We start from the raw sequence: 122,487 nt of genomic DNA on the forward strand, positions 1-122,487 counted from the left end.
AGCGCTGCCATGCCTGAGTGTTGCCTCATTACAGCGCTGCTAGCATGGCTTTAATCTCTTAGCCGGAGACATGACGTCATGAAGCTCTCTGTTGCAAACATTGCTAAACATCAGCATGTTAGCATTGTCACTGTTAGCATGCTGACAGTAGCATTCAGCTCAGAGCACTGAAAACCTGAAAACGTGACTGTAAATCTTCCAGTATTGCCACAGATAGGTTTAATCTTTTATTCTGTTATGCGTGTTAGCCAACTAACTTCTTCCATTAAAAATCATATTTGCATCAGTTAATGGTGCAGCGATCGTGCAATTAATTCATCAATCATCATTTCCACCCATGAATAAAAGTCCCTGATTACAGCTAATTGTCACCAAACAGGAGGCTGAGTCAGGGTAGATTTTTCCCGGCAAATTGTGAGTTTTTGAGGCTGGAGCAGTGACTGACTCTGTTACGTCTCACTAACTCTCCAACCCCAGGCCGACAGGTGGAGGATTAGATGCTGCAGCATCACAAGCTTTTCCTATCAGGCCTCTTAGCTCCAGCCCTTTCATCTCGTGTGTACTCTCCCCGTTTTGTGCTCCACCCTCAGTGTGTCCCCCTCTCTTCCCATCCGTCCTCCGCCATCCTCCTGATTTCTCCATCTCTGTTTTGTGGCTGTCAGCGAGATGAGAGAAAAAGCAGAGCAGGAAGCAAGAGTTCTCTGCAGGGATTCGGCCTCTCGGAGTGATAAAAAAGCTGTGATCTTTTTTCTGCAGAATCAACACTCTGCTTGTGTTTCCCCCTATCTACACACACACCCTTGGCATTTTTACTTTTATTGATGCTGTATTGCTTTTTCATTTTGGATTTCATGGGGTGTGAAATGCCAAACGAAAGAATGGGACCCTGTGCACTCCTTTGGCTCTCCTGTTATTTTATCTCCCTTTCAGGAAATGATTAGGTGCGTTTCAAATGCAAAACAAGGTACCCGGTCATGTTTTCTCTGTGGCAGCAAAGGCATCTTCAAGCGGCACAATAATGGGTTTGCGAGTGAAAGGACGTCAGATAAACTAAGGGAGGAAATTGAAAAATTACAAGCGAGAGTGCAAGCAAACAGGAAGATTACCACTGTGCTCTCCAACCCATTCACACATTCCTCCTCATCCCTGCAGCGATCTGGGCTGGTAATGGTGTTTCTTGCTGCCATAGCGTGGAAGCAGTGACATTAACAGGAGGCAGCGGCCGGTAATGGGTCGTTAAAAGAGAAATTTGGAGCTTTACTGATCCGTTTCCATACCAACTGTCTTCGCTGTGGGGATTGGATCCTCTTGATGTTTTCGGGGGGGGACAAGGAGGAGCTGGGGACGGGTGTAATGGGATTTGAAGAAGTGCTTCTGGGTGGAACTCCAACACACACACAATACATATGACAAAACCTCCAAGTGTGTGTGTGTGTGTGTGTGTGTGTGTGTGAGTGCTTGTCTTAAGCTAATCTTCAAAGCTCGTACATTTTACAGAAATCCATCATGACAGACAGAGAGCGGCGAGCCTGCAGCGACTTCAATTTCTTGTGATTTGTCTCCTTTTTTTTTTTTTTCTCTTTTGACCTATTCTCGTCTTCCTCTGTTGTTTTTCGCCGCCTTTTGTTCTGGACATGTACCCAAACAGTCAAGGATGGGAGACGCGCTCGCACTGAGAGGAGCCGCTGCCATGTTGCCATGACAACCAGGCGTTTGCTAAAATCAGCGTGATGCCAGCTCTCATCCAGGATTTCACATGGGCATGTGTGTGGGGGGAAATAAGAGAGGCAAAGACGCTGGCAGAAGCAAACAAGCACGCATGCTGTGTGCTCTGCGTGCACGCATGTGCGTGGAGCAGATATTGCTTTTATATTGCGCCAGGCCGTCCATGATGTTTACACGCAGCAATGCAATAAACAGAAAATTAGGAATGACAGAAAGGGGAAAAGGCAGACGCAGAGACAACCAGAGAAAGACAGATGACGACGATAAGAGAAATTGGATGTGAGTTAAAGATAGCAAACTGCAATCACCGAACGCTAACATCAAAGGCGTCGTTGGCAGGGGAAACTATGAAACTTTAAAAAAAAAAAAAAAAAAAGAGTTTAATTTCACAAGTAATCTCCCACCCTGGGGCCTGTGGGTAAAACAAAACTCTGTGAAGTGGATGAATTTAGCTAATCTCTCTCGCACAGCTTCAGGGGATCACAGCGGCGCGGGGATAGAAAGTGCAAACTAGTTCCTGCTCACATTTCGTGAAACACAGACATCTCAGTCCTCTGATATACTGAGGGAACGTCCCCAAAAACAAGATGAAAACACCTTTTTGTCCAGAACCCAAGAGGAAAATTAGTGAGAGAGGATGAAAGGCCTCTGCACTTGGCAGGTTAGACAGAATGACTGGCAGCTGCTTCCTGCTCTGATGCTTCCTGTTGTGTGTGGATGAGAGGAGACGTGGCTGATGTTGCATCAAACCGCTGTGCTGATACAGCAGACAGGAGGGATGATGGATGGTGTGTGTGAGCAAGCGAGAGAGAGGCGTGTGTGTGGACTACAGTTTCACAAGTGCGATCCAGATCAGTGCTGAAACGATCAGTCGATGAATCAACAGAAAATTCATCTGTGACATATTTTGATAATCAATCAATCAATCAATCAATCGATTAAGTCTGTTTATAGACATCTCTCTTTGTTCATGCTTCCCAGAGGATGAATCCTCGTGACTTTGGTGACTCTCCGACTTTTTATCTAGCGCCATCTGCAGGACAAAGTTTTGATTTACTTAGTGAACTGGCTTGGCATCTATTTGACAGGCTGGCACAGACATCCATGGCTCCCAGGTGATATATCCCAACAACGTCTGTGATCGTCTGCTTTTTTCATCTTGTTCTATCATCGGGTCAAAATTTCTGTTTGGTTTATGACCAAATACCTACAAAACCAAAGGCATTCCCATCAGCCTCAGCTGTAATTTGTCCATTCATCCATCGTTTTATGCTGCATACTCCCGTCCAGGTCGTGGTGGCAGCAGATTAAGTAAGGTAGTCTGGACGTCCCCCTACAAAGCAGTGTTTCCCAGCAGGATCCCCAGGCAATGCAGGTGGGATATGTAACCTCTCTTGCATATTCTGGGTCTATTTTGGGGTCTCCTATCAGTTTGGAAAAACCTCCAGAGGAAGCTGCCCGTGGAGCATCCTCAAGTGTGAGGATTTGTTGGTTTCATTTTGCTTTATGTCATAGTTCACAGAATATGTTGGGTTTATACTGATGGTCCTACAAAGCAAGCATTTTAAAGGCTTTAGGAAATTTTCATGGCTTTTCATTACATTTTATAGATCAAACTTTGGAGAAAATAATCAGTAAAGTAATCAGTAGATGAAAATACTTTGCTGTAATTCAGGTCGTTTCTCTTTTGGTGTGATGTGATAAGAACACACATAGAGGATGGAAAGAGCTGAGCTGACCACTTCTCTCCAGCACTACAGTCCAACTGCTGAGTGAAGACAAAGCGTCCTGGCAGCCGGCTCCGATTTTATCTGCACCGATCTGAAATGCTTCTTCTTGGATCAGCTTCAAACCGAACATTTTGAGGCAAAGCATTCGGGCAACTTTGTCAACAGCTATAATCAAAATGTGTGTTTTCTTGGACGGGTTTTTGTCACCGTCAGCCAAAATCTTTGCTGATTTTATTTCACAGCCACTGTGTTTTGGACGTTTCCTCACAAAGCTGATTATGTTTTAACGCTTTTCCAAACAGGAGCTGCAACTATAAGAAGAAAAATGGGCAAGTGGGGAACATTAAAGCATTTTTCCACAGTAGCTTTTATTAACTTTTTACACGATAAACAGAGGTCTGGCCTCTTGCAGCTTTCAGTAAAAACAACCCCATTTGGTGTTTTGATGATGGTGCTGTCTAACACGTTGCTCCAGAGTCTCCCGTAGGTGTCGAGTAGGGTTCAGATGATGGTGCTCAGTATGTTTCAGATTCTAAAACAGTCATTTTGAGCCAGTTTGGGTAGCTGCAGCCAGTCTGAGTACTCTGCTAGCTCTGCCAGTGTTGCACTATAGTACAGCACTGCATCATCAGCTGGTTGTGGTCACAGTTAGAGCAGACCACACCTGACCACACCTGACCACACCCAGCCGTCACGCTGGATGAAATTTTAGAGATTTCTACCTTTCAATCCGCAGTTATTCTTTAATGCCATTTCATGACAGAAATAATGATTTCAACTCTCAATTATGACATTTTTTCTGTGATTTGTGGGTGTGATTTGCATGTTGCTGTCTGTTTTTTGTTTACCAATGCCTTATCTTTACATCGGAACGTGATAAGCTGTGGTATCACCTGTCGGTCTGCTGCCATATGCTTTCTCAGCATGCAGAAGTATAGTGCTTGCAGAGGCGTCAGACTGGGGGAAAAAAGGGACAGGGTCTTCATGTGAGGAGGGCCCTGTGTTGAACTGTTATTTGAGCTTTTTAAAGAATATTTCTATCACAGTGATCAATGCTCTGGTTGCTTGTGGGCTCTTGCACTGCTGCGTTCTGTTAAGTCAGGTGTTTCTGTCTAAGAGAAAATCTGTTTATTCAGTTTGAAAAAGATGCAGCCTCTGAAATTTATGAGAAACTGTTTCCCTTTCAAGGAACCATGTGGGTAACCAGGGGAGCAACAAACAATTTGTCCAAAACCCACTGAACACACTGGATTATTCAATGCAGATTATTCAGAGAGACAAATAGAATATTTTTCTATCTGTTATTGCATCTGGGAAATCAGGCATGAACATTCAAGAGAAGTGCCAGCATGGGAGTCATTCCCATACGTCAGTGTGTGTTTGACCATGTGAGAAGGTGAAATTAGTGACGTTCATTCATCAGTTGAAGAGGTCATTTGCAGAATTGTCCGCAATATCAAATCTAAAAATAGACCCACAACATGACCCGAAGAGACAAACGCTTAGAAAACTAAGTAAAGATTCAACAATTCATCAATGATGAATCAGGCGGCTGATTACAGAGCCGGAGAGAAAGTGTGTGTGTGTGTGTGTGTGTGTGTGTGTGTGTGTGTGTGTGTGTGTGTGTGTGTGTGTGTGTGTGTGTGATAGAGAGAGAGAGAGAGAGAGAGAGAGAGAGAGAGGTGCTCTTGTGGCATCAGGTTTTTTGCAGAGCTCAACACTATTTCCTCCAGGATTGGATCGGTGTGTGTGCGTGCGCGCGCGCGTCGGTGTGTTTTCCATCCCGTGAAGCGTTTATAGTGCCGCACCCAGTCTTCCGTGCGTAAAACCTCCCACGTACATCATCACACACCACGCTCCTTCCAGCAGCGGGACGAGCGGGCGGAGGATAACGGCGCACCTCGCGGACAGGTTGGACACAGAGATGGGAGTGGAGCGGCGGCTTTTCTGGCTATGACACGGACACACCGGGCGGGAAGGATGGCTCTAACCAGCCGCGAAATGCTGTGCGTGATCGGAACCGCCTGCCTCTGGCTGCCGTTGTTCGCGGAGGTACGTACTCCTGTCTGATGATGAGGAGGATGATGATGGGGTCGATTTTTGCAATGTGGCCTGATTTTTTCTTTTTTTCCTTCAGCCATGTCCCGTGACAGACACGCTTTGATCACCTGAGCTGCATTTAAAAAAGCCTTAATTGGGTCGATAATTAAATTGATAATAAGATATATTGATAAGCCTATAATGCAGGGAAATGCACCCGAGCTCAGAGGAGTGACTCATGTAATGTTTCCATGCTTCACGATAAACCCACTGATTTATTCCGCATGCATTTCCAACAAAGCAGGTGCGGGTCGAGGCGTGAGACGAGCATCAAACACCCTCTAATCTGCCTTTTAGCCAATTAATGGCGCCATCAAAGCGCATTGTCCAATTAAGCGGACACTATGCTGTCTCACGCGCGCGCACGCACACATGCAATCACAACCCCTCCACCCTCCTCCAGCCCCCTCGGCGGGGTATCATGAGAGGAGGCCGTCGGTGGCGGCTGTGCCCCCGCGGTGCTGTGGGAGTGAACCCTGCACGGGCTGCTGGAGCTTGTCACAGCGACTCAGTCAGCACAGACATGCTGAGGCCGAGAAGTAGTGAAGCAGGTGCTGTTGTCAGCGGAGGGTCAGAGGATCAGCTGGAAGTCAGTCATTTTCTGAGCTCAAATTGGTCAAAAGTTTTTATTTCTTCTGCTGGATCAGCATGTTGCAAAGCAATCAATTAATGCTAAATCATTCCATTAATCATTAGATTCATTCATTTTCCTTTCTCTCGCAAATGTGCAGCATATGAGCTGTGTAGTGTGTGTGTGTGTGTGTGTGTGTGTGTGTGGAAGTCATTAGTGGAGTACAGGGATGTGCAGGATTTAATTAGACCCGCCAACACTGGAAGCAGCCGTGCATGTAGCACAATTAGCTCACTGCAGATGAGTTTCAGCTCTTTTTCTCTTTTCATTTCAACTTCATTAGACAAATCTTTTCGCAGGGTGAACCCTGAATGTTTTGTCAGCAACATCAGAGCAAAGATGTCGAAGGTAAACAGAAAGGCACCGCTGAAGTCAGTCCACAGCCTTCTGTAACCTGCAGGCTGAATCACATCCAGGATTTCTTTACTCTCTGAGACCAAAAGACGAGTGAAATGACTACTTCGTCAAGGTTTGGCGACCTCAGTCATCATGGTTATGATATCAAACACAGGGTTAAGGTGGTGGAAAGACTTTGGTCGAGCTGTGTTGAAGTCTGATGTTTGGCCAACCCGTCCATCCACCTCCACCTGGAGCACAGCGTCACCTGACTTCTTCTTCTGCTCCCGTTATACTACAGCTGCTGGAGGCTTTGTCACTTTGGGGAACTTGTTGAAATGATTGATACGTCTGCTCAGTTGCCAGAATAAAATGTTGCCATTGTACGTTCCTGCTAACTGCAAATACATTCAATTTGACTACAGTTTGAACCATTGTGGCTACAACAGATCGTAACCACAGCGTTGTCACAACATAAGATTGAAAATTGAAACGTAAAGAAAGGTAAGATCGCAGTATTGGTCAGACGTGACTTGAAGCTTGAGACAAGATGTGTTATTGCTTTTTTGAAATTCAAGTGAAACCACAACCTTAATGAAAGGACGTCTGGTGTCAAAGTCCCAAACTAGAAGACAAGTTAGTTCCATCTCTGCACACCAGCGTGTATGACAGCGACATTTTGGACCAGAAATCACCTAATTTTCATAGAATCGTCACAATCAGTAGATTTTCTTGTGGATTTTCAACGTTGGTGATCTCCGACCTGCAGCTGCAAACCACCTTGACAGTACTTACCTTTGACGGCGTGGAGAGGTCCATAGAGCTCAAAATGGAGGAAGCTGTCTTATAAATCTGCACTGATTCATTACAGGCTTCATGATGGACATTTACATTTCTTTTTGGTATTTTATAGACTGATTGATTAACTGAGTGAATCATCATCAGATTGGATCATCTGCTGCATGAACCAACCTGATGCAAACCTGACGCTGCACCACAGACCAGATGCTTTGCAGACACGAGGCAGGAGTGGATGATAAAACTACATGTGCTTTAGTGTTTAAACTACCGTGATTGTCTGAGTGCAGGTGGAGAATTTCCCCAAACTTTATCAGCAACAACCACTTTAAGATTAACACACATATTTATCATTTAGGACTCAGCTTCGACTGAAATCATCACTTTAGAGATTTCTGTATTGCTTCTGTTATCTGCACGTTTCCTGCTCTATACAGCGTGTGTGTGCGTGGATGTACATCACTCATGTTGTTGGAACATAAATCTGATTGCGCTGTCACATTGTGGTGACAAAACACAAGTTCCCATAATGTAAATTATTAAATTTTAGAGTGAAGATGCAAGTAGTAGTCACGGTACTGGTTGGGGTAAGTCTGCAAGAAATGAATGCAAGTCTATGTAATGTCCCCAGAAGTGATGGAAACACACTGTGTATGTGTGTTTGTTTGTGTGTGTGTGAGTGTGTTTGCATGGCCATGCAGTGGACGCAGCTGTGAGAGCGTCATAACTGATTAGGCCGTAATCGAGCCGTGTGATTGATGTGAATGGAGATATCAGCACCCATGTTCACGACCACAGGTCACCTGTTCCTGCTCTAATATCATTAGGCTGAGCAGAGTCTTGTGGGAGGTGTGTGTGTGTGTGTGTGTGTGTGTGTGTGTGTGTGTGTGTGTGTGTGTGTGTGTGTGTGTGTGTGTGTGTGTGTGTGTGTGTGTGTGTGTGTGTGTGTGTGTGTGTGTGTGTGTGTGTGTGTGTGTTGTGGGTCACTGGAGAGAGACAGCTAGAGATCAGAACTCAAGGTGAAATGTGTTGTATTTCACTGCCCTCACTACAGTTATTCCACTGTGGCAACACCGTGTGTGAGAGTGTTTGAGTGTGTGTGCTACATACATGTGTGTCCTCTCCAATTCTGCAAGGTGCACCGCTGTGTAGACGTGTGACCTGATTTCTGAAAATGAAACCGACACTCTTCTGTTAGATATCATCTGATGCTGTCTAGTACTATTTCTGTGTGTGTGTGTGTGTGTTTTTACACTGTACACTACACTCTCATACCTGGGTGGCTTATTTCTTTCCTTCCGAGCCGTTAATAAATAAACTCAAGCACAAAAAACGTGGAGATCGTGAGAATACTCCTTCGTCTTTGCTGTTTCGCCTCTCGACCTCACAGACTTTCCTTTGTTCTCTGGTTTCTGGCTTTGACCTGAGAATATTTTCCTCAAGTAGAACCTCTCAGACAGCGAACGCCTTTGTCAAGGTTGAAGCACAGTCATGTAACAGAAAACGTCCTGAAATTTTTCCTACATTGTTTGCTTAGAGTCAGATTAGTCCTTTACGCCCATGTGGGCTTTTTTGGAAGGACAAAGAATTCACGATCGTTTATGTCAAACATACGTACCATGCCTAGAACAAGAATCTGGCACCCAGTAACCCAAAAAAACAACATGTGCGGCAATTTGTGAATAAATGTTGGCGATTAATGAGTTCATCTGTTTATATGAGGAATACATAATGTGCTCAGTCGAGTTGGGTGGTGTTTGTCACCATGTGGATTGGAGCATTTGCGATTTATTCACCAGTCATCATACACATTTATGTATGAATCATGAAAAGCCAGTAAAATTGAGCCTTTTTTCCCTTCATATTTAAATGACTTCACGGTGTTGCTTCCATCATTTCTCCCTGGGCCCGAAGTCTAATGTTCCACCAGATTTGCTCGCAGATGTCTGAGATATTCTGCAAACTACCAGACAAAAGGAGCAGGAAGCGTAACCTCGGCGCTCTGTCTTGTTGTTATAATAATAATTCTGCTTTTTGCCTTGAATGACGGGCACGTTATCAACTGAACTTCCTCTCTCTTCCTGTCTGCAGGTGGTGGCTGAGGACAGTTACTTAAACGAGGTGCAGAACTCAGGTAAGTGGGAGGTGATAGTCCTGTCTGTGCACAGCTATAAATCAAGCTTCTCTCCATCCTGCCTCCTCCTCCTCCTCCTCCTGCATCTCTTCCCTTCTGCTCTTTCTGTGCCTCTCCGTCCAGTTTAACCCACATTCTGACTCAGACGCTCGTGAAGCCCCTCTGCTGACGCCTCGTCTTTCTTTTATCGCCTCAGTCCCGCTCCCACACTCAGGCTTACCTCTCCTCTTCCCTCCGGCCTGCATCCTTCTGCATTAATTTCCCTCCTTTCTCTTCTTTCTCTCCATCCCTGAGAGGAGTGGAGGCCATGATGGGGGGGTGGGGCGAGGAACTCCTCCTTCCCTGGCTCGCTTCCACCGCTGAAACACCTTTGCATTCGCAGCCGTGCGCACACTGACATTCAAATGAAGTACATGCAATTAAAAGCACTCTTCTCATCTATCTGCAGAGACAGCCGCACCATCTAGCTCATGTGTGAACCCCTGAAGCCTCTTTAAATATGACCTGAATAACAAGATGGTTTTCATAAGGGGAATTCAGCAAATGTTGCACAAGATGCTTGTCTGCTGCGACACTTTCCTGCAGCGTCTTTTGTTGCTCCAAACTGTTTGAAAATCAGGTTAAACAGTGTAAAACGGAGGAGCAGCTTTCCCGTATTCCATATTTATTGTGCAGATGATGTTGCGCACCCACCCCCCATACAGCAAGCCTCCAAATGTGAACCGTGTCAAATACTCATTGTGGCTGGGAAATGGATTATGGGAGCAGGGAGACTGAGTGTTCCCATGGCGATGGGCTGAGTACCGTTGTCGTGGCAATGAGGAGGGTGTTAGAGACGAGCGTTGTGTGTGTGTGTCTGAACGCTGCGGGTGTCGAGATGAATGAAAGGACTTGAATGAGACAAACAGGACGAGAGAGGAAGGAGTTAAAAACGGGAATTTAAAGACGAAAAAGAGGAACATTCCTTTAAAGACGCTCTCGCTGAAGACGTAAACGACAGATACACAGTGAAAATATTTCCTGGTTCAGTTACGTAATGCATTTTGACTTAATTAAAATTTCATCAGGCTGGCCATAAAACTTTTATTGCCATTACAGAGCGCACACAGCTTTAAAACACATTTTTATTCAGTCATTTAGTTAATCATCATCAACACACGTTTCACCGCAGTGACAAGGCATCCACATGCTATGATAAAAACAAAATCAGCATGAGCGTTAAATGTTTCTGTGTTATATGTTACTACGACTGCGGTGGTATGCATGTGGTTTGATTCCCAGAGATCAGACGTACAGCAAACCTCAGTAATGTGCAAGAAGGCAGTATCAACACAAGAGGGCAAACTTATTTCTCAGCTCAACTCGTCCCTGAAGACCTCATCACCTTTTAAATTGTGTCACACAGTACGAGCTTTCCAGTAGATTTCTTTATTGCTTTATTTCTTTATTATTGTTTGAGTGTTTTAAACTTTTAGCCTCTGAAACACATTTTTCAGACACTCTGCTGGAGCTCAGGATTCATCATGACAGCAGCTTTGCTCCAAATAATTTCACTGTGTGACCTTTTGGATGTGCAGAACACAAATCGTCATTAGATCCCGACTGATCCTGTCGTGGCGTGTCTGGAGATCAATGAAATCAATGAATCAATGAGGTTTCGCCGCTGTGCCTCCTGCTTAATGTGCACAGCGTCTTTTTTAATGGGAGTCAAACGTATATGTTCACATTCTACAAAATATAATGAATGTTTTCCTCACTAAGGACATATTGTTTCACACACCCAAAACCCATCCACTATAAATCAGCGTGTTCGTTTATATAACTCAGATGCTACCACAGACTACGGATCTGCTGAGTGCACTTTTCTGCTTCACTTTATCATTTACACCTGTGCTTTTCCTGCTGAGACATGTCAAAATGCCACTTCCATGCCCGGGAGGCCCCACTCCTTCCTGGACAGAGGAAGTGTGAGGCTGATATTTCACTCAATTTATTAGTGAGTGAATTAATGAGCGTTGGTTGTTGCATCAAAGCAACATGTTTGGAAGCCATGTTGTCGCATTAGCGCTGATTAGCACCGAGTGTGTAGAGCAGAAACAATTAGTTGATTAATCGATTGACAGAAAAGTAATCAGAAACTGTTGCACACATATTACTGCACATTGTTCCAGCTACTCAAATATGAGGATTTGGGACCAAACAAGCACTGTGAATATGCTACTTTTGAGCTATTTTCTGACATTTTATAGAGAAAAGGATATTAGACAAAGCCCCACTACACCGTTATCATCATTTTAACCTTGAAACGCTTTGCATTGTGGGTTATTCCTTTGAGCAAAGTCACTGGAAGCGTGCATGAAGGGCTGATAAAGGAAACCACGGAGCTCTTGCTAACGTCACAGTGCTCTGAGCCCTCGGGTCATAGACTTAACAGTGGACACTGGACTCTTCCCCTTGTGGTTCAAACACTAAATGATGCCTCTTTTGTCAAAACAACCCCTAGATGCCAAATATGTTTTTGTACATGCTGGGTTCACCTTTACACAGGTGTGTAGAATTAGACTACTTATTAGTGAAGAGAGCAGGTACATGCGGGACGATAATTTATAATATTTTGAAGACTTCTGATGCTTAGTCATCCATTGAAGTGACCTGGAAATTGCTTTTAAAATAAACAAGTAATCAGCAAATTACAGAAGCAGCAGAGGACGATGGTTCATCCCCTCAGATGTTGCGGATATTTTGTCATCATTTACCAAAAATCTTCATCCATCCATCCTTTTTCTCTACCCGACTATCCCTTTCGGGGTTGCGGGGGGGGCTGGAGCCTATCCCAGCTGTCAACGGGCGAGAGGCGGGGTACACTCTGAACCGGTTGCAGGGCAACATACAAAGACAGACAACCATTCATACTCACACTCACACCTAAGGACAATTTAGAGTCACCAGTTAACGTAATGAGCATGTTTTTGGTCTGTGGGAGGAAGCCGGAGTGCCCGGAGAGAACCCACGCATGCACGGGAAGAACATGCAAACTTCACACAGAAAGGCCCCGCCCGACCCGGGGATCGAACTGGCGACCTTCTTGCTGTGAGGCACGCGTACTACCTGCTGCCCCACCATGCTGCCAAAAATCTTCATTGAATTTTTTTTGCATTGTAGTACATGACCTACAAACCAGTGACTCTCCGAAGCCTCCGTTCACTCCGCACCACAGGACGTGCTGATGGGAACAATTATCATCGGGTCCAGGTTTGAACCATATTCATTATCACAAGGGTTAAAGTACGGACACAGTTCTTCAGTAAAGAAACAGTCAGTAAACGAGTAAATAAGCGTTGCAGTCTGCACATCGTAGAAAGAAACTTGCCCTCTGCCATAATCCACGAACACGCCGACCCTCTCCACCTTTCCTAAGTGGACCGGTACGTTTGGAGTGCAGAAGGATTCAAACCTGTCTACTAGGAACCAGAGGGCCCAGAGTCCACTGTGGGAATTCCGAAGAGGCGCCGCTCTCCTGTCGATGGACGCCGTGGCCACGCCCAGGCACCATTCAGTCTTCCTACCCACAAACACCTCAAAGTAAAACTTGGACAACGAGAAGCCTCTGTCTCCCAGAACTGCCAGATGTTGGGCAAACATCTTCGGGCTCAGGATCTTGTTCACCCACGTACTGAACTCCATGCTGTACCTCACCTGTTTCCTATCACCGGATATAAGGAGCGCAGGGTGAGCTGTGGCAGGATCGAGCACAACGTCCTGCCCGTACTGCTGCACATATCTCAGCGTCGCATCGCTCGACACGTCTGTGCCGTCGGAGAACTGTTTTATTTCCGTGTTCATTTTACTCAGAAGCATTCGCAGCTGAGACACTGATTTTCTCAAAGATTTCTGTAGGCGATGAATCTCCCTGTGTCTGTCAAAGCTGACTGTGGACAAGTCCATTGTGTGTGGCAGGAGGGACGGGTTTGGGAAGCTCTGGAGAAAATAGAACTGGTCTTCTGTCCGTTTTAGCTCCTCTAACTTCTTCCTTGTCGTCTGCAGCTTGGTGATCTCCTGCTCCACACTGCGAATAAACCCATCTGCTTCCTCCTCTGCTGCTTTTTGCTTCTCCTCCATCGCCTTTACAAGCTCCGCCTGGCTCTTCTGAATCTCAGAGACCAGCTCTGTCAAGTCCTGCACGCTGTTTGCTATCGCGTCTCTGCTTTCTTTCTTGCTTTGCGTTACTGAGTCCTTCAGGACTCGGACCTTCTGCAGCCTTTCCTGGATCATCTGCTGCACTTTGCCCTCTGCTCCCCCCAGCAGAGCCTTCATCTCGGTGTATGCACGCTGCACAGGAACGACGTCATGGTTCACGTGGCGTGATCTGGCACAGACGTCACACAGCAAAACCTCGTCGTTTCTGCAGAACAGTATCAGGAGTCTGGTATGCTCTTTGCAGATCCGGTCCTCCAGGCTCGTCAAGGGGTCCACCAGTGTGTGTCTCTTCAGTCCGGCAACTCTGTGATGAGGCTCCAGATGAACGTCGCAGTAAGACGACAGACACTCCAGACAGGATTTGACAGCCTCTTGCTTGGTGTCAGTACAAATATCACACAGCACCGCAGCGCCACAGCTAGCCTGCTGCTGGTCAGGGCTCCGGATGCAAGCGTCTGTCACTTTAAGCGACACGAACTGCAAGGCCAGCTCTGAAATGAAAGTGTTGACCTTGAGATCCGGCCTCCTTTGAAACGTTTCCTTGCAGACGGGACACTGGCAGACCGGTGAGTCGTTCCAGTAGGCCGTCACACAGGACATGCAGAAGTTGTGCCCACACGGGGTGGAAACCGGCCGAACGAAAACATCCAGGCAGATGGGACAAAGAAGCTGATCTTCAGATAAGAGGTTGATGCTGGAGGCCATTTCTGAAAACAAGCCGGAAACTTCAGTGAGGGAAAACATTCACACAAACGCTGCATAAAGCTGAGATCCAAAATCCACTCTTGACATTAGGAGCAGCTGCGAAACATAATCTTACCACAAGGTCTATTTAGAGGCTGCTGTGGGGCTCTGGATCATCACACATGATCGACTTCAGCAGATGGACTTTCCCAAGTTTTCATGTGATTAAAGGTGTTCAAACAGATGTTTTTGTTGAGAAACTTTAAAGTGGAGGTTTTCAGTGAATTTAAAGCTAAAACAGTTAGCCGATTAATCTATTAGTCAGTGAAGAGAAATTAATCTGCAACTATTTTGATAACATCTTAATCATTTAAGACATTTTTGAATTAATTAATATCTTTTGGTTTTGGACTGAAGGTCAAACAAAAAAGGCATTTTGAAGCTTCTGAAGTTCGCTTAGGATTTGGGGAAGTATGATGGGAATGAACCATCCATCCATCCATTTTCTATACCGCGTATCCCTTTCGGGGTTGCGGGGGTTGCTGGGGCAGGCGATAGGCGGGGTGCACCTGGACCGGTCGCCAGTCGATCACAGGGCAACATATACAGACAGACAACCATTCACACTCCCACCTAGGGGCAATTTTACAGTCATCAATTAACCTAATGAGCATGTTTTTGGTCTGTGGGAGGAAGCCGGAGTACCCGGAGAGAACCCACGCATGCACGGGAAGAACATGCAAACTTCACACAGTAAGGCCCAACCTGGGAATTGAACCGGCAACCTTGTTGCTGTGAGGCACGCGCACTACCTGCTGCGCCCTACCTGCTGCGCCACCGTGCAGCCCTAAGCCATGAACCGAGTGAGTAATTATTAACAGAACAAAACTGGTAGATTCATCGCTTATGAACACAGGTTGCAGCCATAAATCCACTTGTGGGCACGTTGCGACTTGCTACTGCAACAGAAAAAGAAAAGTGAAAGTTTTTGAACTAAAAATACTTACTTTAGACCTATATTTGGCATATAATGCACAAAGAGGACACAGATTTAGAAGTCAAAAGCTTTTTCTTGACCTCAGTTGACAAAAATCCCAATAACTGAAAAGCTAATACAGCAAATATTTTTTTTTTGTCACTTTTTGTTCCAAAAGTCAAGAATCGGCTTCGAATCTCAACTTTCAAGCTGACGTGGATGAGCAGAGCGCACGTAGGGATCTACATGTCCATGAGAAGTATGCTGATGAGGATCATGTGATGTGAAAGCTTCACAAACAAAAAGGCTCAAAGGGCAGACGGTGGGACACTGCGACCTACACACTCCACTCACACTCGATTCGCTTCTTATTAGTCATAATAAAAGTGTGTCTCGGTCACGGCTACTTACTGTGCTGGTGCTGGTCTGTGAAGGAGTTCTAATGGGAGCAGAGAGCAGGGTTGTTTCCCAGGAAAGAAGTGCACTTTCACTTTCTTCCTGCGTCTCTGTCTTAAAGGGACAGACACCTCTTTGTGTGTGAAGTCAGGGGATTTTTTCGTCCTGCTGTGTTTCACTGCGTTCTGTATTATTTATTGTTTGAGGATAGATGTCTGCTTTAGTTCAGTACATTTTTGCCTGATTGATTTCCTGTCTCCGCTTCTGCTCCTCCTCTTATCTGCCTCCAAATTTGACCCAGTGTGTGTGTGTGTGTGTGTGTGTGTGTGTGTGTGTGTGTGTGTGTGTGTGTGTGTGTGTGTGTGTGTGTGTGTGTGTGTGTTTCTGTGTCTTACCGCACTGAGATGTGTGTTTCTGTCACCATGCAGCAAATGCAACCATGCAAGTGTGTTAGTGTGCAAGGTGGGCATGAGGGTTGCGCTGCGTAGATAATGTTCCAGGACGGCCAAGCTGTGTGCGTCAAAGAGATAAGACTCGCTGGTTACTGAAGCACCTCCACCATTAATCATAGTTTAAAGACGATTGGCCTCAAAAAGCCTTAAAGCTGTGCAGAAAGAGTAGCGACATCACAGGGGAGAAATACTCAAGTTACAGGGATAAATTAACATTCTCTATTGTTTTTCTTTTTCTGGTTTTGGGGGATTTTCAGTCTTTCAGATTCAGTTAGAGGAGGAAAGGAAGACTAGAAGGAGGCAAGGAAATAAAGAAGCAAATATAAAAATAGTAAAGAATGAACTAATTAAGTAGTGTGTGCTCAATGTGTGTGAACATTGCGACATGAAAACAGACTTTTCAAAACTCCAATAGAGCCTTCACTCATTATAATGATCATAATTTTCATTATTTGTTTGATGAATTCATTTATCTAATGTCTTATTTATTCATCGAATACTGAAGACTTTGAGGCGCGAGGACACAGAGGCGTCTTATCTGTCATCCTCCTTCAATAATCTAATCTCATCAAAACTGCCTCTGACTGCATTCATATGCCTTTTTGTGCAGCGCTCTGCTTGTTATGTCCTGCAAAATAATTCCTTTTCATCAACGCCTGATGTGAGTTTTTAATAGGCTCCGGCATGTAACCTGCTCTATATTTTGTGGCCTAATTTTGCTCCACTTTGATGTCAGCAGTTTCTCTCTCAGTCTGTCTGAGCTTCACTCGCACAGTCCTCCGTCTCAGAGGAGATTACTGCGAGTGTCCAAGCACCACCTTGTTAAGTAATGGAGGTTTAAGGTTATGGAAATTTCAGCAGTCCAACATGGATCAGCGGGGGTAAATGCATTAGGCAGGATCCTGCTGTGGTGGTGGACAGTGTATGAGAATCATCCATGTAAGCCTTTATGTTCAGATAAAATGCAGACATGGGGATAATGTAACATGAATAAGAGGAATTCCACTCCTCTTTCCTCTCACTTCCCCCAAACTTTCCCCATTTCAATCCCTTTTATTCGCATTGTCCGCCCTGACCCAAATCCTCCTCCTTTCATCCAAAACATCTTATTCTCCCATCTTCCTCAACATTTACTCACTCTCTCCTCTCCCCCCCTCCCTCTCTTTGTGCAGTGCCTCTGTCCTGCTCTGAGGGATTCACAGAGTTGGGATACTACAACGGCACCGTGTCTCAGACGGACTCTGGCGCCCCCTGTCTGAAATGGACCGAGTTTCCAGACTACGTCATGCAGTACCCGGGCCGAGGGCTGGGGGACCACAGCTACTGCAGGAACCCAGACCGAGAGTCCAACCCCTGGTGCTTCTTCAGGCAGAACTCTGGAGCCATCGGATGGGCATACTGCGACTGCCACCAGGGTACGGCCATGGATCACCAGGAAGGGACCGATTTCTAATAACAATGAACTTTTTTCAAAGTACTTCTTTAAAACAAAGTTACAAAGTGATTTAGGTTTTAGATTAAAACATGGAATAATAACAAAATGCATAATAAAGAACATTAAAATATAGAAAAGGAAAGAGAGAGATCCGGTTTTGGTTCAACATGTTCAGGAAATTCAGGGAATTCTAAAAATGCTCATCACAGTTTCTCAGAGTTTATGATCAGATTTGCAAATCGATTCCAACAATCCAAAACCCAATCAATTTTATTTCACAATGATATCAAAAAGTGAAAGTTTAGCTTTTGTGCTCTCGATGAATATGACTCTAAATGTTATATTAACAGTATATCAGATGAGTATCTGCAGTGTGAGAGGGGTTGTTCATAGAGACGGACCCCCCAGAAAATCATCACCGCCATCAGCTGCAGTTCCCTCAGCTCCGCAGTGTTTTAGTGGTTTTGAATTGTTTTTGGTTTTATTGCCTGAAAACTCTGCAGCTTGTTTGTGGCAAAACAACAACAGACTAAAAGCCGCTTACCTGCTCTGCACCGAGCAGCAGACGGACACAGTTAGCGACCAGCTAGTGAACATAAAGGAGCATTTAGCAGCTAAAGAGTCAGATGCTTCCCTCAGGAGTTGGCGGAGACCAAAACAGAGATAAAAGCAGACGAAACGCAGCTTTAAATGCACGCTAATGCCATAACAGTATTTAATGTATACAATGTTGAAGCATCATTTGTAATATATGTTGTGAATGTTGGAAGGTGAATATTGACTGTAGGCTCATTGTGTTTTGTGAACATTAAAGCGTCTCGTCTCTTTCTGGGGGTTTGTAGGTGCAGCTCGTCTGGTTGGCAGCTCGTCCTCGGGCAGCGGGCGTGTCGAGGTCTACCTGAACGGCCAGTGGGGGGCGGTGTGTGACTCTCACTGGTCAGACAGAGACGCCAGTGTGATCTGCAGGCAGCTGGGCCTGGGGTACGAGATCGCACCGCGCAGGTTCTCCTTCGATATCGGTGTTTCACAGCTTGTTCTCACTGCGATCCTTCTGTTTCAACAGCGACATTGGCACAGCGCTGCAGCACTCGCAGTTCGGCTCCGGCTCCGGCCTCTTCCATTACGAGCGCCTTGGTTGCCGTGGTGATGAGGACAGTCTGAGCAAGTGCCGGAGCAGGACGTTCGTCACTGGTGACTGTAGCCATGGAAACGAGGCAGCAGCGGTGTGTGCGCCGCCGGAAGGTCAGTGTGACTTCCACAGAAACCAGACCTGAATGTTTCCCCCACACACCTGAGTTATCTCTGTCTGATTGAAAACGATTTGCTTTTCTCTCATTGGACTCTGTGTAGTCATCATTTATTTTAGATCCTGCTTTTTAAAAACTGCAGTAGGCAAAATTATTTAATCATAGGTTTGGTTGAAATTTTATAACCATTGCGTGTCACTAACAATATTTAATTGGGGGTATCCTGGAAGAGAGATGGAAGGTTCTGCATTGTGTCTGCAGCTTTAATGTATTTAATTCCAACTATTGTAACTGTTTGACCTCATGTTCCTACATCCTCTTTCAGGCAGTGGCCCTCCCCTGCGATTGGTCGGAGGCGAGGAAGACTTCGAAGGTCGTGTGGAGGTGTTTCACACGGGAAGGTGGGGCTCCGTCTGCGACGACCAGTGGGACGACAGAGATGCCGAGGTGGTGTGCAGACAGCTGGGCTTCGGGTATGTGCGTCAGGGGTTTTTCCACAGCTTTACATCAAGTTAACACGTGTGGTGACATTTAGACCCTTTCCCAAACGGATTCCTCGCTAACAGCCCTTAACTACAGAGTTCACATTAGATCACACGTGAAGCTGCACAGCTAACTGAGCTAACGGCAGCTAGTAGCACAGTTAGCAGTTACTCTGGTGTGCTGCTCTGTATTTGTTTGGAGTGCCCTTCGACTGGTGGCTCACTCAGTGTAGCTTTAAACCAGAGTGAGATGTGAAAATATTCTGGTTGATAACCAGCAGTGAGCTGGAAGAGTTCAGTGTCAAGACGCTGAAGCAGAGCACATGGGCGACACTTGGATCAAGGCAGAAATCCCTGGGAAAGCCCTCTGTTCAGGTAGCTTACAGTATGTTTGAACCTGTGCAGGTGTTCCCACCTCATATCAGAGGTGTAACATCCCCGACAACTTTGAGCGTAAAGTTGTGCTGTGGAGAGAAAGAGCCTCCATGTTGAACAGTAGGTTCATTTCATCTCCTCCAACACTGTGGGACACCTCACCATCTGTGTTTGTGCTTCTCAATAATGGATGCTCTCACACAGCTGCACACAGCCGCTGTTGTGTTTTGACACTTAAAGACAAAATGAAGTGAAAATGATTTTTTCCCACCTGGGTAGTTTTTTTTTTTTCGGTATGTGTGTCAAACATTTACACACCTGTCATGTTCTTGTGTTGACATCCAAACCTCGTCCTCGTACGAGGTTGTTCTACGAGCTTCTACAGGAGCTGACAGTCACATTTGATTGGATGAATAAAATAATAATAAAAATATTTTAATGCCTTACAAGAAGAGAAAAGAGAAGCACTTTCATCAGGCTCTCCATAGTTTTTCTATGTTTTCTGCTCTTCGGCTACATGGAGCAGAAATGCGTGGAGCCACACAAACACACAGAAGTGCTTTTTGTTGCATTTCAGCATCAATAAATAAACACCACACGAATGCAGCAACATCCTCATAGATGCTATTCATTATTTATTTGGATGATTGAATCTATTTTAGATATTTGCTTTGTTTTGCGTGTTTTGAGTGTTTTCTTACCTCAGGTTTCTGTCTAGTAGTCAGCAGGTATAGAGTCAGGATGCATCTGGAGATGCTGATCATCTGTCCAACACTGTTTTCCATCTATGAAACATATTGCTGTGAAATTTTCTACAGACATTCATGATTCTCAGATGATGCACCCTGAAAAGAAATTTGTTCAGTACTTTGGTTTATGACCCAACACCTGCAAAACGAACATTATGCTAATCAAAGTCCAGAGGTTGGCTAATTAGCAAATGTTAGCATGCTAACATGCTAAGCTAAGATGGTAAATGTTATACCAACTAAAAATAAGCATGTTAGCATTAACATTATGAGCATGTTAGCATGCTGACATCTCATCAGGATAAAACTGAAATGGATCAGGATCAGAAGTTAAAATTTATAGTTTGGTTACTAAATTAACCAAGAATTAACCGGTGATGTGACAACGATATGATGAGTTATGGAGTCAAGTCCCTCTTTAAATGCACCAGAAGTCACACATTTGCCCCAAGGTCTCCGTGTATAAAAAGGTAGAAATATACTCAGCAGTTAGGTAAATTGTGTGTGTGTGTGTGTGTGTGTGTGTGTGTGTGTGTGTGTGTGTGTGTGTGTGTGTGTGTGTGTGTGTGTGTGTGTGTGTGTGTGTGTGTGTTGTAGGGGTGTGGCGAAGGCCTGGTCCTGGGCTCACTTCGGTCAGGGTTCAGGCCCGATCCTGCTGGATGCTGTGAAGTGCACAGGAAACGAGCTCTTCCTGGATCAGTGTCCCCATGGGGAATGGGAGCAGCACAACTGTGACCACATGGAGGATGCTGGGGTCTCCTGCAGCCCTTATACAGGTACATGTACACACACACACGCTGCTATTTATATCCCCTGAACATCAATAAATCATTGCTGCACGAAGCAGCAAACATCCTCGTGACGAGCAGAAACAGGATTTATGGGACCTGGGAAGAAACATATCTGCTGGCATGAAATATCAGACTAATCTAAGATTAATAATTCATCTGAATTATTCATTAATATTAATGTTAATGGCAAACGTAGCTTCTATGAAATGTCATGTCTCATGCTTGCATTAAGGGTTTTCTCTGGAGTCTTTAATCACAGTAACGCCCCGCAGGACTTTGTAATGGTCACACTGTGAATCCGTTTCAGATGGCGTGGTGCGTCTGGTTGGAGGAGACAGTCCCTGGGAGGGGAGGGTCGAGGTTTTCCATAACGGTGACTGGGGGACGGTGTGTGACGACCACTGGTCCCAGCAGCATGCAGAGGTGGTCTGCAGACAGCTGGGCTACAGGTAAAGAAAAACCAAGTCATCAGATGTTTTGTGAACACAATTTTTATTAGTCGTTCACAAAAAGCAGAAATCAGGTGACTGATCTGATGAAAGTTTGCATGATTTGACCAAATAAAGTGATTATAAGTGACATTTCTCACTTGAAATTACTCGAGGTTTGCTAAACAACCAGTTTTTGTTGTTATTTTGTGGATTTGCATGAATAAATCTTCATATTCTGGATATGGGGAAACTGGTTTCTGCACTACAAACATCCTCTCCATCTGCAGGGGTCACGCTGAGGTCGTATCAGACGGGACATTCGGCGAGGGCGTCGGTCTGATCCTCCTGGACGACGTCCACTGCGAGGGGTCTGAGACCTCCCTGCTGGACTGTCGACACGGGATCTGGGGGCGGACTGACTGCTCCCACAGCGAGGACGTCGGTGTTCGCTGCAGAGCCCGATCCAGCCAAGACACCAACGAAGTGCCGGTTATCGCACCGTCCACAGGTAAGAGATGAGGCGGAACAGCGGGGCACTGACAGGGCTTCTCTTCATTTACTGTCGTCCTGAATCCTCCTGCATTATTTATTTTAACATTATTCAGTGAATAATTCACATTCACAGAATACAGACTGCAGAAGAGTTGAAAGGTTGATTCATTTACAGGTTTTGATTAAAAAAAAGATTCTCCTCGACATTTTGGTGGATTTTTAACCTTTAAAACAGCCTCTTCTGTAAATGAATGCGCCTTGCCTCACGGTGGCCCAGCTTTCGTTACTGTTGTCTGACAACAGCAGCCCGCTCTGCTACGTTTTGGGAGTTTTTGTTAATTGGGAGGCAAATGCAGTAAGAACAAGGGAAAGAAACAAGACATCAGCAAGGAAAAAAAAAACAGGGTATCGTTGCACTGCAGTGCAGAAGTTTGGTGACTCTGCAACTGCAATTAATTTTGTAGAGAAAGGGCAAGCTGTCCCTGCAGAGCGCTGGGCTAATGCCAGGCTGTGAGCTATTTACTTAAGTAAGCTCCTGCAGAAATGGCATCAGACTGTCTGCCCTGTCTATCTATGAAAGAATAAAACCAGCTCTGCCTCCTTTTGTGGCTCTGTATCTTTACCTCAGTGTAAACAGCGATGTCTGTCCAAAGAGTTTAAATGCCACGTGTTGACAGCAGAGAGAATAAAGCGATGTTTACTGTCTCAGCACTCCAGAGGTCCTGCACCTCCTGTAGACACACAGTCCATTAGAATGAGAATAGAGGCTGAATAAAGAAGGCGGCAGATGACATTTAACACCGTCAGTGGACACATAAGCCGCTCTCAGTGAGCGTAGACTGGAGGATGTAGATGCACCCGCATGAATATGAATGAGAGTTGTGTGGTTTTCCTTCTGTCAGGTCCCCTGGTGCGTCTTGTGGGTGGCAGCAGCAGAAAGGAGGGACGAGTCGAGGTGTATATCCATGGTGACTGGGGAAGTATTTGCGACTCAGGCTGGAACGACCTGAATGCAGCCGTGGTGTGCAGACAGCTTGGACACAGGTTCATAATTTTCTGAGTGCATGAAAGAGACAGAGAGTTAAAGTCTTTCTTTGAAAATAACCCCATTTTCACATTTTTCTTTGTCCCCAGTGGTGGAGCGGTAGCAGCTGGAGGGTTCGGACAGGGGAAAGGGCCCATCCACCTGGACCAGGTGAGGTGCACGGGGAAAGAGGAGTTCCTGGGAGAGTGTCCCTCTCTGGGTCAGAGCATCCAGGGCTGCAGACGCAGGGAGGATGCAGGGGTGAGGTGTGACGTCACGCCGCAGGAGGCAGCGGTACGGGCCAAGCCTCAAGAGCTGAGCTGTGGGCTGAGGAAGCTGGTGGAGGAGGAGGGCAAGAGGAGGAAGCAAGGGGAGGAAAACATGCTCAGGTAGGATTCAGGACCAAGTTTTTTAAATGAAATGCTCCCTTTTTAGGAATGTTTCCAACCCAAACACTAATATACACATAAACAACATCATGCTTCACAGTGTTTCTCATCAAAATGCACTGTGTGTACGCTTTAGGTCTAACTGAGATTAAAACATTTGTAAAGCTACTTTAAAAACATCTTTATACATAATATTTTGCATTATTTCATCAATTTTTTGGTGCATTTCTGTTTTTCTTGGTGTGTTACCTCCACCGGCTGTCGGTCAGTGGAATACTGTGAGAACATCTGCAGGAGTGTGTCTCTCTTCGCCTCCTTCTATGCACAGAACTGAAAGTACTTCCTGCAGCAGTTTCCTTCAAAATAAAGGCCAAAATACATCAGCAAGAGCAGCTGCAAAGTTAATGTGAATGAGCAAATGAGAAAGGGCTTTCAGGAAGTGAAAAAGAGAAGAAAGGGAGAGTTTTGATGGAGATCTCTTCCCTGTCTCTGTCAGGACCACGTGGCCATGGCAGGTGTCAGTGTGGCTTCAGTCTCAAGGAGAGGATGGCGGCCCCCTCTGCAGCGGCACTCTGATCAGCCCCTGCTGGGCCCTGACGTCCGCGTACTGTGTCAGCAGGTAGGTGCGGCACTGGAGGCGTCTTCAGCAGGACCTCTGAGCATCACAAGCATAAATCCCCCCCCCCCCCCCCCCCCCCCCCTCTCCTCCAGGTTCGGCAGCGACCCGTCCAGGTACGTGGTGCGTGTCGGAGCTTCGGAGCAGACCCTCACCCCGGAGCAGGTGGTGGTTCACAGGAAGTTCAAGGGTCAGAGTGGAGGTCATGATCTGGCTTTGCTGAAGCTACCCAGCACCAAGGGTCAGTGTCTGACCTTTGACCCCAACACCAACGCAGCGTGCCTTCCTTCTGCAGACACAGCATCTGCGGGAAATACTCCATCTTCCTGTGTTGTCATGGTTACCGCTGGCTGGACTGGACCAGGTATGTGTTTTCCTGTCTGCTGTGTACCACTCAAACAATATTCAGAACGTACATGATGGATTTCCATGAAACTTGGTTCATTCATGAGTTCATCCTAATGAGTTTGATCTCCTGATGTTAGCATGCTAGCAAGCTAAACTGAGGTGAACATAGTAAACATTACACCTGATAAACACTGGCTTGTTAGCATTGTTATTCTAAGCATGTTGATGCTAGCATTTAGCCGGTAGGTGACGCTACTTGGTTCAGCCCTACAGAGCTGCTGACATGACTGGAGGCTCTTCGTCTTGTTGCTTGACAAATGATATTAACGATGTTGTTGATTCTTATCAATCAGTTAAGTGTTCTAGCTCCTTTACTGATCTCATCCATCCTCTCTCCTAGACTCCGTCCTTGCATCCTGGGTCCCTCTGATGTCATCATGGCAATGTAAAAAGCGCTATGGCGACAGCTTCTCCAGCCACGGCGCCCTGTGTGCCGGCAGCCCTCCGGACACCAGCCTCCTCCACGGCGACGGTTGTCAGGGCAACTCTGGAGGCGGTCTGGTGTGTCAGGGGGAGGCGGGTCGATGGGTACTCACCGGGGTCGTCGCCGGGGGTTACGGCTGCGGAGACCCCTCCTCACCGTCGCTGTACACTCGAGTCAGCCGCTTCAGGAGCTGGATCGAAGAGGTCACCGACACGCGAGCAGAGGAACCGCACGCACACGCAAAGACACAAGAAGATCTGACACACACGCACGAGGAGCACACACACGGCGAGGGCAAGGATAAACACCTCCACGTGCACGCCAAGCTGAAGCACACACAGGATCAGCAAGAAACCAATGAAATCAGCGATGTCAAACAAACACATACTCATCACGCACACACCGATCAGCATATTAACACACACGCTAAAAGCACACGTAACCACCACGTAGGGGCTGCTGACAGAAACACACAGATCCTGGTCTGATTGAGGCCGTGCCATTGGCTTACCATCTGTGCCATGTGACCGCCTGAGGAAGGAGAGTTAAAGGAAGGATGAGAGTAAAGAACGATGCTCCTAACTTAAGTCAGACGGCCGTCTCTGCACTCTTTTCTAATCTGAACTCGGTGTCGTGCGTGCGGTTGCTTATCGTCGGATGAGTCCAGCAGTGTGGGCAGAGCCTGCCGAGCTGCCAGGATGACAGAGTGTGTGGGTGATTCGTGGTGCTTTACATGTTGAGTTAGAGCCTGGAGCGAGGCGGAGCGATGACTGGGGGGTCAGCAGCGTTTAGGGCGAGCCTGGCGTGCTGATTGGGGCCTTTCACTGACACCGAAGATCAAAAACTCAGCATGGCATGCATTTTAAGGACAGTAGTGTTAGCATAAATATATTCGGGTGGTATTTCTGAGTCGGTCACACAGAATCTATGCTAAAATTCACCTATTAATGTGTGTCTTCTGTGCAAGCTGTTTAGTAATAAAAATCAACAAACTAACCACCAGAGCATCTAGAATAAGGCTGATTGTGCATCGTCATCGTCCCTCCATGATTATCAATATAGATCAACTCCTGCAGTTAAGTTTTGATAAAAATTCAAATGTGGGTGATGTTGCTTTTCCAAACAGGGCTGTTGTCTTACACCTTTACTGGTGAAAGTGCTGTTTAGACCCAAGACTAAGCTATACTTAGGACCATACCAGTGATTTTTCATGTCTGTCTACTGCTGATTATTGTTGATCCTAAAGTTTACGATGACATCTAAGAGGGCCCTGAGGTCCAAACACATATCATAAAAACGTATCAGAAGTACAAACAGCAGGAAAGCCATCTTAAAGTGCAGTAACACATCTGTGTCTTAATCAGTAGTATTAATATTATATATATGGTCCATCTGGTAATTCATGGATCAAGTGTTTAATAAGAGCAACTTTCGGGTTTATAATTAAGATTTATGATGACAAATGATTTACTAACCTTTGCTGTTGGCCTATTAGAGACTAAACTTAAGTATAAACCTCATCATTAGTAACTTATGGCAAGTTTTATATTACAAAATGAGACACGTCTTTATTAAAGGCTTGGCTTCATTAGAGATTTTTCACAACCTGGCAACCCGAAAGTTGACGGCTTGCAGCTGAACTATAAAGCAAAAATGTACACTTACATGTCAAAGAGTAGAACAGGATGCAGAGAGCCTGACATGTCAAGTAACGCCCCTCTCTGGGCGCCTTGCACTTCAGCATCGCGCCGTTAAGTGCGCTGATCTTCTCAAAAGCGTGCCCTGCTTTCCAGGAAGCTGCTGGTTTCCACTGATTCCCCAAATCTGAAAAGCAAACAGCAGAACCCATCATAACAAATGTGAAGTCTGCGTTTAGTTTGGCCGTTCTTTCCACGTCAATTAAACTGCATTACCTCACGACAATAATAGAGAAAACCTGCAGACGTGCTGCTCATTGATTTCTATTCCAAAGGGAAAACTATGGAAACAGCAGCTGCCTGGAAAGAAGGAAAAACATCCACAAAAAGCTCCCCTGAAACACCACAACATGGTTTAGTCCGCAGTTATATCACATGTACATAGTTTGTTGTATTTGTAGTTAAGGAGCTGAAACGCCGGTATGGTCCTTTAAACTGTACAGAACAGATATCTCCTCTCAAAGCCATCACAAGCTGACTGTCGGCTCGTAAAAATACCTTTTTGTACCAAGTCCAGCTCCACGTAGATAGATGGGTAGATAGCTACTGCTCCTGACCTTAGATAGTACATGTGCCGCGTTCATTCTTGACTGAATTAGATAGACAAACTCTTCAAGTTAAATGTTGTCTGTTCCTTGTACCCTGAGCAGATGCGTGATCTAACCAGAAGATGGCGACATTGCTCTATTTTCACAGGGCCGCCGCTCGCTGGATAGGCCCTGATGGTTCTTTTTATACTGTGTATGGACTTTGACTTGTGCTTTGATGTACTGTGAGCCATTGTGTCGTGAAGCATCTTGTGACCTGAAACTGCTGTTTCTCCAGCACGGGCCTGTCCAATGCCCGTTCTTATAATCCTGTACATAAACTCGATCCTATCACTGCTCCTTTCTTCCTTCCTTCTTGAGAATTGGTGTTTTATCATGCAGATGCTGTAGGTTCATGTAAATATTGTGTGTCTAAGGCTGGATGCTGAGGGAGCAGTGTAAAGTGTCTCAGGCCTACTTTACCTGCGTTAAACCCGCCAGCTGTTCCTCAGTGTAATGTGCTGAATCATGGTTGAGTATTAAAACATATACCTGGTGAGAACCAGCCTTCAGTGTCGGTGTGGCCTCTCTTCTCTGCCTTACTCAGCTTTAATTAAGTCTGTTTTACTCTAAGCCACTAGACAATGCTGATTAAACGATATGCATAATAAGCACGCTGCAATTATTTTCAGTTGTGTACACACACGGCAACATTTGGACTCATGAAGACAACATTTCCCACACTGGATTTTAAGAGTTAGAAAAAAAATAATAATAAAAAGATTGCTTACAAAAGATTTATTGCCTCAAAGTAGATGAAAAGTAAATCTGCTTAGCTGCCGCTCTCGGTCACATGAGCTGTTAATCTTTCCTTTTGTTTGGATGGGTTCCCCTCTGAAAAAGAGGGATCAGTGGATACCCTCGCCGCAGTGGATTGGCCAGTTTTCATTGAAAACTGCAGGAAAAGTGATTTGTAATGAGCATAAATGAGTCAGCTTTTGGGACGTGGCTGAATAACGGGACCCAGAAGAGCCTCCTTCATTTATTTATGAAATGATGAAACTGCATACAGTTTTTCCTTTTTTTCATGGTCCTGTATTTCCCCTCTCAAGCCCTGCTTCTTTCTGGAAGAAGTACTACTAAAGGTAAAGGTAGTAATACCACAGTGCAGAAATACTACATAATTATTATTGATGCTTTAACATGTGAGCAGCACTTTAATGTTATCTCTATACTATACTATACTATACTATACTATACTATACTATACTATACTATACTATACTATACTATACTTCAGTAAAGTACAAGTACGTCAAAATTGTACTTATGTACTGTTCTTCAGTCAAGATATTTATGGTAATTACATTCCACTACTGCCCTAATTTATAAAAGTTCATAAACTTGCTGTATTAAAGGTCCAGTGTGCAGGATTTAGTGGCATCTAGTGGTGAGGTTGCAGATTACAACCAACTGAATCCCCCTCACCTCCTTTCCAAGCATGTACACAAAAAACCCAAAAGCTGCTCTCATGAGCCTGTGTTTTAAAGTTGTCTGTGGACCTGCTCTCTCTGTAGATATAACGAGCTCAACAGTGATTCTTATTTTCAGGTGATAACGGAATTAATTAAAACATACTTATGAATATTATATTCCATTTTTGCAGAGAGATCCCCCTAAATCCTTCGCACTGGTCCTTTAGTGATAGCTTGTGTCTACGCTTGTGTGGACAATAACCATAAATGACAAAACAGAGTGAAAGAAAGCAGTTTTGGTTGAGTACTTACGTCATACTTGTTGCGAGCTGGTCTTTCAAAGGGTTAAGCAGCATCTGTCTAAAACTGGATCCACAGCATAGCAGCGTAAGGGGTGGTAGGAGTGTCACAAAAGAGCAAGATGTTCAGAGATGACCTGAAGAGACAATAACGATCTGAGCGGGGCCAACTGCTGCGTCATATTGTCATTTCAAGCTGCAGAGAACGTGTGTAGGCCCCCTCAGGTCAGTAGATCAAGCTCCTCTCCTGTGGAACCATCTTCCAGTCTTTGTCCGGGAGGCAGACACTGTCTCTACATTTAAGAGTAGGCTTAAAACTTTCCTTTTTGATAAAGCTTATAGTTAGGGCTGGCTCAGGCTTGTCCTGGAGCAGCCCCTAGTTATGCTGCTATAGGATTAGACTGTCGGGGGACATCCAAAGATACACCGAGCTCCTCTGTCCTTCTGTCCCTCTCCATCCGCACGCTCTCATGTCCTACCACGGCGTGTTACTAACTTAGCTCCTTCCCCGGAGTCTCTGTGCTTTGCCGTCTTGCAGGTTCCCATGGACAGTGGCTGAATCTGGATTGTGGATTTCAGCTGCATCTCCTGCCTTGGCCCTGCCTGACATCCACTGCAACTGCTACTGCTATTATTACATCCACTGTCACTGTTACTGTGACTGCATGTCTGTCTCTCTGTCTCTGTCTCTCTCTCTGTCTCTGTCTCTGTCTCTGTCTCTCTCTCTCTCTCTCTCTCTCTGACTGCTTTTCTGTCTGTCTGTCTGTCTGTCTGTCTGTCTGTCTGTCTGTCTGTCTGTCTGTCTGTCTGTCTGTCTGTCTGTCTGTCTCACTCTCCCTCTCTTGCTCTTCCTCTCTCACCCAACCGGTCGAGGCAGATGGCCGCCCACCCAGAGTCTGGTTCTGCTCGAGGTTTCTGCCTGTTAAAAGGAAGTTTTTCCTTGCCACTGTCGCCAAGTGCTTGCTCATGGGGGAATTGTTGGTTTCTTTGTAGATAAAGAGTTTGGTCTGTACCAGCTCTATATGGAAAGTGTCCTGAGACAACTTCTGTTGTGATTTGGCGCTATACAAATAAAATTGAATTGAATTGAATTGAATTGAATAGATGGAAAGTAATTTTGCATGTGGTCCTTCAGTATGACAATAGATAATAAGTTTGTCTACACTCCAATGTCCAATGACAAGAGTTTCTCTAAATTAATCTGCCTTATTCAATGTGTTAGAGGACAGAAAACCCAAGCCCACGTGTTGGTCTGAGAGATGAAAAACAGAAGCAGATATATTTTCCAGGAAGTAACATTGTGGTTTACCTAATGTTGCAGGCATGGCTTCCTGCAGCGGTCCGTTGTGTGAGGAACAGTTTCAGTCTGCCTGGAGGTCTTCATCGTCTCCATCGCCTGTGGCCACAGCCTCAGCGAGGCCCGTATCAGGATACTGGGACAACAGCAACCGCTGCCAGTGAGACGCTTGTGAGAAGACGCTGCACATCGTTCCCTCATTCTCTCTGACGATGGGCAGGAGGTGAGAGAAGGCACGTGGCCGAAGATTTAAAGGGTTATTGGGTTCATCGGTTGTGGAAAAGGAAGGATACTCCTCAGGAGGGTTTTCTTTGAGGTGCAGGTCCAGGTCTGTCAGTGGTTAAACTTGAGAAACTGGACTAAAAATGGGGTTCAGTTTTATCACTGGACAAACGTCATAAATCACTGACAGTTTATGGAATTAAAACAATCCACTGCGACACCTTTCGCGCACCATTGAGGAGATCTCTGGGTCCTTTACTGACAGCGAAGCTGAGATCCAGCAGGATTATTTTGCACCCGGTTTGGTGAAGCCTATGCTTACGAAACTAAGACATCACTAATCCGCTGAGTGGACTAAATGTTGTAAATCAATGCTGCGAGGGCCGGAAATATAAACCCAGCTTTAGCTTTAGACAAGATTGATACCCCTCTCATGTCTGTAAGGTAGATATGAAGCTACAGACTGTTAGCTTAGCTTAGCACAAAGACGTTAAAGAACATGTGGTGTCCTGCTGGTCGGTAAACCAATGAGATAGAGTGTGTTAATTGGTGAGATTTAGAGGTGCTGGTTAGCTGTTCCACTCTTTGTGCTAAGCTAAGCTAAGCTAAGCTAAGATAAACTGTCTCATTTTTCTTTAAAAATGCTGTTTCCTGTTACTTTTAATCTTTGAACGTTAGCTTCTGCTGGGAATGAGAACAGAATGAAAAAATAGTTTAGGTTTTCAAAAACCAGGATAAACCTCCTTTTCCACAACAGGAAGCTCACATGCTGCTCGGATAGGCCTTTATGTTCTATTATTAAAGAGGGATGCAGACAATTCCCTTTGCTAAGTCTGCAACAGAAAGGTTGACGATACAGTTTGCTAGGATTTTTTTTTTTTTTTTTGGCAGAAACATAAAAAAAAAAACCTGTCTGAATTGAGTGGGGGGCGTTTTCCCTCAAACAGGTTTTTATGTTTTTTTGGGACCACCTCAGAAAACAAAGGCTATTGTTCAGGTGGCGCATCCTTATTAATGATCACAAAAGTTTGCACAAGCCGAGATGAAAATTAGGAACGTCGCCCTTTAAGGCCTCCACAAAGTCAAAAGTAATTTAGATTCAGGAGGCTGGTTCTGGGTCAGCTTTTCTCCTAATGTTGTTGACATTAAGAGTCGGAGGTCAGAGACAGCTAACAAGACACATTCCCTCAAGAGCTTCTCCCTCTTTGTGTCTTTGAGAAAGTGAGAGCGAGTGTCGAACTCAACCAACTGCTGAGCTCTCCTCATTAATCACACAGAAAGCAGAGGAACCAGTGGGAGCTGTCCTACATCCCAGGGACACACACACACACACACACACACACACACACACACACACACACACACACACACACACACACACACACACACACACACTCAATCCTTAAAATAACTGCGACCATCATAAATAACACCACAAAACCTTCTTAAATAAGGCTGCAGCATTACTCAACACTTCACAGCGCTCGATGCGGCTAAAATAAGAGCAGCACAAAGGCTGGAGCAGTGAGACGGGACGATGCACGAGCCGCTGAGCGGACGGCACTGATTGTTTTATCCTACGTGCATGCTAATGGCCTGGAGGCTATGCGGGGCTTAATCTGTCTTCATGTGATGACAGACAAGTATGGAGGGCAAATATTGTGTCAGCTGTGATGACGGGTGGTGTTCAGAGCATCCAGCCAACCACAGACACGTGGTCCAGGCTCACTGTACTCAAATCAAACCCTTTGTTAATGCCAAATGTCACCTGAAACAATCTAGTCCCCCGTCCTAAAATTGGACACGAGCAGATATTCAGCATGACTAATCAATGTAGCAGTTACATAATCAGAAGTGTGTGCTGGATATTTCTACTGGCTCCAAATTTGGTGATTTCAGGCTGAGGCTCTGCTGATGAAACGCTCTCTAAATCCAGGCTGAAAATGTCAAAGACGCACAGCGAACAGCCAAAAGAAAAGGGTACGCCGAAGGTTCGTGGTACCACGAAAAGCAGCCGGTGTGAACACGAAGCTGTTCTGGCCGGTTGTTTGGTCTCCGGATGGACGGAGCACATTTCCAGGGAATGTCTGCCATTGGAGGAGAGACAGAATAAGTACGGGACGCGACGAGGTGGCGACAAACCTGAAGAGAATGAACGACTCCAGGGAGACAAACCAGTGCTGAAATAGTATTTTTATTAAATACTTTCAAGATCCAAGTTCGAAGAATAACAAAGCTATGATGAAGACCAACTAACACTCAGACAAACACTTGATAGTCGTCAATTCATGGTTGTATTTCATTGTACATCATGATCATGCAAAAAAACTCCAGCATCCATGTGAAGGCTGGGGGGAGAAAGCGCAGCCCAATAGTATATCATTACAACGCAGGGAAAACGCTAACATCGAGGGCCTCATACCAAGCTACGGCTCCTGAATCCATTTTTTTTTTAAATTTTGCTTTTTTTTTTTCTGTATTTTTCATGTCACCTATTCAACATTCTGGATGGAGGAGATTCTTATTTCAAAAGATGCAAATATCATATATTAACACTAGCTCCATCCTTATTCAGGTAGGTACATGGTAGAAATGCGTAACTGAAACATGCATATAACTAGGTCTCCCGCTCTGGTTCGACAGTGGAGGTCACAGAAACCTGCACACCCACACCAACTCTCTCTCTCTGGCTTTCAAAACTCCTCTCAACTGAGCAGGCACGATTTAAAACCACCAAGGGTGTAGAGTACATTAATAAATAATTTAGTCCCGATCAGTGCATGATCGCTCGATCTGTAAATTTGTGTTGTCTTCCTCCCTCTTTTCCCTTTTTTAAAATTTTTTTTATTTTTTTTTTATTCTTCCCATGTGCGAGGGAGAGTGCAGAACTCCAGCTTGGCAGATCGGCAAATTACCAAACGACAAGTTAACAGCAACGGCGACGACAACGAAAAAACTCAAACCAGTAACACGGGAAACAACAGAGAGAGGTACAAATAAACATCTCAAGAGGAGGGACTCGTTGGTACACGGGGGGGGGGCGGTGGGGGCGGAAGGGGGCGGGTCACTGGGAGGAGGGAGGGGGTTTAAGATACGACTGTCGTGGATGGATGGAGACAATTAAGCAGCACAGCAAGGGTGGCACCGTGGTCACACAGCGGTGGTGCAGATATGTTACAAAGCCTAAACACACCACCAGGCGTGCGTGTGTGTGTGTGTGTGTGTGCGTGTGTGTGTGCATACGATATGAAGAGACGGCTCACAGCATTGTGGGGTCAGGAGTTAAGGACACTACGATGAAGGTCTTTGTGTTTAAAAAGTCTTGTTGGGCGGAGGGTCAAGCTATTTTAACCTTATTTCTTTTATTCCCCGTCTCTGAAAACAGTCTTACGGCCACGGGACTAAAGCTGGCAGCCCACATCCGTGTGTGTGTGTGTGTGTGTGTGTGTGTGTGAGTGTGTGTGTGTGTGTGTGTGTGTGTGTGTGGTGAATCGTCAAGAGCTACCGATATTTTAAGGAAGTACTTTGAGGAGTAGAATGAAAGCAAATTGACATCGGTGAGAAAAATGTTGCTCCTACACTAGATCGGGGTCAGAGGTCATGCCCAGATGCACAGGATGAGTGTCTCTTAGATACATGTACATATATTACACTTTTCTACATATATCTATACATACACTGTATTTACACAGTGATTATAAACAAACCAGGCCCTTGCAGGAAGCAGAGAAAGAGGAGCGGGAGAGAGGGTTAAAAGAGGGAATGGTTTAAGAGAGGAGGACGAGGAGGAGAGAGGTTGGGGAAGGGTGGGTGAGGGAGAGGCGGCGGGCAAACATGCAAAACGCAGACGCCTTTCCCGGCTCAGTCTCTCCCTCCACTGCATACAGACGCAACAGGACGTGTGAACACACGCAGGTTAGCTTCAAACTTGCACAATAAAATCCTTCTTTTTAAAAACTCAGCTGCTTTAAAAAGGAGCCTCGAATACAGGATTAGTCAGACAAAAAAAACAAACAAACAAAAAAAAGAAAAATAACAAAATAAAATTTAAAAAAAAACCCATCAGAGGCTCCGGTTCTTCACAGGAACGCAAAGGGAACAGGATGCTAAAAACACAACAAAACACGTAACCTCAAATCAGACACCCCCCCCCCCCCCCCCAAATCCCACAACAACACGATTTTCCGTCCGGTCGGAAAAAACAAGCACACGAACGAAAACACATAAACACATAAAAAGCCTAAAGTTCTACACTTTGGTGCTTCATGTTTTGATATCAAGTTTCTCTCGTCGTCGAGTTCTCTGACTGAGCCGACTTGATTCTTTTCTTTTTTTTTTTCCCTCTAGAATTCAGTTGGGGAAAATCTCCCTACGTCTTTACACCGTCACCCGGGTAAGGAGCACAACGTTTTCTACCCGGTCGTCCCCACAATGCCAAAAAATGTGTCCAAAATCTCAGCCGCTAACCTCGCACTCCCTTCTGTTCCTCCCTTATTTGATAGTGAATATAAATGCTTGGTTGGGTTTTGGTGGTTTCTGGTACATCTAGTCATAATTTACACAGCATATTCATAACTCATACTCATAAACTGTCACAAGTTCAACTGTAAATCCTCTCCTCACGCAGGACGTCTCATCTCGCGCGGGCAGAAAAAAGATGGCTGCCAGGGGAGGGATAGAGGGCAAAGACGCGCCCTCCAATCAGGCGCCAGATGCATGCATCATCCCATGGGGGCGGTGTCTTGTGTTCAGCCGGCCCCCAGCAGGTCAAAGGGGGGACAGGATTGGTTGGTATCGTGGAGAGGGATGCGATCTCGCCCGGCCGGGCTCCTGGCACTAGCCAATCCACGCAGAGGACGTGCCTCTTAAACACGCTCGCTGAAAAAAACTGCCCCCCAAAACACACACTCCAGTAGACTGGAGGCTCAGGACCACTGGAGGGGGAGAAAAGCAGGAAGTTAGTTGATGTCTTGACAAGACGCTTCAGTAGTGGCTGAAAACTGAACCCAGAACAGGTTAAAGACTGATTCCAGCTCTTTACTGGATCTCGCTTTTGTGGTTTTGGCCATTGTTTCTATCAGTGATTGTAACTCTGCACTCATGCAGCAGGTTGTAAAAGAGGTGAGTCGGGCCAAGAGCCACGAGCAGTCAGACAGGATTGTAAGAAGTGTTTCTGGGGGCATTTGTTTGCCTTTTTAAGAAGCGTAAAGCTGACAGGAAGCGAGGAGCGAGCGCAGGGCGGGCTGCTGAGGTCCACAGATGGACTTCACTCGGGGTCGCTGCAGCTACATGGCAGCTTCTTAACCTCCAGGACGTCCTCAGACAGGTTTTAAACACAGTTATCCAAACTTATGTAGAGGAGAAAATGAGGACGAACAGCAAAGTTATTACCCAGACTGTCTGGTGTAGACAAAGTTTACAGTGTTGAGCACTTCCTGCAGCGACGTCGGCGTGTTGTTATCATTACCGACAGAACGGGTGGCCAAAGCTTTGAGAGTTATCAATAAAGCAGGCACAATATATGAGTCCAAATGTAAACAGCGTGAATCATCTTCAGCACCGAACATGAAAACACGTGGTTACACCCCGCCGGACTGACTGACCGGTTATCAATGTTTCCTCATTCTCTCTGAGGTTATCATTCTGATCACAGGACACTTAATTAGTAGAAAAATCTCAGTACCTGATCACTGTAGTGGTGCAGCAGGCGCTCCTGAGCAGTGGAAGTGAACATTGAGCCACTTGCCATCGCGACGATGCCACACCCTGGTCTCCTCCGATTGGCTGGAGCGAGGGCGGCCCGTGGTGTCGACAAACTGCGTGAGGCGAATGTAGGCGATGCACGCGGCGTCCTCGCCAATCAGGTGCACGTGTGGGTTGAGCAGGGTGGTATGCACGGGCTTGCTGTTCTTGCTCAGCACTGGACAAAATAAACAGACAGATGGTGAAATTTAACCTTAAATGCCTGATTGATCAACGGATGTGAGGCGGTTTTAACAGGAGGTGGGGATGGTATTCAAGGTATTTGTTCAATTACTGGAACATTTCTGATGCTGTCGGGGAAAAAGTGACAAATGTACTCGATATTTCCCCAAAACTGACAACACTTTCTGTTGATTTTCATCCTGAGACAATGAAGCTTTTCACACCACTAAATGACTGGGATAACCTTTCAGGCACTGCTTGTAACTTTCACCATTCACTCATGCAGTTACATTCAGGAACCTTCCTTCTTGCACCTTTCCTCACATGCCACGGCAGCGCTGGAAGAGGTGGGGGCAAGGGGCACTCCAGCATGATGGCGCAACACGTCAGGGACGGGCTGCACGTGTGAAAGGGGCTAAAGCTTCACCTGGCTGGTGCTCTCGGCAGATTAAAATAGATGGATGCGTTGTGGGTGTGCGAGAGGAGACTCACAGTTTTCAAAGTAGAACTTGTGAAAGTCCATGCCCTCCACCAGGTTCCCCAGGGCCTCGGGTTCAAAAGAGGTGAGTCCAGGATCGCAAATCCTCCTGAGGAAGAAGAGGAGACGGGTGAGAACGTGAGAGTGGGTGAAAAGACGGAGACATCAGAGCAGCACCGAGGCAGCGAATCCCTGATTTGTACTCTGATTTTTATTGTGCTCATGCAGCTGTACTCACGTGTAGGCATCGAAATCTCCGTTGTTGATCGCCTCAATCAGCTGCTCCGTTATCTTGATGATCTCCTGTTTACGAGCTACAGAGAGCAGGACAGAGAAAGAGACAGACAGATGGTGAATGGTGAGAAGTCAGCCGGGAGCTGAGACAAGGACTAACTGCCGTATGATGACGTTTTCACTCTCTGCTCTCTTTTCTCCGCCGCTTTAACCTCGTCGCTCGGTCCGGAGTGGCTTCCTCGACCCTCCGCTCTGTCTGTCGCTCTGCTTCTCACCTTCTGTGCGCCACAGAAACTGACAAAACACTACGCTCTGCTGTGTGAGCACACACCGCCGCCACAATAAACACAGAAATCTGCTCGTGAACACCATCAGCTTCGTTTGGCAAATCTTGCCTCCAGGCCCACTTACGACGGCGCCAACTGAGGAAGAACACCAGATGCGACTGAAAGCTCCACAAAAAGACCATCGGTGGCCTTTAAAGCTTCATTTTGTGACTGTTCACAAGGAAATGAGCATCATCTAACAAACATGAAGCTCCATTAAAGATTAAATGGCGTATTTATTTTGTGTTATTTATTTGTGTTATTTTGCTGCCTCTGATCAGGTTTCTGGTAAATAACTAAAACAGGATTTGAATCATGTCTCAGGCCAAAGGAAACCACAGTGGTGGAAAATTACCCTTAAATTGACCATTTATCAGCATTAACGAGCAGCATTTTAACTCCATGACCCTCCAACAAAAAGCCACGTTAAAGGATGGCTGCTGAAGTCCGGTGATATGTTGTTGTTCTTGTCCACAAATCCCCCGAAAAGACCAAAACTAACAATGAACTGAACTGAGTAACACGTACGGTCTGTGCAGCTGAAGCCTGAGATGCTGCATTTTAATCCTCCACGTCATTTAGCTCCACAACAACTATAGAATACCATCTATGAGAAGCAGAGGTGACACGTTCCTTCACTGCAGACCTCCCACATACAGCGTCCTGCCTCCTGAGAGCTACGGTCAATAAATCAAAAGACAAAATGAGGCTGTGGCTGCTGCAGGTCTGTGATAAGGCCTGCACACCTGCACACCTGCTCACCTGCAGGACCTCTGCTCGTCCTCTCACTGTGCCTGACCGAAGTCCTCCACAAGGCAAGGCGGAGTTACTGCTAAAGCTACAGCAAGCTAGTCGCACAACACCGGCAGTGCGGTGCAGCCAAAATTTCCCAATGCTAACATGCTAGCTTGACAGCTGTGACTGCTAACAATAGATGTGTTTGTTATTTACATTCTTCAGGATAACATCAGGTGTTTTCGAGACATGAGCTAGCTGTGGGCCGGTCATCTCGACAACAACTCGACATTTCGGCTATAAACAGGGATCTGTTTATGAATAACAAACAAACATTCAACGGTCCTCAGGAGACAGCCGACGGGTTCCCAGATTACATTTGAACCAATACGTTTCACTTTGTTTAGCCGTTCCATAGGGACTGTTCACCTGCATGCGACCAAAGCCCGCTCAAACGTGATTGGTCAATGCCCAAACACCTGATCCCTTGCATTCTCATGCAGAATCTGCATAAAAAGTTTACAGTGAGGTTTGTTAAAACTACAGCGCCCTGCTGAATGTCAAACAAAAGAAAGTGACACATCTTCACGAACTGGGCTTGTGGATGAGAGCCACAGAGAGACTAAAACATTGTTGGTTTTGGTCATTTGATGGGATCTTTTATGCCAATTTTTCTTCACTTGCAGCCAAAGCAAATGAACCGTTTCAACACCTCAACATAGTCAAACAGCTGCTATCGGTCTCGTAGCGTGTGCAGTCATTTGTCTCATTTCAAGTGTTAAAAGAGGAGAAAATGAAGCAAAACTGTCTCACCTAATTGAGATTCAACACCTGACTAAGTGACGGAGAATGCAACAGCTGCAGTGAGTGGACGGCAAGGAAAAGCTGAGGTCAGTTAGTCAAGACTGTGTTCTTACTCTGCTTAGTGTTGTTTATAGCAGCGACAGTGTTGCTCCCTAGTGGAGCAGCAGGCATGGAGGACTGTGAGAGCTCAGAGTCAGGGCAGGAGCTGTTGCCTGTGCTGTTCCATGCCATGCGCTTTGCATCATGCGGTGGAACTGAAACACACAACGGGTGGTCAACAGACACGTGGGCGGATGACAGAAACGTACATGTGATCATTAGGACACCACAACACACAACATGCAGTTAAAAACTGAACGAGAGGCAAAATCAGTGAAATTAGTAAGAAATCAACAACAGTCAGTGTGTTTGGAGTGTGACAGGCATGCGGATGGGTAACGTGAGGACAGGATGGCAGCTGGAAGCGAGATGAGAACAGCTCTGATAGCGATGCCGTGTGATGTGGAAGTCATTTAACTGCCTGCTCCGCTCACGTCGACTCCTAATGCTCATATACATTAATAAAGCCTCGTCTGATGAACTGCGGCGCCCAGCGAGGAGAGGATCAAAGCCGCTGTTCGCTATTAGCTCGTGTTAGGCCTGCGGGGGGAACTTAGCGTGTTCAGGAAGGAGGGAAGGCAGGAGCGGGTGACGGAGAGGAGTCAAGAGGAGGAGAGCGAGAGAGATCAGACCGTCCTGTAAGTGCAGGTGTGTCTGACGAGAGGGCGGGAGGTCGAGAGACGAGAGGAGAGATTAGAGGGGGCAAGATTTGTGAGAGGAGAGAGAGGCGAGATAACGATGTAGCGAAGAATGGCGTATTAGAGAGAAATGGAGAATAAATTAGAGAGGGGATTAAAGAACAGAGCAGAGAATAAAGCATTAGAGGAGAATGGAGGAGACAATGTGAGGACAAAGAGAATCCTGATGTGGTGCGTGCGTGAACTCCGGTGAAGCCAGACAGGCGGCGGGGCCCGTCGGACCGAGGGGCCGGCTCAGGACGCCCAGCTGCAAGGTAAGCAAGGCTTCCTCCAGCTGGAGCTGTCACGTTTAGAGGAGGACAAGGGAATAGATGCAGTGATCACCAAGAACCACACACACACAAACACACACACGCAGACGCGCGCAGACGCACGCACACATTGCAGGGTTCCCACAGTGGCCCTGATGAAAAATCCAAAAACTTTTTAAATGCTTTTCCATAATCTGGCCGCAGCGACCCGTGAACTAAAAAAAAAAACGCTGTTTCTTAAAGTGTTCTCGGTGGAGTTAATTCCAGGAAGTGAAGCAGTTAAAGGTGGAGTCTCGCTCTTAAGAACAGAGTATGCAGAGTGTAATGGACGCGCAGCAGGAAATGACCTCCTGCAATCAGTGTGTAAAACACAAGTCAGGTAATGCATCCCGGTTAAAGGAAGACTCCACTTTATTACAACTTGGGCCTCATTAACAGTCAGACAATCGCGTCAGTGTGAACGAGGGATTTATTGATCCAGATACTGAGCAGATCGAGTATCAAAGAACATGACTGGTCGGTTCAATAGATACTGATTCATCGTCCTTGGCGTCCAGTATCATGTCCGTTCATGAAGGCAGATTTTAGCGCCGCAGCTGGCCTCATTTTACGAGTGGTGCAGCATCCTCAATGTTAACAAGCAAACATTATCATGCCACTTTATGTGGAGGTAAAACTGAGTGCACTCAAAAAAAAAAAAAAAAATCTGCGAGCACACAGCTACAGTAAGTACGGTCAATAAAACCTGAACAGCAAACAAGTCCGGCTGATCTGGGCTCTGCTCTTGGCTAATCCAGGCTGCTTACTTTGGTTAAATGTGATGTTTTACACTTCCATCAGTCTTTTAAGAAGTCAGACCAGCTATAACTGAATCATTTTTATCCAAAGATCACTTCATATACGAGTTTCTCTCACTCTGCTAGCTCAGGCAACAGCTGCAGAACAAGCTTGAGCTGTTTTTTGACGATCTTAAAATCTAGACCATCAACAAGACAAATCAAGCTAATGCAGTTATTGGTGAATGAGGAACACACGCTTGTTTGAAACCCGTCCGACTGCTTGCGTTTCTTGCCCTGTCGGACTTGTTTTCAGTGATTCCCCCGATTACGTGAATGCAAACCACAAAATAAGATCCAAGTTGTAATAATTAAACAAATCAAATCAACGCCAACATCAAGCAATCTAAGATTCGATGACGCTCCCTGACTTTTCCTTAAAAGTTTTGAGTTTCTAAAGTGTAAGAACAGACGTAAAAACCACGAATGTGCCACTAATTCCGAAACCAGTGGGAACCCTCAAAAAAAGCTTGGTGGATCAGAGTGAGGGAGCTCAGAGATGTAAGACGTCATTGCCAGTGACTACAAAAAGCCAGGGTGGGAGTGGGGGGTGGGTGGGTGGGTGGGTGGGGGTGTTAGGTCCTTGCCAGTGGCGACCGTACAGCTTCTGGTTGCCATGGATAAACTTACTGGCAGGTGAGCTTTGAGGTGAGGGCAGAAGTGGGGGCATCTCCTCTGTGGCGCTGCTCTGACTCAGCGCCGAACTGTCCGCTAGAACACACACACACACACACACACACACACACACACACACGCGCACACACATAGACACAGCCAGACACACGGTAAATACGTACGTACACACACATACACACACACACAGCACGGACACACAGTCAAGAGTGTGACAGACACGTGTTGCATCGCGGCACACCTGCCAGTCACTACAGTCAAATACACACACTTCACTGGATGGGAGACAGAGAGAGAGAGCGGATAAGAACAGGAAAAAAGGGAAGGAAACACTTGAGTACCTTTCCTACCTTTCATTTCCTCCTCGTCGTTGGTGGCGTTGCTCTCCGTTGATCCCTGTTGAGAGCAGACACACGGACAGAGAGACGCTTAAATTAACACAACCAGCCTCTGGTGCGACAGGCCTGAGGGCCTGACGAAGCAGCCGGGTGGCGCTCGGCTGTCGGACAGACGCAACACACATCTCACCTTGACTCCATCAGGAGGGTTGTGCACCACTGTGCTCTGAGATTCCTGCGACGCAGAACAGAGCGGTCAGTCCAGCACATCGTAACCCTGAACCAGTGCCTCTCAACTGGTTTTAAACTGGACCCCATACGTCACCTCAGCCATGGGGTCGTAACCTAACCTAACGCGTCATTTCCTTCCTAGCAGTTCATCTGTCTTCACAACCGTCAAGAACATCATTGGCTAGAACTGGAAGACGATTGAGTTTCATCATTTAGGGCTGCAGCTAATGATTATTTACATTATGGATTATTTTACTGATTGATCATTTGGTCTGTGAAATGCCGGGAAACATGCCAGGAAGCTGACACATTCAGATTGCATGTTTAATCCAATCCAAAGACAAAGAGCACCAGCAAATATTCACATTAGAGAAGCCATTATCATTAATTGATTATCTATATTGTTGCTGATTTCTTTCTGTTGATTGACTTGTCGACCTTCACTGGTGTGGTATGGTGTGATATTATTATGCTGTGTGCTCGTTTTACAAAATCCTTTAAGATGAGTAATGAAGTTAAGAGAAAGATGTGATTAAAAGCGAAGGAAATATCAGAAAAACAGCGCACAATCCCAGTTTCCCACAGTCCCGCGTGACGTCTTCAAATGTCTTTTTTATCTGAAAAATTATATTTCTGAAAGTCCTAAACCCGAAGAGCAGCAGCAACCACAGAACAGATGGCATTTTTCTCTGCTAAATTTCTGGACTTAAATGGTTAAATAATAATCAAAACGGTTGGTGATTAATTCCTCTTGTTGCTCGACTAATCAACTGTCTCAAATCTATTTTAATCTGAGGCCGCTTCTTTGCACTGAACATCAATAATTTACACATGAGTTAGCATAAATTTGCTATAACATACAAAATCTACAGCTGAAATGTTCCAATTAACACTCTGATGTGCTTTCAGCCACATCGCCCAGGCATACAAACGGCCTACTTTGGGGTCCTGCACCACCAGCTGAGAAGCACCACCTTACCAGAGCAGACAGTGGAGTATGTAAGCACACCAGTGCGAGATGTCAGATGTAATGCATGCTAGGAAAGCGTCTTAAAATCACAACATGCTAACACTGGACAAGAGCACAACAATAAAACTTGGCAGTATGGTAAGGATGTCAATGGGGATGTTAATAGTGGCGAGGATAACGGGTTAGAGTGAGAAAGACGGTTGGACGGGCTAAGAATCAGATGACCGAGTAAGATGTTAGGACAGATGATTGCAAGGCGGCGTTGACTTTAGTGAGAAAGTCCTAAGGACAGCTGGTTAAGCATGGGGGAAAAGCGAGTAACACAGAGGCCATTACATGATAAATTCTACTTCGATCAGCAACTAAACCAGAGCTCTGCAGCTCCCTGTGCCGCCCCTTCAGAGGCACACACTCCTACAGTTCATGCTCCTTAGAAATCTAAAAAGGTGCACATGTGCAGCCTGAGATTTAAAACAATGACGACTTTTTTTAATCATTTCCAAAAACCGTCTTTTCCGGCTTTGATTCAGGAGAACATGTGCAGCTTTGGGGGGGATAAAATGGCTGGGGGGGAGGGGGGGTACTGCCGGGACAGGAAATGTTATGGTGCAACACCTCCTGGGTGGTAGATGAAGGATGACAAGCAGCGACTATGACGATGGAGGATGAGGCACAACGGGCTACTATGCAACTACTGGGGGTGGGGTAGTGGAGGGGACACTGCGGCGGCCTACTGTACCATCTGGGCGTTGGTTGCCATGTTGGTGTCTTTCAGGGCATTGATGGCGCTCACTATACTGTTCTTACTGTTGTTGGTAGAAGGCTGGGACGAGAACGCAGACACTCAAAGTGAACACATACGATACACACACAGATGCATTAGAATTATGCGCCTTTCAGGGAATGGGGCTAATGTTGGTCGAGACTTCGAGGCTGTTGAGAGCTAACAGGGTAAATGAGAGGGTGAGTGCCACAGAATGGCCTCTAGATCATCCTTTTTACTGCCTCACTAACTCTCTATGCCTCCACCACTTAACTGCACAGAGAGACCCCTGGGGCAGGGGAGAAAGAGAGGGAGGCAGGGGGAGGAGAGGGGAGAGAGATGCTCAATAGCAGCAGAGGATGACGGAGACTGCTCGGAAAAAAGAGAGCAACACATCTCTGACTGAGACCAACTAAAGGTGAGAGAATAAAGCCAACGTAGAAGAAGAATTGGCTGATAATTATACACATGAATGTTGCTTGAACTGGGGAAAAAAGGTTCTAAACTGGAGGATTATGGGATCTAAAAACAGGCCACAGAAGGCTGAGAAACCCTGAGGTGTAACATACGCCTCTATTGAAATGAATGGGAAATCTGAGGCTTTTACTGTGTGAGAAATATAGTTCTCAATATAATACCAGGACGGGACTGTGAGCCTGAGGGAGACAGAGAGGTTCAGAAAAAGAACAGAAAGAGAATAAAAAGGGGGGGTTGAGCTAAAAGAGGAGAGGCAGGACACAGTGTGGCAGAACAAAAGAGGGCAGAGAGGCGACGAGACAACCTTACCTTCGCAGAATCGGACTTCTTGTTGAGTAAACTTTTGCACGCTGTAAAAAATAAAAAATAAAAAAAGGATGGAGGAGGATAGAAAGGGAGAGAGACAGGTAGAGCTTTACTGTTGACGACACCATCCACGCCAATCCACACAGCTCTTTTACAGCTTTTCCAAAAAACCCGCAACTTGAGCAAAAAAACCCTGGATGTGCAGTTTACCATTATCTACTAAACCCCAATACCTGAGCCATTATGACAAAGCAAGTCTAGACTGATGCCGGAGAATAACATGCATTTAATGGATTTCTTGGGCTTTTTTTTTTTTCCCTTGGCTATACAAGTTGTTACACTCTGCAAAACCCATTCAACATCATAATCCATTCATTGCCATCTGGGGATAAAAGAGAAACCTGAGAGCAAAGTAAACTTCCTCAATCCATTTCCTGTCTGGAAGACCCCAGCAGATCTAAAAAGAGAGTGATGGTCAGGCCCAAACTGCCGCCAGGACTGACGGCGATGAGCAAGGTTAATGTAAATCATTGATTTCTTTTAAGGGCCCAAGTCACTTTTCCTCTCTGTCTAAAGCTCTCAACTGTCCATTGGGTTTCTACTGACACACACAGGTTCCAAAAATCTTATCTTTTGTTTCTTACCTTCCAATAAGAAATGGGAGAGGGGAAAGAGGGGGAGAGAGGGGAGGGTTGAAAGAGAGGGCTTAGTATTTCAATACAAAATAATGAAGATAAGGGGCACAGCATTTTGCAGCAGCAAACAATATCAAGTGACAACTCATGCTCCTTAATCTTGGCTGTTGTGTCGATATGCAGCTTCAATCTTGGCCTGGCCATGCAGCATCCAAAGGAAAAAATGATAATATAAAAGAATATTTTCATTCCGCAACCAGGGAAAGGAGAGCTGATCGTTGAGAGCGCAAACGTCTGCTCTTATTTCGGCTACACCTTCTGCTAAACAGCCATCAGGGTGCTAACGGTGACAGCACGGGAGCGCCACGTTCATGCGCTCTCTGAACGCATCCTTCCCTCCTGCTCCTCCGCAGAATGAAGGCAGGAGTCGAGGTGGCCCGCAGTGCGAGCGCCGCACCGATCGAGCTGGATGGCGAGTGGGGAAGGACGCGTTAGAAAGCATCTGAAGTTGTGTCTCCCGAGACTGTTTTACAGGATATGACCACACAGGATGCCCACATGCGAGAGGCAGCAAGGCAAACACCCTTCGAGAAACATACAGAGATGCTTCAAATGCACACTTCTGTCACATTTTTGCTAAAATGTCAGAAAAAAAAGGAAACATCATGAGCAAACTGCCAAGCCTTGCTTTAGCCATACTCTACAGAGATGTGCAAGGAAGCAGTTACAGTAGAAAAAGTGCCAGGGTTGTGGACGGTGATGAGTGACATCATCAGAGGGCTGAAAGCCAAAAGCTTAAGAAATAAAATAAATGAACAAAAACACTAGATGATTTGAAAGGAGGAGAGCAGAGGAGTCTCATCCGGAGTGATGATGTCACGCATGACATTCACAGAAACTTACAAACAGGCAACTCGGTCCAGTCTCTGTGAGGAAGCCCGCGTTCGGAGGGCTCTAGCTGACAGTCAAAGCACCACAAACACCCCAAATCTCAGCGCACCAATCACACATTCCAGCGCTAACACCCGCCTCCCCTCAGCTGATGACACCTCCCCTTTCACATTTTTACCTTTACCCTGCCTACACACAGATCCTAGTTACCTACGGAGAGATTTAAGCCCATTGCAGAGCAAAGAGGATTCTCTCGTCTGAAAAGGCGACAGAAAATCCAGGCTGCTCTACACTGGCTGCTTCTAATGTACTCAATCCATGGAGCCACCATCGGAATCGCCGACCTTCACCACCCGTCCCCACCCAGCAGGACGAGAGCTGAGCCTGATTTTAGTGCTTTCAAAACAAAAGGGATCCATCCCTCCGTTCATGGTGGGTTTGCCGCCATGTTGGCTTGTGGCATTTCTTTGAGAAGGCACAGAGACTTTTTTTTGGAAAGCACTAAAACAGACCTCAGGAAGGGGAGATGAGACACGGGATGCCTTTAACCTCTGGGGATTCATCAGGAAGGCTGCACAACGATGATGGTTTCAACAGTCGGCTCGGTCAGCAGCCCCAAAGGCAGCACTCCCATCCGTCTCTGTCTGAACTCCCCCAGCTCTTCAACATCCGCCTTTCCCCTCCCCTCCCCTCCCACCAGACCCAGGTCAGACGATGGCAGCACGCCAACCCAGCTCTTGCCGGCCCCCTGCAGTGTCAGTTCCCGCCCCCAGGATACATGCCCCTCCTCATCCCCTGCCCCAGTCCGCCCTGTGCCCGACCTCACAGCCCCGGGCTGTTGGCGGGGGCGCACAGGAGCGTATGGAGTCAGCTGGAAGTTCAGGATGGAGCTTGCTAGAAGTGACATGGCTAATTTGTGAGATGAAATGGGGGTTACTTTGTCGAGGCTGAATGGTGGTGACGTGTAAATGTAGGAAGCACTTTAGAGTCCAGACTGAATCGATTACCCTTAAAGGTGCAATATGTAAGAACTGAAGACCTGTCGATTCGATTCAAACAGAGGGCAGCGAGATCTCGACCAGAGTAACCGCTAACTGCTGCTAACTGTAGCTATTGGCTGTAAATCAGCACAGCTGAGCACCGCGGCGGGAGAGTGTTGGCTTTTACACCAATAGCATAGAAGCTTTGGACCGCTGGGACGGGAGGTTTTCAGGCCAGGGCGGAATGCTGGCGGGAAGCGGCACCAGAACCAGAGCCGGGTGAGGGGGCAACGGAACTGGTCCACAGCCTTCAAGAAAGACAGAGGCCAGTTTGACACCAGAGAGCACAGTGCGAAGGTGATTTACAGCAGTGACCGACCAGGACTCTGACTCCGGGCACTACGGAGACATGGCGAGTTCAGGAGAAACGTGAAGCGGGGTGGGAGCGTGAGGGAAGTTGGGTACGAGTACAGCAGAGTCACCCCTGGGCTGCCAGGATCTAAACCCAGCAAGAAAACCACCTTGGTGTTGTTTGACTCAGGGCAGACTGGACGCCACAGTGACTCACTATCACCACTTGAGGTACAAAGTGGTATTACAAGACAGGAAGAGCCGGGGCTAGCTGGTTAGCATGCTAACTTCAGTAGATTATCCCTGCACCTTGTTTACACAACGTCAGAATTAATGAATTCTTTGAATGTTTTAACCTCAACTTCTTGCATATTGCTCCTTTAAGTGATGCTCATGTACATGACTGTGTGCATAAAATGTGCTATCTTTGCATTCAAGCAAGGACAACACACACCCATTAGACCCTAAATGAACAGAATCTGTGTGAGTATGCATGCATGTGTGTGTGTGTGTGTGTGTGAATGTTGATGAGGATGCTGGCAGAGGCTGCATGCAGGAGTTTGTGGGTGGTAATGGGGTCCCACCCCTGTACTATGAAGCAAAGAAGTAACTGTGTGTGGAGAGGATGGGCGTGTCTCTGGGACGTACCTTCCTGAGCCAGTGAGGCCGTGGAGGAGGCGGCAGCAGCAGAGTTGGTATGCTGCCGGCCCACTATTGGACAGAAATGCTACAGTTGGGAGGGGCTGTGCAAATTAGGCAGATCTATCTCACGCTGTTCAAGCATGGACCTAGAAAGCTACAGGGTGTGCTGGCTGCAGCCCAGATACATCACAAGGTTTGATAGAAATGGGCTACAGCAAAGACGTGCACCCCTGTGGTTTCCTAGGCCCAGGGTTGAAATCATTAGCCATCGACTGACCAATTACTTAGAGGCTGAGAACAAGGCTTCAACGAAAACAAGTCACTCTCAGCAGACGGAGATAAAAACACAGATTCTTTGCAGTCACCTGTTTTTATAACACCACACTTGCCCCCAACATAAAAATCTCATAAAAGTCTAGGCTTCCCTCTCTCATAACATGCAATCGCTCGCTCCATTGGCAGCAGAAAAAAGGGACACACACACACACACACACACACACACACACACACACACACACGTACACATGAACACACACATACACCCACGCACAAACACACAGGGAGAGATACATTAGCATGGACACGGACGTAACTGGCACCCACATATAATCTGGTACATGACAGAATATCACATTTTAGCCTGCTCATATATCAGGATGCAATGCACTCATAAGAATCCGTCGTTATCGATACATCACTTCTACCGTGACTCGAAGGAAGTTCACGTTTCAATTCAGTTTGAATGTTGTAAGCAAGCAAACTCCTGTGCACACACAAACACATAGTTATTTTGAGGATGAGTGGGTGAGAGTGTGTGTGGTGAGGGGATTAAAAGAGGTGGAGAGGACTCTATCCATTCTCCTTCCTCCTCTCCCTCTGCATGCGCTGCGTGGGAGGCTGAGGGCGAAGTGCACACCCACCTGAGAAGTTTCTGGACACCAGCATGGTGGTGAGAATGGCTCCCTGGAGGAGGAGGCGGAGAGAGAAGTGAGGGAGGTATAATGAGTGCAAGGAGTTTTGTTTTATTTGACAGGATTTCAGTGCTTTTCTTGCGGACTCGCTGCTCCGTATTCATTTCTAAATGGGACAATAACATATTGTTTTTTTTAATCTTTCTGCTACTTAATCACAGTGCAGCTCCTTTCAACGGCTAAATCCAGTCAAGGCTGAGGGTTTGTTTGTTCTCCGTCAAACAGAATCTAATTATTAAAACGGGGGGGAGACGCACCATTAACAGTCCTCACATCTCCAAGTCCAATAACATGTTCTTCTATGCAAATGAATTTAAATGCGACAAAAAAGAACAACTGCTACTTGATCCATTACTTTGCATGTATGGCTCTGAATGCAAACTACGGCAAGCTGAGCTGCGTCTCGTCTGAAACGTTTCAGCGCCGCTGCTGACATGATGTTTCTGTGTCTATATCGAAGCTATACATATTTTGGATTGATATCTAAATATATTTCTTGCGACACCCTTTCTTTCATTTCACAAAAGGGGCCTAGGCCATTTAGGAATGTTACTTGAATAGAACTGTCTAAAATTGTGACATTGTGTTTAAATGAGGAGCAGATCAAAGAATTAAGCAGAACTTGAACGTCTGCTTTTAGCACTTCAGTTTTTGATACTTTAAGATAAAGTGCCTAAAAAGTATTGAAAGTTTGACACCCAGCTCTGACAACAACATATATTATAAAGCTTTATTTTTCAATGAACACAGCTCAGCACTTACATGATTGTACTAAACCTACTGCTAATTAGGTCTATAGCAATGTATGCACCAATCATAAAAGAGCTCTACAGTGGGCAGGGGATGAGCAAGGAGACTAATTTCTACACGACAAAAGGATGAGGGAACAAACTCAAGATTTAGCACATAATCAAGAGGTGGGGGGGTCTAAAAACCGACATAGGGGAAATGAAGATTTAGGGAGGAGTACCTTGAGTTTTCGGCGAGCATTGAACTTGCGGAGACACTCGACAGTTTCCTGTCTGTGCATCATGGAAGCCACTGTAGAACGGTGCTGCAGGAGGACGAAACAAGAATTAAAGAGTTATTTGAAGGCTGCAATATAGTAAGTCTCTCTGTCCAAATCTCCTTATGCACACCTATGTCCATCCTGTGTAATTCCAGGTGGGCGAGTGGATACTTACGCAGACCCAAGGGTGTTTGAGGGCCTGTTCGGCAGTGATTCTCTTGGCTGGGTTAATGGTCAACATCTGGTTGATCAGGTTCTTTGCCTCTGGAGTCACTGTGTCCCACTCTGGGGATGGGAACTGACAAAAAAAATGGAGAAACAAGTAGGTGTAACAGTTGGAAAGGAGGGCAGTAAATACGTAAAACGAATTGGAAACAATACAAGTTTCCTGGTTGGAAGTCTGCATCTGCGTGTTTCCAGCTAATCCACACCATCTGGGCACAGAGTTATGAGTTAATTTGTCAAAATTAGACCGATATGAGAACAAAACTGCTAATTTTCTTTTTGGATTAACAGAACACGTGTGTCTGTTCCAGGTCTTTAAACCATTTTTTATTAAGAGTGAATTCCCTGCAAACAGGCTGCCTGAGACTTCCCCTGTCTCACTGGAAACTGCAATGTGACTTGATTATCCAGAGACCGAGAAAGGAGGATACCCCTTCCCTGATTCTCTGTGTGTGTCTTTCTCACACACACACACACACACACACACACACACACACACACACACACACACACACACACCCCTCTGCAATGCGTCAGGGAGGCCCTGATAGGATCAATAGCTTTGGACCAGCTTTCAATTGGACACTATTAAACATTCAAAAACTGCTTAGCAAACCCCTGCACTGCACCCTTCCCAAATCTACACTTAACACACACACACGCACGCACGCACACACACACTTACATCGTATGCTCCAGCTTTGATCTGCTGATAGAGTTTGTGTTGATCTTCATCCCAGAATGGAGGATATCCCACTAACAAGATATAGAGAATAACACCTGAAAGAAAACAAAGATCATGTTACAACACTTATTATTTTTATTATCTTTCAGTCAAATCAGGCTTCGCCACTTCAGTGATACAGCACATCAAAATAAAACCAATATATCATATTCACACGCCAGCAACTTTCCTCTGACGTCACGTTCAGGGTGAGAAGCTCAAATGCTGTTTTCAAAACAGCCAACATTAGCATTCAACTACAACCTAGCTTACATTAGCATACCGTCTGATATACATTACCCGAAATATCAACGCACACCTTGCACCTCACATCTCTAAGCCTGGAAGTAAAACACACAGGATACAATCCAGCGTGCAGGGTCGTGTGTCAAAACACTCCGCTAAAGTACAGGAAACACACCCAGTGAGCGTAAGTGGTTGGATGCTAACATTAGCTGTTGTCTAACAGTTACTAATGGATAATCTAATATGCAGCTTCACACTGAAACATGGCCTGACGTCCCTCCAGATTTTACCTATCCATCGTCTTTTCAGTTGCCGATCAATCAGGGAGCAGTGAAATTATAGCGACTTGTCAGATTCCCTATGTTTTTACATCTTGCAACCCATAACACAGCATTATGACCTTATCCTTCTGATACCAGTGTGTGAGGTTCCCGTCCTCAGCGTGAGAAAGAGGAAGAGTGTCAACGTGCTTCACTTTAAAAACCAAAAAGCAACATGTGCAGTAAGAATCTAACATGTTTTTAATACTATCTGAGAGAGACACATGACCTCAGGCTGAATTCTTTTACATTTAAAAAGAAGTCTACTTCACGTGGTATTTTTTCAGATTGGTTAGTTTGACTAGAAAGAAAAGGCAGGAGTCTGATGTTTGTAACAAGCTGACTGCAACAAGTTTATTGCCCAGAGGTAAAGCTGAACACTCACCACAAGCCCATATGTCCACAGGCTTGCCGTAGGGGTCCTTCCTCAGGACTTCAGGGGAGAGGTAACCGGGGGTGCCTGCAAACCCTGCCCGACAGACGAACCAGAGGACATGGTGAACTAACACCTTTTATTAAAATTCTGATGGAGGCTATTTCTGTGCTGTTATGTGGATGCTTCAGATGATAAGTGACCTGTTGGACTCCGACGCAAGACCAGATTATGGCAGTGCAGAGTCGCAAGCAAATACCCGTTAATCATCTCGTCCCTGCTGGAGAGTCAGCCAAATGCTAGCAGCTCGGCTGCTGGCCAACACAATGGCCGAAGCATGAACTGGACAGTGTCTGTGAGCCTCTTAAGCAACACTCGCACAAACATCCTTTGGCTTTCAAACGGGCAGGTGGACGTGCATTCGTACAGACCTACAGTATGAATGAGGGCCTATTCAGCAGCGATTTGTATGCTTGAGCACAGAAACTACAGACGGAGCTACAGATCAGCTACTGGTCCGGCACGTCTGGTACGCATGTGTGTGTCACTGTTTGTGTTTTCTTACCAAACCAAGCCTGCTGGTCTCCCTGCACTTCAATAGCAAGGCCGAAGTCTGCCAGCTTCACCGCAGCTCCTTTCATCTTACTGGCCAACAACAGGTTCTCAGGCTGACACACACACACAGACACACACACACATGGTGAAGCAGAATGTAGGACAAGAGATCAAGACAGTGAGAGACAGATAGTGACAGGCACTCTTCAGCAAAGCTCGTTCTTAGAAATATCCATATTTGATGTGTTCGACACAGCTACCGTGGGGGTGGGGTAAAGGTGTGAGAAAGCGGCAGAAAGACGGAGGATGCAGAGAGAGGATGGGCGGTTGAGAATCTCCACAACGCCTTATATGGGCATGGGTTCGTAGCCATAGAAACCACTTGGGGAGTCGTTTAAGCGGCGCTGCAGACTGCATGCTAAATGGAAAGTGTACTTAGCGAGAGGCAGCATGTGTGGCGGCGTTCTAAATGGCCGTTGTTTGGGCAGTACGACATAAACGGCCGCAGTAAAAGCCCACTCAGGATAAAAGGCCAACAAATCAGACAGGCAGCGCTCGAGGTAATAGTGTTATTCTCCGACATAGTGCGCGCACACTCATAAAAAAGCCGCCCACACGCGTCTCAGACACCCCTTGAGATTGTTTTTCCACACCTGCTTGAAAAGGTGCAGCTCAATACCTATTATTATTATTGTCTGTCCCACCCGGATTATTACCACCTTAAACTGGGTTAAGTAGAAAACTGGAGGCTGCGGAGACGTGCTCTTCTTCTACCCTTTGCATCTGGGCCTATCAGCAACTTGGGACGAATCAGGCCCCTCCCCCGCTGCTCCATGGGTGGTGTGATGTCACCTGGGTTGTCCTGGCAACTCCTGAGGTGTATCTATGCCTCCCCCTCCTCTCTCATAATAGACCCCCCCTTCACCAAAGCACAAAGTGTGTGTGTTCACGTATGAGCGTGCTGTTTGAGTCCTTGTCTTTTCCTTGCCATAGGTGAGAGACCAACCCCCGCCACGTGACCATGACTCACCATCCCTGTGCTCCACATGAGCGCACACGCATGTCACAATAACACACGCAGAGTCCTGGTGACGGACAGAGAAGCCGACTGATCTGAGAACAGATAGACTGACCGAGGGCGAAAACGGTGGACGGGAGAACGACGCAGGGGGAAAACTAAAGGGGATAAAAGCAGAAATGCGGCGAGAGAGAGAGATGGAGGAACCGAGAGCCATCTGTGTGTTGCCATGGCCACGAGCAGAGGTGTGTGTGCGTGTGTGAGTGTGTGGTTGTCACGGCAACGGGCCGACACTCACCTTGAGGTCTCTGTGCACAATATCATGCTGGTGGATATGATTGACACTCTCCAAGATCTGACTAATGCAATGACTACAGAGAGAGGAGAGGGGACAAGCAGAGAGAAAGACGTGTCAGTCACTGCCCTTCATCACGAAATAAATAAAGAAATAAAACCCATTACATGCACGCCACATGATCTGCCAGCGTGTTCGCTTGGATTATGGTGTGGCTGTAACACTGAGGCATTCAACAGGAGCAAAAATCGGACACTCTCACGTATTAAAGTGCTGCTGAAAGGTTGAATTGACCAAATCCTGTCTGTATATTGTTGAGAGACTGAAATATGAACATCAGACAAAGGGGTTTTTTTTTTTTTTTTGGATATCAGCAAATATGCTGGCAAGCAACGTCGACCTTTTCCAGAAGGTGGCTGGAGCGGTGAACGGGCGCAGCTGTAAGACGTAAGGCTGCATATTCATGTTCATTAGCGATGCGAACAGCGTCGTAGGAATAGTGTCGTTTTCGGAATAAAGCCAAAAACGGGGACGTTTTGTGGGCTCGTCGATGTGGGCTTCAGGATACTGTGATGGGCCTTTTTCACAATTCTCCAAACGATTCACCACAAAAATAATAAGCAGATTAATGGATAATAAATATCCTTTGTTCATGCCTAAAATCACCTCTGTTGCACTCTAAGCCAGGAAAGCTCAACTTCAGGCTAAGTTGCGTAACAAGTATTTACTAAACACTATAATTTTTCAAAGACATAATCAAGGTACTGTAGCTTGAACAATCAATACTAAGAAACTCGAGTGGGAGGTCTTACACCACACAGTCAATAAATCTCTATCCCGGTAGCAATTTTAATAATGAGGGCGTTGATTCAGCTGCTTCTAATGCCATTATTTCTCAATTCTGGCTGGTGAGCATGTTTTCACACTAGCCCGGTGAGTGTGCTGGCTCATGGCGGGTCTTGTAAAATTCTCCTACAAGCCTGAACCCGACCACCTTATTACTGTCCTCCGCGCTGTGGTGTGAGGCTCCGCGGTCCCATTGTTCGAGGCTCATGTTCATGTCACATCTCTGGAAAGGTTAATGGGTCAAAGGTCGGGCCCCAGCCAGAGAGAGCGAGGCTGAGGCTCTCTCTGTGTGGCTTGGGTTGTGTGCGTGCTTGCATTTGTGTGTTTCCAAAGCCCTCCCTGTGTGTGCGTGAACAGACAAAGACCCCCTAATCCAATTGTACAACAGACTTCATAAGCTGCACAGCACACAGCCACAGGGAAAAGGGAGGAAGAAGTAGCGAGGATGCTTAAATGTCACAAAACGCGACAAAATAGTGAACAATTCTCAATAAAACTGATCTTTAAATTGCTCCTAATAAGAGCCAAAACCCCAAAGATACTCAATTTACGATCACATGACCCAAAAAAAAGCAGCAAATCTTCACATTTAAGAAGCATTTTTTGGTTAAAATTGGAGGCTATTTAATTTGCTATTGTTCATTTCAGTGATATGTAGTGGGAGGATGGAGATTGACGCTAGTGGCGAAAAGAAAGGCAAGTATATTATGCACTTGTTGACAGAATACGAGTTACATCCACTGCCGTGCGCCCGTGTGCTCGCACTGACAAAATGAGAGTTCATATGTTTAATGGGATTACGCTGTATGTCTGCGGCAGCGCTCGTATGTTCAGAGCAGCTCCGTGTGAGGCGCTTACCTGGCATCAGCCTCACTGTAGTACTCCCTGGCTACGATGTCTTCAAACAGCTCTCCTCCTGTCACCCTGGGAGGTGGGGGGGGGGCAGGGAGGAATGAAAGAAAGAGGAGGAGGGGGAAAGGAAGACAGAGACAGAGAGAGACACAGAGGGGGAGAGAGAGGAGCTGTTAGCATACGCAAACAAACCGCAGTCACACGCATGGATAAAATGTCACTGTGTGTGTGTGAGTGTGTGTGTGTGTGTACGGAATACACTCACAGGTCAAAGACTAGGTAATGAAAGCCTTCCTCTGAAATGCTGTCATGGAGTCTCACTGCAAGAGAAAAGGTGGGCAGTGAGACAGAGCTGGAGAGGCAGGCGTCAGGTGAAAGAAATAAAGCGCCGCTGCTGTTTGAATGTTAAACCGCCACGTAAACTGAGGAAAAGAGAGAGAAACGGCTGCGATGTGATGGGATGTGCATCCACTGGTTCGCCAATTAACCACCATTTCATGAAACCCCCTCGAATGATTACTGAAGCCGAGTGTCAGGAATGCATTTTTGTTTGGGGTCAAATTTCCGGTAGCTGGTAGTCTAGCTAACCATTGAGCAGCTGAGATTGTATTGAGGTTTATTACTTTGACTACGTTTAGTTCAGCCGCCCAGTTACTAGCAAAGAGCGGACTCCAAACTATCGTTATAACATCGGCTTCACACGGGTCGGATCAAACCGGGGTTTTGTGGTTATATGGTCTGTGCCTCACCTTAACCAGTACGTACTTACTGGACAGCGATATTAATGTAACAGTTGCTAAGCCGCTAATTTAATGTTTGAGAAGCTGATCAAAGAGAAAAGCAGATTAATGAATTATCATTTCTCACATCCACTTGCAGAGCCACGTTTTTGAGGCTGCAGGCTCTGACGCGGGACAGTTGCCGTCCCCGTTCTTAATTCTACGTGCAAAGTTCTGATTGGCTACCGTGCAAACAGCTGTCGAAGAGCACAAGATGTAAGCTACAGCATGTGAATAAGTGAAAACAAAAAAAAAAAACACATTGCAGATGTGGGCAGAGATTCAGGGATCTGGGACCAGGCAAGGAAATGTTATGTTTACCCAAAAAGAGCTGCTTCCTGATTACTGATGGAGATAAGTGAGAGTTTGGTCGAGAGCAGACAACATAAAGCGGTGATTACAGTAATGAGCCCGATCACCACAATACTGTGGTTATGCGGTAACCACCCCAGCCCTACTGTCAACAACACAGCAGCAGAATGACAAAGCAGGATCCAGGCAGCAGGAGCCGGGCATTAGAGGACGGGCCTGAGATACAGCTTAGGTTTAGTGTCAGGGAGCCACAGTTATCGTTATGTAAAATGAATATCGGTTGTATAATAAGATGAAGTAGGATGGCCCTGCAGCAAGAAACAAGAGCGACTGCTCTTTCCTCCTCCTCCCATCTTCGCGCTCTCCCTCCATCTGTCTCCTACTCCTCCTGCTTTCGTCTCTCCATCTGTCTCTTTTTTGTGCCCTCTTTTGTCCAAAGTTTGAACGCGGACGATGCCAAAAATACGTCAAAAAGAGGAGGAAAGGACAAGAGAGAGGGAAAAATCTATAAAAAAGGAGGGAAGAGAAGAGGAAAAGTAGGCGAGGGGCTAAGGAGTGCCTGAGGGGCCGACAGAAATCTAGGACATGAGGAGAAGAGAAATAAGGAGGGGTGCAGTGGGAAAGGTGTCATTGATTTTGTCATATTCCCCCTTTCTGCCGTTTAACACACATTTGTCCTCCAGACATCTCCATCAGAGCGGCACTGAGCATTTCATTCTTAAACGCTCCACATTTCCACAATAACACAATTAAAAGTCACGAGTAGCGAAAGCGGAGACGCCGAGGACACTTTTCACAAACACGTCTGACACAGAAGACGTCCGTCTCACGCCATCAGGCCGAGCACAGATCCGCTGTCACGCTGTCAGAAAGAGGAAGATGACCTTCTGTCGCCGCTCGCTCTGACTGATTTCGTCTATTAAGGCAACAATGGTGATGTCATCTGCACATCCATCTGTTCGTCACGACAGCTGCACAACTGATCTGAACCAAATTCACACCACGGCTCGCAGTGCTGAGCCGTTAGCATCTTGATACTAACACAACAAAGCGGTCTTGTTGAAATGCTGGCGAACACACAACGATGGCAGCCGTCACTTCTGCCGTACGACAGACTCGGCGTCATTTCTTCGGGTCTCTGAACTACAAAGATGTTTTACTGTCTTTATCTTCCTGCTAATATGCTGATTAATTAGGCATGCGCCGATTGGTGATCACATCAACTGTTGGTGACTGAAGGTATTTGTACAATCTGACAAACCCTCCGTCTCCAGTCTCCATATGCCTCCACCGAAGCTTTGCTCTGTGCACCGATGTCCACAACTGACAGCAGCAGTGCTGTGAGATCGGCTATAATCACGCTGAAAATGAGTGAAAGTTACAGTAGAGCATCATTTAAGACTCAACGACATGATAAATGGGAATAAGAAGTAAACCCACTGTTGCCTTTTAAATACACATGCCGGTAATTAGCTCAGTAAATCACAAAGGCAACGTGTTGGTTGTGTTGGGAGACATATGCGAGCCATAAGTTCTTTTATTTTGCTTTTTCTGCACGATGCGACGTGCGACTGGTTTGTAATTAAGCACTCTTTCATGCTCATAAATGGAGAGGAATACCGAGAAAAACCCACAAAGTGGCAGTTGCTAACCACCTTTGTGATAACAGAGAGTCAGACTTGGCTGAACTTGTCTACAGGCCTCTTATTACTCATATCCCAGTTTACATGACTGTTTGACTGTATCCTCTGGATTAGGATTTATACTCCTAAGCATAAAATCATCACACATTTTAATTTTCTGTTGTAAGAAAAGTGTTACTCTTGTTACAGAGTAGTTATCTAGTAAGACAACATGAAAAGCCGTGATTTCTTTAGGAACAAATTGACGAGCTTATGTGGGTTTCTGTATCAGAAGGTGTCAGTGCAACAATCTTAAATCAAGGTTCGCTTAATTAGCCTTTTCCCTTTTTGAGTTCAGATCAGTCTGCGGTTTCCAAGGTCAAAGATGAACTTTTACACTCAGTATTTTAATTGTGATGAACAATATTTGCGAAATTCTCACTTACAGGCACCAAATATCAGCAAAGCATGAGCCTGAATGCGACTCACCAATGTTGGGATGCTTCAGGAGACGGCAGATACGAGCCTCCCTCTCGAGCTTCTGATGGTCTGAGGAGAGAAAAGTTGCTGTTTAGACAAGTTTGGTCACAGAGCAGCGAAGCCATTGCCCGGTTAAACACCTGTGCTCGATAGCTAATTCAGCTGAAGTTAGCGTTCATGCTTTTGACGAATAAATGCTGCACGTTCAGCAGTCTGTCGGTGCTGTAGGGGGAGGACAAAATAACGGAAACACGTAATAATTCCATATTCCTGCATAAACAATGAAAATATCTTGTAGTATGCGTCAATTTTTATTCTGTTTTTAATATTTGTGCCACTTCGTGACTTTAGAGAGGCAGACAGGAAGAGTGGCAGAGAATCCAGATGGGTGCTGTGGTTATAATGGTGTGGGTCTTAACCACAAGGCCACCCGATGATACATATGCTCCAATTTTGAAAAGGTTATTGAAGTGATAAGACAGTCAGAGAAGTCATAACTTTTTACAAAGTCTTATATATGGCAAACATAGGTGTTTGTCTACGCACAGTAACACTGATCCAACTGCTTCGTCATGAAAACATACTTCCTGCGAATACTTGCTACCTGGAATGAAACTGAATTTGTCTCACTACGGCGGTTTGCTTTGTTCTAACGTTTTACTGGAGCGTCAGTCACAAACGAAAACAAACCCATGCAGTTAAATGAAGTATGTAAATGAAAATATTTGAAAAGGACGAGGTAATTTGTGTCACAAAAAGATAAGTGTTTGGTGTGTGTGTGTGTGCGCGCGAAGGCAAATATTTCAAGCCAGGGAACAAACCTATTAGCAACACAGCCGTTCGAGCTGAGTGGCCTCATTTGCCTCTGAAAGGTAACAGTCACAAGGTGCATTTCAGCTCCGGTGACCGCATGTATGGTTTTATTTAAGGTTATTGTGGAAATTAATGAGGCTGTGTGTAGCAATGGGTGCATGAGTTTGCACCTGCAAGCGTGTACGTGTGTGTGGTTCGTGTGTAAAGGGGTTAGTGTGAAGCCCAGTTACAGAACATGGTGTGTTTGCGCTTCTGGCTGGGAGGGGATGCTAGCAAGAACACACGCACGCACGCACGCACGCACTCGCCTCATGTCCAACAACCATCCTTGTTTAAGGATTTTTTCTAAAAGATGATTTTTTTGGGGCATTTTTGCTGTATTTGTGAACGAGACAGCTGGAGACAGGAAGGGCAGGGGAGGGACGGGGGGGTGACTTGCAGCAAAAGGCTGAGCTGGAATCTAACCTGCTGCAGTAAGGACTCAGCCTTGATATATGGTACACGCTGTACCAGGTGAGCTCCCGGGGCAGATTTTACTGAATCACGCAGCAGTATGTGTGCACATGTGTGTCTTCACAAGACGTAGGTGTGTCCGTCACATGACGCGGTTAAACAGCCCCCTCCCATGACTTCCGAAGCCACGCGGCTCAGGTCAGAGGTCACTTGGGGCGACTGCGCCGAAGACCCAGAATGACTCAGCGTGTGGATGTGTGTGTGTGCGTTATCGCTGTCGAAGCCAAGTCAACCCCACATCCCCGCAGTGATTACACCACACAGAGGCAGGCTCACTAAGATTTGCATTCATTTCCCCAGTGCAGCAACAGCCTGAGATAAAACTCACATGCTGTTGCTGAGCAATCGACTAACCCAACTGTTCCTCAAGCAATGCAACACAGTTCACACAGGCATAATGTAAGCGCAGCACCCCTCTCTGCATCCGCCGACACGTCTCTGTGCCCTTCCTCTGTCTGATTTCCTCTAACTTGTTGCTAACTTGGACTAGCTTTAAGCTGCAGTCGAGCTTTTTTGAAGCTCTGTCTTCTCCTCTCTAACACGATGCTACACTTTGCGCATCTACCTTCCCCTAACCTCCCCGTCGTCTCCCCCACAGGTATAGATTTCCCTCATCTGAGAGACAGACAGTGAATAAGGGAGAGACCTGAACCTCCTTCTAATTACACCGGTGACGCAGGACGGAGAGACAGGCCGAGAGAAGGAGGGAGGATTACATGGAACGTCCATTTGCTAGAAGAGGATCACAGCTCCCCGGTGTGTGTGTCTGTGTGTGTGTTTGTGTATAACTGTCTGGCCTGGTGCAGTGTCACTGCAGCACTCACTAATTCATTCAATCTCCTTATTTGTTGGTGTGAGAGTGTGTGGTAGAAGAAGACAGGAAAGAGAGAGCTGGAGGGTAATTACTGGCACTTCCTGCTGCTCTCTAATTGGCCATCTGCTTTGCCACGGGGCGGGCCTACAGCCATCTTACATCAGCTGAGGAGGATGGAGACGACCTGACACACACACACACACACACACACACACACACACACACACACACACACACACACACACACACACACACACACACACACACACACACACAAACACCCCCACCCCTCTCTCTGCCACACATGCACAAAGCTAACAACCTGACTGAAGGCTTGAGGGTCCAGTTCAGTCTGTTTTATGCAAGTTTACATCTAAATGGTTTGAACTGGGAAATAACACTTTACTCTGGACATGGTACTTTAATATTTATAACGTGACTGTATTTTGGGGGCGAGTACAGATGTTTTCAGAGGATACTAACAAAGGTGGCTCTATACCACATTTTGATTCCCCACTGATCGCAGTGTAATTGTAATCAGTAAGCACAGCCAAGTATCACTAAGTACAGTGTGAGAAATGAATAATAGATGCAACTGTAAGGACAGGATGAGCGATTATAATGAAATACTCAAAAAACAAACTGTGCACATACCAAAAACCCAGTAAAGATCCGGGTACTTTTCAAAGTCTTTGTAAGAGTCACAGTTCTCACTTTAGCTCTGGTGTGGGACCGGCACAAAGAAAGGTATGTATGTTATCTGTCTCCGGAGGTGTATGTGTTTACAGTTTAATCCTACCACTCTTGACGTAGGTGTGGAATATGTGAGTGTTCTTTGGTTCGCAGCCTTCTTACTGCAGCCAGCAGGCTCTTGGCTTGCCTTCTAGCACTGGAGAAGGATCTCTATGCACTCTCTGAAACTGTCTCTGAGATCTCCTCTGAAGGCTCTGAGATCTCCTCTGATGGCTCTGAGATCTCCTCTGATGGCTCTGAGATCTCCTCTGAAGGCTCTGAGATCTCCTCTGAAGGCTCTGAGATCTCCTCTGATGGCTCTGAGATCTCCTCTGATGGCTCTGAGATCTCCTCTGATGGCTCTGAGATCTCCTCTGAAGGCTCTGAGATCTCCTCTGATGGCTCTGAGATCTCCTCTGAAGGCTCTGAGATCTCCTCTGAAGGCTCTGAGATCTCCTCTGATGGCTCTGAGATCTCCTCTGAAGGCTCTGAGATCTCCTCTGATGGCTCTGTCCATCTTAGGGACTCCAGCTCGCAAAACCTGACCACTTCACTTGCTCTAATCAAGGATTCAGCTAAGACTGTCCCTTCGCCTTCACAGGCGTGTCCAGTCAGTGGACACATAAACTCAAACTTATTGGCTATTTGCCAGGCAAATTTTTTTCCTTTCTATCAGTTAAATCATCTCAAACCTTCACAGTACATGCGTGAATTCCAGCAAGAGTTTTTTTTTAAGCTTAAGTCAGGCCCAGTTTTCAAGCGGTATTGTATAATATGTATGTATTAACACATTGGGTATCCTACCGAGCTGCTCTTATCAATGACGGGAAGCGCGCTGCCTGACAATCAGACAGAACTGTTTCATCATTCAGCGTCGGTTTTAATATTTAATGGAGTTTTGTGCCAGTGTAATGTATTGCAAGACAAAATAATGATATATTCCTTAATTGCTATATCTGATGTGTGCGAGGCTCAAACGGGGGTACATTCAGGCAGTGTTCAGCGGGTAAAGCTTGTGTGGCAGCTGATGTACGAATACATGATCTCATTAAAAAAGGCGTATGAACAACACAAATAACAAATAAACCACAGCGAAGTTCCTCAATAATAGTCAGTATCATCCATGCACATTAATGTTCTTGTGTCCATGTTTCTGCCACCACTTTTGATGAATGTAGCTACACAAAGATGACACCCCCATTTTTAATCCCTCCTACAAGCTCTGATTGGCCAACTGCTTCTCCAGCTGGGGAAAACGGCCATGAGCGAGCTCCAACACCAGACCTGTCCAAATCAGTGGAGATGTGGGCGGTAATTCAGAAGTCTGGAACCAGGCGACACTGGGGGGGGGGGCTGCTGAATCCCAATGGTTTTCCATTAATAATAATGAGACTTTGGCTACAGGAGGTGAGCAAGAAACCAACTGGACTGAAGTGGAAAGTTGGGACGTTGTTGAGCAATAAATAATAATAGTGAAGGAACATGTCTGGAATAATTGTCACTGGGCAATCAAACAGCCCCAGGACGCTAACTGTAGGACACTAAAACAACGCTGAGGGGGGAAAGGTATTAGAGTAGCGTATTAATGCCGACAGTCTGTCTCACGCTGACACTCTCTCTCCCTCTCTCTCTCACAGTGTTGCAGCAGACAATGCAGCAGCCATCCACTTTTCACCGTCACTCCACTCATAAACAACAAAATAAGACAGAGCGCTCACTCTGCAGTGAAACTTCTGTCACACCAGTGCAACACTTTGCACACCCTGACTATTATGTTTCATGCTTTAAATGTGGGGGGAATTTTAAAGGCTATATTGTGTTCTTCTGAAACCATTTAAAACCCTTGAATCTCTGGGGCGAGAATCAGGTGTATGTGTTTTGTGTGTGTGTGCCCTGTACCCTGCTGCCCACTCGCGTCCACCCCCAACTGCTCGTAGGCTGGACTATCCCACAGCCAACTACCTACATCCATCCCTGACATCCCGCCCTCCCACACTTCCTTCCTTTTTTTGTTTCCTTCCTTACTTCCTCTCCCTCCCTGCCTCCCTTTTCTCTCCCCTCTCTCCCCCCCACTCCTCAGATTACTGCAGTGTTTACCAGAGCTTTGAGAGACTTACCCACCAGGCCACGCGTGAGGTCACACTCGCCCCATCAGGCTAAAAAAAACCCACCCAAATCCTACCAGGCAAGCTGCCTGCTCACGCACTGGCTGCCCGTGTGTGTGTGTGTGTGGATGTTGTGTTTCAGTGTGCGTGTAGGTGCATGTTGCGTCAGCCGGGCGGCCTACCGCAACTCTTCTCTTAGCACAAAATCCTCTCGTTCCCTCCTTCGCTCACTCTGTCGTGTCTTGTTCTGTCTCATTTCACCTTGCTTCCTTGGTGTGGAGTGTCACTGATCTCCTTGCAAGACTATATTGTTAAAAACCTCCTCCCCCTCCTCCTCCTCCTCTCCTGGCCAGCTTTCTTCTCCCCCTGGCAAACACACACACACATGCACAGGCCTACATTGTACTGCCTGCCTCTGCGAAGAGCCAACAGCTTTCTGCTGAGCCCTGACTTTTCCTTGGTGGGACGTTAATACCAGGAGCTGCCCTGTGTGGACACTTGACGGCGGGGATAGAACAATAACGGTATTACAACACACTCGCAGATGCCTCACAATGCAGACATGCTCTATTAGTGTTGCTCCCTGCTCTCTCTGTCTCACACACGCACACACACACAAATGCCATCAGACACAGACAACAACAGGGCAAACAGGGAGGCGCCTATGGAATCCGTGGGGTCTTAGTGGTTGATGAGATACATTTAGCATAAGTGGATTAGCCTCAATACAAACCAATCCCCCTTCGTAGAAAGACAGGAGAAAGGCAATGAGGGAGAGAGGCGAGTGCAGAAAGAGAGGCAGAGGTAACGAGAGAGCGCGCAGGAAAGGAGAACAAAGGAAGCCAGGTGTGTGTGAATGTCAGGAAGGAGTGCAGGCCTAATTTGTCAGATACAAAAAGGAGAAAGCAATTAAGCATCTCAGTCTGAAGCCAGGGGAGGCTCTGACACACTGACATGAGCTCACGTCATCGTTACATCACGGCACGCCACACAAGGCATGTGCACGCGGGTGCGGATCTGCGCAGAGACGTAAAAAACACAATGCGGGAGCGGGCTGCGGAGGTCGGTGAACGCACCAAAGCCACAATTAACGACACAACAGACAAGAAACATCTTTCATGTCCCGCCAGGTCTAATTGTTTTATTTCCGCCCCAACCGTGTGCCCTTTCCGTGACGAGCGTCTTAGAAATCTGGATCAATTCATTGTACAGCGGTCGTCTAATGACACCACAGAGGAGAGATTGAGAGTTATTCAATACAGTGTTTATAAAGAGGGTCATTAAACCACCAATAGGTTGCTGATAAGAACTCCCCACAGACACGGTGATTAAATAAAAGATTTCCTCTGCTGTTGGAAAATTTGGGGCTCCTGTTTATGTGCATACTTTCCAATAAGACTGGGGGACATGAGGACATGAATGTTCAGTTCCTACACAGTACCAGGGTGGCTGTCCCTTCAGTGTCTCTGGTAAGCCACAGCAGGCAAAGCTGCCAATCAATGACTTCACGGCCGTATTGGATTTATGGGCTTTTTGCATCGATAGGATGAACTACTATGATTTGTCAAGTGTTTAGTTCACTGGATTACCTACAAACAGACATTCCCACTTTTATCAATGAAGTGTTTCTCAATAGGATTTCCAGAAACTTTACTGTCGAGCGTTAATGATACACATCACAGGATACAAATGATATGTACCCTGTGGCTCTGCTTTCCATTGAACAGCACAGAGCAAACATGCACACATCAGTGTCTGCGTGAGTGTGCGTGGTGTTGCCATACCTCTTGCAGACAGCTTCTTAGTGTTGATGATTTTTGCAGCATATTCCTGTCCTGATGACTTCTTTACACACCTACGCACCACTGAAAAAGCTCCCCTAAGAAAAAAGAACACAAACAACCAAAAATGAGTTCCATTTCAAATGCTCCCTCTCACGCATGCACACAGTGTGACATTTGAAAGTGCATCCACTTCTGTGGCAGTGGTTTGTTTTCATGTGTGCTAACAACCTTGGTCTCTCTCTCACACACGCATACACACACAGTTTACAGTCATTACTATCACAGCCTCGGTGTGTACAACCTGAAAAGGTGGGCCCGACATAACAGGTTTCTCAAGCACGAGTGCTGATATCAGCTCAGGTCTTGGATTATAAATGAACGGCCACGTTCTGGTGCTAATCTTTGATAGGCACACAATGCAACGCAACCTATAGCGCCAGAGGAAATTCAATTTGCAACAGCCAGCACAAAGAATGGGCTGCACCTCGCACAACAATGCAATGTTTAATAAATTCACAAGGTACCAACACTGGGTTATAAACCTGCTTAAGCAGAAAAGGAAGTGCACAACGCACTATCAAACAACTCCTACTCTGAGGAGTTTCATATTGACCTAGATGAATGCTCTGTATTTCTCACCTGCTTGCTGCTATGGTGATCGTTCAATTTTGAGCATCACAGAACAAGCAATTATGCATGGTTTTCATGGAGCCTCTGCCACAGCCTGTGCAACCTGCAGTATCTGGCCCTACGCAGCTTTCTTGAAAGAGGAAGGCTGTTTTTTTTAACTACTCTTGATGATATATGGAGGGCTGCCACTTTCTGCTGCACTCTGCTCCTTCCACTCTGCTCTTAGTTTCAATTATTTACTAGTAAATGAGAGGTGACAGGTGACAGAAGTACAAGCCCGTTCCTTGACGTTAATAACCTATGACGGAGCAAAATGCATTAACAAACCGGTGCAGAACCGTAAGCCGAGGTAAGTGGTCAGTCTACGCAAGATTCAGGAGCGCCAGAGCCTGGATCCCCTATGGAGGATGTATAGGTGTGTATATGCGTCCCAGTGCGCTGGCTGTGCAATCAGTGCCATCGATTACAGGCAATTATTCGTCAGTGGAACTGGCAGTTGGAAATTAAGGCCGGTGTGTCTTCATATGGCCAGTGCTGCCCTGCTGCCGCTGTTTTGGATACAACAGGGGGGAAAAAGAGAGAGCCTTCACCGGCCAAGAACAACAGATGCTGCTGCTGCTGCTGCTGCTGATGATGATGATGATGTTGATGATGAAACAGAGGAGGCAGTGGCCCGGTTCTCTTGCCGTCATCAAAATACCGAGAAAACACGTCACTGCCTCTTATACAGTAAACGCCAAATTGCTGCTGTATCTGCCAGCGCTCGACTATAACCTCCATATAAAACCCACCGCGACAATGCGTTTATTGATAACGTGATGATCGAGCCAGCCGGTGTGCGGCGCGTATGGGCATTACAGAGCAAACATACGGCAGCGCAGCCTGGACCGAATAACTTCCTCATTAAGAGATCCAGGGGTACGTAACGTTACTCAACACGGTTACACAAATCATCTGCAGCTGCTCGGCAAAGAGAAAAAAAAAGTGGTCGGCCTAGTTAGCTAGCGACCACAGCCTCTGGTCTATCGAGCCAGCACGGAGCTGCCAGAGCCGTGGGCCGGTGAAATGTCACAGGGCTACGTCTCCGGCGTCTCTCGGGGCCCCGCTGACGGGTCCGGCAGACCAGAAAATACCGGCTAGCAAACGCGGAAGGGCTAACAGCTGTCAATGCACCAACCTCTGCGCGGTGTGCTCATCACCGCTAGCGACTGAAAGACGCAACGCTAGTGGGCTAACTCGGCTAGTTTATCAATATCAGCATGGCAGCTCGCTGGCTAGTAACGAAACGTGAGTGCGCTGTTCTCCGTTACTGCGGGAGCAGCTAGTTAGCCGCTAGCAACGGTTGCTTAGCCTGACTGCACCACGACAATAACAGACTCTTAGCTGACAGACACTGGCACATTATCAAAGCACTTAACATGATTAGTCCGTAAGCTATTTTGGCTAGCCATCGCCTGCTAGCTGGCTAACCAGAAATAATGTGAGGCGAGGTTGCGGGGGTGGGGGACAAAACGTCAAGACAAACGCGATGCACACTGTAACGGCTGCTGCTTACTTCCCGAGCTCCTCGTACAGCTGGTACTCGTCGGTAAACCTGGTGGAAGTAGCGGTGGTTGCCATGGTTGGAGCCGTGAGCGGGGAGCCCGAGCCTTGGGGTACGACGGTGGCTGGCTCTCGTACGGGGTCCGGGAGGAGGGTAGCCTAGCCTCCAATACTGGAGTACCTTTCTGACAGGCAGGCAGGGCTGAAGAGGATAGAGGCGAGCAGAGACGGAAAGGGAGGGGCTGGGGAGAGGAGGAGGAGGAGGAGGAGTGATGATGATGGTGGTGTGTGTGTTTGTGTGTGTGTGTGTAGTAAAGGGGAGGAATCCTCGCGAGAATAGGCTTGTGCAGCATGAGACCAAGGCCTCTAGTTCAATGAAGTCACTGAAAATATGGGGAGATAGTGCTGCATTCTTTACCTTGGGTTTAGACTAAAATCGTCTTTTTTTGGGGGGTAGTAGATCCTAATTTGGTGTCATGCTGTTGAAAGGGACGCGAACCTGCAATGGTGCACATGACCAGCGGGAACAGCTTTGACAGATCCAGTTCCTGTCTCTTCTCATATTCATCAAAATGTTGCAGGGAACATCACAGCAGCGTTTCACTGCATCCAACTACACCCAACCCTGGGTCACACCTCACTGCAGCAGAGAGGCGAACTGTGACACACACACACACACACACACACACACACACACACACACACACACACACACACACATACACATTGCATAAGTGCATGCACATGCACATGCACATACAGACACACACTCCAGGAATCAATATTGATTAATGCAGGTCTTGCTCTCAGCACCGTAGGCCTTTCTGAGCCACTGATTTTGCCTTTGGTTTGGAGAGTGCACGCATGTATGTGCATGACAGAGATAGGGATGGGGAGAGCGAATAGTGTGACTGCTGTATCAGGTTTCCACCGGCGAGCATGCACCTATGTTTTTCCACAGTGTGAGGGCTGTTAGCTTGGCGGTGCTAAAAGATGGTGTCACACAGATCCAGAGTGCCTCACTAAATGTTTAATGTGGCATGAGTGGGAGGCCATCAGAGGACAGGCGGGTGGGGCTGGAGGGAGCCATAGAGCTTGAGAGTTAGAGGCCCTGTGTATGTGTGTGTATGTGTGTGTGTGGCTGCTCAGCACTTTGGCTCACACACTCACTGTTGGAGAAAAAGAGGCTAAAACGCTGATTTTAGTTGAAAATCTTTACGTGTGGTTGTCAGCGTGGGAACACAAAGCTGAAACACTGAAAAAGTTCAGATATTACGAGGCCATATCTGCAAGTGCAGGCTGCTGAATCCGTGATGGAGAGCAGGAAAAGGAGGCCAGCATGTGTGAATGTGTGTGTGCGTGCATGCATGTGTGTTATGTGGAAGACAAATGAGCACTGCAACGTAGGCTACTAGCCCTCTCCTGCCCTCCTTTTCCTACGTGCTAACCCTGCTGCCTCTCCTCCTCTTCCTCCACCTCCTCAGCCTCCACAGAAGTTATATAATGGTGAACTCCTCAGCCTTTGTTATCTCACACCAACCACACACTACGCCTTGCCGGCTTGATGAGAGACAGAGGAGCAGAGGAGGGAAGAGGAGTGAGAGCACGGGAGGCCGAGAGAAGGGAAAGTAGGATGATTTCAGCTGAAATCGGCACTCAGCGAGTGAAAGAAAGAAAATCTGTGCGCCATTTCCCATATTGTAGTATTATTATTGCAGTATTATTACAGTCAGACCTATTGCCATCTTCCTCTTGAGCAACCTTATGGCCGTTCTGCACTATGCACTCAACGCACGTGTAATGTTTTCGACTCCAGCCACCACCAGCTGACTCTGATTTTACTGTGACATGAGAAAGAAGCCCAGCCCTTTACGTCAACTTCCCTCCCACATTTGCAGTGGAAAAGACGGCAGCTATCTATGTTGACATCACTTAGTCTTCTTGTGCCACACTGCTGTGAAAACCACACTCAGCACTTTTGAAAGTGGCGAGAGGATGCTGATGTCCTCGCATCTTGCAACGTGATTCCACACATGCTCGGAGAAAACGTTAATTGGGAAAGCTGGTGACTAGATTATTATGGTTAAACATTCATGCCATTTTGGGAGATTGAGCCCATCCAGAAAATCTATCCAGCTTCATGCCTCTTGTCTCTTTGTACAGGTCCCATTGAAGCTTGCAGCCATACACCCATGCAGGCTTAGTTCTTGGAGCTAAAACAGTCCTGTGGTACGATCTGCAGAGCCAAAATATCACATTTCTGTTTGCAGCAGACTCCCGTGGCTAACTGAAGCTCTGTTTGTATCCAGAATAGACTAATTGTGCAAACAGAGCTTCAGTAGCTGTGATACATTTAGGCATGACTTTCCCTTTGTTGTGACTAATGAGGGTGAATATGCCATCTGTTACATCATCACAACTGAGAGAGTGGATGGGGCCCAACAGCTGAGTCATGACACTCCTGTTCTCCGCTGCTTTGGAGAAATAATCTGACTGGGGGAAGTGAATGAATAACGCTCTTTTCTCCTTCAGCGGATACCGTCGTGACGCCTCGCAGCAGTAAATCAAGTCGTGGACGGTGACGGTCATGTTGGGCAGCACCCGGGCGTCAGCGTGTGTAGCTGCTAGGGTGAAAAGCGTGGTGTTGCTGATGAAATGCCAGTGTGCTCAGTCAGCTCGGCCAAGATAAATAAAGAATGGTCTGTTTTTGAATATCACAGCAAAAATCAGAGGTGACATGTCCCCAGCTCCTGTTCCTGATGATTTCAGAGTTTAGTCATTCAAAGTTTGGAGTTTCCTCTTCATGCTTTTATTTTTTACCCAGGGAAACCTAGTCATGTGTTCAGTCAGTCGCTTCACTGCTGTTAGAAATTCAGAATGTATGAACATAATAAATGATTACAGCAAGATAAAAACTGCACATATGGGCATGTTAGTATTATTTCCACTGATCCAAGATGAGACACAGCAGCGTGTCTGCAGAAGCAGCGAAGAAGAAGACCGCTAACAAGTAAATATGGATGTAAACAATACAGGTATCAAAGATGGGAAAAAAAATGCTCTGCAGGTGTTTCATGAGGAAGGAAATCCATTCAACACTTAGGCTTCAAGGACACACACACAGAGCCTTTCAGGTAAGAGATGCTGAACGTAAAGAGAAACTTTGTTTGCTCACAAGAAAATTATAAATACTACGTGGCCCCAGCGTAGGAATAATCACAACATCAGCACAATAGCAGCTAAAATAAGGTTTTTAAAGTTCAAGACTAAAGCAGCTGGATCATGTTGACACCACTTTCAGTGGTGTCTTCACATTTAAGCAAATTCCCAAAGGCCTCTCCGGGGCAGCAGTGGGCTACAGCGTATGGACCCTTCATCTTCACTTCAGTATTGTGAAATGCAGTGCACAGCTCTCTCCACTGGAGGCAGTGGATGCAGAGTGATGAAATAAAGCAACAGAGCCGGAAACAAGAAAGAACTTGCAGTCATTGTTGCATTATCAGCCGCTGCAGTTGCACTGGGAAAGAAGAACAGCGTCTAAATAGCAAAGAATTAAGGTGAGCGGCACATTATTTGACTTTTAGATAGAGTTAACCGGCAGAAGTGAACAAAGTGGAAGTTTCAGTAAAGTTTCGTTGTTTCAGGTTACAGAAACTCTGTGGGACCACTTCCCTGTGGTAAGAGACCGGTTATTTTGGCTGGAGACAACATATTCATACATATATACAAATACATAAAAACACATAGATATGGAAAGATTTTGTGCAGCTAAGATCAATTTTTGGTGCTTTGGATCACAGGAAGCAAGACTCGTTAGTTCAACTACAGCATCGTGAAAAGTGAAACCATGTGGTGTGGAGTGAGGAGAAAAAAAAAAAGAAAAAAAATCACAAAACAGTGTGTTCTCGGCCCTTTCATAACAATCTGCCTAAAAACAGATGTAACTGCGAGGACACGCACATTTTATTGACTTTTTCACAACACGTGGAAGGACATGCTGGAGGGACGCCATGCCGCAGTGCACTGGCCCCTGCGTGCTACACGCACGTTTTAAGATGAGTTAAAGGGGATAGCACCCCCCCCCAAAACCAGGTGTTACAAAAAAAACATCAGAGAGAGAGAGAGAGAAAGAAAGGGAGATTAGTCTGTCAATTATTTTCTTTAGATTAGTTATATAAAATGTCTATAAAATGTCAGAAAATGGTGAAAAATGTCCATCAAAACTATGAACTGCTCCTTTAATGTCACAAACAGCATTTGCTCTAATTCAGCAGATAATTCTTCCAGTCAAGAGGCATTTTCAGTTTGGTTAAGTTTCTAGTTCTTTATAGTTTCCTAAAGAAACTTGTTCCAAACAAACGTGACGTGCCTGTAAATGTCTCATCGGTGGAGCCGGTGCTGTTTGGAGGTGGAGAGCACAGCTTAGACTCTGCCTCCACCGTCTGTTCAACAGGCAAAGCTGCAGCATGGAAACCCACACAGGAAGCAGGTCTGCACTGCTTCAAATGACTGATCTCACACCAAGACAGCACTGTCATAAGACACTGAATAAAACCTACATGTGAATGAAACTGACAAGGAATTAAACATAATTTATCTTCTTGTTTTTGTTTTTTGTTTTGTCTTTCACAGTCAGATTACAGCTCTAGAGAAGTCCTTCAACTGATAGTTGGACATCCTGCGAACTTTCTAGAACTTAAAAATGACGTCACCTGTGCGAATCGAAAAGCTGCTGAAAGAATACCTGGACGAGCTGCATCAAAACAGGCTGAAGGAATTTCAGTGGTACTTGGCCCTGAATGAGAAAGAGGGATCCCGACCCCTCCCAAAGGCCAAGCTGGAGGATCTGAGCATAGGGGAAACTGTGGATAAACTGGTGCAGGTTTATGGGGAAGACGGTGCTGTGGAGACCACAGTGGACATCCTTTATAGGATGAGAGAGAATGACCTTGCTGTAAGGTTAATTCAAGGTGAAACGTCACAATATGGCAGCTTTATATGTCCATGTTTTACAACCCTGATTAAAAAAAAAAGAACCTGGTTGAGGAACCTGGAGCTGAATTATTGCACGAATATTGTCTTAATAACTTGTTTATTTGATTTGCAGCCAAAATAGACAGAGACAACGAAGGGCAGCGGGAGCGTTCCACTGCGAGAGAGAACCAGAGGGATGTAGACCTGTCTGTCGCTCAGGATCTCACTTGTCCAGTTTGCTTACTGGTTTTCAACGAGCCTGTGGTGCTGCAGTGCGGCCACAGCTTCTGCAGGGCCTGCGTGCACAAAGGGAGAAGGAAGGGGAAAATCTCTTGGAAATGCCCGCTTTGTCAGAACGTGATGCCTGACGCTGAACCTGCGATTAATTTCACTCTGCAGAGCTTGAGTGTAAACTACAGGAATAGAAGTTTGGGTGAATCATCAGAAGGAGACAGAAGTGACTCAGAGTCACAGCAGGTGAGGTCGCTTTAGGTATTTGTTTCTCATATAGTCTTAATATTTCTCAGTGTCAGTTTATTTAAGCTTTTCTTAAAGATGATCAACATTAAAGTTACTGTAATTCTGCGTTCTGTCAACTAAAACTAAAAGCTGCTAATTTAAATGATAACGCATTATATTTTACAACACAGTATTATGTTTATATGCATATGCTATCAGCTTCTTGTGTCCAGTTGACAAAAATGATGCACTTTTAACCAAATGTAACAGCAAATTGAGGTTTTATTTCAGACTCTTTCCAAGATCATCAAAGAGAAGAGGGACGCTTTTGAAAAAGTCAGACAATTTTATGATTCTTCAGTCAAGGACATTGAGGTTTGTCAGCCGTCGTACCAACCAGTCAAATGAATAATACATAAAGAAGCAGGGAGGATGACCAGTCTTTGCTGTGACCCACAGAGTCAGAGCCGCGACACAGAGGAGAAGATTAAGGAAGACTTCGAGAAGCTTCATGCCTTCCTCAAGACAGAGGAGGAGAGCAGACTGGCGGCGTTAAAAGAAGAAGAGAGTCAGAAGATTCGTACGATGCGGCTGATGGCAAAGTTGAGCAGAGACACATTCTCGCTCTCTGACACCGTGAAAGAAATAGAAAACTGCGGGGCTGACAGCTCGTTCATACAGGTGATTATTAAAACTCAAGAAAGGTTGAATTCATTCTTTCATCTGACGACTGCTAATGCTTTTCTTCTTTTATTTGCAGACCTTTAAGACAAACTTGGAAAGGTGCGTATTATTCATCCTCTTCTCTTTCTGAGCCTTTGGCTTCTGTAAGTCTGCCAGAGTTATTCGTCTACCAGCACTTCTAAAGCTCACTAATAAACACGTTTGTTTAATCTGTACAAGCAAACACTGAAAGTGGGAAGTTCTTCTGCGCTCACTGAAAATCCAATTTTAAGGGGTGGGACAATTAGAGAGAAACCCCACAACGCCACAACTAGTTTTGCCAAATTTCTGAGTTGAGTCAGAGGCTGAGCTTTCACGCACGCACGCACGCACGCACGCACGCACGCACGCACGCACGCTACCTGATACACAGTCCAGCGGTCAATCATCCTTTTCATTGTCACTGTACCAGGAAGAGAGCTCTCCACAGCTATTATGGATTTGAGGAATGATTGCACTGACCAATAACTCTTTCATTGTACGTATGGCATGTATTGTTTTCACTTTCTCAATCTCTTGAATTTGCTCCAGAACTCAGAACGCGCTGCCAGACCCAGAGCTTCTTCCTCTGATAAATGTGTCCAAGCACGTGGAAAAGCTTCAGCTCAGAGTCTGGAAGAAGATGCTGAATGTCATAAAAATCAGTAAGTTTTGGGGGGGCCTGAGCTCTGAATTATTTCAGATTTTGCCTCTGGTCAGCAAAGTGATGTGCTTTTGTTTTGTACTCTTTGATTTGAAGGCCCTGAGGTTCTGGACCCCAACACTGCACCCCCAGATACAGATGCCTTGCAGCAACATCCCGGAAACCCAGACTGCAACATCAGTTATTCACCATTCATTGACTGGGCGGGTAACTTTAGGAGGAAGATTAAATACCCCCTGGTGATATTGGTCTGGCTAGCATGCCTGTGCATTCTCAGTCATTGTTTTTTTTGTTTTGTTTTTTTGTTTTTTTAATGAATGAAGTAAAGATGTTAAATGAGGAATATCAGTTTTTGTTGTGACATCGAAACACTGAAAAACAGTTTTATGTTCACTTTGCAAAATCATTCTTTTCACAAGATCAATGTATAATTTACCAATAAAGCTTATTAAACATATCGTTCAAGTTTTTTTTTTTTTTTTAAACTGAAGTTCATTTTATTGTAAATGAAACTTTTAAATAAAGCTCAGCTGTGCAGACGGAGAAACCCCAGCTTCCTGTTTTCTTCACCAAGGAAAGGAAGAAAGCGAGACGCAAATTCTTACATGTGCGAAAATACGCCCCTGTGTATGAGCAGTCGCTGTCAGTGTGAGAATCTGATGGCAATAACAGCTGTTACTGAAGCAGGTAAGCATTTCCTGTAACGTTTAATCTGTTGGATTTTAGTAATAGCCTGACTGGATCTGTACAGGAAAGCCTTCATCTCGGGCCCAGATAAAGACCATTTACGAGGAGTGTCGATCGACAGAAATCATGTAGGCTGCGGCCACGAGGGAGCTGATAAGAAAAGCATGGAGTGCAAGAGTGTTTCTGATAAAACAGACGAGCTCTCTGGAGGTAAGCATGTCATGATGAGAAAAAAAGAGTGCAAAGGAAGAGTTTATACAAAAACAGTTAATACATTGACAAGCTAAAAAGCACCGGACGTGTCTGAAACTACAGTCTGTTTTTGTGACAAACTGCTGAAACTGAGTTTTGTGGTTTCTATCAGAGTCAGTTTCCTCTATTCAGGCCGTGGTTCATCATTTTCATCCCAGCTTCAACGCGCAGACTGGAGGCAATGTGGTCGCTCCCTCCATCATTGGTTCTAGCATTGGCAACTTAAACATCAGCATCATCTCAACGGGCCAAGGTACATATTTAAGATGGCGGACTGACTGAAACGTGGGGTTGGGGCTCTGCTGAGCTTTGTTGTCTTTTGCAGGGTCTGTTGTTTCATCAGATGAAGCATTAAACCATGACTCTGCAGACAGCTGTGGTGAGTACTTATTACCCATTTCTTCAACGTTATTTCACAGACTGATGGAAACTCTTAAAAATAAGAAAAAACGAAACAACCCTCGAACGCGTTTTGTCGTGCAGATGATAGGATCGCAGAATGTCAACAGAAACTGAAAGCTGCTCTGAAGAGGAAGTTCAGCTACTTGCTCGAGGGGATGACGACAGGAGCCAACAAGACATCTCTCAATAAGATCTACACAGAGCTCTACATCACTGAGGGAGGAAGCGGTGAAGTCAATAAGGAGCATGAGGTGAGACAGATTGAGCTGGCATCCAGGACACATGTGGCCCAGGAGAAATCAATCCACTGCAATCACCTCTTTGTCCCTCTGCGGGGACGAGACTACCACATCAGAACTGTGATCACAAGGGGAGTCGCGGGCATTGGCAAAACCGTATCCGTCAATAAGTTCACTCTAGACTGGGCTGAGGAGAGAGAAAACACCAACCTGGAATTTGTGTTTCCTCTCTCTTTCCGAGAGCTGAATCTGATGAGAAAGAAAACCTTGAGTCTGGTGGAGCTTCTCGGTGTCTTTTTCCCTGAGACAAAAGACACGGGAATCTTTGTTAACGGTAAAAGCAAAATGCTCTTCATCCTGGATGGCCTGGACGAGAGCCGCCTGTCTCTGGACTTCAACAGAAGTGAAATAATGTGTGATGTGACACAGGAAACCACGGTTGCTGTGCTTCTGACCAACCTCATCAGGGGAAGACTGCTTCCCTGCGCTCTTGTCTGGATAACATCTCGCCCGGTAGCTTCCAGTCAGATCCCTTTGGAATACATTGATCTTGTGACAGAGGTGCGAGGGTTCAACAACCCCCAGAAAGACGAGTACTTTAGGAGGAAAATTAGTGACGAGACTTTAGCAAACAGGGTAATCGCACATGTAAAATCCTGCAGGAGTCTTCACATCATGTGCCACATACCTGTCTTCTGCTGGATGGCGGCGAGCGTTCTTGAGAAGAAGTTGGCGACCACAGGCAGCAAAGACACGCCAAAGACCCTCACTCAAATGTACATACACTTCTTGTCCTTGTATGTGGACGACATGAAGAAGAGGCTGCCCGGAAGAAGAGAGTCAAACGCTGACAGCTTGAGAAGTAACCTCATCTCACTGGGCGAACTGGCCTTCAAAGAGCTGGAGAAGGGCCACTTGATCTTCTACGAGAGCGACCTCATCCTGAGTGGTATCAAAGTTACGCAGGCGTCCATGTTCTCAGGAGTCTACACACAGATCTTCAATGAGGAGCTGACACTGGGCAGTGAGAAGACGTTCTGCTTCGTGCATCTGAGCATCCAGGAATTCTTCGCTGCGTTGTACGTCTTCCTGAAATTCAACAATGACAACTTTAATGTCTTGATCAAGAAGTCGTCCGCTTCGAGACGCTTCCCGTTCAGAGATTCATCAGAGCTCATCCTCTACAAGGAAGCAGTGGAAAAGGCTTTGCGATGCAAAAATGGACATTTTGACATCTTTCTGCGCTTCCTTTTGGGCCTGTCTATGGAATCCAATCAGGTTCTGATGAAGCATCTAATGACCAGCAACAGAAACAATCAAAGGTCAAGAACTGAAATCATTAAACACATAAAGGAGAGGATTAGAGCGAGTCCATCCCCAGACAGATGCCTTAACCTCTTTCACTGCCTGAATGAGTTGAATGACCGCTCTCTTGTGGACGAGATTCAGAGCTACCTGAGATCGGGGAGTCTTAACAAAGCCACACTGTCGCCGGCCCAGTGGGCCACTCTGGTCTTTGTGCTGCTGACATCAGAAGAAGAGCTGAGCGTGTTTGAGCTGAGCAACTACACCCGGTCAGAGGAAGGTCTTCTGAGGCTGCTGCCTGTGGTGAAAACCGCTCGAGTGGCAAAGTGAGTGCTTTCTGAAGGTGGATGGCAGCTTTTATTTGCTGCCATTGATGTTAAAGATAGTCAGCTTCAGTGCTCAGATTCTTTCTAAAAAGGAGAAAGAGCAATCTAAGAAGCTTTCAAAACCCTGACTGTGTGGTCTGTTGTACTTGAGATTTGCTGAGTGAGGAGAGAGCATGAAGTCAGCACTGGTTGGCAGCAGAAGCACGATTATTTGCTTGGGTGCAGTCAATATATAGCAGGTAAAAAATATTCTATTTGGCAGTGTAAAAGGATTTAAATGTGCAAAATTAGAGAGGCTATGATCAACACTTTCATACTAATGAGGGATCAAATGACTGGGTAATGTGAAAAGTGTTGCTCATAATAACAAACTGTCAAAATTATCACCCAACTCTGCACTTCCCCTCAGCTTTATGGAGCGTTTTACTGTTTTTAAGCAACATTGTTTTGAGTTTGAGGCCCACAGTTGAACTGTTTTGGTTCACTCTCATGACTCCCAGCATTGTTGATGGTCGCAGCAGGCAGCTAGCTGTTTAAAGCAAAGAAATCCCGTTTAACACTTCCTGCCCAGCATCAAATGGTAGATAGACAAAGTTAGCGACTAGCTAGTGAACATACTAGAGTATGCAGAAGCTAAAGAGCCAGACATATCCCTCAGGAGCTGCTGGAGGCCTCCAACAGAGCGAAAGAGAGTGAATATTGGACTTAGATTCACCAAGATGCCATAAAAATTTTACATCAAATGAATAACATGTCCTCGTGTCTCCTGGATGTGTTAACAGGCAACTGTTTGCCAACAAGTTCACCACATATCAACTTTAAGATGTCAGATTGTGTCTGCTGCCACCAAGTGGCCAAAAATTGGTTATTGCTCTTTTTATTGTTAGATGCCTATTGTATGACAGTCTGTGGGTGGTAACACATGTTAAGAGGCTACTTAGCTCATACTGCAAGCAGGGATAACATGCAGTTAAATATGAGTAGAGTAGAATATGTCTAATCTCAACAGAAGGGGACATTTCTTTATGACATTATCTACTTTTCTCATACTGCCTTTCCTACATTAGCCTGAATGCGTGTAATCTCACTGCGACCTGCTGTGAAATGCTGGCGAATGGCATCAGCTCATCCCACCTTAGAGTGCTCGACCTGTGCAACAACAACCTGACAGATGCAGGACTCCAGCAGCTCTCTGATGGACTGAAGGACAGCAAACTGGAGACACTCAGGTCAGTGTCCAACAAGAGTGTTTCTTTCTCCCACATATTAAGAAAAGATGATTTTATTTAGGAGTTCCAAACAAGTGGTTTCATCATTGTCTTTATTTTCTGTTCATTTAGACTGAGGAGCTGCAGCCTGACAGAGCACAGCTCTGATGTCCTGGCCTCAGTTCTCAGCTCAGCTTCCTGCCAGCTCAAAGTGTTGGACCTCTCTGACAATGACATTGAGGACGTAGGAGTCAAGAAGCTCTGCGGTGGACTGGGGAGTCCTTGCTGTAAACTTGAAATACTCTTGTGAGTGCCCTGAGCGGAATCCCATGCCAGATGAATTATTTAACAGCAGAATACAGTACAGTGCCAAGTCGCTGCCATTGTCATGGAGATCAGCTGGATGAAATGTCTTGGTGTCTGTTTTGAAGTTTGTCCCTGTGCAGACTGACAGAGGAAAGCTGCATTTTCTTGGCATCTGCTCTGAACTCGTCTGGTCTGAAGGAGCTCGACCTGAGCTACAACCACCCAGGACACTCAGGCCTGGAGCTGCTGTCTGCTCTGCTAGACGATCCACAATGCAGCCTGCGGAAACTCAGGTAGTGGTGGTGTCGACTAGAGCCCGAATGATTCATCTGCTGGCCAGCTTTTTGGAATCGAATTGAATTATTATTTTACATTAAAGGAACGTAGAGGAACTCCTCTATTGACGATACAAGTGTCTTTTCTTATGTTTCAGTGTGGAACAGTGTGGTGAGTCCAGGATTCAGCCAGGTCCAAAGAAATGTGAGTAGCCAGCACTTTGGACTTCTGTTTCCTTCTAAAGTTATAAGACAACAGTGAGTAACGTACTGACTGACATGCGATCTGTTATCAGACACCAAAAAACTCACCCTGGACCCAAACACAGCACACAGAGACCTTTCTCTGTCTGAGGGAAACAGGAAAGCAAGGCGTTGGACCAAGCAGCCATGCGCTGATCACCCAGACAGGTTTGATTTCTGGACACAGGTGCTGTGCAGGGAGGGACTGACTGGGCGCTGCTACTGGGAGACAGAATGGAGTGGGAGAGCTTTCATAGGAGTCGCCTACAGAAGGATGTGCAGGAAAGGAGAGGGTGATGACAGCTGGTTAGGCAAAAATGACTCTTCCTGGGGACTGAACTGCAACAAAGATGTCTACAAGACCTGGCACAACGGCATGAACACTGCTCTCAGCAGCCCACCCAGCTCTAATAGAGTCGGAGTCTATCTGGACTGGTCAGCAGGGACACTGTCCTTCTTCAGCGTCTCCTGTAGTACACTGACCCTCCTCCACACCTTCCGCACCACCTTCACTGAACCTGTCTACCCAGGGTTTTGGCTCGGCTGGGTGGACTCCACAGTGTACTTGTGCTGACCTGGACATGGTGAACAGCCCACATTCTCTCTGTCGACTGTTTCACTGAGGACATGTATCATAAAATGTTTTCTTTCCTCCTGCACTTGAGCCTCAAACATAACAAAAGGGTTAATTCACCCACATAGCAAAAATATTTTAAACTTCAATATGTTAGCATTGTCACTGTGAGCATATTAGCATGCAGACATTAGCCAGCCTGGCTGTAGATGCAAATATTTGCATGCTAAGAACTAACATGGCAAACATCAGCATGTTAGCGCTGTCATTGTGAGCATATTAGCATGCAGATGTTAGCACTGGTTGCTAGCATGGCTGTAGATTCTTATTTTTTAAAGAACTGTTAGCACAGCATATGTTGGGCGGGACATTTCACAGTTAAATTTAAAAAAAGCTAATGAAGAACGGTGCCCTCTGGTGGACAACAAACACTAAACACCAAAAAGCTGAACTTATGAAGCCAGATCTATCTGCATGGCTGGATACTGAGAGTTAGTGGGGGAAAAAAAAGTTGTAATTTGGAAAACACTGGGGAAAACCTGCATGTTCTGTGATCTAGACACCACGTTTGGCAGTATGAATACTGTATAATAATAAGCCCAAACCACCAGAGAAAAGAAAGCCCCGAGGTGTAATTTCACTTTCAACAATCATTTTATTAGCAGTCCCAAGAGGCAATGAAAAAAAAATCAAAGAAAAAAAAAAGGAACAGAAATTAAGATTACAGTCAAGACGGTGGGCCAATCAAGGTCAGTGAACATAAAGAGGGAACAGAGGGCTGCACACACACCAAACAAACACAGTCACATTGTTAAAAAAGGAACAGAAAGTGATCAACGAAGACGACTGAATTTAATCTCACGGGAGTGTGTGTGTGTGTGTGTGTGTGTGTGTGTGTGTGTGTGTGTGTGTGTGTGTGTGTGTTGGCTGATCCCTCTGTTCCTCAGGAGAAATTCACCAGGACCGACCCACATTCTCTCACACACACACACCCACACACACTCTCATACCCCTCTCTTGCTCTCTCTCTCTCACACACACACACACACATATCAAAAAGCCAGTCGAGGCGTCTTCCTCTCTCCAGTAAAAGCCGTGATTTTATATTTCGGCTATTTGTGACAGAGAAACCAACCATCAACAAACCACAGCTGCTCAGGCAGGGTCTTTAAAATTGTTATGTTCTATTAATTCTGTACAGATTATATATTTTATTTACACACTGAACACTGTCAGTGCGGCGACAACTCAAAATCTGCAAACGTCAACTGATGTCCATTAATCCGCTGTCACTCTGTGCTCATGTGTCTGCTGGAAATCGCCTTTTTTTTTGTACATCAAAACTTTTGATGAATATAAAGTCTGCAGCACTAAGCCTCCACAGGCAGAACCATCCACAGAGACTGATGATGGAGAGGGTTTCCCATCGCTGTGATGCAGAGATCAAAAGTTCACACCTGTCATTCATTTCTTTTTTCTTTTGTTCTTGTATTTTGTGTCTGGTCTTTCCCTTTGCTGCATAGACTTTGAACTAATGAAAGCGTCCTAAACATCTGGTTCATCAGTGACCGAACGGCCGAGCCTGATGTTTGCATCAATAACAAAAACTCAACTGGAGCTGATTTAAACAAATCTGGATCATACCAGTTACTGTAATGAGCCGCAGCAGCCCTGCGCACCTTTATTTTCAGGTCACATGTGGACATGAAACCCAGATTTTACATTTCAAGACGCTGAAACGCCATCAGGCCCCAGTCTGAGCTTTAACACTAGGCTTAAATTCAGATGCCCACACCTGCAGACACACTGGGAAATAAGAAACGGGCATTGGGCGACTAGTCCTCTCACATCTGGAAACACGCACACACATCATGGATGATTGGAGCAGCATGGGGGGGGGGGGGGGGGGGGGTACTAAGGCCATGATTAAAGGAGAGAAGCGACAGAAAGAGAAACAGCATTTCTTTAATTCCATTTATGTCTTGGTATGTAGATGTCCTTCACTCTATTGGGACTCAATTATATAAAAAGTGTTTGCTATCCGAGGGTCATTCATTCACCCAAAACAGCCTTTCAGTGCTAATAATACAGACAGTTCACCGACTACAGTCAACATCAGCCGCCTCCCACACTCACTCACTCTGTTGCATACATAATTGTTCACTTGTGTATATACATTACCCTCCCTCGTCAGTTATTTTGCTCCTGCTGTGTTGGAGCAGTAGATTTGAGGCAGAGTAAAGCTCTATTAACATCAGACTCTCTCACACACACACACACACACACACACTTGAACTAACACACACACACACACACAACAAGATCTGCCAGCTGATGTGTGACGCTCAGCTGACAGACAGCGAGGAGAGCTTTAGTTTATTAGGTTTTTTTTAAAAAAAAAAGAAGAAAAAAAGATAAAGCGCTTTCTTTCACGAGGAACGGTGAAGGGGGGGGGGGGGCATACAGGTGAGGTGGGGGTTTGCGGGCCTAGCTGAGAAGCTGGCGGATCTCCTTGTGCATGTGACACAAGAAGTCCACGTACGACGCTCCCCCGCTGGCGCTCTTGTCCTCGACCAGGAAGTGCCTGAAGATCAGCTCGGTCCTGTCTTCCTGTTTCACCACCATCAGCTGCACACAGGAGGAGAGAGGAGTGTGAGGAGGAGGAGGGTGCGTGAAGGGGGAGGGCTGGTATCAGTGACCACACTGCCTTGTTAGCAGCAGATCAGGCAGGTGAATGCAGCACACACACTTCTTAGTGTATACCATTGATTTCCCATTCATTAATAACAGATAATACAGTCTAATTAGAAGCACGTCAGCCTTCGCTTACTAGCTCTCTAAATTCTACATATATGTTATGTTGGCTAAAAACAAATATCTCTATCAATGTCATGTTGTGTACAGAAGCCAGCATGTAGCATTTACAGCCAGTTGAGAGGCAGACTGCCTCCAGATGCGATCACATTACCGACCATGACGCGAGAGAGTAACACAGAAAAGAGAAAGCTCACCTTCATGTATCGCGATCGCTGAGCTCTGAAGGAGTCGATGATCTCTCTGAGTCTCTGAGAGAAGGGGTTGTCCAGTACGGGCAGGCTTGTCTGAAACGGCAGAGACATTCATAAATTACACACACACTGACAGCTATTGGTAATTAAACAAGTGTCGCCCTCTTGCTGCAGCGTTTAATGGACAAGTTGAGAGACTATGGAGTTTGATGCTTTGTTCTAAATGATGTCTATGATTAAATGTCATACTTTATTAAAAAACTGTTTTCTATCTATTTCACCACATCACTAATTGATAAAGCGTACAGAAAGAAACTGGAAACGGCCTCCATTTCTACATCACGCCGAAGAAGGCGAGACAGCAGAAGCTGTTCGGGGAATAAACCCTGAGTAAAACTGGACAGGAGCTCTTCAGGTGCAGCTCACTGCTCACGGATGAGGTCAACAAACACAACATGAAAGCAGATCTGCCTCCTCTCACCATGCTCGGGTCTATCTGGCTGAAGCTCGGCGTGCCGAAGATGTTGAGCAGCAGCTCCTGCTGAACGCTGGCTCCCACCCACAGGAAGAGGTGGAGACCCGTCTCCAGGAGGTAAACTCCGCCTTTAGACAGCCTCTCCTCCGAGTCCCTCACCGCCACCGGCAACGACCCGCTTTCCAACTTCATCTGGAGAGTCGAAGAGAAGAAGCAATATTAATTACGATGAATGTCGGCGTCGACTGCTGCTGACCTAACAGCGCTTTCAGCGAAATAACTTCATTTCCACCCCGGCTAACATGACTACTGCTTAATTTGAGGAACAGCACGCAGCTGCAGCACATCCTTTCGCCTGTCTGTTCCTAATATTGGTAAATATTGTGTTGTTAAAGACTAGAATGTGTAAGAAGGAAAAAGAGCAGCTGTTAAAAAAAAGAGAAAGGCTTCCTGTCCCCAGCACTGCAGCTCAAAAAGGTGCTATTCAAGATCTGCAATCTAGAAATCAATAAAAGGGCAAACTGTTTGTATAAAAACCTATAAAAGACCTTCAAATGGTATTTTCTCTCCTTCACAGTTTGAACACTAGCGTGTGCAAAGCTTGTAGGTTTTAGCTGCAACAATAAGATGTCTAAAATAAAAATATAAAAGAGATTTTTGCAAAGTTTTATTTTCTAAACTACATTTTAGTCTCATCATCTCTTCATCTCTTCGTTCATTAATACTGCCTGCTGTTCGTCACAGTCTGTGTTTAATGACTTGGACACAGTCTCGTCATCATCTCGTTTTAGTCAAAAAAGGTTGCCGACGCACATATTAAGTCGTAGTTTTTGTTTACAAACTTCACACTACAATTCAGGAGTCACTGAACGTGTTGGTTAAGTGAATAATACATGCAAGAGCCCATTCCCGTTCTAACAGGGCTGAGGCGCACAATGCTGCAGACTCTGCATGAGAAGATTACACACATGTGATAAAAATAGTGATTGGGGAAGTTCAAAATAATCATCGTCATCACAAAAAGCACTGCGTCTGCTTCTTTGTTCCATGAGTGCGTGATTATGCAGATTTATTCTGGTTTGATGAAACAGTATTATTAAAAACACACAGGCTATTATCATATTGAGTAAGAGAGCAGCAAACACTTATTGTAATGAAACTGCATATTAAATATGAGTCTGGCCTCTTTGATGATCACACAAATGCCTCCGCCTGTGTAAAACCCCCCTTTTCACACAGGTGATATTTTAAGTTTGCCAGGGTTCAGTGAGTACGCTTGACATTCCACCCACCCTGTCAGGTTTGGATGTTTTACGATGATAAAATTACTGTTTCTGTAAATGGAGTCTGGTGGCTTTGGCGAGCGCGATACAAATGGCTGTTTGTGGTTTAACAGAAAACGTCCATCTCTGTGGGGTCCTTTCCACGACGTTGTCATACATTTAGAATAACAATCTGAGCCCGTCATTGGCAAAAACAAACACTTTTAGCGGACGTACACAGACAGACAAACGTCCAGAGGGGTTAAATTACCCTCTGTTTCTCACTCAATACTGGACTTATTTCAAAAATTGTCCCCATCAGTCACTTGGACACAAAAACATGGCAAAGCAGCGCCCACAAACACAGATCTGACCGGATTTTCTCCCATTTGTCCGTGACGCTGACTTGCACCCTCAGAAAGTCTGCTTTGTGTTGCTGTTTGTGGGTGTGGTCTCACCAGCGGCAGCAGGTGGGGGTAGAAGAAGACGTGGCTCTCTGCGACGTCCATGCAGCTGATCAGCTGCCTCAGGTACGCCCGGTCGTCCAATGACACGTCGGCTCCTGGCAGCAGCACGTCGCTCTTCAGCACGCAGTTCAGGTAAACCGGCAGCAGCTTCATGCACTCCGGAAGGATCAGCTGGAAAACACACACACGAGGATGCAAATACTTAAAGACACTTAATGATGTGCAAATATGTGTAAAGACAGAATTTCATAACTTCATCTGAGACACTGAGATACTTGTACTGGTATTTGTATTAGTTGTGGGATGCGCCCTGAATTTATTTGTTTCAGTAAAACAAACCATCAGTCTTATAAATCTGACATTTAACGTGATCCAAATGGGCTCCAAATGTTGAAAGTGTTCTTTGTTTAACACCAGGAATTCCTCTAAGTGATGGTGGAAGCCATGTCTGCTGGGTACACACACATTACGCTCAGAGATTCAGTACCTGACCAGCTGACGAGGGGCTTGCACAGTTCTTTCGGTAGCACGCCAGAATCTGAGCGCACTGGTTGACCAGAGTGTCCCTCACAGCCTTGGTGGGGTTGCTGAGGACGCCACGGAAAGCTGCAACACACAGAGACACACGCATATAGATATACAAACATGTCAACTGTAACAGCATCAGCTAATAGATCAACCATCAGGAGCTAACATCATGAAACAGGTGGCTGATAGATGTGTACATTCGTATCGTCCGCGCTCCTCCGGCCCCAGTCGTACTGACACTGAATAACAAAGCTCCTCACCGTATTTGGAGAAGAAGTTGATGATGGTGTCGGTCTCACAGTTGCGGTAGAGATCAGCCAGCTGAGAGCAGCAGTTGACGGCCATGTTGTGGATGCGGAGGCGCCTTTGGCCGCTGCAGCTGGTGTACAGCACGGCGCACTGCGGGGAAACACACGAGGTGAACTGGTTTAGGAAGTGCTCACTTTCAGGTTTTACAAAATATATCAATGCATTCAGAGACATCTTGTGTGATTTTTCCTTGTAGATGTCAAACATGAATCAGATTTGATGCCACATTAGGTGACTGCAGTCGACTACGGCACCTATTAGGATATGAGAAGCTGCTGTAATCTGACTCCTGATCGCTCAGGATTGGAAGTAATTGAAGGTAAAGCTGTAAGTGAAATGTGGTCCCTTTTGTTGCACACCTGCATGAGTGCCCCCGTCTCCTCGCTGAGCTTGTCATCGTGCTTGAACTCCACAGTGATGGCCTTGTCGCAGTCCAGGCCTGCTAGCTCCACGTCAGTGGTGTTGCTCATGAAGAAGGAGCCGAAGAAGTCTGTCGCTCGGATACCTGAGGAGCGGGGAGGGTGACGACAGAGGCGGAAGAGTCAGTTGTCACATCTCTCAGACATGGACTGGTTTGTTTTAATGGGGGAGCCTCACCTGTGCTGGTTCGCACTCTCATGACGGCATCAAACCCTACTAGTTTCTGAACGTCTCGCCTCAGGTCATTCAAGAATCGCTCCTTGTCCGACTGAGCCTGGGATACAGAACACAAACCAAAAGTTACACGTGACACTGTGGAAGTGATCCATCTGGCGTTTCAACAAAAAGCCATCAGAGCAAACAACACTGAAGAGAAATGCCAGCGCCTTCCTCTCACTTGGAAGTAGGTGTACTTGTAGACGGAACCTCCAGTGGCGACGGGAACCACCCCTAACGTGGCGACGTCCACGTACTGGTTAGGGAAGAGGAAGAGATCCACACAGCAGCCCTGAGTGACACACTCCTTGGCCAGGGTGTTGTAGAAACCCACCTGGGGCTGAAACAGAGACTGAGGACAACAGGAGAAGAAGGAGAGTCAGCGTGGAGTCTCAAGAGCTGCTACGACAACACACACTGACAATCGCTGGTGTTTACCTTCTCCTTATCTGTCCCAATCAGCTTCTTGTCTTCTCTGTTCTTCAGTTTTCCAGGAGCCTCCGCGATGGGCAGCGAGGTGTGAAACACAAACAGCTTCCCTGCGCAGTCTGCAGCCTGAGAAAGTGACACACAGCAAATCATCAGGCACGTCAAACTCAGCGTCGCGCGTCCGGCTGTGTTAAGGTCAGGTCAAACTAAACTGAACTGAAATAAAAATAAAAACTGATGAAAAAATCTAAAACTATAATAACACTGGTTTACCTTGAGTGCCTCCAGTCCTGCCTGGATGACAGGTCCAAAGACCGTCTCTGTCTCTCTGGTGTCTGCAAACATCTCTGGGATCTGGTCCAGCAAACTGGACAACACAGACAGCGCATCATTGATCCAGATCAAACACTCTGTCCACACACACCTCCTGTATTTGTTAACGTGTGTGTGTGTGTGTGTGTGTGTGTGTGTGTGTGTCCGGTTTACCTCTCGATAACTAGCCGGCTCTCATTGACGTTGACGAGGAAACCATCCAGCAGGGGTACAAACATGTCTGATACGTCCGACACCACCAGCATCTGCGGCTGGGCCAGGCTCGACTTGACGTTGTAGAAGTGCAAAACCTTGTTGTAGGTGACAAAACCCACCCGCACCACAGAGTCCATTTCCGGGTTCTCCCTGAATGCACAGACAGACGATGAAATGGGAGAAGTTTGCAGATCCCGACATGAGCTGCAGATGAGCGTACAAACTAACATTTCCTTGCTTTTAAGAGGAAATAATGTCCCCCCCCCCGCTTCCTTCTTTTCAGACTCTCTTTGCTTCCTTCTTTCCTCTTTATCTCCTCACTTCATGCTCATTTTCCCTCCTTGCTACATGCTTCTTTTCTTCCTGTCATAGCCTAGTCTTTCCTTGTCCGCTCCACCTCTCTCCTTCACTGGTTCCTTTTATTCAGATTCACATTCAGAAATATGTAACTGATCCCTGCTTTGTTGCAGTCCTAGTTGCTCAACACATAGTGCTTGCTTGTGTGTGCATGTGTTTGAGTACCTGGGCAGATAGTCTAGGAGGGTCTTGAGCTCCTGGCAGACGATGTTGACCATGCCGCTCTTCACAGCGTTGTAGGACACATCGATAAGGAAGATGAAGGCTGGAGGCTGAGGAAGCTTGTTGTTCTGTTGGAGAAACAAACAGTATGAAATTACGATTGGAGTAGGATCACGGAAAAGAAACGGAAATCAGGGTGGTGTAGTATCAAAATCAATCCAGTACCCATCAGGATCACAGATAACACAACGTATTGTTAGCTGCTCTGCACTCAATCATTTCCAAACTGACGCCCATGAAACAAAATACAGACCAAACCAGTTCCACCGAGAGACAGGAGCCTGCAGGCTCTGCTTTTATTTATTATCCAAAGAATAATAACTGACTGCCTCATTTTTGTAGCTTGTGGCTGATGGCTTTGTCATTATCATTCGATTCTGACCTGTGATGAAATGAATGAAACAAGCTTCCATTCCAGAGAATTACGTCATCATTCAAGGGTAAAAGATCAGTTTCACACTCTATAATTTGGAATTTGGAGGACCATGACAACACCATTAGCCTGGCATCACCATCTCTCAGTTCATTTTCGTTTTCCCAGTTTCTCGCAGGCGCAAACCAAAACACTTCTGGACACAATTAGACAGACGTACAGCCAAACAGGACAATGAAGGATGCGACGTGACGTGAGCGACGGAAAAATGTAAACAGGCTACAACGTTTCAGAGATGAGATGTGATGGTGTAGCATTGATATATCTGTGAACATCTGTACCTGCATACATTCATCTGGTTCCTGACTTACAATACTGCAAAATGATGAGTGCAACAAGCATGAAGTTTGCTTCCTGCACAAAGGAACCCTTTCGATCCAGGGACTCACCTTACAGTAGTCAACAGTGGCCAGGAACTCGTAGCTGCCAAGCGAAAGCTCCGGTCTGTCATAGCAGTCGACCCTCTTACCAGTGTGGTCCAGATGCTGGAAGTAATGTGGAGGCACTGTGGGGAAAAAGGACAAAATCAGCACAGTCAGCTCGGTTTAGAAAAACATGCTGAAATACACGAACACGGACACAAACTCACCCTCTGTGACACAGCTGCAAAACCCACACTGGAAGCGGCGACCTCCCTCTATGAACTGCATGTACGGACACATGTAGGCCTTGCAGCGGTTGCAGCGGATTGGACCACCCTCACCGTGGTCCACAAGGTACGGAGGGCTCTGAGAAGAGATGCAGCGAAAGAAGTAAGCAAGCTGATACACGCGATTGAGCTACGAGGGTAGCTAAGGGATGCAGCTACTGACACAGGATGTGATGTCAGCATCGGTAAATATTTCCAAACTCTTTTATGAGAAACTGTATTCCTGCCAAAATGATGCAATGTAAAACTAGTCCAAATGGATATGGTTACACATGTTGTGGGTGCATGAAACAAGGTCATGCATCTGCTCCCCCCTCTGTGATTTTGAGACAGATTATCCCTCTGACATTACAGGCATCCTGTGATAACAACTACGTATCAGGCACGGCCCTGAAAACTAATCTTTTTCAAACCAGGTTTTGGGTGTCATGAAAATCAAAAAACCTGCAGGGATGCAACTATGAATCATTCTGCCAATTATTTCCTCGATTATCATTTGGTTTATGAAATGTAAAAACACTCAGCCCTGTTCACACGGGACTAGTATTACCAGAGGACCTCGTGATTTAGACATAAGCCCCAACATCTGTGTTTTGTGCGGTGCATGAAGTGAAGTCAGTATTTTACTTGATTTACTGACATTATGTCGTGGATCTGAGGTCGAGGCTCAGGCAGACTCTGTGTTTGAAATATGATTTGTAATTCGCAGTGGAATTTTTACTTTAGAAATTACACACACGGTAGATTTGCATGGGATTAAGATCAGAGACGAAGGCAGTATTAGACCTGTGTGAGTGGAGATTTACATAGGAGATGAGGAAAAGCACCAAATTCTCACATTTGAGAAGCTGAAACAGTGCATGTTTGTCATTTCTGCTTGATAAATGACTAAAAGAATGTTTGTGGACATACAAACCAAAGAGAACAGACGCTGAGCCCAAAATCTTTTGACTGTCAACCTACAGCATCCTGCATGAGGTCAAAAATTAATCTCGTCTGCCTTTTCCCCCCTAACAGTGTGCATTGCAGTAACAGCTCATCATAAGAGCCTAATCTAAATAGGGCTCACTAAATTTATAATACAGCAGAGACAGCGGAAAGAGGAAGGGAATCGCTCACCTCATCTGGCGGCAGCGTGGCGAGGGGCTTGATGACGGCGGCCAGTGGCACCTGAGACTGCTTGGCCATATCGGCTGTACAAGGCATATTGTAGGCCGTACAGCGGACAAACCTGGGACTGGCATTCCCTGAAGACAGACACAGACTCTCCGTTAATCTCTACATGGTCCACAAATATTTCTTAGACGGAGAGATGCCACATACGAATGTGTTCACGGGAAGCAGAACCCACCTTGGTCTTTGACCTGGAAGTTGGTAGTGACCAGCGGTGGGGCCTGACCTCTGACCCCTGTGGTAAATGGCTCAGTGGTCTTAGCCTTGTCATCCTCTATTACCTGGATCTAAGAGGCAGGGAGGGGGACAAATGCATCACAATTTTCATACACGTTTACAGCACAAACACACAAGTGCACATGACACACCTGCGACTACTAAACACACACTGAAAACCCACCAACATCTGTGGAAAAAATGTCAGAGTCAAGCCAGGAGACGTACGGTACAGACTCATGCTGAAGGAGCTTGCTTACACTCACAAATATGATATTGGACTTAACAACAAAGCTAAACGACCACCCATAGGAAAAAAAGCAGAATTCATCAAGGCATGCCATTAATGCAAGGGATTGTGGGTGAGTGAAAACACTGCAGGCGAGCATGCACAGCTCAGAGGAGAGGTTTGGAGGGGGTGTCTGTCAGAGTCTGGTGACCCTAAAAACTAAAGTGCTCTCAAGTTATCGAAACTAACACAAGCTGCTTCGAAGTCCCGATCAAACACACATGAACAGTGACGTGGGAGTGAGGCAGCAGGGACAACCAACACGGGGGTGTGGGATGCATGTGATGGGGAGTTTACTTTACATGGAGACATATCTTATCAATATTATTACTTCTCTGAGAAAGGCCACATTAATATGACTTTTATTTAAAGTGAATCCTCCTGACAGCCTCTTACACATGAATAGGATACTTAAAGGAACAGTTAGAGAAATAAGCTTATTGGCATTCTTGCTAAGATTTAGATGAGAAGATTAATAACACACAACCAGCTGAAGGAGGCTAGCAGAGACTTTGGGAAGTTACAAGCTCACCGCTGATTTGTCAGCTTTTACGCTTAGCAAACATGTTCATCAGTGTGCTCCAGAGGTGCTGGTTAGCAGACTGTTACCATTTTGACAAAGCCAGGCTAGGTGTTTCCCCCTGTTTCCAGTCTTTATGCTAAGCTAATTTAGCTGGCTGCCGGCAGTCGCTTCATATTTAGTGCACAGGGATGTGAGTGACATCGATCTTCTCATCTTACTCTTTGCCAGAAAGCAAATACCCATTACTACCGAAACGGCAAACTACTACTATCACGCCTTTCAGCAATGTCATTTCCACTTTTCTTATTTCCACCAGGAGCACATCTCTCACATTGTGACTATCTTGGACTTTTAGGGGTTAGAGGAGAAGGAGGAGGAGGTGGAAGCTGTGGGTTAGTACAAGCAGGCGGAGATGACAGGGTGAAGCAGAGGAGAAGGCAGGCACACAGGAAACTTACTGGGCTGGGGATAGCGTCTGGATCTATTCTATGTCTTGATTTCTGCACAGCCGGCATGTCAGACGCTTGCTTTACATTCAAAAGTTTGTCCAGCAAATTGTGCAAAACAGGACAAAATAAATAAATACAAAGAGTGAAAATACAAAAAGGAGTGTGAGAAGAGAAAACTCAGTGACACTACACTGAGGAGCAGGCAGCACTGTTATTCAGACACTGATCAGTAGGATTGATTATAGATTAGTGGTACTGAAGACTATGACGGTCAAGCACGAGAAGACTAATTTACCCCTAGCCTAGCACACATGCTAAGCAGCTAAGCGAAGAAGGCTACGGAAGCTCACAAAGGCAATATCAAGATAATCATAGGAGGCATTTTCAATAATCAATACATCAATATATATGATGATGTCCAGTAGTGAATGTGATGTTCCAGGTTGAGGTTAATGTTTAAGAGATCAGCATTATGTCGACAACAATAGACAACATTACGGTCCCACATCACATGAGAGTGTAAACATTACCCAGTTATAGACACATGATTCTCACTGGACTGAATATTAAAGGCAACTGCAATACTGCAGTAAAACAGGGAATATATGATAATGATATTCACAAAAATATTACACTTAATCAAGAATGAACTCTAAATGCTCGGTATCATACATTTAGATGACAGAACTGGTGATCATGATATTACATTATGATAACATCATAAGAAATCCAGTTCAGTATAAAGGATGGAGTTTAATAATACAGAATTATTTCCAAGCCCTAAGTGGCACATTCAAAATCATGCACACTCAGTCACTTTATTAGACAGAGCTGTACAATCTAATGGAGTTTAACAGAACAGCTCTGCCATGACTTCTATCCTTATGAATTTTATAACGTTCAGCTTTCGTTGACTTTGGCAGAGATGTGCAAATTCAATTACAGGTTTAGGTCAAAATCATAGGTGGTGTTTACTGAACTACATTCTGACCCCCTCATACATGAGGGGGTCAGAATATTAGAAACACCTCTGAATATAATGCAGTTCAGAACTCCACCACTACTATGTCCCCAATGCTAAATTTGAAAACGCTATAGGTGTCATGACAGTAGACTTTATGGCAGAGCAGTTGCTTTGGACTGCATTAGACTGCACAGGTGCACCTAATAAAGTAGCAGCTGAGTGTGCAAATCCTGCAAAGTCACTGAAGTCAAAACAGAAATGGCCAGAGATCAATAATCAGCATGCGTTTTGTGTCCTAAACTAGGGAATTTGGCTTTGACAAGTGTGTGTGTGTTTGCATGTGCTCACCGGGCTAGGAATGGCATCTGGGTCAAGTCTTTTCTGTGCAGGGGGAGCAGGAGCCGGCGCTGGTGGAGGGGCTCCATAGTTTGGTTGTGCGGGATAAGGGCCTGCGTATCCAGGCTGAGGGCCTCTCACCTGCCCAAACGCACCTGAAGAACACAGGAGAATACTCTAGTGATGGAGGAAAAAAAAACTAAAATCCATGTCGCTTCTAATTAGCGGTCATCTTCTCACCATTCTGCTGAGGAGGGTATCCTCCCTGCATGCCGGGCTGAGCTGGAGGCTGCTGCAGGGGCCCAGGGGGGCCTGGTGGGCCCTGCGGTCCTGGAGGCAGGTGGTTGCTCTGGGCCATGGAAGTGGGAGGCATCTGAGCGCTGGGAGGAGGGGGACCTGAGTGGTAGGGGGATGGCTGGGATGGAGGGGGCTGCTGTTGGGGTGGCATGGGGCCTGGGTACTGGCCAGAGGCAAGTGAGGTTGGAGGAGGACCAGGAGGAGGAAAAGATCCAGGTTGAGAGGAAGGAGGGGGCGCTCTAGGTGGGAAGGAGCCCTGGGCGGGGGGAGGCTGGCCGGACACAAAGGCAGGCTGGCTGACAGGTGGAGGTGCCGAGGAGAACGGGGGCTGGGTCGGAGGGAAGGGCTGCTGTGATTGGGACACTGTGGGAGCAGGAGCTTGGCTGGGTGGAGGCACGGGACCCGAGTAAGAAGAGGGAGGAAAGTTTTGCTGAGAAGAAGGAGGTGGCGGTGCTGAAGAGGTGAACTGCTGTTGAGAGGTAGGGGGGAGAGAAGAGTTGAATGGCTGTTGAGAAGGAGGTGGCGGGCCTCCATAGTATTGCTGAGAAGCTGCAGGACCACTGGGAGGTGGTGCCTGGGTCGGGGCAGAGGACGAGGGCGGAGGGGCGTGGGTGTAAGAGGGTGGAGGTGCGGCTGAGTAGGCGGTACTGGCAGGTGGTTGCGAGCTGTGAGGTGGAGCTGTGGAGAGAGAGTGACAGACAGAAATACAGTCTGTGACACGACACGATATGTTTGTTCATTCACCATTAAGACCACTGAGTAAATCACATTAGCATAAATCATCCAAATTTACCATATCCTGGCCCTGCAGGGGTTGGTGGGCCTGAGGAGATCTGCATCCCAGTCATCTGGTTAGTGACCTGCTGCATCGTGGGTGGGGGCCCGTAGTGCTGGGGATAGGAAGGTTGCGGCCCTGACAGGTTCACAGCTCCCTGGTTATATGGCTGAGACACAGCAGGCCTGGAAAAAACAAATCTTTCATTGCACCCAGGTAACAAAGTCACGTTCAGTCATCTATAGTAGGCAGATTTCTTCAGGAAGATTCACATTTCTTGGTCATGTATGTGAGTAACTGGGTCTCTGATCGTCTTGTTCAAATGAAAGCATACGCAGGACAAAGAGAGAAAGTAGCGGCGGAGCAGCCGAATGAGAAAAAGAAATTACATAGCAACGGGTTCTCTATTCCATCCAAAGTCTGACTACAACTGATACGAACAAAGGACGGTCTAGAAATCTAAAAAGGACCATTTCCACAGCTGAACATATTTGTAAAGTTGAGATGCAGTGACGCTGTGAGGGAAGGCTCCGCTCTGTCTGCCTTCAACAAACATACACACAAAAATAGTCAGGCCTGACTGACGCAGCATCTTCTATCATTAATACGGTTAAAATAAGAAAGCCATGCCACCAAGGTGCTGTCTGGATGGAGGAAAAATCTGATTACTGACCTGCTGCATGTAATACTGCATGTAATGTTAATACGACAACGCTATTGAACTACCTGCATTTCAACTACAGCTTGGAGCTTCAATTACAAATCCATGTGGAAAAGGTAAATCATCTATTCTGCAGCCTTGATAACATTGTTCATCCTGACATTAGAGTTTCCTGCAGCAGCTCCAGCCAGGACAATAATATCCAAGCATGATGTACTTGTCTGCAGTATTTGCAGTATTGGAGCTAAAAGAAAAAGGAAAACTGAATATCAGCAGCGCCTGCACCTCCACTTCTCTCTTAATCAATTTTCTACACTGGGCGCTTCGAGCCTGAGCAACTGCTGTCTATTACAATTCATAATCTGTCGCTCAACACACGTCTCATTGAGTGCGTTTTTCCATAATTTGCTTTGGCTGGTTTGGAGCCCACTTTCACTCCTATCTAACCACATGACAGTCTGCTTGAAGGAGCTCAAGTCCTGAGGTTTCACACAGCCTCGGTGCAGTTATTTGGTGTGTTTAAATGGATTCTGTCACCCACTTGAAAGAGCTGAAATGTGAAATGAAAGCTGCAGAACAAAACTTTTATGCACATGCAAAACTGTAATTCTAGTCCAACCAAGGCCTAAATACACCTCTCTGAACAAACAATCAACAGGTAATTTACCTGGGTGGCGCTTGAGTCATAAGTGGGGGTCCATTCTGCATGTCCCCTTGACTGTGACTGTACTGATTATATGGTTGGTGTGCTGAGACTGGTGGGGCTCCAGAGACAGGAGGACCCCTGGCAGGACCTGAAATGCAGGGACAAAAGATGAGACACACACACAGCTGCAAAAGGCATAATCATCCCTACCACAAACAACCCTGAAATCAATCTTCCTAATGTGACGAGATTAGCGCAGCAAGCTAAACATGGCTATAGGCCACGGCGGTGCCCAAACACATTTCTATTTCATCCTTCCTGACCGCCAGAGGCGGTGCCTTAAGCACTGAATGACTCCGTCTCGCGCATGCGCAGGTCGAGAACCAATACCAACAAAGTCACCTGTGAGTGACCCCCTGACGACCCCGGACAGGCTATAACTTCCGGTGTCGTCAGAGGATCTGTTCCTTTTTTCTTCTCGCTTCGCAGGTATACTACGGTCGTAGCATTAGCTTTAAGCTAATTATCACCGTACTTAACAGTTAGACGCTTGTCGCCGGTAGCCTTGTGACCGCTCTTTGCTGGTCGGAGCTGCGAGATGCTCGCCCTCCAAGGGCTGCGGCAAGCTGTCCCTCCGGGAGGCGGTGTGTGCTGTCTCACCGGCATCGCGGACGCTCCTTTCTTCAGCCTCATCTCACGGTTGGACTCGACCGGTAAGGTACCGCTAATCAGCGCATAGTGTACTTTGTTGGTGACGGCAGTGTTTTCGCTCCCTCTCCCAGCATATCTGTTGTCTTACAGTTAGCAGCAGTGTGTCCGCTTGAGCTAACTTTGTTATTTGGCAGCAACTTTTGTTGTACCTGCTTTGTCAGTACCGACCTGTTGGTGACGGCAGTGTTTTCGCTCCCTCTCCCAGCATAGGTGTGCTTTGTTATCTTACAGTTAGCAGCAGTGTGTCCGCTTAAGCTAACTTTATTATTTGGTAGCAACTTTTGTTGTACCTGCTTTGTCAGTAACGACCTGTTGGTGACGGCTGTGACTTCGCTCCCTCTCCCAGCATAGGTGTGCTCTGTTTTCTTACAGTTAGCAGCAGTGTATCCGCTGAGCTAACTTTATTATTTGGTAGCAACTTTGTTGTACCTGCTTTGTCTGTACCGACCTGTTGGTGACGGCTGTGCTTTCGCTCCCTCTCCCAGTATAGGTGTGCTCTGTTATCTTATAGTTAGCAGCAGTGTGTCCGCTTAAGCTAACTTTATTATTTGGTAGCAACTTTGTTGTACCTGCTTTGTCAGTAACGACCTGTTGGTGACGGCTGTGCTTTCGCTCCCTCTCCCAGCATAGGTGTGCTCTGTTATCTTATAGTTAGCAGCAGTGTGTCCGCTTAAGCTAACTTTATTATTTGGTAGCAACTTTGTTGTACCTGCTTTGTCAGTAACGACCTGTTGGTGACGGCTGTGCTTTCGCTCCCTCTCCCAGCATAGGTGTGCTCTGTTATCTTATAGTTAGCAGCAGTGTGTCCGCTTAAGCTAACTTTATTATTTGGTAGCAACTTTGTTGTACCTGCTTTGTCAGTAACGACCTGTTGGTGACGGCTGTGCTTTCGCTCCCTCTCCCAGCATAGGTATGTTGTTCTGTTTTGTTATGGTTAGCAGCAGTGCTTTCGCTCGAGCTAATCGGACTGTTTCGACAGCGTCCCTTCTTGAGTTGGAGTTAGCAACGGTGCTTGCTGTGTTAATTTGTGTTATACATTGTTTTTGAGAGTGGTTCTTCATAATTGGTAGCGCCATTATGATGTCTTCTCACTCCTGTACCGCCTGTATGGCTCCTCTGCAGCCTGAGGACGGTAATGACCTTTGCCCCTCATGTCTTGGCCTCGAGCACCTGAGGGAAGGTCTTTCAGAGGACCCCTGCATGAGCTGCAGCTTCATGCCCCGGGCACTGAGGGCGGCAAGACTGGCTGGGGTGGAACATCCCTCCTGTGGCCTTGTCGGGTCCAGAGGATGACATCCTCTCAACAGCGGCTTCGGCCACTGAATTTGGGGAATATGGGACGGACGCTGTCTCTCATGACACCGTCTTCCATCCCTCAGAAGTGGGCTCTCGTTCCTCGGCCCATAGTTCAGGTGGTTGCTCAGAGGGTAGCTCCATGGGGGCCATCATTCGCATGGCCTTGGCTCGCCTGCAGCTAGACGTGCCGCAAGCCCAACCGACTCTGGTGAGCGCATTTTTCAGGCGCAGTTCAGCCCCTGCCACATTCACTGTGCCTCCTTCAGAGGAGTACCTGAAGGAGTTGCATGCATGTTGGAGAGATTCAAGGCTCTTTCTCATGCAACATCTGATGGCTGAACACTGGCAGCCATGCAGGATGCAGCCAAGTTGGCCTTGGCCACATGCCAGCTGTTGAGCCGACGGTGGCTGCACTCATGGTCTTTCCTGATGAGGCCCTGAGGGTGAATGCGAGGTGTCCTTCACCCCAGTGCCGTGTCACGGGTGATTTGCTCTCCAAAGCGTATGATGCAGCGGCTCGTATGGGACGCATCGGTAACTCGATGTCACACCTCATGCTTGCCCTCTCAGCCTGCCTTCAGGAGACTACACAGGACACATCAGCTCATAATTTAGCGATGCGTCTCTGCAGGCTTTCGCCCTAATGACCAGGGAGCTAGGGCGTGTGATGTCCACCCTGATTCAGGCTTGCTGCCAGGTTTGGCTGGCTCAATCGCTGCTCTCAGAGGGTCAGCCGCTTTAGAGGCACTAGAGCGGACAGTCCAAGCCAGGCAGACAAGACAGCAGCTCTCAGGTCTCCACAGGAGCGTGCCTCCCCCTGCTCGACCTAGAAGTTCTTCAGCAGCTGCGCAGCGCCGCTCTCAGCCACAGGCTTATTTGATGGCTACCAGAGGCCGCAGCGGCCAGTGCAACGGCCAGTGCAGCAGCCCGCTCAGCGGGCAACTCAGGCTCTTCGGGCCCCTGATTGTCAGCCTTCTAGTCAGCCTCGGGCCTTGGATGCTAACTGGCGCCCCCCCAGAGCCTCCAAAGGCCGGGGGGCCAGGAACTGAAGTTCCTGGGCCGGTCGTCGGCTGCTTTTCCCAGCAGCAGCTCAGTTATTGGGCTGCTTACACCTCGGACCCCTGGGTGGTGTCCACCCTAGCCCAGGGGTACAAACTGCAGTTCCGACGCCGGCCCCCTGCCTTCAGCCGGGTCAAAATGACCATCATGGGTGACCCGGCAAAAGCCGTAGCCTTGGACCAAGGGCTGTCTGCCCTCCTGGTCAAGGGTGCCATCAAGCTGGTAGATCCCCTGTCACAGCCCGGGGGATACTACTCGATGTACTTTCTGGTGGAAAAGAAAGATGGCGGATCTCGCCCCATCCTCGATCTCAGGGGCCTCAACAGATTTCTGAAGGTCATGCCATTTCACATGCTCACCATGGCAGAGGTTCTGCGTGTGGTTGCCAAAGGGGAGTGGTTCACTTCCATTGACCTGAAGGATGCCTATTTTCATGTTCCCATCATATCTCACCACAGGCAATTCCTTCGGTTTGCCTTTCAAGGCCGTCATTTTCAGTTCAGGGTGCTACCCTTTGGCCTCTCCCTCTTCCCACGGGTGTTCACCCGCTGTGTGGCAGCAGCCCTCTCTCCCCTGCAGTTGAGTGGCATGAAGATCCTTCCATATCTAGACGACTGGTTGGTGTGTGCGCCTTCCCAGTCTCAAGTGGTGCAGGATACGGCTGCTCTTCTGGCTCACCTAGCCCGGCTGGGTCTCAGGGTGAACATCAAAAAGAGCTGTCCGATCCCCTCCCAGAGTATCACCTTCCTCGGTGTGACCCTAGACTCTGTAACCATGAAGGCTTGTCCATCACTGCGGCGGGTGGAAGACATCCTCCGCCTCCTTCCCCTCTTCCGGCAGGGCAGGTGGTTGCCCTGCGTGCAGTATGTACGCCTCCTGGGCAAGTTGACAGCTGCCGCGAGCGTTGTTCCTCTGGGCTTGTTGTCACTTCGCCCTCTTCAACGGTGGCTGAACAGCTTTCACTTGGATGCCAAGTGGCACAGGCACAGGAAGATCAGGGTGTCATGGGACTGCCTCCTTGCGCTGTCTCCATGGAGGAAAAGGGCCTTCATGTTACAGGGCATGCGAATGGGTTCTGTTCCGGCTCGTCGGGAGACCGTCACAACAGATGCTTCCCTCTCAGGGTGGGGTGCAGTGTGGCAGAACAGAGCAGCTCAGGGGCGGTGGTCTGCTCAGGCCCGCACGGAGCATGTCAATGTGCTAGAGCTGCGGGCTGTGCACCGGGCGCTCCAGCACTTTCTCCCATATTTGAGGGGGAAGCATGTGCTGGTACCGTCAGACAACATCTCAACTGTTTCTCAAATAAATCACCAAGAGAGTACCAGGTCAATGCGGTTGCTGCAGGTGACCTGGGGCCTCCTGACTTGGGCAGCCCCCAGCCTAGCCAGCCTGGGGGCAATGTATCTACCGGGGAAGCGGAACTAGGTAGCGGACTTCCTTTCCCGCTGCAAGCCTTCCCCAGGGGAGTGGAGGCCTCACCCGGAGGTGGTACTCCACATCTGAGGCCTCTTTGGCAGGGCAGAGATGGATCTCTTTGCCTTGGAAGAGACTACCCACTGTCCTCTCTGGTTCTCCTGGATGGAGGAGAGCAGCCCTCTCGGGCAGGATGCCCTGGCACACGAATGGCCAGAGGTTCTCCTGTACGCATTCCCGCCAGTCCCTCTGATTATGGCAACGCTGCAGAGGGTTCTTCAGCGGGGCCACAGACTGCTGCTGGTGGCCCCCTTCTGGCCAGGGCGCACGTGGTTTCCTCTCCTGCACAGGCTCTGTCACGGCCCACCATGGCGCCTCCCCGACAGGAAGGACCTCCTGTCTCATCTGGGGGGCCGGGTGTGGCATCCCAACCCTCACCGTCTTCAGCTGTGGGTTTGGCCTCTGCAGGGCCCGATCCACTGCTGAATGAGTGCATAAGCACCGTCCAGAATACTGTTCTGAACGCCAGGGTGCAGTCTACCCGGGTGCAGTATGAGAACAGGTGGCGACTGTTCTCTGGTTGGTGGTCAGGGAGGCATGAGGACCCTGTGCACTGCTCTGTGCCTACTATTTTGGAATTCTTGCAGTCTCTCCTGGATAGCGGTTGGTCCCCCTCTGCCCTGAAGGTGTACGTGTCCGCCATTTCATCTCGACATGTTCCAGTCGATAACAACACGGTGGGATGCCACAGGTTGGTGTCCATCTTCTTGAAGGGGGCTCTGAGACTGCGTCCCCCACGACTGCCAAGAGCTCGGCGGAACGTGTTAGTGAGCTTCATGCCTTGTCAATCAGCAGTTCTTGCCTGCGGTGGAACTCAGGCGGTTCAGGGGTCACCTTATGGCCGAATCCTGCATTCTTGCCTAAGGTTTTGTCAAACTCGCACCTTAATCAACCTATCCAGCTGGCTCTGTTTGACCCGCCAGTAGGGGAAGGGGACGAGAAGTTGGTACTGTTGTATCCTGTACGGGTTTTGAGAACCTATGTGGACAGGACTGTGGGCATACGCCAGTCGGACCAGCTATTTATGTGTTTTGGTGGTCCTAAGAAAGGTTGCGCTCTCTCAAAACACCGTCTGTCTCACTGGATTGTGGACCTCATTTGCCACGCATATAAGGCAGGTGGTCGTCCCCTGCCTGCTGGCGTGAGATGCCACTCTGTGAGAAGTGTCTCCACATCATGGGCTGCCCTGAGAGGGGTTCCCCTGCAGGCGATATGTGCCGCAGCCTCGTGGGCGTCACCAAGCACTTTTGCTGCTTACAGTCAATGAGGTATGCATTTTGGATTCCTCGTGACTTTGTTGGTATTGGTCATCCAGTGCTTAAGGCACCGCCTCTGGCGGTCAGGAAGGATGAAATAGAACGACAGTTACGTATGTAACTACGGTTCTATGAATCCTGGATGACCGCCAGAGCGTTCAGTCACTCAGAATCCTTGTGGCTTCGCGAGAAGATTCTGCAGGAACAGATCCTCTGACGACACCGGAAGTTATAGCCTGTCCGGGGTCGTCAGGGGGTCACTCACAGGTGACTTTGTTGGTATTGGTTCTCGACCTGCGCATGCGCGAGACGGAGTCATTCAGTGCTTAAGGCACCGCCTCTGGCGGTCATCCAGGATTCATAGAACCGTAGTTACATACGTAACTGTCGTTTTAAAGCTAACCGATTACATTGCCTCATTTTGCCTCTGGGGTTAGGAGCACAGACGACATACTGAAACCAGGCTAGCGAAGACTGTGAGCTAAGAGGGTCAGTTAAATTTATGGGACCAGTATTCTGATCGAGGCTGGAAATAAACACCAGATGTCAGGCAATTTTAGGCTGTTGCTGGTAAGTCAGTAAATCTAGCTAACCTTACTGTTTTTAAAATTGCAGACATGAGAAATTGTCAGCTGAATAACTTGAGAAAAAAGTGATGTCCACAAGCAAACCCTTGCTTACTTGACACTGTAATAACAAAATATGTGAGCATAAAGAAGATAAATTGAATCTAGAACATCTATTTCACATACTAAAAGTGCCGTTCACATTTCTAGGTGATACAAATGTTGAAAATTCTGCTGATAAACAGTAATGAAAAGGTTAGTAACTGGCTGGCTGCTATGCTTAACAATCACTTGTGTTAGAAAAGGTCTTTTTGTAGTGCACATTGAGAAAGGGTCATGGCTGCGAGAATAATGCATGTAGGCACAGAGAGGATTTGATGATTGCAGAGCATGTGGAGTGTGAAATGAGCAAGAACAAGAGAGGAGGCAGTTACCTAAGTCAAGAGGAGAGGAGAGGTCAGAGACTGGGTTGGCAGCCACAGCCTTAGAGGGAAAGCTTGTGAAAGGAGAATAACCTGTAATACAAGAAAACAGGGGAAGACGAAAAATACAGAGAGATGTAGGGAAATGTGTAAAAGCGACGTGAAGAAATGAGAGGGCAGTCAAGATTCAGATTAGTATGCACAGAGCTGCTCTCACACATACAAGAACAATCACACGGCCGGAAGCAGGTAGAAGGACAACCCAAGGTTATGGCTCGAACACGTGAAGAGCATCACAGCCGACCTGCTGTCTCTCCCTCAACTCACTCATACGCAAACTTGTACAGAAGAAGCAGTTTACCTTGTGGTGGAGCTCCGGGCTGGTAGGCTGAGACAGGGCCATTGTAGGGTGCGTAGGGTGCGGGGTATCCCCCATCCAGGGGTGCGTAGCCGTGCTGGCCGTAGCCAGGCTGGGGCTGGCCATATGGAGAGGCCATTGGAGTGTGCTGGTTTACATTCATCTTTAGTTCATCCCTAAATCTGGATGGAATTTGGACACAATCAGAAGAAATTACTCAACATCACAACTTAAGTCTGAGCTTATTTAACCTGTTTCCAGGCTCTAAACGGAGTTTTTAATAGCAGAACACCTGGAGTGTAAAGCCTGAGAGATGCAAAGGTTATGAAACAATAAAGGCTGTTGTGACGGTCTTGAATTCTGAGCGTGAAAGTACAGCACGTCTCTCCAGGAGGAGCAGAGACAATCTGCCCACACATCACTCCATGAGGAGGACGTGGACGAAAGACAGAACCTCAAAAAACACAAACAACTGATCTTAGGAGGAATGTTTACTTTAACTCTCTCATTTCGGAAAGCGCTGCGCAGTTCAGTTTAATGTTCTTCAACATATGGGACAGTTTTTCTGTGTTCCACCAGCAACAGATGGAGAGAATCGAAGGCAGTACTAAGAAGGCAAAATTGGCCCCGACTGAGTTTGTCAGCACTTTGCACCTGAACTCACAAACAGGAAAAGCATGAAAAACACTTTCAACCGCACAGCTCTTCATCCCGCAAGTTTCTACAGTCACACTTTCTCATGACGTTAATACTTCCTGGTTAGGGACACCTTTATTAGCTTTATATGTTTGCCTTGGCCTCACCCTCAGCTTGCATCTTAGTCTCTAACCATTACGTTTACACACACACACACACACACACACACACACACACACACACACACACACACACAGAAACAATAAATAGAAGACAGTACAAAGCTAAGATTACACAAAAGTAGCTTAAACTAGATTAAACTTAAACATTTACAACCATTTGAGGGAAATAAGACAGAACCCACAGTAACTAATAACGTAACTCTGTCATCTATGAGGGGGAGATGTCATGCCTGATACTCTGAAGACAGTGTGTAACGTCTGCAGGACTCATGAATGCGTCTTAGTAACGTTGAAGTGTTTACAGATCACACCAGTCGACTCATGAGAAGACCTCCTGAAGGTAAAGTAGAGGGGCAGTAAACTTTATGAGCATCAACACTCCTGCGTATCACATGTCAACTTCAACCTTGCTAACAGAGGTACACGAGTGCCGTTGTTTTCTCACTCGGCTTCTGGAGACTAGCCCAACTTATATGACCGAGAGATGAGTATCATCTAACAGACAAACACGAGCTAAACGAGCGGGGCCTTTTAATAATTCAGCAGTGCAGGTGCCACAACGAGAAACACAATCGCTGGTGCCGTACAGCTATTTAGTACGTCGGGCCTACTGAGTGACCCACATCTGCTCCACTGGCTAGGTCGCACAATCATGGAACTGGGTTACCAATTTCAGGCAAACACTGCACAAGTTATTCAAAATGTGATATTTGCTAATAGAAAATAAGTGGCAGGAGAGCCAACCGCACGCTTCGCCGGGGTAGAGTAATAACAGCGATGCCGAGGAAGGCTGGCGAGCGTAGCAGTGCGCTAACGAGAACAACCTCAGTGCCGCATTACAATCAGCTCGCTAGCTAGCTTACGTTAGCAAGACAACATGTCAACCAAATCCTAAAAAACACAGAGCCCGGTCAACACTTGATATGGCTAACTGTAACGAGTCTAGACCGTAGGGCGAAGAGGTACTCTGCATCTTTGATTAAACAAACTTCCAAGTCATGGGGGCTAGGCTAACTTGCTAACGTTTAGCAACCAGACTACTTGAAACATGATGACAGGGGCAGTGGTTGAATCAGCTGTGACCAAATCGCCACAACCGGAGCTAGCGAGAGTTAGCCTACTAACGTTAGCTAGGCTAGTAACCGCCAGCTATTTCGCAGAGCAATGCTAGCCGTACCATAGCATTAGCTAGCATTAGCAAACGTAGCAAAAGCCAAGCTCCGCTGTCAAGCCGGCCAGGGATGTCACACGTTAACTGGTTTCAAATCGAAACCTACCTCCCAAGTGTTGTAAATAGTAAGGCTATCCTCTGTTCGGGACAAAACCGTGAAACCCGGTGGCAGACGAACTGTGAAGCCGATGTCGTCCCGGGGTGTTTCTCGCTAATCCCTTCTTGGTATCAGAAGCGGACATTCAGCGGAACTGCTGCAGCGCTGTGCCACGTCCACATCCGGACACCGCAGAGCGACTTCCCCTCACGCTCACGTACTCGACTGAACTTTACTACAAAATCAACAATTGACGTTTAAAACAACGTCAGCAATGTTAATGCGATGAATATGATTGACACTTTTTTGAGACGGCATTTTTATTACCAGGAAGCCAGGCAGCACTTTTGGCTATTAACATTTCAAACATTCATACTTATTGGATATTATGTGTACAGGCAGACACACACATACACACACTCTAGGTTTGCCATGGAGGCATAGGCCTACATCAGCTTTCTTTAATTTGCCTAAGGCTCGGAGTCAATGTGGGCATGTTGAACCTCCCAGTCACCTATCAAATAATAATAATGCATCAAGACGGAGTTATCTGATAGGAGCCAGTGTCAGCACCAAATATGAGTCAGCCTCGGCCTACAAATGGCTACCAGATTTGGCTGCATTTTCGGGGTGCAAGCTGGGGCTGAGAATCAGCTCCATTTAGTTGCAATCAGGTCCATTTTGGAGTTATTTCAGCGGGCCATTCAGCACAAACCTGGCATGAGTTTCAACAGGTGATCGGATTTAACCCGCGGTTACGCCAAGTCATTTTGGCTGCCAGAATTCTGTAATCCTTGGCCTTTCTTCTGCAAGGTCGGAGGTGTTGCAGCTGATGCACAGCAGCATAAGAGTCAATGGTCACCAACTTGCCCAATGCAGGAGAAAGGCTTGCTAACATGGAACATGCCCATCATATTTACTATCAGTTATAATCTATTAAAATTTTGTTTCTTCACTGCTATCACAAAGTGAGGCAGAAGGTTCTAAAATTATTCAGGTCACTGGATCACAACTCCCTCTAGTACCCACTCTGAAGCTATTAAACTCTACAGGCAGTAAACAGACTGAAATTCATAAAACACGTCGCTCTCACACCCCCCTTCTGTGCTTGAAGGTTGGGGTGCTGTGAGTGAATGAAGGCAAATTGGTGAGCCGTGGCTGCTGGCCAGGCCGGCTGTGCTGGGGGTCAAAGAGGGAGTGGCGGCAGTGGTTATTTCGGGAGGGGATATCAGCAAGCATCCCCTCCTGTACAGAGTGCTTGAGAGTGACATGGCAAGTGTTGAATACGAAGGAGGATGCACACACACACACACACACACACACACACAGACTTTTGCCCCTTCTCACCCTCCCGAGTGCCCACCCTCCGACACAGCATTCCAGTGTAAGCAGATGAAAGCCAGCCACCCCCTGTCTCCTCATGGGTGGAGTGATTTGTCGTAGAGGAGAACGGGAGACAGGAGTCTCATGCTCACTCATTGATCCTCACACAGAGTGTGAGGGGCTGAAGAAGGGCACAGCGACTCAAACACCCCAACGCACACACACGCACACACAGCAGGCTGTGGGCTGGGAGCAGGGATGGTAGCGGAGGAGATTGTGGTCTCCCTCTCAGGAGGAGCCCCGTGGGGCTTCAGACTGCAGGGAGGAGCAGAGCAGCAAAAACCTCTACAGGTGGCCAAGGTATAGTGAAACCTGTGTGCATGATGCAGGCAAGACTTACAACATGACAGCTGTTAATTGAGGCCCGAGGCTTTGATGGTCAGTCTTGTGGTTTGCTGTGTTTGTAATTTGAGCTTTGGTTTGAAACTTTATCATCAGCATAAAATCTGAATAAATGCATCAGTGGCTCATTGCACTGGTGTCACTATGAGCCAACACAGGTACTCCTGTCAGTGTAAATTTTCTCAAACACCTGTACTTTTGTGAGTGCAGTAATGCTGCTTTCACTTGCAGTTTGTTCTCAGCTAGTTTTAGAAAGATAAGAATGACCTCACATTGAGGAGCATCACTGAACTGGAGGGGGACTTGTTTGATGGGCAAAGTCATACTGAAATGCTTATAATCAGGATATCAATCAGGTCGTGTTTTCACCTTAAACCTCTATATCTAAGTTAATGTTGGTCAGCTGCTTTTCTGCTGTTACTTGAGTGGATTTGACCACAAGCGATCTTCCCTCTATGTCACTCAACAGAACCTCTAGGATATACCAAGAGCACAGTTTTCTCGTAATCATTTGGCCACTACCAATTTCCATTTTGCCCTCTCTGTTGTGATTCAGTCGGATTTGTGGGTCAGAGAACAGCCTGAGCTCATGTTTAGGGCTTGATCTCGACTCAGGTTTCATCGCTGCATCCTGATCATGATAATACGTTAGCAGAGATTAGGGGTTCCTTTAAATAGGTCAGTGCATGCGTATACATTCAGTATCACTCTTCTGTATGTGCGCAGCCACGCACACATATTGCATGAACGTGTCCGCTGTGAACATGAACACAGTCGATAATGAACTTGTTTCAGTTTGTCATCGTCACATAATGCTTTGACACAATGAGCCGACTTTAAGCCCAGGAATATATATAAATATATTTTAGTTTGGTTTTAATTTTTTTGTATCTGCGTTTATATTTGTTGACAGTCCAGAATGTTCTCTCTAATAAGAAAATCTATTCTGGAGAGGAGGAATGTGACCTCGCTCACACTCAATGTTGGCCCGTCGCTCATAGTCTGTCGTAGCCTCTGATTCGAAATGGAGGTGGAGTGGCTCTGGCACCAAAGGCCTCTCTTTATCCTGGATTTTCACGCAGATAAGGTCACCTTTAATGAGAGTTTGATCAGTGTGTGCTTCCTCTTGTTGGTGACTGTATGTGACTGTGACCTGTCCTTTGTGTGTGTGTGTGTGTGTGTGTGTGTGTGTGTGTGTGTGTGTGTGTGTGTAGTTGGGCATACCTCAGATAAGCCCAGTTGGGAATGGAGTGCAAACGAGAGGATCAGAATAGCTCATTTAGGAGGAGCTGGAAGCTGAGCATGGAAAAAAGCCTCTTGTTCACACACAAAGATACAGATACACACACACACGCACACACACACATTTTACTGTAAGTATTTTTTTCTGTGTTTACAATCGCAGTAGCGCCTGTCTTTCTTCATCTATCTAGGAATGTGGTTGATTTCCCTGCGAGGTTTTATTTTGGGTATGTGGGGAACATATGGTGACTGACAAGCATCCCCCCCTGGTCCAGACTGGTGAGGCAGCTGTTCAAACCCCCCTTTCATGATGTACACTTGTGCTGCGTGTGTGTATATGTGTGTGTACATTAGTATTAGGTAGATAGCTTGTCCTTGCACACGTTTGTGTGACGCCTCAGTGGGATTAATGGGTCAAGAGATACTGATAAAGCCAAATGCTGTTTCCTCTTGAGAGTCCAAGTAGGTGCGGGAACACACTTTCCTCCTCTCAACATTTTTTCAGCGATAAGGTGTGTGTATTAGTGTGTATGTGAGGAGACAGAGAGGAGAGTTTTATCTCCCTGTTCCAGTGGACAAGAATACTCGCCTCCCTGTCTATCCCATCTATCAGTCTATATAGACATACTTCCTGAAGGATCCTATGACATCATCTCTTAGCGACCTCCGGCAACAGCTGCATGACTTCATGAGTTATTTCAACACAGGGATGAGGGTGGCTGGCAGTAGAAGAGAGCCGTCTGTGGCTGAACACGTCAGTTACTGTGCAAGTCGCAGAGTTTAAGGACATTTGACCAAAGAGCAACTAACACTGTACAATCTGTAGGATTTTTACAGGAAGTACGCTGAAGTATCAACCTGACTGACTGCAGTGGGGGAAGAAGTATTTTATTTGAGTAAAAGTAGCAATACCACAATGTAGAAATACTCTAGTACAAGAAAAGTCCTGCATTCAAATTCTTACTTTAGTAAAGGTATTAAAGCAGGAAAGTATTAGCATCAAAATACACTTAATGTACTAAAAGAGCTTATGGAGAATGGCCCATTTCAGAGTCGCTATAACATTGGATTATAATTAAGGATGCATTAGTGTGTAATCATCACTTATGTTGCTGCAGGTGAAGTCGGTCATAAGCAAAAAAGACTAAAAACCACTGGTCTGAAAAGTTAAATAACTAGTGGAGGGTGAAGATCAGGTGGGAAAGTACACAATGTGATGCCAAATGAGTATGTTTATATACATATTTACCACAGCTGCAAGTATTAATGTGTCATTAACGCCACTATGTCTGCAGGTGCGCAGGCGCAGCAAAGCGTGCAGAGCTGGACTGAAGGAGTATGACGAGCTGGTTGCTATTGGCCAACAATTGTGTGCAGAGCTCAGCCATGCTGAGGCCATGAGCCTCATAGATACACAGAGCGCTACACTGAACCTGAGGGTTAAAAGGTCAGAGCATGGCCTCACATACAAACATCACGCAGTCTTTGTTACATGAAGCCATATCAAACAATCTGATGCACTTTGGCTCCTTGTCATCTGCATGTTTTCAGAGCCCCTTCTGGATTGCACTCCTCATCTCACTCTGGTCGCTCTGCATCGCCCCGCTCCTCCATCAGGGTCCTGTCTCCCCCAGCGGCCCCCTTGCCCTCTCACCGTTCCTCCATCCTCTCCCCCACCGGGATACCCAGGGGCATCACATCCCCTCCAGACAGCGAGGCCTACTACGGAGAGACGGACAGCGACGCTGACACGCAGTCACACACGCACCGTCGCCAACGCCGCACACCTCCTCACGCACGCTCGCCCGCACGCTATGACAACCAGGAGGAGGAGACCTCAGAGATGAGCGGGTGAGGGAGATCAGGAGTCACACCCCACTTCCTGTTCTCAGTGTATTCTGCCATAGAAGGACTCCTTAATCTGAAACATCATACTGAGGCTGTCTGTTCACATTCAAACCAACTAACAATACAATCTGTAAAATTAATAAGAAATAAATACAAACATTATTCTGTTAGCATTCAACAGCTACATCTCCCATGAGCCTTAGCTATAGTACAATACCAAATTCTCATTGGAGATGTTGCTGTAGATCATTATTTTATCCCTGTTAAACAGGCTTTAACAGCCAGTACAGCAGCAGATATCTGTTTAACTTACGTAGAGGAATCTATGATGTTTTCCTTCTATCTTTCATTCCTTACAATTTGTGTGATATTTTCGATGTAGTCAGTCTTTTTCTAAATATTGTAAAAGGAAGAGGAGCATGATGTGGCAACTAAACCACCGTGACAACCTCCTAACATCTGTTGTGTTCTCTTTCCTGTAAGGTATGAGAGCGCCACAGATGCAGGGGTTTCCACGCAGGGGCAGTGGGAGAGTCAGTGTCTTGTTGGCGTCCCTCGCAGAGAGCTCGTCTACCAGCCCCTGCAGACCGAGTGGACCACCCCATCACACACCCCTCACACTCTGACCCCTCACACGCTCACGCCGACCCCGGATCAGGGGTTGGTGGAGGCAGAGGGAGAAGGGGACAGCGGCTTCCAGGAGGCGGGGGGCTGCATCGGGCTGGCCTGTCCACCGCTTGTGTCTCCTGAACGTGCGAAAGAGGCTCTGATGTTGGGCTCTAGTAAACAGCTGGTGCCCATGGTGGGACCACAGCTGACCCCGGTCAGCGATGAGCTCTCTACCACCTACATGGACAAAGCACGGCAAGCGAGTGAGTATATACAACAATAATAATGATCATTATAGTATTTTTCTGTATTATTCATATTAATGCAACTATTTCAGTCTTGACCACAGCGTTTTTACTTGTTCATTTAAATTCCAAACATTCCCGTGATGTCTGTGAAGGCATCACCTGCAGTAAGTCTTCAAGCTTAAATCAATAGCTTATATCCCCCTCTAGTGGTGATGTTCCAGAATTGGAGCATCCAGTTACATTCAAATACTGGTGGTGATGGGGTGCAATACCCCCCCCCCCACACACACACAGATACTCTGCCTCCCCCCTCCTCCTGCATTCTGCCTCCATCTATCTCTTCTGTCAGCATTCAGAGCATTTGCCTCACTCGCTGTATTTATAGGCATTGAAGCTTCTGATGGACACATTGGACGCAACTCTGACTTACAGGCCGCACAGCTGAATATGTGGTGGATGAGTGTGTGCGTTTGCAAGAATGTGTGTGTGTGTTGCAGTGTGTGCTTCTTGCCACACGTGTGCACAGTATCAGTAAAATGATTCTAGCGCTGAAATGATTCGTCAATCAACAGAATATTAAGATAACTGATTTAAGTCTTATATGAGGAGAAATCCCAAACATTTGCTGGTTCCAGCTTGTCCAGTGTGAGGATTTACTGCTCTTCTTCTTTTCTGGTGAAATGCCATATGGTTTTGTCTCTTCAGGCCTCAAATTATTTAAATAAAACTGTCTAATATGTAAATATCACCCAGGGGCCGCAGGTAGATGTTGCTTTGTATGAAGAAGTTGTAAGCACAAAAGATCGGGAACCATGAAATGAATTGATGATGAAAATAATTTCTCACTGTGATGGTGATGAGAGGATCGATACCAGTCTGCATGGTAAAAATGAAGCCATAGGAGGGAGTTAGCATAGCTTAGCATAAAACAAGTTTGCATGGCTCCATCCAAAGGTAACAAAACCTGGCTATCAGCGCCTCTAAAGCTCACTAATTAACACGTTTATCTTGTTTGTTTGATCCGTTCAAAAAGCAAAGTGTAAAATGACAATTTGCTGTTTTATGTGGCGAGCTATATATATTTAGCAAGAAGAAACACCTGAAAAGGCATCAATCCTCTCATTTAACTCTTCCAAAAATGTTGAACCGCTCTTTAAAATAAGGTTTTATCAGCCTTGCCTAATTAACTTATCATGTCAACAAGGTAATAACGATCACACTTGATCCAACTGAATAGCTATGCACTGACTGAGCTGTGATTCATATGAGTGACTGTTACAGTAATGAGGGATCTGCCCTCCAGTGCACGAGGCCGAAGGCCTGAGCGACTTATAGGTTAGGGCTTTACTATAGGATGAATGATGACTGCGGTGTTCAGGGACCTGCCCTTTCTCACGTTACACACACACACACACACACACACACTGCCTTTGACTTTGGATGTGGGATTGTTAGCTGTGCTGCTCTAGAGTTGTGTGTCTGTGTGTGCAGTGTTTGTTAGGTGTGATGTGTCAGCAGCAGAGAACGGCACATCACTGAAGAGTTACGACCAAGCTTTCCTCTATAAACTATAATTGGCTTTATGAACTCATACACACACTCACAAATACACACACACAGACACACTCAATGACACTGCTGTCTAAATATCCTGTGGTGAGGGGTCTTCCCGTCCTTGTGTGCCTGTGTGTGTGTGTGTGTGTGTGTGTGTGTGTGTGTGTGTGTGTGTGTGTGTGTGTGTGTGTGTGTGTGTGTGTGTGTGTGAGACAGACCCTGGACAGGTGTTTGATGCCTGTCAGACAGACAGGAATAGTGGGTTGACATCATGTGTTGGTTTGGGTTGCTGGACAAAGGTCTTTACATGGGCTGTGTCCTGAGGAAAGAGCTGGGAGACAGAGACTAAACTGTAGCTCGTTTAGAGCAGAGATGGACCCTGTGAGGGTGTGTGTGGGAGGGTCTGAGGGAGTTTGAGGACACACACACACACACTCACTCACTCACACTTGTGAGATGAGGGACCTCACACCTCCTTCAGGTTCAGATCTAGGTGGACACACAGTCCCACACATCGTGTACGCAGGTAAGACACATCAAAATCTTGTTTATGTGCTCAAATTAGAAGAACTGCACATCAGTTAGAAATGAAATGTCTTTCTTTTGCAAATTAAGAGGAATTGCTAAATTTCTGTGCTACGTCAGCACTTTAATGTCAAGGTTATTTGTCATTGTTGTTCTCATTGGACTTGACTGATGATCCTGATGTTGAAATGATTGAGAAATGAGGAAGCTAGCGAGTCTGCCTGTGATTGTGCATCTCATTTTGTGGTTTTATGCTATAAAGGTAAATTATATCAGGCAAAGAGTCAGTCCTGTTGCTTTAACAGCTTGATGAAACTACATTGCTTACCATGGGATGGACACATAATGCCAAAAATGAACTTGTAAATATTCTGTAGTCATGCTTGCAGCTTAGTTCTAGTGGCGGCGATGTCAGTCTGCTGGTCAGTTGGTCAGTCAGTCTACAGATATCGGTATGGATATTGGTACAAATATTTATGACTTTAAAATTTCTCCTGCTTTTTCTTCTTGCCTCATCATGAGGCTCACATTAGTGGTTCTGGAGTGAAATGCCTCTAAAGCTATTGGACAAATTGTCATAAATTTGGTGCAGACGTTCACGTTCCCCCGAGGATCATTCGTAATAACGTTAATGATCTCTCATTTTTAATTTGCGACCTAATACCTACAATACGTATGACATTCTCACCAGCCTCTTTTGTTTAGTGCTAGTTACCTAAATGTTAACATGCTATCATGCTAAGTGTGAGATCTTTAAGCACTTTAAGCACATCTCTGTGCACCGTCCTGCATGAGTGGAGTCTAAATGAGCTGTAAACCCTTGCTCTCATTCTCATTCAAGCCTTGTTTCATGAAGTCTTGTGGAGGGTGGCATTCAGTTTGCTGCAGAAATATCTGAACATTGCAACTGAAATATCAAATTTACTATCGGGACTGTGTATGTGTTTGTTATATCCTGGTAAACGACTATGGATGTGTATGCACAGGCTGTGAGGATATTCCTGTGAGGTGAGCCAAGATACTAAAAAGACTCAAATAGCCTTGGACTGAGCAGAGATACGGACATGTGTACACACACACATACACACACGGGCACAAACAAGCATTTGTGCAGGCGAGACACTGATCTAACCTTCCAGGAGTGCGTGACTCAACTCTGGATAGCAGCAGGAATTCTTTGTTCTAAATCCACAACACTCACTCCTGTCTGTCACTGGTAATCCTCATGGCAGGCCCTCACTGAGATAATGCTGTATGAATCAGCCACTGCTCGCAGTCAGTGAGGCCTGTCACACTGCTGTTTCCATCATTTGTCGCCTGTGCCTTGTTATGTATCCATCAAATCTCCCATTACCTGCTCTCTCCTTTGTTTCCTGTTTTTTTCCCGCACATTTATTCTGTTCTCTATCTCTGTTTCCTCTTCCTGTCTTGCAGAGTTGCAGCGTGGGGAGAGTGTGGTGGAGAAACAGGTGAAAGAAGCTCGTACCAAATGCCGCTCTATCGCCTCTTTGCTGACTGATGCTCCCAACCCCAACTCGAAAGGGGTGCTTATGTTCAAGAAACGCCGGCAGAGGGCCAAGAAGTACACACTGACCTGCTTCGGCAAAGGTGAGGGAGATAGAGGAGGGGAGACAGAAGGAGAGACGGGAGGGGAGACAGAGGAGGAAGGTGGGAGTTCCATCCTAAGTGGCTCGGAAGTTGATGAAGAGGGATTCTCTGCATCATTTGACCCAACGTGGGATACTGGTTATCTAGACCTGCTGGACAGGAGAAGCTCTGCCTGCCCGTCAACCACACCAACTACTCCAACAGCGCCAACAACCAATCACAGCTCAGGGCTGGACATTGCAGCCTATCAGACTCCAGGACTTGTGACCTCTGTCAATCAAAGCCCAGGGTTGGAGGTTTCAGGGCTGGAGAGCTCACCCTATCAGGGCTCAAGGCTGGAGGGCAGCATCACAAAGCAGCCAATCAGCAACCACCCTGCACACATGTCTCCTCCAGCTGTGGCTCTGACCAATGGGGGGTCGGTAGCTGTCAGTCGGGCTAACGTCGTTCTGAGCCCACCCTCTCAAATGCCCCTTCTAAGTCAAAATGGGCAACATGGCAACCCTAACCCTAGTCCTAACCCTGATCTTAATCCTAGTCCAATCACAGACTCAGATCATCACCTGAACGCCAACCTCAGTCCAAATCAAGGTGTTCTGAACCGTACTGCACGGCCCTTCACCCCAGGCCCTACACCTTCTCGTGCATCTGTAACCTCTGTGATGTTTCGCCCTCCCCAACCCAAACCCACAGCTGTGTCCATGGTGACTATCCAACCTACTCGCCATCCCTCAGGGCCAGATGCAAGGAGAGCGGTGTCTAGCGCCTCTCTGTACATCCCTCCCAGAAATAACAACAGCAACACTCCCGCCTCTGTGAACTCCCCCCCCTTAGCTCTCTCGCCTCCCTCCTCTCTGTCTGCTGCACCTTTCTCCCAGCCTGCCTCAATTCCATCAGCATTTTCCCCTCAGCCTGCTGTGCACGCTTCATCCGCCACCCCGTCCTCTCATTCTGCACCTCAAAGCATGTCCATTCGTCCATCACCAGCTCAACCCTTCTCTCCTCCTGCTCCACAGCCATTTCCCTCTCATCCTGCTCGTATCCATCCACCTCCCCCCACCTGCATTTCTGCTGCTCCCATCTCTCCACCACACCCCCCCGATCTGACTCAAGTCTCCCTCCATGCCGAGCCCACTCCTCCTCCTCCTCTTCCTCCCATTCAACCTTCTCCATCTCCATCTGCCCACCCCTACATCAACATGACAGCTGCACTGACTCCTGGCCCCCATGCTGCCTTGGCAACTGCATCACCTCCCCAGGCCACTGCCGCTGATTCACTGGGTACACGTGAGCAGCGCATCGCGGTCCCTGCCGCTCGCACTGGTATCCTGCATGATGCCCATCGTCGTAGCAACAAGAAGCCAATGTTCTCTGCAGTCAAGAACCAAGTTGTTTCTCCCAATCCAGACTTGATGTCGATGGTTCAGAACATGGACGACCGCTTTGGGAGAGCAGCAGGTGCTGAACCTGGAGCTGCACCCAGCGGGGAGACCGGTCATGAGTCAGGGCCTGAGGAGGACTGGCTGAGGCTGGGGGCAGAGGCTTGCAACTTCTTGCAGGCTCAGCGAGGACCCAGGCCACCTCCTGTAGCGCCCAAACCGCAAACCCCTCAGGTGCCACAGTTGGCGGGGAAGGGAGGTCAGCTGTTTGCCCGCAGGCAGAACAGAATGGATCGGTACGTAGTGGAGCGAGCTCCCTCTGTTGCTGCAGCACCTTACTCTCCTGCCCAGATGAGGGAGCCCTCACCCACACCTTCACTCCCCGCCACCTGGAAATACTCATCCAACATCCGTGCTCCTCCTCCCATCAGCTACAACCCCCTTCTCTCTCCCTCCTGCCCTCCAAAGGCCCAGAAGAAGCCTGAGGTGATGAAGTCCGGGACAGCTGGATCTAAAGGGCAGAAAGCGGGCATCAAGTCAGTGGACATTATGAGCCACCAGCCCTACCAGCTCAACTCCTCTCTGTTCAGCTATGCGGGTGGGGTTCCCCAGGACACCTCCACCTATCAGCAGCAGCAGCCGCAGCGAGGAATGACAAGTGGTCCTCAGAAGACCGCACGAGTATATGAGGTAAAGCGTTTCTCCACGCCCCCACCGACAACCACAGGGCCCGCCCTCAAGGTTATTGTACCTCGCTCAGCTACGACACTCGGAGAACCACTGTGGCGCTCTGACGTCACATCTCCTCCACCCACAGTTGGGCCCACCCCCTACCAACCCTATCAGCCTCAACCCCAACCATACCAACCTCAGTGGGCCACCTCTCCTATGTCTCCCCCACCACCTCCTGCTCCTACAGCTCCACTCCCTCAGCTCCCTGCCTTCTCCTCTGCTCCTGCTCAAAACCCAGTCCAGTCCCCTACTTTCTCCCACCTTCAGCCCTCCAACAGTGCGCAGGCCAACAGGCAATTTAAGAGCGCCCCAGATCTGAGTCCCCTGGGCCCCGGTGGCGCCTCCCGGCCGGCGTCCAGCGGCGCTCAACCTACCAGGGTCCCCAGGCCCAGGTTCAGCACTTCTAACCTAGGTCTGCAGCCTTGCGTCTGGCGCCCCGGATCCACTATGCACTGAACAGACTCTGGTGAGGACACAACAAACCATGTCTCTATGGGAACACAGAGCAACATTTTCTAAATAAGCCCATTTGTTTTACTATTGTAACGTTGTTAATCAAGCCTGCAGCTTAGTGTTTTATCAGCCACGTTTTATCACAAGATCTATTGGGCTCGGCCACCCACGTAGCACATTTAATCACTTGCATTTAATCTTGTTGACTCATTTATCTGATGCTTTTAGAGGGAACACTGGGTTTTGCAAGAGAAATACAGGGTGGAAACCTAAGAAAAGTTTAGAAAACAGAGCTGCACATTGCGGCACATTGAAAGGATAGAAAGAGATGTTAAGGAAAACTGAAATTAAACTGAAATAAAGTTCTGTAAATATTGTTTTAAATGATGGAGAATTGAGTTTAAACATAAAAAAAGAATAGAGGATGTGAAAGGACAAGGCTGTTGTGAGAGAGATGTGGCTGAGGATGGGAAAAAAATGAAAAGGAAAGTGCTGATGAAGTGACATGACAGAAACAACGTCTGATGAGGTGTGAAAGGAGCAGATTTCACTTAAAACTCCACTCTCTGTAAACACCCTCCACTACCTGTTGCCATCCAGCAATATCATATTAGAAAAGTTGCTTATTAACAAATTTGAAGTAGCTCCTACAGTACTACTGTAACCCCCTCTGTTATATATATTCTATATGTTCGTGTTTGATTATTCTGAGTGTCTTTTTTTAGTTGCGCTGTGCAGCTGTGTGCTTTGTTTTCTGTAGTTTTTCAAAGGGCGAGGAGCACAGCTGCCGTGAAGAAGGGAGGCCTTTTACAGTAGATATGATTTCTGATCTGTTGATATGAAACAGGAGAGGTATAACATGTCTGTTTAGCTGTGATTCTTTCCCACAGAGACTGAGAGACTGAATAAAAATAGACATGACTCACATCAGCTGTCACTCTGTTTCTTCCTGTGTCACCCACGTCACCACTCGCTCCCACACCGGGCCCCTCAGTATCTCCACCTCCCATTAGTTTTTAGCCTTTTTTCTTTTTTTCTCTCTCTCTTCTCTCAAGCAGATTAATTGTTCTCTGAGGATTTAGGCAGTTTTGAGATCAAATACACTGTCTTCAAAAGCAATGGCTCAGCCATCAGGAAAATGTTTTTAAAGCATTCACCACATGGAGGCACTGTAGGATTTGTCATCCAGTCATGTTGCACCACCTGTTTATGGTTTCCTCCCCAGACTCCTCACAGGTTTTACACTGCTAGAGTGTGAGAAACATTTAACACAAGAGGGAAAAGATGGTTGCCATTTTATACCTTATCTTTTGGAATCCGATATTTGTGTTTTTAAAGTCTTCCATAAAATTAATAGATCCTAAACATTCCACTGAATGGGAAGATACATCCATCCTTATTCCAATTCTTCTGTTTTAGATCAAACATCTAAAACCAAATGTCCTTGTAGGATTGTTGTCCTACATTCAAAGCAGTTTAATGATGGCCACCTGTGAAACCCAACCACTGCCACAGAAAGGGATCTAACCTACGACCCTTGACTGGGATCAGGTGACAGACGGGGCTAACTTTAGCTGCTAACTTTAGTCCTGTTCAGGTCCACTGGTAAGCTTAGCTGCTGCTAGTGGAAGGTACAACACACACACATACACACACTCTCTCTCTGTCACACTCACACACAAATCCCTGTAGTGTGCAGCATATTCACTTTTGTGCGAACTAGGTCACTGGATTTTAGAAATATATAAAAGCTGTAACTATACTTATAGTAATGACTGCAGCGGCTCTTTTAACTCTAGGCCAAATTACCAAATTAGTGCTACAGTTCTCCATCTTTTGGTCCCTCTCCTCTGTTAATACCTCTCTTGCTCAGTTGCACACACACACACACACACACACACACACACACACACACACACACACACACACACACACACACAGCCCATTTCACCTATTTTTGGAGCCGTTAATCTCCAGCTATTTGGCCTGGTGCTAAACTCTTAATTCTGATGGCTTTTTTACAATGTGATTGAGAGCGGAGGGGAAGAGCCACCTCGTACATCCTGTCTCCTCCCGCCGCTCTGCCAAAGAGGCTCTTTCTTCACACCGTGTTTCTGGGTCAACAGAGTCGAGTGTTTGGGGTCAAGGGTCAGGGTTTAGGGGCAGGTCAGATAACAGGGATCGATCCTTTGAGGGTTATTAATGTGGAAAAAATTAGTTTCTTGATTGTTTTCTGACTCATTGTTAGCTGATCTGTTTGGCTCGATAAAGTAATACTAAAAGGGAATTTGCAATAAGCAACCAGCTTGTTAATAAACCTTTGAACTGGGCGTTATACTGCCTGAAGGATTTATAACCCAGCAACACACACGTCTGTACCAAGGCCACCTGTGTCAGGACTACCACACTGCACGGGTGATTTGTATCTGTGCAAGGGATGGCAATGTCACCACGTCTGTCCAGACTGAAATACTTGAACAACTGATTTTGTTCACATTCACGTTCCCCAAAAGAAGAATCCTACTGATTTCAGTGAACGTTTGGCTTTTCATCCGGTTTCTGTCCTGTGAAGTAGCTCAACATCTGTCTGATTGACTGGAACAAGAGACTGCAGAGACATTCATGGTCTGTGGATGACCAATCATCACTTTGGTGATCTTCTGACTTCCTCTAGCACACCATGAGGTTGTGGCTTTGAGTGAAATGTCTCAACAATCATTGGATGGATAGTCAAGAAGTTTGATGTGGATGTTAATGGCCTCCTTGTGATGAATTGCACTAACTTTACCGCTGTCTTAACTTTTCACCAAATTTATACCAGATCAAATACCTGCAAAATCAATGACACTCACATTAGACTCAGCTGTACTTTTGTTCATTGCTAAACAGCGAATGTTAGCGTGCAAAGCACAAAGCGAAACAGCAAAGCCTGAATAGCTTTCTTCCACATTATACCTGCGCAGAAAAATCGACAAACTGGCTTACAAAGCCTGCTGGTTGAATGTAAGAGGCAGGGGACTGATGACGAACTGTGACTGACATGATAATGCAGGTGTAACCGCTGCCAGGCACAAACCAGGCAAGAAGTTGAAAATCATAACCAAAGGTTGTCAGTTTGACAAGGACGCATAAAGAGATGATGACAGGGGGGAAAAACACATCAACAAAAGCACAGATGCCCTCAGGCATGTAAAACCAAGTGACAGAGGAATACAGTTGGAAAGATATTTCCTCTTCTCTTGTCATGTTTGTCATGTTATCAAAAGCTCACAAGTTGGAGGAATTCACGACATTTCTGGGCTGAAGACCAAAGGTGATCTTTGCAAACAGGACATCTAAAGTTTTTTTTAACAAAAGCACCTGTTGAAGTGAGGTTTGCACAGTGAGTCAACATATCAGCAGCTCCGGTTGTTACAAGCAGAAAGGTTAATAACAGCTCAACGTCATTAAAACCTGAGTAAAAACCACCTTGAGTTCATGATTGTTGTTCTTTAATCAGTTTTCGCCTGTTATTTAATTGTTATGAGGCAGATTTATGTTACTGTTTTGTAATGAGCTATCATGTTCGTCACCTTCTTTTTATTTTCAAATCGCTCTGGTTATTCTGAAAAAGAAAGAACTACAGTTTATATCGTATTTTATCGTCGTCTTTAAACGTCCCTATTAGTCTGATTTACAGATAAAATTAATAGATTATAAAATACATCATTATCAGTTTCCTCACTAATCTTACCAACGTCTGAACTCAAAACACCACACCCACCTCCTTCTTCACCCCCCACTCAATTCACCACAGCCCCCCTCCAGCTCCCCCCAGGCCAGGTCCACAGCACTGGAGCAGCCCTGCTGATAGGGTTTCACTCCCTCTGGGGCGAAGAGGAAGGCAGGCAGTACAATACAAGTTCTGGGGGACAAATCCACCTGGGAATCTATATTCCTCTTCCTCTGACCCACCTGTTCTGGGACCTTCTGGGACCTGCGTCTTCTTGTGGATACCTGGGTCTTAGGTAAGACATTAGAGGGTAGAAAATGATTGATAGAAGCCAAAGAAGTCTCTCTCACACATACCTCGAGTGTTTGTGGATTATCTGGAGCTGGTGGTCACTGAGTTGTCAAATAATTCTGGATCCTCTTTAAGTTCAAGAGGACGTTTACAGTCTGCATGTTCATTTGATTCCTGTGATCTGCAGATTGTGGCTGTTGGGGAAACCCCCAACTTTGACCTTTGGAGGCTTCTATAAGTGGATGAATCAATTAATGAGGAAATCAGTTGGAGTCACTTGACTGTTTTGTTAAAACCTCACTGCACTTGTTTAAGAAAGGCTTCGCTCAGTCATAGTCCCACAGTTATGTTGCAGATTGACCATTTCTTGAGTACAGTAAATTCATCTTAATCAAAATACTAATCAAAACAAATCTGAACATGAGAGCCAGCTGGTGGATGACTTTCTTCTTCCTCCACCGGCTCTTACCTAACACGGCGGTCGGTGAGGAATGTGGCCCTGTGCGGTGGAGTTTTTAGTCTGTGGGTATGGATGTATGTGTGCATTTGGGAATGTGCTTACTGATGCCCTTCCTTCCCAGCTGTCCCCTCGAGATTTATCTGAAGCTAAAACAGGCTGGCCGTGGGGGACAGGAGCGCCTCTTCACTCAGGGAGGTAACAGGACCCAGGCCCTCGTAGCCGCCATCAGCGCAGCCTCCATCTTGCATTTCCCAGGACATCCATAACCACCTTTAATCTCTCAGTTTTTAATCCACGGCCACTGACTCACATTAATCACAAGAGAGACGCTATTGTGCAAATCTCTGTGTGAATGTGTGTGTTCGCACTTGTGCGTATGTCTTGCGCTGATGACGTTCCCACTCACCGCTGTGCTATAGAACATGTGTTTATAAAAATAGCTCGCCCAGGACTGAATCCCAGGCTAGGAAATGAGCTTCAATTACAGTGGATGAAAGGCAATTACATTAACTGTCTCCCTGTAGATGGGCCCTCCAGCTTTTTCTCTTGTACTAGGACTCACCTCCAGCCTTACATAATTGCTTTCGACCTTTGCAATAGACAGCGACATACTGCCGGCCCCCATCTGAGTGCTTAGTCAAGAGAGACGCGAGCTGCCACTGGGAATTAGTGTTCTCAAGGGTATGCGGGGGCTATACACGATGTTTAAAGTGTGCTTAACTTAATTAGGGAACCCAGCGAGGTTCTGCTGGAGCTGGCTAGAATTTGGGATGTGATGTGCAACTTCATACACAAATATATCTTGGAAATCAATTTAGACTTTCTCATGAAATATTTATGGAAAAGTTTAACACTTTTCTTGTATCATATTTCACTGCCTGTCAGCGTCTTGTTGCTATATCTGTCACGCTCTTTGCTGGACCC

General features: G+C 46.5%; 7 protein-coding genes across 23 annotated transcripts; 4 read left to right on the forward strand and 3 right to left on the reverse strand.

Moving 5' to 3' along the window:
• Positions 1-5,124: 5,124 nt before the first annotated feature.
• On the forward strand, positions 5,125-27,809 carry LOC139350159 (neurotrypsin). The gene is made up of 14 exons (XM_070991302.1): positions 5,125-5,507; positions 9,412-9,454; positions 17,332-17,574; positions 18,437-18,575; positions 18,658-18,836; positions 19,167-19,314; positions 21,045-21,223; positions 21,546-21,687; positions 21,957-22,177; positions 23,064-23,205; positions 23,296-23,574; positions 24,071-24,193; positions 24,286-24,554; positions 24,939-27,809. Exons 1-14 carry the CDS (start codon positions 5,409-5,411, stop codon positions 25,508-25,510), a joined length of 2,778 nt encoding a protein of 925 aa, XP_070847403.1. The 5' UTR covers positions 5,125-5,408; the 3' UTR covers positions 25,511-27,809.
• Positions 12,656-14,356, reverse strand: LOC139350162 (E3 ubiquitin-protein ligase TRIM21-like). Its single transcript, XM_070991319.1, has one exon. It carries the CDS (start codon positions 14,354-14,356, stop codon positions 12,656-12,658), a length of 1,701 nt encoding a protein of 566 aa, XP_070847420.1.
• A 4,905-nt stretch (positions 27,810-32,714) lies between the features above and the next one.
• Positions 32,715-67,942, reverse strand: LOC139350160 (calcium/calmodulin-dependent protein kinase type II subunit gamma-like). 14 transcript variants are annotated; one of them, XM_070991305.1, is made up of 23 exons: positions 67,716-67,914; positions 65,531-65,625; positions 58,779-58,838; positions 55,842-55,896; positions 55,583-55,648; positions 53,882-53,954; positions 52,576-52,678; positions 52,023-52,106; positions 51,033-51,127; positions 50,298-50,420; positions 50,084-50,167; positions 49,063-49,105; positions 48,149-48,211; positions 44,647-44,687; positions 43,837-43,920; positions 42,087-42,131; positions 41,909-41,954; positions 41,556-41,636; positions 39,155-39,295; positions 37,181-37,256; positions 36,957-37,051; positions 36,223-36,459; positions 32,715-35,473 (listed from the first exon to the last, which is right to left on the reverse strand). In XM_070991305.1, exons 1-22 carry the CDS (start codon positions 67,778-67,780, stop codon positions 36,227-36,229), a joined length of 1,851 nt encoding a protein of 616 aa, XP_070847406.1. In that variant the 5' UTR covers positions 67,781-67,914; the 3' UTR covers positions 32,715-35,473; positions 36,223-36,226. The 14 variants fall into 14 exon arrangements, with proteins under 14 accessions (XP_070847406.1, XP_070847405.1, XP_070847407.1 ...); XM_070991304.1 differs by having other exon boundaries at positions 41,900-41,954; XM_070991306.1 differs by lacking the exon at positions 48,149-48,211 and having other exon boundaries at positions 41,900-41,954.
• Positions 67,943-71,165: 3,223 nt separating this feature from the next.
• On the forward strand, positions 71,166-75,045 carry LOC139350163 (E3 ubiquitin-protein ligase TRIM35-like). The gene is made up of 8 exons (XM_070991320.1): positions 71,166-71,259; positions 72,335-72,672; positions 72,810-73,153; positions 73,427-73,510; positions 73,595-73,816; positions 73,896-73,918; positions 74,390-74,502; positions 74,598-75,045. The coding sequence occupies exons 2-8, from the start codon at positions 72,405-72,407 to the stop codon at positions 74,813-74,815; spliced, it is 1,272 nt and encodes a 423-aa protein (XP_070847421.1). The 5' UTR covers positions 71,166-71,259; positions 72,335-72,404; the 3' UTR covers positions 74,816-75,045.
• Positions 75,046-75,352: 307 nt separating this feature from the next.
• Positions 75,353-80,564, forward strand: LOC139350164 (NLR family CARD domain-containing protein 3-like). The gene is made up of 9 exons (XM_070991321.1): positions 75,353-75,398; positions 75,553-75,693; positions 75,766-75,820; positions 75,907-77,712; positions 78,780-78,941; positions 79,053-79,226; positions 79,352-79,519; positions 79,660-79,706; positions 79,798-80,564. The coding sequence occupies exons 1-9, from the start codon at positions 75,353-75,355 to the stop codon at positions 80,316-80,318; spliced, it is 3,120 nt and encodes a 1,039-aa protein (XP_070847422.1). The 3' UTR covers positions 80,319-80,564.
• A 387-nt stretch (positions 80,565-80,951) lies between these two features.
• sec24c (SEC24 homolog C, COPII coat complex component) lies at positions 80,952-105,349 on the reverse strand. Of its 4 annotated transcripts, XM_070991296.1 has the most exons (25): positions 105,187-105,349; positions 103,095-103,273; positions 102,746-102,826; positions 95,972-96,098; positions 94,662-94,828; positions 93,812-94,546; positions 93,584-93,726; positions 92,281-92,349; positions 90,973-91,081; positions 90,741-90,868; positions 89,562-89,700; positions 89,362-89,477; positions 88,483-88,607; positions 87,919-88,110; positions 87,706-87,799; positions 87,442-87,558; positions 87,185-87,355; positions 86,965-87,061; positions 86,727-86,872; positions 86,319-86,457; positions 86,018-86,136; positions 85,522-85,701; positions 83,808-83,993; positions 83,330-83,419; positions 80,952-82,946 (listed from the first exon to the last, which is right to left on the reverse strand). In XM_070991296.1, exons 2-25 carry the CDS (start codon positions 103,252-103,254, stop codon positions 82,806-82,808), a joined length of 3,771 nt encoding a protein of 1,256 aa, XP_070847397.1. In that variant the 5' UTR covers positions 103,255-103,273; positions 105,187-105,349; the 3' UTR covers positions 80,952-82,805. The 4 variants fall into 4 exon arrangements, with proteins under 4 accessions (XP_070847397.1, XP_070847399.1, XP_070847398.1 ...); XM_070991298.1 differs by lacking the exon at positions 102,746-102,826 and having other exon boundaries at positions 105,187-105,343; XM_070991297.1 differs by lacking the exon at positions 92,281-92,349 and having other exon boundaries at positions 105,187-105,343.
• A 1,409-nt stretch (positions 105,350-106,758) lies between these two features.
• On the forward strand, positions 106,759-117,278 carry LOC139350158 (synaptopodin 2-like protein). The gene is made up of 5 exons (XM_070991301.1): positions 106,759-106,860; positions 109,440-109,591; positions 109,696-109,995; positions 110,476-110,864; positions 114,363-117,278. Exons 1-5 carry the CDS (start codon positions 106,759-106,761, stop codon positions 117,101-117,103), a joined length of 3,684 nt encoding a protein of 1,227 aa, XP_070847402.1. The 3' UTR covers positions 117,104-117,278.
• Positions 117,279-122,487: the final 5,209 nt, after the last annotated feature.

Source organism: Chaetodon trifascialis, chromosome 21 (assembly GCF_039877785.1).
Source record: "Chaetodon trifascialis isolate fChaTrf1 chromosome 21, fChaTrf1.hap1, whole genome shotgun sequence".
Lineage (NCBI taxonomy): Eukaryota > Metazoa > Chordata > Actinopteri > Chaetodontiformes > Chaetodontidae > Chaetodon > Chaetodon trifascialis.

Coding starts and splice junctions, on each gene's coding strand:
- LOC139350164 (XM_070991321.1), top strand. CDS start 75,353: ATGGAGTGCAAGAGTGTTTCTGATAAAACAGACGAGCTCTCTGGAG. Junction 75,399..75,552: donor AACAGACGAGCTCTCTGGAG/GTAAGCATGTCA, acceptor GGTTTCTATCAG/AGTCAGTTTCCTCTATTCAG. Junction 79,227..79,351: donor TGTAAACTTGAAATACTCTT/GTGAGTGCCCTG, acceptor TCTGTTTTGAAG/TTTGTCCCTGTGCAGACTGA.
- LOC139350162 (XM_070991319.1), bottom strand. CDS start 14,356: ATGGCCTCCAGCATCAACCTCTTATCTGAAGATCAGCTTCTTTGTCCC.
- LOC139350158 (XM_070991301.1), top strand. CDS start 106,759: ATGGTAGCGGAGGAGATTGTGGTCTCCCTCTCAGGAGGAGCCCCGTGG. Junction 106,861..109,439: donor AACCTCTACAGGTGGCCAAG/GTATAGTGAAAC, acceptor CTATGTCTGCAG/GTGCGCAGGCGCAGCAAAGC. Junction 110,865..114,362: donor GGACAAAGCACGGCAAGCGA/GTGAGTATATAC, acceptor CCTGTCTTGCAG/AGTTGCAGCGTGGGGAGAGT.
- LOC139350160 (XM_070991304.1), bottom strand. CDS start 67,780: ATGGCAACCACCGCTACTTCCACCAGGTTTACCGACGAGTACCAGCTG. Junction 55,649..55,841: donor CATTACCTAGTCTTTGACCT/GTGAGTGTATTC, acceptor CCCACCTCCCAG/GGTGACAGGAGGAGAGCTGT. Junction 37,052..37,180: donor GGAGATTTCGATGCCTACAC/GTGAGTACAGCT, acceptor CTTCTTCCTCAG/GAGGATTTGCGATCCTGGAC.
- sec24c (XM_070991296.1), bottom strand. CDS start 103,254: ATGAATGTAAACCAGCACACTCCAATGGCCTCTCCATATGGCCAGCCC. Junction 88,111..88,482: donor CTCCTAGACTATCTGCCCAG/GTACTCAAACAC, acceptor CTGTGCATTCAG/GGAGAACCCGGAAATGGACT. Junction 87,800..87,918: donor AGCCGGCTAGTTATCGAGAG/GTAAACCGGACA, acceptor TGTGTTGTCCAG/TTTGCTGGACCAGATCCCAG.
- LOC139350163 (XM_070991320.1), top strand. CDS start 72,405: ATGACGTCACCTGTGCGAATCGAAAAGCTGCTGAAAGAATACCTGGAC. Junction 73,919..74,389: donor TTTAAGACAAACTTGGAAAG/GTGCGTATTATT, acceptor AATTTGCTCCAG/AACTCAGAACGCGCTGCCAG. Junction 74,503..74,597: donor GCTGAATGTCATAAAAATCA/GTAAGTTTTGGG, acceptor TTTGATTTGAAG/GCCCTGAGGTTCTGGACCCC.
- LOC139350159 (XM_070991302.1), top strand. CDS start 5,409: ATGACACGGACACACCGGGCGGGAAGGATGGCTCTAACCAGCCGCGAA. Junction 5,508..9,411: donor GGCTGCCGTTGTTCGCGGAG/GTACGTACTCCT, acceptor TCCTGTCTGCAG/GTGGTGGCTGAGGACAGTTA. Junction 21,224..21,545: donor CTCCTGCAGCCCTTATACAG/GTACATGTACAC, acceptor AATCCGTTTCAG/ATGGCGTGGTGCGTCTGGTT.